This window comes from Salvelinus namaycush, chromosome 37, assembly GCF_016432855.1.
Source record: "Salvelinus namaycush isolate Seneca chromosome 37, SaNama_1.0, whole genome shotgun sequence".
NCBI classification, from domain to species: Eukaryota; Metazoa; Chordata; class Actinopteri; order Salmoniformes; family Salmonidae; genus Salvelinus; species Salvelinus namaycush.
In genome coordinates, this window is record NC_052343.1 from 8,564,474 (window position 1) to 8,708,652 (window position 144,179).

General features: G+C 42.9%; 5 protein-coding genes across 5 annotated transcripts; 1 reads left to right on the top strand and 4 right to left on the bottom strand.

Moving 5' to 3' along the window:
• Positions 1–5,007: 5,007 nt before the first annotated feature.
• LOC120031590 (cannabinoid receptor 2-like) lies at positions 5,008–6,388 on the bottom strand. The gene is made up of 2 exons (XM_038977398.1): positions 6,316–6,388; positions 5,008–6,116 (listed from the first exon to the last, which is right to left on the bottom strand). Exons 1-2 carry the CDS (start codon positions 6,386–6,388, stop codon positions 5,017–5,019), a joined length of 1,173 nt encoding a protein of 390 aa, XP_038833326.1. The 3' UTR covers positions 5,008–5,016.
• Positions 6,389–22,866: 16,478 nt separating this feature from the next.
• On the top strand, positions 22,867–27,249 carry LOC120030890 (proline-rich nuclear receptor coactivator 2). Its single transcript, XM_038976398.1, has 3 exons — positions 22,867–23,002; positions 23,580–23,801; positions 24,260–27,249. Exon 3 carries the CDS (start codon positions 24,286–24,288, stop codon positions 24,754–24,756), a length of 471 nt encoding a protein of 156 aa, XP_038832326.1. The 5' UTR covers positions 22,867–23,002; positions 23,580–23,801; positions 24,260–24,285; the 3' UTR covers positions 24,757–27,249.
• Positions 27,250–35,120: 7,871 nt separating this feature from the next.
• LOC120031028 (serine/arginine-rich splicing factor 10-like) lies at positions 35,121–39,326 on the bottom strand. Its single transcript, XM_038976554.1, has 6 exons — positions 39,140–39,326; positions 37,747–37,851; positions 36,737–36,840; positions 36,271–36,460; positions 36,089–36,139; positions 35,121–35,911 (listed from the first exon to the last, which is right to left on the bottom strand). The coding sequence occupies exons 1-6, from the start codon at positions 39,202–39,204 to the stop codon at positions 35,683–35,685; spliced, it is 744 nt and encodes a 247-aa protein (XP_038832482.1). The 5' UTR covers positions 39,205–39,326; the 3' UTR covers positions 35,121–35,682.
• Positions 39,327–51,089: 11,763 nt separating this feature from the next.
• LOC120030857 (fatty acid-binding protein 10-A, liver basic) lies at positions 51,090–52,514 on the bottom strand. Its single transcript, XM_038976340.1, has 4 exons — positions 52,267–52,514; positions 51,797–51,969; positions 51,408–51,497; positions 51,090–51,204 (listed from the first exon to the last, which is right to left on the bottom strand). The coding sequence occupies exons 1-4, from the start codon at positions 52,331–52,333 to the stop codon at positions 51,154–51,156; spliced, it is 381 nt and encodes a 126-aa protein (XP_038832268.1). The 5' UTR covers positions 52,334–52,514; the 3' UTR covers positions 51,090–51,153.
• A 704-nt stretch (positions 52,515–53,218) lies between these two features.
• On the bottom strand, positions 53,219–107,514 carry myom3 (myomesin 3). Its single transcript, XM_038977399.1, has 33 exons — positions 107,374–107,514; positions 106,590–106,747; positions 105,925–106,017; positions 104,713–104,801; positions 100,399–100,539; positions 99,253–99,414; positions 96,655–96,796; positions 90,031–90,230; positions 89,598–89,651; positions 87,453–87,580; positions 84,457–84,640; positions 83,987–84,161; positions 83,555–83,676; positions 80,869–81,056; positions 68,240–68,366; positions 67,180–67,364; positions 66,945–67,059; positions 66,606–66,762; positions 66,205–66,311; positions 66,078–66,122; positions 65,671–65,807; positions 64,487–64,631; positions 64,087–64,146; positions 61,763–61,893; positions 61,511–61,618; positions 58,443–58,530; positions 57,591–57,629; positions 56,518–56,623; positions 55,351–55,514; positions 55,027–55,063; positions 54,781–54,803; positions 54,608–54,663; positions 53,219–54,277 (listed from the first exon to the last, which is right to left on the bottom strand). The coding sequence occupies exons 1-33, from the start codon at positions 107,512–107,514 to the stop codon at positions 54,011–54,013; spliced, it is 4,074 nt and encodes a 1,357-aa protein (XP_038833327.1). The 3' UTR covers positions 53,219–54,010.
• Between the last annotated feature and the right edge of the window lie 36,665 nt (positions 107,515–144,179).

A 144,179-nucleotide genomic window follows, 5' to 3' on the forward strand; every position in this document is an offset into this window, starting at 1 on the left:
ATGTCATTAAAGGTCTCTCCCCATGGCTTTTCTCTCTACCATTGTCTATTAGAAGTTCACGCAGTCTAAGTGATCCTCAATGGTCACTGACACTGAGGCAATATGTAGTAGCTGCAAGCTCACTGTGTGTGGATAGAAGGGGTGATACCACAGCTCACACCAGACACATTTATTCATGTGATGCACAGTTGAGGAGGCTCTCAGCTAAATGAATCAAGTTGACATTTGAGCACTTCACCCCCCACAAAGCGTTAGTTGGGCCTGGCACAATGTAGATCTACAGGCTTTGTGTTCTTTTTCTGCAGAGCAATTGAATGTGTCCTTTTAGATTCATATATCCTCATATTTTTATTCAGAGTGTAAAATGTCATGTGTGGTTGCACATAAACATTGAAGTCAAATCATTAGTGAGTTATCCATTGTGTTTCTGGTCCCTAGTACCTGAGACGGTCGTGCTTTATGTATTGACATGGATTTGTTCTCTGTGGTCATCTTGTCTGCCACCTTGCCTTAAAGGCCCAGTGCAGTCAAAAACTTGATTTCCCTGGGTATTTTATATATATATTTCCACACTATGAGGTTGGAATTGTTAAAATTATGATAATGCCCTTTTAGTGTAAGAGCTGTTTGAAAACACAGTTTTGGCCTGCCTGCATGGTGACATCACCAGGCAGTACATTAGTTAATAGACCATTAAATGGGTTGGTTGTTTAGCAACAAAACCGACACGTGCAACTATGGGGCAAAACAGACGGGGTAAACTATATTTCGTCACCAAATGTTTATTGAAAACATAAATACATTTGCACAATGAGTACTTATTCTCTCTCAAATACATTGTTACAGTTGTTGGTTAGCTAGCTGGCGAATTTGAGCCATATTAACATTGACATGAAATAAGTCAAAACACCGCAAAACAAGACATGGTATCAAGAACAAGATACAACTAGCTGAAACGAGCCACCTATGATTCCCCACATGGCAGCTTCTTGTCATTGTTACTAGCTATCTGACTGTTCATAATCATAACTAAACAGTGCTTCAAATCAAATGTTCTTTGTCACATGCTTTGTAAACAACAGGTGTAGACTAACAGTGAAATGCTTACTTAAGGGTCTTTTTCCAACAATGCAGTTTATTTTTTTATTTGTATTTATTTTATTTAACCTTTATTTAACTAGGCAAGCCAGTTGAGAACAAATTCTTATTTTCAATGACGGCCTGGGAACAGTGGATTAACTGCCTTGTTCAGGGGCAGAACGACAGATTTGTACCTTGTCAGCTCGGGGGTTTGATCTAGCAACTTTTCAGTTACTGGCCCAGTGCTCTATCCACTAGACTACCTGCCGCCCCGTTAAAGATAAAGATTTTTAAAAATTACTAGAAATAGTGACACAAGGTATAAATACACAGTGAATAACAAGTACAAATAACATGGCTATATACCGGGAGTACCAGTACCGAGTCGATGTGCAGGGATACCAGGAAATTGAGGTAGCTATGTACACATAGGTATGGGTAAAGTGACTAGGCAACAGGATAGATAATAGACTGAGCTGTAGCAGCAGCATATTATGGTGAGTGTGTGTGTATATGGTATCAGTATGCATGTTATGTATGTGGGCATATTTAGTGTGTGTGTGTGTGTGTGTAAGTATGTGTATAGGTAGTGTCCAGTGTGTGTCAGTGCAAGATAGTTAGTTCAAAAAGGGTAAATTCAGGTAGTTTGGGTAGCCATTTGATTAGCTATTTAGCAGTCTTATGTTCAGGGTCCTGTTGGTTCCAGTCTTGGTGCACTGGTAACGCTTGCTATGCAGTAGCAGAGAAAACAGTCTATGGCTTGGATGGCTGGAGTCTTTGACAATTTTTGGAGCTTTCCTCTGACACCTCCTGGTATAGAGGTCCTGAATGGCAGGGAGCTTGCCCCTAGTGATGTACTGGGCCGTACTCACCACCCTCTGTAGCGCCTTGCGGTCCGGTGCCTTGCAGTGCAGTTGCCGTGCCAAGCGGTGATGCAGCTAGTCAAGATGCTATCAATGGTGCAGCTGTAGAACTTTTTGAGGATCTGAGAGCCCATGCCAAATCTTTTCAGCCTCCTGAGGCGGGAGAGGCCCTGTCGTTCCTTCTTCACAACGGTGTAGGTGTGTTTAGACCATGTTAATTCCTTAGTGATGTAAACACAGAGGAACTTGAACGTTCTCGACCCACTCCACTACAGCCCCATCGATGTGGATGGGGGTGTGCTTGCCCTTCTGTTTCCTGTAGTCTACGATTAGCTCCTTTATCTTGCTGACGTTGAGGTAGAGGTTGTTGTCTCTGACCTTCTCACTGAAGGCTGCCTCGTAGTTGTTGATTATTCCTACCACCGTCGTTTCGTCAGCAAACTTGATGATGGTGTTGGAGTCATGTGCGACCACACAGTTGTGGGTGAACAGGGAGTACAGGAGGGGACTAAGCACACACCCTTGAGGGGCCCCCGTGTTGATGGCCAGCGTTGCAAATGTGTTGTTGCCTACCCTCGCTGCCTGAAGGCAGCCCGTCAGGAAGTCCAGGATCCAGTTGCAGGGGTAGATGTTCCGTCCCATGGTCCAGAGCTTGATGCTGAGCTTGGAGGGGACTATGGTGTTGAATGCTGAGTTGTAATCAATGAACAGCATTCTTACATAGGTATTCCTTTTGTCCAGGTTGGTGAGGGTTGTGTGGAGTGCAATAGAGATTGCGTCATCTGTGGTCTGTTGGGAGGGTATGCGAATTGGAGGTGTCTGGGATGATGATGTTGATGTGAGTCAAACCAGCCTTTCAACGTATTTCATGGCTATAACTGTGAGTGCTACGTGGGCGATAGTCATTTAGGTAGGTTACCTTGGTGTTCTTGGGCAAGAGGACTATTGTGGTCTGCTTGAAACAAGCAGTGCAAGATCACCTAGTCGTTTCTGCTACGGAGAGCGAGATCACCCAGTCGTTTCTGCTACGGAGAGCAAGATCACCCAGTCGTTCCGGCCACATCAATGCCTGCGCATAATTTGTGACATTGTCAGACAACCCATCTATAAGAAAGAGAGTTTGAAACCTCTCTGCCAATAAGAGCCAGTTTTCAGTTTTCCCCTCCCCACTCAGACCCCTCCCAGACAGTCGTTGCAAAAGTCTTCCTTGAGAAATTGTTCTTTGCTAAGAAGCTATTTTTGTTTATTTTCAATTAAAATGGTCGGAAGTAATCACAGTAAGGTACTTACTTGTTTCCCAGAAATGACTCAGTATCTCTCTCGATCTAGTCTCTGCCATCTCACCACCTCACATAAACCATGCTGTCTGTCCTTTTTTTCCACTGTTCTCTGACCTGAAATGGCAGGCTCCCTGTCTCCAGGCTGTCATTTGTGTTCAGAAGGATTGTCCTCTTGAGGGAGGTGGGACTATAAACACATAACACAATACTAGTACCCATGCACATTGACTAATTGTAACTCGTTATTGTTATTCACTGTGTATTTATTTCTCGTATCAATAAAATAAATACAAATTTAAAAAATAAACTGCATTGTTGGAAAAGGACCCGTAAGTAAGCATTAAACTGTTAGTCTACACCTGTTGTTTAAGCATGTGACAAATAAAATGTTATTTTGATTTGATTTTACTTGGACCATCTACAAGACAAAACATCTACCTTTGTGTTTGATTGTTTTGTGATTGATCTACTAAAATGACTTGTGAACTATAGTTGCCATTTGTAGTGTTCTATAGAAAAAAGTGTTCTATTCTCTGTGTTGTGTGACATTATCTTTCTGACCTGTGCCCCACTTATCTCGACCAGTGGCGTAGCCAGAAATTTGTTGTTGGGTGGGCCTGCAGAAATTTGTCCTGGCCCCCAATTTTATTTTAGACATTTTGCCATGGAACAGAGACAAATGTGCAGTTTATAGCTAATCTCATATTATTCTACACATTTTGGCATGTTGCTGTTTTAAAGCAAATTTCCTGCAATTCTACACATTTTGCCATAGGATAGAGAGGAACGTGTGCAGTTTTTTTAGCTCATCTCATGCTATTCTACACATTTTGCCATGAAGCTGAGAGAAAATGTAGGATTTTTAAAGCTAAAATATAGGTGTGTTGACTGTGATAAAGGCACTGGATTATGAGCTGTCTTGTTTGCTAAATGAACAAATGAAATAGGTAGTGGCATGGTGCATATAGCCATAAAAGCACAGTGACATATCCCTCAATGCAGTCATATTCGTTGCTCATTGGGGGTGTGGCTTTCAGTTAGTTCTTTTTGGCATGTGATGTCATTCCATGTCATCTGTTCCGTTATATTTAATCAAATCTGACTAACCCAGTGTACTGCTTGTTATGAATTCTGATTGTCTTTTTACCTAAATATGCAAACACTATGTTCCATTTGGAACACTGACAAGTAAAGAGCATAAAAAAATATTTAAATAAATAATACAAAATCTGAGTGGACTTCTTCTTTTTTTCTGATTGGACCCACCCAGGCTCAGCCTTTCCTACACCTCGGATCTCGACACTGCTTGCAGTCACATGTGGAGGACATTGTTTACAATCCACAGGGCCTCTATTCAGGACAGGTATTTATGTGCAGATGGGAACCCGTCAGGATCCTCTTCTGGACGCTAAAGGACAAACACTCAAGCGAAAACAAGCATAGGATACATATAGCTATCTACATTTACACTGCCAACACCAACAATGCTGTTGTTTTCTCAAATGTGTTAATTTGGGATATTTCACAATTTCTACTGGTTTGTAAAAAAAAATTTTTTTTTTAAATCTATCATGTCCCTTGGACAAATAATAAAATAATATTTTCTCTGAGTGACTTGGCTTGTAGGTGGGTCAGCACAATTTATGGTAACATGGTCGATATCTTTGTTTTAGTCCCTGTTATCACAGTACATTTTAGAGACATTACCTCCTTATCACTATGAACACAACAGAAGAAACACAAGTTCACAACACTGCTATATCCCTGATATACAGTAAGCCTCCCAACCCTTCTCATTTTCCAGTCATGTCCAGCTGCTGCTTGCCAACCATTTCTGAGACTGTGTTCGGTCGGCAGCTAACGAGTCTGGGCGCCTCACTCTCGGAGTGCGCGCTACAGCTGTTGCTGTCGCCTAAGGGAAGGGTAGTGGTCGTGTCTTCCCCTACGTGCCTCTGGCAGCACCCCAGCCCCTCACTCAGGCCCCCCAACAGCCGCATCAGTGCCAACCTCAGCTCCCGGCAGCGCAGGGCATACAGCAGTGGGTTGACGGCTGAGTTGACCAGGCACATGGTGCTGCAGAAAGCAAAGGCCCTCTGCTGGACGTGTGTGAGCTGCACCGAGACATCTGCCAGCATGAAGGAGAGGGTCGGCAGCCAACAGCCCACCATGATAAGCAGAATCAGGCCCAGGGTACGTGCCAACCGAATGTCCAGCCGCATGCGGGCCTGACCACGGGTAGGCGCTCCCTGGAGGCCCGTCATGGAGGCCTCATGCCGATTGGCCCTCCACAGGATCAGGGCGTAGGCGCTCAGGATGAGTGACAGCAGCACCAGGATGAAGCTGGCCCAGCAGGCCAGGTAGCGGTGGTCGATGTATGGGAAGAGGCGCGAGCAGGGCGGGCAGAGCCCTGTGGGGCACCTCCAGCCCATCAGAGCGAGGAAGGAGATGAGGATGGTGGTGCTCCACAGGGCAAGGAGAGCAAACAGGGCCCTGCGGCGCGTTAACACCACTTTATAACTCGCCGCCTGATGTATACACAGATAGCGGTCCAGAGCAGTCAACAGAAGACTACCCACCGAGCCGGTGAAAGCCATCGTCACCCCGCCCAGCTTGAAGAGGTAGGCGTTGGGCCCATCAAGGCGGTGGAACAGGTGGAAGTCCAGGAAGCTGGTGGTGAAGAAGCAGCTGGCAAAGACGTCGGCCAGGGCCAGGCTGCCGATGAAGAGGTAGGAGGGACGCCGTCGCAGGTTGGCGGTGGCGGCGATCACACCCAGGACCAACGCATTCTCCAGGAAAGTGAAGGGTCCGGCCAGGAAACAGATGGAGCCGATGGCTGTCTTCTCCGCCTCAACCAGAACCATATAGTACTTCCGGTCCACACACGACTGGTTGACTGTTGACACAGGAATACAATTCAGACATCAGTGATTGGCTTATGTTGTATGGCAGCCAATGTGAACTCACATTACCAATCATCATCATCATCATATGTAATATTTATTTTTAATATCAAAGAATATTTAAAGAGATGCAGTTATTGTATTATAAGTTATTCTATTTAAAATATGATGACAATATTCTAATATACATACCCAGAGCTGATGTGGGGGTGCTGCCATTGTCTTCGGACATCATGGCCCCTACAGGCTTGTCCCATCCATCCATCTCTTATAGGTCAGGGGTTAGCTCTGAGATCTACTTAGAGGTGCAGAGGGGAAATGTATGAACATTGTTCTCATACTGTATGTACCCATAGAAATTCAGATGGGTCGAAAGTCATCAGACAGTACCAAGTATGACCACTGGATGGAGACATTATCTGATTACTTAAACAGAACTTCCTGAATGGTGCATCTTAAATTGTACATCCTTTTCGCATTCCCGTTCCCCGCTTCCTTCTCAAAACGCATTTGAGGAGACGGTCCAAGGGGAGGAACCTCTGACCCTTTCCTCCAATGCGTTGTCAGAAGGAGTTGCCTCCTAATTGCCACCTTCCTGAATCCTTTCAGGGTCTCTTTATGGCGAAAATATGCTAATAAATGGCTTGTGAATGTGTTTATTCAAAACCAATTATTGTTCTATTTTTTATTATCGTTGATATTTTTTTCTCTGCTGTAAATTGACAGAGTATTGTTTTGAGGTGATGAAACAGGTCCGTGTGTTCAAATATATTCCTATTAGAAGAAAATGAAATCCACCAAAAACAAGCTTCAGACATTCTGTGGAAACATAACCATTTAAACACGGGGACCTGTTTGATTACCTCAAAACAATACTCTGTCTATTTACAGCAGAGAAAAATCCATCCCTTCTAGCCCACCTCAAGAGGCACGGTAAAAACAAACACATTATCAATAGACATAAAGCTACCTCTAGATATCTCTCACTTCGACCTTGAGGCTCTCACTTGAAGTGAATGAATTGGGTGGTGACTTCCTGAGAAAAAATATATACATTTTTATCATTAATGGAGACAACGATGTGATTCATAGTAAACCACATGAGTGGGCTTGGTGGAAAGAGCCTTGCAGATGGCCTCTGGTCATCATTTCCAGCTGTTGATGGAAGTACATTAGGTTAGAAAGACAGTGTTGAGTTGGGTCTCACCAGGCCACGGTCATTAAGGTCTAGTACAGTCAGACTAAGCTTGGAAAGCATATCCTCATCCTCTCTATGCACTATAGCAAGGGTCCCCAATTACATTAAGCCATGGGCCGATTTTCTTCATGAGCGGATGGTCGGGGGTCCCGAAACATAATTATAAATAATTTGTACAAATTGACCTCAAGTAGCCCAAATAGATACAGTATTTGACAAAAATAAAATAATTTCAAACCTTGATTACATTGGGATATGATCGCATACACCGAGTGTACAAAACATTAGGAACCCCTGCTCTTTCCATGACTTAGACTGAGTGCCATTCAGAGTGTGAGTGGGCAAGACAACATTTCTAAGTGCCTTTGAACTGAGTATGGTAGTAGGTGCCAGGCGCACCGGTTTGAGTGTGTCAAGAACTGCAACGCTCCTGGGTTTTTCGAGCTCAACAGTTTCCCGTGTGTATCAAGAATGTTCCCCCAAAGGACATCCAGCCAACTTGACACAACTGTGGGACACATTTGGCCAGCATCTTTGTGGAACGCTTTTGACACTGAGTCCATGCCCCGACGAATTGAGGCTATTCTGAGGGCAAAAGTGGGTCCAAATTCAATATTAGGAAGGTGTATGTCTCCCCTATATATGCGTGGGAATACTTAGGAACATATTTCCAAAATGGAAATAACTTTGAGCTGATTTCCTAGTGATTTTACGGATCAAAATGTAAATATTGCTCCCAGCGTTGATCAAAGCTCAGAATGCTTGTATTCTTGATCTGACTGAGTTCTAACCGCGCTTGCCTCTATGGGAACAAGTGGAATAATGTTTGCCTGCGCCCCCCTGGATTTGCCTCCCTGAAGTGAAACAAACTACCCCAGCTCGCAGTCGGCTCAATAGGCAACTAGTCTAGAGATGCTGCTGACATTGTGCAAACTCACTGCACACCCCTCTACTCCTCAATGCAGAAGAAGTGCAGAATATATCATTTGTTTCCTGTGTACACACTTTGTCTCCTGAATACAAACCTACATGCTCCCTTGAGAACCTTTAGGATCTCGAAATGAAGTCAGTTGGCACTCTGAAGTTGAGCCAGACCAGGATGAAGTGGGCCTACCTGCGGCGACAGGTGTGGTAGAGACTTCCAGCGTTTGCTCTGTGAATCCTGCCGGAGATTATTTTGATCCGGTAGGAGTGAGATTTTTGGAAAAAGTGGATTCCTGCTTTTTGGCTGTTGTGTCAAGCTGGGTAAAGGACAAACTGGGAATGGTTAGATCTGTGAAAGTTTTGAGGAGTGGAATTTTTTTCTTTTTGTGCATCCTCGGCCCAGAGGAAGCGGGTGCAACCTGTGTAGTGCTTTGTTCTCTGGAGCAGGGCACCGCTAAAAGGAGTGATCAGTGGGGTAACATTGATTGTAGAGGTGGATCAAATGAAAAATAATATTCCTGGTGTTTGTGACACCTGTCTTTTGGTGAGACCCGGTGGAAATGACGAGACTGAGAATACCTTGTCTGTCTTGTTGAGCTTTGACACAGAGGTTAAGTTATATTTGCTATTCTGTGCGGGCCTATGTTACGAACCCGCTACAGTGATTTAGGTGCCAAGAATTCGGACATGTTGTAGAAGGGAGTTCCCACGATGTGAGAAATGTTTAGGAGGACATAGTCAGAGGAAGTGTACAGTTGGGATAGAGAAGGCACTGTGTGACAACTGTGGGGGTGTCCATGCAGCAGGTGATCCAAAGTGCCCTGTGTAAGAGCGACAGGTTGAGATTGCCAGAGTTACAGTGGGGCAGAAAGTTTCCTATGCTGTGGCAGTGAAGAGAGTAGAGGATAGCCCAAGGGTGAGTGACTCGACTGGGAGCCCGCCAGTGAGTAGGCCTGAAGAGAGGGATCCAGAGAGGATGAGTAAGGTTGGATTTCTTGCATTTATAGCCATGGTGATCAACTGCACTGCGCTGATGAAGTTGGATCTAGTAGTTGCAGCAGCAGATTTTAGAGCAGAAGATCTACATGAGGTTTTCAGAGAAGGGGTTCCATCCTCCCAGGCCAATGTCCTGGTGTACGATCGTAGATGGGGAGGGGGGGGTTGGGGATAGTGTATAGGTGCAGGGTTAGATGGGGGGGGTTTGGGGATAGTGTATAGGTGCAGGGTTAGATGGGGGGGGGGTGGGGGGTTTGGGATAGTGTATAGGTACAGGGTTAGATGGGGGGGGGGGGGTTTGGGGATAGTGTATAGGTGCAGGGTTAGATGGGGGATTTTGGGGATAGTGTATAGGTGCAGGGTTAGATGGGGGGAGTTGGGGATAGTGTATAGGTGCGGGGTTAGATGGGGGGGTTTGGGGATAGTGTATACGTGCAGGGTTAGATGGGGGGGGGGGTTGGGGATAGTGTATAGGTGCGGGGTTAGATGGGGGGGTGGGGGTTGGGGATAGTGTATAGGTGCAGGGTTAGATGGGGGGGGTTTGGGGATAGTGTATAGGTGCGGGGTTAGATGGGGGGGTTTGGGGATAGTGTATAGGTGTAGGGTTAGATGGGGGGGGGGGGGGTTGGGGATAGTGTATAGGTGCAGGGTTAGATGGGGGGGGTTTGGGGATAGTGTATAGGTGTAGGGTTAGATGGGGGGGGGGGGGGGGGTTGGGGATAGTGTATAGGTGCAGGGTTAGATGGGGGGGGTTTGGGGATAGTGTATAGGTGCAGGGTTAGATGGGGGGGGTTTGGGGATAGTGTATAGGTGCAGGGTTAGATGGGGGGTTTGGGGATAGTGTATAGGTGCAGGGTTAGATGGGGGGGGGGTTTGGGGATAGTGTATAGGTGCAGGGTTAGATGGGGGGGGTTTGGGGATAGTGTATAGGTGCAGGGTTAGATGGGGGGGTTTGGGGATAGTGTATAGGTGCAGGGTTAGATGGGGGGTTTGGGGATAGTGTATAGGTGCAGGGTTAGATGGGGGGGGTTTGGGGATAGTGTATAGGTGCAGGGTTAGATGGGGGGGGTTTGGGGATAGTGTATAGGTGCAGGGTTAGATGGGGGGGGTTTGGGGATAGTGTATAGGTGCAGGGTTAGATGGGGGGTTTGGGGATAGTGTATATGTGCAGGGTTAGATGGGGGGTTTTCGGGATAGTGTATAGGTGCAGGGTTAGATGGGGGGGGGGGGGTTGGGGATAGTGTATAGGTGCAGGGTTAGATGGGGGGGGGGTTTGGGGATAGTGTATAGGTGCAGGGTTAGATGGGGGGGGTTTGGGGATAGTGTATAGGTGCAGGGTTAGATGGGGGGTTTTGGGGATAGTGTATAGGTGCAGGGTTAGATGGGGGGTTTGGGGATAGTGTATAGGTGCAGGGTTAGATGGGGGGGGGGGGTTGGGGATAGTGTATAGGTGCAGGGTTAGATGGGGGGGGGGGTTGGGGATAGTGTATAGGTGCAGGGTTAGATGGGGGGGTTTGGGGATAGTGTATAGGTGCAGGGTTAGATGGGGGGGGTTTGGGGATAGTGTATAGGTGCAGGGTTAGATGGGGGGGGGTTGGGGATAGTGTATAGGTGCAGGGTTAGATGGGGGGGTTTGGGGATAGTGTATAGGTGCAGGGTTAGATGGGGGGGGGGGTTGGGGATAGTGTATAGGTGCAGGGTTAGATGGGGGGGGTTTGGGGATAGTGTATAGGTGCAGGGTTAGATGGGGGGGTTTGGGGATAGTGTATAGGTGCAGGGTTAGATGGGGGGGGGGGGGGGGGGGGTTGGGGATAGTGTATAGGTGCAGGGTTAGATGGGGGGGGTTTGGGGATAGTGTATAGGTGCAGGGTTAGATGGGGGGGGGGGGTTGGGGATAGTGTATAGGTGCAGGGTTAGATGGGGGGGGGGGTTGGGGATAGTGTATAGGTGCAGGGTTAGATGGGGGGGGGGGGGGGATAGTGTATAGGTGCAGAGTTAGATGGGGGGGGGGGTTGGGGATAGTGTATAGGTGCAGGGTTAGATGGGGGAGGGGTTGGGGATAGTGTATAGGTGCAGGTTTAGATGGGGGGGGTTTGGGGATAGTGTATAGGTGCAGGGTTAGATGGGGGGGGGGGTGGGGATAGTGTATAGGTGCAGGGTTAGATGGGGGGGTTTGGGGATAGTGTATAGGTGCAGGGTTAGATGGGGGGTTTTCGGGATAGTGTATAGGTGCAGGGTTAGATGGGGGGGGTTGGGGATAGTGTATAGGTGCAGGGTTAGATGGGGGGGGGTTTGGGGATAGTGTATAGGTGCAGGGTTAGATGGGGGGGGTTTGGGGATAGTGTATAGGTGCAGGGTTAGATGGGGGGGGGGGTTTGGGGATAGTGTATAGGTGCAGGGTTAGATGGGGGGGTTTGGGGATAGTGTATAGGTGCAGGGTTAGATGGGTGGGGGGGGTTGGGGATAGTGTATAGGTGCAGGGTTAGATGGGGGGGGGGGGTTGGGGATAGTGTATAGGTGCAGGGTTAGATGGGGGGGGTTGGGGATAGTGTATAGGTGCAGGGTTAGATGGGGGGGGGGGTTTGGGGATAGTGTATAGGTGCAGGGTTAGATGGGGGGGGTTGGGGATAGTGTATAGGTGCAGGGTTAGATGGGGGGGGGGGTTGGGGATAGTGTATAGGTGCAGGGTTAGATGGGGGGGTTTGGGGATAGTGTATAGGTGCAGGGTTAGATGGGGGGGGGGGGGTTGGGGATAGTGTATAGGTGCAGGGTTAGATGGGGGGTTTTGGGGATAGTGTATATGTGCAGGGTTAGATGGGGGGGTTTGGGGATAGTGTATATGTGCAGGGTTAGATGGGGGGTTTTCGGGATAGTGTATAGGTGCAGGGTTAGATGGGGGGGGTTTGGGGATAGTGTATAGGTGCAGGGTTAGATGGGGGGTTTGGGGATAGTGTATATGTGCAGGGTTAGATGGGGGGTTTTCGGGATAGTGTATAGGTGCAGGGTTAGATGGGGGGGGTTTGGGGATAGTGTATAGGTGCAGGGTTAGATGGGGGGTTTGGGGATAGTGTATATGTGCAGGGTTAGATGGGGGGTTTTCGGGATAGTGTATAGGTGCAGGGTTATATGGGGGGTTTGGGGATAGTGTATAGGTGCAGGGTTAGATGGGGGGGGGTTTGGGGATAGTGTATAGGTGCAGGGTTAGATGGGGGGGGGTTTGGGGATAGTGTATAGGTGCAGGGTTAGATGGGGGGTTTTGGGGATAGTGTATAGGTGCAGGGTTAGATGGGGGGTTTGGGGATAGTGTATAGGTGCAGGGTTAGATGGGGGGGGGTTTGGGGATAGTGTATAGGTGCAGGGTTAGATGGGGGGGGGTTGGGGATAATGTATAGGTGCAGGGTTAGATGGGGGGTTTTGGGGATAGTGTATATGTGCAGGGTTAGATGGGGGGTTTTGGGGATAGTGTATATGTGCCGGGTTAGATGGGGGGTTTTGGGGATAGTGTGTATGTGCAGGGTTAGATAGTGGTGTCTTTTAAGTGTCCAATCTGCACTCTGACCTGCGAAAGATGGAAATATGCAATACAGCATCTAGTCTGCCAGATTGCCACACGAAGAAGAAAACGCTGTTTGCGAGATGCTGGCCGAAAGGCAATTTTGTCAACTTGACCATCCCGCTACTCCTGCCATGTCAAACAAAAACTGACTCTTGGAGAATAAGTGCGCAACTGGTAAATACGCGCTTCCAGATAAACTATACAGTTCATTTGGAAAGTATTCAGACCCCTTGACTTTAACCATATTTTGTTACGTTAGACTTTTTCTAAAATGGATTAAATTGTTGTTTTTTTTCCTTCATCAATCTACACACAATACCCCATAATGACAAAGGAAAAACAGGTTAAGACGTTTTTGCAAATGTATAATAAATAAAAAACTGGAAATACCATATTTACATAAGTATTCAGACCCTTTACTCAGTACTTTGTTGAAGCACCTTTGGCAGCGATTACAGCCTCAATTCTTCTTGGGTATGAAGCTACTAGCTTGGCACATCTGTATTTGTGGAGTTTCTCCCATTCTTCTCTGCAGATCCTCTCAAGCTCTGTCAGGTTGGATGGGGAGCGTCGCTGCACAGCTATTTTCAGGTCTCCATAGATGTTCGATCAGGTTCAAGTCCGGGCTCTGCTGGGCCACTCAAAGACTTGTCCCGAAGCCAGTCCTGCGTTGTCTTGGCTGTGTGATTTGGGTCATTGTACTTGTGGGAAGGTGAACCTTCACCCCAGTCTGAGGTCCTGAGCGCTCTGGAGCAGATTTTCATCAAGGATCTCTCTGTACATTGCTCCGTTCATCTTTCCCTCAATCCTGACTAATCTCCCATTCCCTGCCGCTGAAAAACATCCCCACAGCATGATGCTGTCACCATGCTTCACCGTAGGAATGTGGGCCAGGTTTCCTCCGTACATGACGCTTGGCATTCAGGCCAAAGAGTTCAATCTTGGTTTCATTAGACCAGAGAATCTTGTTTCTTATGGTCTGAGAGTCTTTAGGTGCCTTTTGGCAAACTCCAAGCGGGCTGTCACGTGTCTTTTACTGAGGAGTGGCTTCCGTCTGGCCACTCTATCATAAAGGCCAGATTGGTGGAGCGCTGCAGAGATGGTTGTCTTTCTGAAAGATTCTCCCATCTCCACAAAGGTACTCTGGAACTCTGTCAAAGTGACCATCAGGTTCTTGGTCACCTCCCTGACTTTGGGGATAGTGTATAGGTGCTTTTGCTCAGTTTGGCTGGGAGGACTGCTCTAGGAAGAGTCTTGGTGGTTCCAAACTGATGGAGGCCACTGTGTTTTTGTACCCTTCCACTGTGTTTTTGTACCCTTGTACTCCTTGTATATGTTAAATATATGTTTTATATTTTCCCTTATTCATTTTCCCCCCCTAACCCTTCCCTACTTGGAGTAAACTAATGGACAACAATACTTATGCTTCCACTTCCAGTTTATACATACTACATACATTTCAGACAGTATATTTTACATTAATTATCTTTAGTTTTTTTCGTCCCAGCTTTCAGCTACCCTCTAACCCTCCCATCTATCTTTGAAGACCATCCAGTTGATTTCTAGCTGTCATATATTTTTACACTGTGCTGTGATGTTTCACAAAAGTTATGAACTATTCTCATAGTTTCTACAGATTGTACATTAAAAATGATCACCTTTGCTAAGAACATTATTATGTTATTGATCGATTGACTATGACTCATTAAATCACCCAGCAGTGCTATTTGCAGAGTTAGCTCTCAGTAAATGTTGGATTTGTGTTTTTTGTATATCGTATATCGAGGTGACTGAACTTACAGCAGGTGATAATGGTTGGGTTAATTTTTGTTCGTTTTTTTTCTGTTCTCCAAATAGCCTTTTAAAGTTTTTAAATTGTATAGAAATGCAGTCAATGAGCTTCAACTTTCAAAAAGAACCTCGCTAAAACTCGAACTCTAGTTACGGCCCTGCTGTGTCTATAGAAATAGGACATTCATAACCAGACAAATAGGTCACTTTTTTACGGCATTGCACCAGTGCCCCACTTTTTGCTTACATTTTGTTTTCATTTTATGAGGTTCTGAATGATCATCATTATTATTTTTTCCATCACAAATATCTGCTTTATGAAAGTACATTTCGGAATATGGGGGCTGGAGAAATAGGAAGTAAATTACTTTTTACAGAGACCCTTATTGACTTTAGTGACAATATTTCTAAATCTGCTTGAGGGAGATGACGGCCGAGTATATGCAATCTGCTTATTACACCACCTTAGGCTTCCTCTCTCTGTGTGGACCTGAAATATTTTTTGATTGACAGTTCACAGTAGACTACTTTTCTGTTCCTCGAAGGTACTTGGACCACTCATACATATCTTAAGTAATGCAAAGTACACAATACCTATTACTGAGTAAGGACTCATGGGTAATATCTTAGATTTACAGTATGACCACAGAGACATTTCAAAAATATGTTGAAACCTAGTGTGTCAACTGAGTTGTGACACTGCCACAAGGCAAGAAGACTTTCACAGACTGATGTTTTAAACAGTCACTTTAAAACATGCAATGAGGTACCAATTCATAAATGCTATTAAAAACAGAACATATGGGTCACAGACTGATCTGGGTCACAGACTGATCTGGGTCACAGACTGAACATCAGACAGCATCATCTAACATCTATATACATGCAAAATCCTAAGGAGAGCATGCTTTGTGCTTCAGAACCTAACAATCATGCTCTCACGTTCAGCATTTTCCTCATAACAGGTTTCAAACATATTGTGCAAATAATGATTTGCTCTATGATGCTCAGAAACCACAAGGTAGTGTTTTTGCCCTGTGTGGGGTGGACTGTATCGTAGTATAAAATAATACAAGAATAAAGGCAGGTGCTTACCTTGTGTGGATGCTTTTCTGTCAGTTCTGTTGTGGTGTAGGAGGAAGACAGACCAAACTGGTGATCTCGGCTACAGCGCCACTGAGTTCCATCTAACTCCTCTCCCCAGAACCAGTCGGTGACTTGAGTGAGAGTGAGTGAGGGAGAGAGAGCGAGAGAGACTGATGTCTGACCGTTTGCAGTCCCTGAAGTACTAACATGTTCATGCCTTCTGCCTTTTGGGCTCATTGTAATGGCTGGAATGGAATCAATGGAACGGTATCAAATACATCAAACATATGGAAACCACATGTTTGACTCCGTTCTGTTTATTCCATACCAGCCGTCCTCCTGTAGCTCCTCCCACCAGCCTCCACTGGTCCACAGAGACATTGGCATAAGTGTCAGCACAAATGTTGAAACATACTGTGCCAACTGAGTTGTGACACTGCAACAAGGCAACAAAACTTACACAGACATATACATTCTAAACAGTCACTTTAAAACATGCAACGAGGTACCAAATCCGACAGCATCATCCCTTGACTTTTTCCACATTTTGTTATGTTACAGCCTTATTCTAAAATTGATTCGTTTTTTCCCCCCATCAATCTACACACAATGTTCCATAATGACAAAGCAAAAACAGGTTCTTAGACATTTTTTGCAAATGTTTTAAAAATAAAAAACATGAAATATCACATTTACAAAAGTATTCAGACACTTTACTCAGTACTTTGTTGAAGCACCTTTGGCAGCGATAAGAGCCTAAAATCTTCTTGGGTATGACCCTAAAAGCTTGGCACACCTGTATTTGGGGAGTTTCTCCCATTCTTCTCTGCAGATAATCTCAAACTCAATGGATTTGGAGCGTCACTGCACAGCAATTTTCAGGTCTCTCCAGAGATGTTTGATCGGGATCAAGTCCAGGTTCTGACTGGGTCACTCAAGGACATTCAGAGACTTGTCCCGAAGCCACTCCTGTGTTATCTTGTCTGTGTGCTTGGAGAATGTGAATCTTTGCCCCAGTCTGAGGTCCTAAGCACGCTGGAGCAGGTTTTCATCAAGGATCCCTCTGTACTTTTCTCCGTTCATCTTTTCCTCAATCCTGACTAGTCTCCCAGTCCCTGACGCTGAAAAACATTCCCACGGCATGATGCTACCACCACCATGCTTCACTGCAGGGATGGTGCCAGGTTTCCTCCAGATATGACGCTTGGCATTCAGGCCAAATAGTTAAATCTTGGTTTCATCAGACCAGAGAATTCTGTTTCTCATGGTCTGAGAGTCTTTAGGTGCTTTTTGGCAAACTCCATGCAGGCTTTACTGAGGAGTGTCTTCTATCTGGCCGCTCTACCATAAAGGCCTGGTTGGCGGAGTGCTGAGAGATGGTTGTCCTTCTGGAAGGTTCTCCCTGAGTGACCATCGGGTTCTTAGAAACCTACCTAACCAAGTCCCTTCTCCCCCGATTGATCAGTTTGGCCGGGTGGCCAGCTCTAGGAAGAGTCTTGGTTGTTCCAAACTTTTTCCATTTAAGAATGATGGAGGCCACTGTGTTCTTGGGGACCTTCAATGCTGCAGAAATGTTTTGGTACCCTTCCCCAGATCTGTGCCTCGACACAATCCTGTCTCGGCGCTCTATGGACAATTTCTTCAACCTCATAGCTTGGTTTATGCTCTGACATGCACTGTCAACTGTTGGACCTTATACAGACAGGTGTGTGCCTTCCCAAATCATGTCCAAACAATTAAATTTATCGCAGGTGGACACCAGTCAAGTTGGAGAAAAATCTCAAGGATGATTAATGGAAACAGGTTTCACCTGAGCTTAATTTCGAGTCTCATAGCAAAGGGTCTGAATACTTGTGTAAATAAGGTATTTTTTAAAACCTGTTTTCACTTTGTCAGTGTAGGGTATTGTGTGTAGATTGAGGAAATTGTATTTTTTTTCTTCATTTTAGAATAAGACTAACGTAATAAAATGTGGAAAAAGTGAAGAGGGCTGAATATTTTCAGAGTACGGTCGCACACCTCATTTACCCCAACTACCTCATATCCCTACGCATTGACTCGTTAGTGGTATTCCTTGTATATAGCCTCATTATGATTATTTTGTGTTAATATTTCCTTTTTTTATTTAGCAAATTTTTCCTACTTTTTAAACTCTACATGATCGGTGTCCCCCCCCCCCCCCGCGGGATGGTTGAGGTAAAGTGCACTAATGTGATTAGCATGAGGTTGGAAGTAACAAGAACATTTCCCAGGACATGGACATATCTGATATGAGCAGAAAGCTTACATTCTTGTTAATCTAACTGCACTGTCCAATTTACAGTAGCTATTACAGTGAACAAATACCATGCTATTGGTTGAGGAGAGTGTACAGTTATGAACTTGAAAATACATTCATAAACCAATTAGTCACATTTGGGCAGACTTGATACTTGAACATTTTGAACAGAAATGCAATGGTTCATTGGATCAGTCTAAAACTTTGCACATACACTGCTGCCATCTATAGGCCAAAACATAAATTGTGCCTAAACAGCAATAATACATTGTGGCCTTTCTCTTGCATTTCAAAGATGATGGAAAAAAATGCATGTTTTTTTCCTTTGTATTATCTTTTACCAGATCTAATGTGTTATATTCTCCTACATTAATTTCACATTTCCACAAACTTCAAAGTGTTTCCTTTCAAATGGTATCAAGAATATGTATATCCTTGCTTCAGGTCCTGAGCTACAGGCAGTTAGATTTGGGTATGTCATTTTAGGCGGAAATTTGAAAAAAAGGGTCGGTAACTCTGTATTGTTGGGAATGGACTCATCATAGTCTAAAAGAATAAAGGCAGGTGTGGATTATTTTCTGTTAGTTCTGCTGTGGTGTAGGAGGAAGATAGACCAAACTGATGACCTCAGCCAGTGAGTTCCACCTATCTCCACTCACCAGAAACAGTCAGTGAATGAGTGAGAGAGAGTGAGACACTGGTCTACGATGAGAATATACTGAAACTGCTTGGGGAAGGATGAAGTCAAAAAGAAAGGGAAGCCATACATTTATGTCACCTGAGATAGATTACACATTTAGGAGCTGAGCATTACATTTTACTATCCATGTTTACATTTACAAATTCTACAGGTTCTAAAGTCGTACAGGCCATGATTAATGGTCATAAGAGATTTATTTCAGGGCGGGCCATCGCTCTGTAATGTCTTAAATAATGTCCTCCTAACACATACAATACTCATGAATGGAGAGGTTGGCTACCCCCCCATCTCTCCAACCTCACCTTTCCATTTCTCCAATATATTTATACATTTATTAATTTCCCCAATATGCAGTAAACGCTACCGTTTGCAGTCCCCGAAGTACTAACATGTTCATGTTTTCTGCCTTTTGTCAATCCCATTTGCGCATTAAAAGTTCAAATGGTGCCTAGGGAGGAGACAGAGCACTCACTGTGAGAGTTCAGGATGTGTGAAGAAACAAGGTTAAAGAACAGAAAAGACAGAGACTGTGACCTCTGGCTAGCCACAAACCAGCCAATAGTGATGCAGAAATTGCCTGTTAAGTGCAATGAAATATTGTGTTTACTCCACAGGGGTTGATAATAATAGACTTTTCACTGATTCTAAAGTACTGCAGCCTTTATTCAGTATGGTACCATTTTCTTTTTATACAACTGAGAGCTCGAAACCCCAATTGAATATGATCTGTTCTTTATGCTCATCCCTTGTGGCATGATTGTGTCAAGATTCCCTCGTTGTGCAAAAGTTGTATTTCCTGCATATTACTCAATACAGAAATAATTTTCACAGTGACACTGAGTTTTTACTATGACAACATCATCTAAATTATGGTCATGCACGATGAGACAACCAGGATGTAATGTTTTTTTAAAGCAAGAGGGGGCGACACTAACTAACAACCAGTTAGTGAAGAAAAACTATCTGTAAGAACTACTATACCAATTGGAGGAACTCAAGAATGGTAAAAGTTTGTAGGGGAAGTGGCATGATTGAGGCGAGCAGAAGTTTGTTGCGTACTGTTGCCAAGAAATAATACATTTTTAAAATCCCACAGGGAAGGAAATTACAATACTTTATTAGCCTATCAAAGTTAAGAAACTGTCAATTAGGAGATATTAAATTAATAACATGTTAATATATTCTATTCAGGTTCTAAGAGCTAATTTGCCCATAGGCAATCTGAAATAATTAATGTTTTACTATTTTAGCTTTACAACACACATGTTATACAATATATTGAACACATTTAGACTGAAAAAGATGGTCTGGTCCGGTATTGACCCACTCACTAGAGTCGACCATGTCTGATGTAAAGGCAGTATACTATCCTCCTCTTCACTGCCCTGTCAGTGACCTGACCAATTTGGCTGGGCAGAGGGAGGAAATCTGATTACAAGCAGGCAGCTAAGCCCCTCCACTTTTTCATTTCTGGCATTGTCTCAACAGGTGCTCAAGCTCAGCATTTGGCACCTACTATACCTTTTATGGTTATTAATTGAATGATTTTAAATGTTATACAATAAGCTAAATAACATTAGTCTCCGAACCCAGAACCAAATACAAAAAGTATCTTCTCCTTATACATTCAATGAGAAATAGCTTCAGGCCAGGTTTCATACTTTTAAGGCCATATTGCTGAGTGATGTCTCAAGATCAAATTTCCTCCCACTCTCCCACCACCTCTCTTAAAGAGAGAAAAAAATGCACGGATATGACCCCTCACTTAAAGTGTAGTCTGACCGTGTCCTATTCCCTCCTTTCAGATGAATGGAACAAAGTCAAAGTCATTGTGTTACAGTTGGTTATTTGCTTACAACAGATTACCTAATGTAAAACGCAATTGCAACAGCCTGTTGGGTTTCCTTTCAGCTCTTTGTATGTATCACAAAACAATATATTTGTAGTCATTATTAATTCTACACAAACACACCCAACCTCTTGCCCAAAATAGGGTGAGAGGGATTGCTTGTGTTCCCATGTCAGGAGAGTTTGACAACTTGGATTATGTGACATCCTGCGTGTACCTCCTCTATACTCCTGTGTGACCTAGATGAGCCTTCCAATGACCTAAATTCCATACTTAGCTTCTGGCCTGGGGAGGCCCAACCTTTGCAAGGACTTGTCACAGGGGTGTGTAGTACACACTGGGTACTCACTCAAGGTATACGGGTTGATAGACTGGCAAAATGTTGCAACAACACTCTTTTACAGTGAGATACACAGATGAGTGTTAGACGTTGGTCGAGCACAGTTGGAATTCGTCCCTTGTAACCATTATACAATTGTTTTATCCCGTAGACTTGGACCTGCTATAAATATTTAACACGTAAACCCAGCCTTCAAAATCTAGAACAGTATGTTCTATAATAAGTCAGACTCAGTGTATACTGTTATCACTGTACTATTACCACAGATTATAAACATGCTCTGATGTAAAACATGGAAGCTGAAATCAGACACAGGCGAGACATATTTATTGTCCTCATAAAGGTTTGTTGTTTGAGGTCTGGTCTGAGGTGCTGCTCTCGTCACTGGAAACAGAAGATATCCTCCTATAATTGTGTAAAATCAGGGCAGATCTCCTTACGTGTCCTGAAATAAACCGCCACTGTCAGGCGGCTTGGAGAGAGCTCCATGACAATGGCAAATGCAATTACCCCAAACGAACCAGACACTGTGTACAAATGGATAGTATATTATCAGAGAGGATGCAGCACATTGACACCTAGTGGTATGATGGCAGGAAACGGTTTATAAATCCGAGCTTTGTGGTTTCTAGTGTAACATGTTAGGACTTGCACTATTGTTGTTCTATGTTCCCAGCCAAGTTAACGTTAGGTAACATTTGCAATGGTAAAATTAGGTCAAGTTTAGGGGCATGTCATTTGAGTATCTTATCAAACAACAGAGACAACATGAAACACACAGATACTGAGTGAGAAAATACTGTTAATAACAGACCTACATCTTGACAGTGGCTGACTATAGAGCCCAAAAACAAAAAAAAATATATATACATATGGGCCACCATAGTGACGCAGTTAGGGGTGGGGTTTATTGAGAGTGCAACTTTGTGTAACACAATCAAATAAAAGGTATTTCACCTTATGATCTATGGTCAATAATCCTGAACCCAAAATACAGAACAACATATAAAGGGAATAAGCTATGGGGACTTTTTTACTATCTTGAGCAAATATCTGAGAAATTACTGAGACGTGGGCCCATTGTTAGCAGGTAACTGATGACAGTCATTTGCCCAGTCTTGCAAAAGCCTGTTGCTGCTGCTCTCTTCCTTTCCCATGAATCACCACCCACCCACTACTACAGGAAATCCGGTTAAATGTTGTTTCTTTTTTTCAAATAAGTGAGAAACCATATTATATCGTAATAAAATACAAATACAAGCCACTATAAATATATTAAGAAATGCTGTTATATTCAGGAATAGACATTGCCATGGCTGCTATTGAGTTGGATTACATAATACTGAACCATTGAGAAGCCAATCATATCATAATCTTAGAAGGAATTGATCTCTGACAGATTCTCTCACAAACTTGTTGTTGATAAAAGACTGTGCGTGATGACGTAGTGCACACAAATTACTTTTGCTGTTCAATTCCCATGTACCGAATAAAACATATTTAAACGGGGTTCCATCGCATTTCCAACTCTACTGATGGTTTTGTCACAACACATTTTACATTACATAGCGAATGTGCCCACTCTGGTCGTGACACGTGCACTCTAGCCAACAGTTTAGCACAAAAAGGTTGTATGGAAACCTGGTTATTGTAGGCTACTCAAATGATTTAGTAATGTAGGTCTACATATCATGACATATTTTGTCAATTGTTCATTTGGAACCCCAGTATTAGCTTTTGCCGAAGCAGCGGCTATTGAATGTCAGGTTTGAAAGACACATACATGTCGATCTGTTTTATTTTATTTGAATCTAAATGGTGGTTTTCTTGATGCTTTACCACTTCTTCATGGAAATACCCTCAACAAAGGGTGGGAGGTTTGTCTTTTCGCGTCAACTGTCTGGCAACAGACGTGAATGCGTCTGTGAATCGCCTCTCCGATTGGTCCTTCGGTGACAGAGTTGTTGTGATTGGTCAGAGCTCAGCTTGCGCAGCTACATATACCTGCCCCAGCTTCCATTTTGTTGCAAATCAGACAGTCGAGAGGGAATAGAGATATACACACATTTCTAGATATAGCAATTTCTACATTCAGAGCGTTCAGACGTCAATTCAACAATCTCTGACAAAGGGCTTTTACCAACTAAGCCTGAGGAAGTCGGTAAGAGCCGGTGTTAATTTAGCTAGAATTTGTGACGCCATATGACTTATGAGTGGCGTTCTTTGTTTTGTTGCCAGAGAAGTGACCTAGATAGACGGCTATTTACTTACAATGATAATAAGAACCCTGAATACATTTCACTTTAGTAATGTTAACAAGCACAAATTACGGTTAATCTAGGTGTATTTAAAAAAAATATTCAGCTAAAGTGAACATCGATCGATTGAACATCAATCGCTCGATTTCTACACCAAGCTAACGTAACGTTAGTTGACGACGTTCGCAGTCTTCCATGCAAGTGAAAGCATTATTCGCTGTTTACGTGGTGGCTTTACATAGCTAAACATGGACGCTAGTTAGCCACCTGCTTTATTTTCCAGTAAACCAATATGCATTATGTTGCTACCAGTTTATGAATTTTACCAGACAGTTTGTGGAATGTAGTTAGCTTTGTGAAGATGCATGTTTGTTACATGAAAACTGTCCCCATTTTCAATTTGTAACAACAGTTTACATACTTGGAGCAGTGTCGTTCTATTTACCCGAAGTATTTCTAAAAAAAAAAAAATGTGTTTAGATCGGCTTCTTTGAGCATTTTCGTGCGCTGAAGTGAATTGATGTTCTACTCGGCTTCACGGGAAAACGACGCTCATTGGCACATGACAACTCCAGATCTTGCTGGACCTAAAAGTGCAGCGAGAAGTAGACCGAAGGCTACTTCGAGGACCTGGAGCCCAATTGGAAAGGAGAAATTAAGAAGGAAACATCTCTGCACATTCAACTTTCTAACAACAAAGAGGTAGGCATTGGCTGCTACACTGTTTTTGCTGTCGGGTGGGGGAAGGGCTGATCTTTTGCACGTAGCCAAATTGAGCTCATTGAAGTAACTTCAGTAATGCACATTTGTTCCAGCAGTCTGTTAATTATATTTTGCCCGTCATTATATTTTTCCCGTCTCAAATATGAACTACGCATATATATATATATATAATATATATTTTTTAACCATATTGTTAAAGCAATGTTGTCAACAGGGGACAATTGTCATGTTTAATTGTTGGGCTGCAGGTAACGTTAGCTTAGCATTAAGAGCGTTGGACTGCCGCTGGTTCGAATCCCTGTGTTGAATAGGTGAAACATCTGTATGCCCTTGAGCAAGCCACTTGTAAGTTTTGGATAACTAAATTGTAAATGTTAGAAATGAATTGCTTCAATGTTTTTGTTTTGTTTCTTAATTTAAATGTATTCCTCCTTCAGGTGACACATAGTCTGGAAAGTACAGTATGGGAGGTGGAGAGAGGTACAACATTCCAGTGTCCCACCCAGAGCGCCCATTGCCCAAGAAGAACCATCAGCTGGGCCGGGCCAAGCAGAGAGTTGTCCGCGATCAGAATGGAGTGACAACCGTAGCATCCTCGGGGGCGGCGGGAGGTCCTTACCAACATGGCCACCGCAAGGGCGCAGCCTACCCCTGGTTTCCAGAGGCGCGGCTGGCCGCGTCTGCTGAGAAGAAAAACACTTCTGTCCGTTTTGCCAATGCCTACGATCAGAATTGGGAGGGCGCTGTGTCTCACCTGAACACACTTCTGGCCACCCAGTGTGGCGGCCCGAGCTATGCAGGGGCCAAGTTCAGCGAGCCACCCTCCCCCAGCGTGCTGCCCAAGCCCCCCAGCCACTGGGTCCCCATGGGTACTCGTGACAGCAGGGAGATGATGGCCTTCCAGCTGAAGAGCCTCCTCAAGGTGCATGCCTAGAGATGGACTCCCATAACCTGACCTTTCAAAGCCAACGTGTGAACGAAGGCTCCTACCTGCCTTGAACGCCCCAGCGTTGTAATATACTTTTGGCTATTTTAGATTGAGGTATTCGAAGGGTGGTAGGCATGTTGTAGGGAAATCTCTGCAGATGTTTGTCACCCTTTCTTTTTCTTTCTTTTTTTTGAGAACCACAGGTATTACAGCGCTGCAGCCTTGTTGGTGGGGGAGAATGCTCTCATTGGAGTCTGTTTCTGTCACTAACGATGAACTGGATATCCTTCGTATTCGTGCTCTGTTTTTTTGTTTTGTTGTTTTTTTGTTGGCCGTTATAGCAAGTCTGTGGGCTTTTCTTCCCAAACGGTAGGGTTGGATACTGTTAGTCATAACATGTTAATGCAGTCTCATTCACAGTCCATTTCTGTGGACCGGTAATTCTTTGGCACGTTAAGTTCTGTTAATCATTAAGGATTTCACCTCTGACAACCTAGTGCTGCCTGAAGCACAATTTACAATAGTAGCATTTTTTTTTTGACTTACTGTTTTCCCTCTGGTTTTGGGGGGATGTAAAATCCGCTGTTCTGCAGGGAAACCAGAGCTATCTTTCAGGAGGGAATCCGCTGTAGTAGTGAGTACAGGTCACAAGTATAACCTCAAACTGAAGTGTAGAGGCCATGGCACACAGGCCTTGGACGTTCAACTCCTGTACTTTTTTATTGCGCTGTGCGCTCTGCACTATGGCAGTTGTTCTGGTCCAAGGCCTGCAGCTCTATCATACAATTATTTTGTCTATTTGTGATGTGGTTATTAATCAGAGTCAGTTTTGTCTTAACCAAACCAATGTCTCTTGCTGTAATTCTTTTTCACCATCTCTCCCTTGTATGTCTGACGTGGTTACCAGTGCCATATCAACCACGTTGGCTTGCGTGGCACAGAGAATTTCGTCCTCTGGGTGACTTTTTTTCCAACGCAATCAGTACTGCTATTAGCCACTTTCAAACTATCTCATTTCCTACTGAAACCCCACACAGTAAACAATGCAGAGGAGGGCCAGATTCAACAGGAACGTGGAACTGTACGTTTCACAACCTCGATCTCCTATGCCATGGCCCTGTTTGCTGTGTGGCAGTTTCTTACGAGGAAGTGCAACGTTGAGAGAAGTGCATAACGTGGCACAGAGGACGTTAGGCGCAAGGCCAGTGTGGATCTGTTTACATTTAAAGTCTCCAGAAGCAATCTCCAGATACTCACTGCTTCCTGCACCCTACTCTTCTTGCACTGCAATCAAAATAGTTTTTATAAGTTACAGGCTGAGAGGCCCTTTTATCAGTGGGTGGTTAATTGACTATCTCCCTCTAGGTTCTAATTTGAGGGGAGGCCGTCTTTTATTTTCTTTGCAGAATGGGAACTGTAATGGCCATCTTAGAGACGACAAAACGGAGCTCACGAGCTTGAAATAAGTTAAAGAAAAAGAGCCATGTAAATAATGAAATGTGTAAAAATACTTGTAGCATATGTACATTTAGCAGTGTGTTTTTAAACCTGCTTTATAAAGTATTTTTTAGTAATAACACTGAATGTATAAGTCATGCTAAGGACATGTCTTGACTTCAAATACTGAATATTTTTGTAAAAAAGAATCTGCCTATAGCATTTGTCAATACCCCTTCACTGTGTAATGTCTAATCTTCCACATGTTTTATTTTGTATTGTGCACAGTGTAGGGCAAAAAAATGCGCTGTGCAAAAAAAACTTAGCTTACATTTGACCTTTTGAGGAGACTTCGATATGTGTGAATTGTTACATTTTAAGTTTCCAGGTGTGCTACAGCCTGAATACAGCCACTGGGGGCTGGTTTCCCAGACAGATTGACCCCAAACCTGGCTTAAAACCACTATTTCAATGGATAGTCTCCATTGGAATTTCTTTTTTTTCCAGGACTACTTATGATCTGTCTGGAAAACGTGCCCTGAATTGAGTTGTTCGACTTGATTGTACCTGCATTTTAACCCAACATTGCGAAATTCTGTTGTTGATCAACATTGATTTATATTTTGTGATTAGGTAATGTTATTCATTGACCAAAAATGTGTGTCTTAAAACCACCTTCAATTATCTGCTGTTCTTCTGCCAGAAGATACTTGAATTTGGCCCTATGTTATTGTCAACCTGTTTTCATCTGCCGTTTTGATCTGTGTGTTTAAATGCACTGACATTTTTTTTAAAGAACAAAGATGTGTTCTTTTGGTTTCTGATAATGATTCATACATGTATAAGTCTCTTTGTCCTAAATTTGAAACTCAAGGGTTTCTCAACAAATTGGCTTTTAATTTGTCCCATTTGTTTACTGTCACCAATGAATATGAAATTATGCCACATGTCCAGACTTGATTCAATTTGACTTAAAAAAAAAAAAGGAACTAAAGCACTGTTTTAATTGGTCTAATCAAAAAGTAAACCCCAAAAAATAAAATCCCTTCCCTTTCCCCCCTACTTTGTGTCTGTCTTTTTCTGAATTATTTCAGGATAGTTAAGGATCTCTTCACACTAGATCCACTGCAATTTGCATACCATCTGGATAAGAGGAATACCTATGTAAGAAAGACTATATATTTTTTCCTACAGCTCAGCCTTACAGGCCTTGGTACCCTCCAAGCTTATTACGCCCTGGGTCTGCACCCCGCCCTGTGCAACTGGGTCCTGGACTTCCTGATGGGCTGCCCCCAGGTGGTGAAGGTAGGTAATAACACCCCCACTACGCTGATCCTCAACACGGGCCCCACAGGGGTGCCTGCTCAGCCCCCTCCCGTACTTCCTGTGTGGCCATGCACGCCTCCAACTCAATCAAGTTGGCAGATGACAAGTAGTAGGCCTGATTACCAACGATGAAACATCCAACGGGGGGGTGAGGGCTTTGGCGGAGTGGTGTCAGGAAAGTAACTTCAACGTAAACAAAGGAGCTGATCATGGACAGCGGATGTAATACACTCACATCGAGGCCGCAGTGGAGAAGGGGGCAATCTTCCAAGTTCCTCAGCATACACATCACTGACAATCTGAAATGGTCCACCCACACAGACAGAGGTGGAGGTGCAACAGCGTCCTGTCGGGCTGTATCACTGCCAGGTACAGCAACTGCACCATCTGCAACCGCAGGGCTAACTAGAGGGTGGTGCAGTCTGCCCAACAGCGCCCGGTGTCACAGGAAGGCCAAGAAGTTCAAGGACCTCAGCTGCCTCAGGCTGTTCACCCCGCTATCATCCAGAAGGTGAGATCAATACAGGTACATCAAAGCTGGGACCAAGAGACTGAAAAACACCTCTCTCTCAAAGGCAGCCCCCACCCAGTACCCTGGCCTGAACTCGGTCGCTGTCACAGGCCGGCTTCCACCCGGTGACTCAACCCTCCACCTTAGAGGCTGCTGCCCTATGTACATAGACACTGGTCACTTTGTTTACATAAGGTTGTACCCAATTCATGTTAACTCAGTAAAAAAAGAAACGTCCTCACTGTCAACTGCGTTTATTTTTAGCAAACTTAACGTAAATATTTGTATGAACATAAGATTCAACAACTGAGACACAAACTGAACAAGTTCCACAGACATGTGACTTACAGAAATAGAATGTGTCCCTGAACAAAGGGGGTCAAAAGTAACAGTCGGTATCTGGTGTGGCCACCAGCTGCATTAAGCCCTGCAGTGCATCTCCTCATGGACTGCACCAGATTTGCCAGTTCTTGCTGTGAGATGTTACCCCACTACCAACAAGGCACCTTCAAGTTCCTGGACATTTCTGGGGGGAAGGGCCCTAGCCCTCACCCTCCGATCCAACAGGTCCCAGACGGGATTGAGATCCGTGTTGGCAGAACCCTAACATTCCTGTCTTGCATCAAATCACGCACAGAACGAGCAGTATGGCTGGTGGCATTGTCATGCTGTAGGGTCATGTCAGGATGAGCCTGGAGGAAGGGTACAACATGAGGGAGGAGGATGTCTTCCCTGTAACGCACAGCATTGAGATTGCCTGCAATGACAGCAAGTTCCGGTGATGCTGTGACACACTGCCCCAGACCATGACGGACCCTCCACCTCCAAATCGATCCCGCTCCAGAGTACAGGCATCGGTGTAATGCTCATTCCTTCGATGATAAACACGAATCTGACCATCACCACTGGTGAGACAAAACCACGACTTGTCAGTGAAGTTATTTGGATTTTTATGAATTATCTTTGAAAGACATGGTCCTGAAAAAGGGATTTTTTTGCTGAGTTTATATACTGTATTCTAGTCAAATCAAATTTTATTAGTGACATGCTCTGAATACAATTACAGTGAAATGCTTACTTACAAGCCCTAACCAACAATAGTTAAAAAAATAAATATATATATATATATATGAGTAAGAATAAGAAATAAAAGTAACAAGTAATTAAAGAGCAGCAGTAAAATAACAATAGCGAGACTACACAAGGGGGTACCGGTTAGTTGAGGTAATGTGTACATGTGGAGTTATTAAAGTGACTATGCATAGATGATAACAACAGAGTAGCAGTGTAAAAGAGGGAACGCTGAGCTGCAGTCATTGAATATCATTCTCACATAGGTGTTTATTTTGTCCAGGTGGGCAAGGGCAGTGTGGAGTACAATAAAGATTGCATCATCTGTTGGGGCGGTATGCAAATTGCAGTGGGTCTAGGGTTTCTGGGATAATGGTGTTGATGTGAGCCATGACCAGCCTTTCAAAGCCCTTCATGGCTACGGACGTGAGTGCTACAGGTCGGTAGTCATTTAGGCAGGTTACCTTAGTGTTCTTGGGCACGGACTATGGTGGTCTGCTTAAAACATGTTGGTATTACAGACTTGGAGAGGTTGAAAATGTTGACCTATTTAGAGGTTTTACATCGGCTGCGGAGAGCGTGATCACAGTTTTCCGGAACAGCTGGTGCTCTCATGCATGTTTGTTATTTGCCTCGATGCAAGCATAAAAGTAGTTTAGCTCATCTGGTAGGCTTGTGTCACTGGGCAGCTCTCGGCTATGCTTCCCTTTGTAGTCTGTAATGGTTTACAAGCCCTGCCACATTCATCTAACGTCAGAGCTGGTGTAGTACGATACGATCTTAGTCCTGTATTGATGCTTTGCCTGTTTGATGGTTCGGAGGGCATAGCGGGATTTCTTATAAGCTTCGGGGTTAGAGTCCCGTTCCTTGAAAGCGGCAGCTCTAGCCTTTAGCTCAGTGCGGATGTTGCCTGTAATCCATGGCTTCTGGTTGGGGTATGTACATACGGTCACTGTGGGGACGACATAATCAATGCACTTATTGATGAAGCCAATGACTGATGTGGTGTACTCCTCAGTGCCATCGGAGGAATCCCGGAACACATTCCAGTCTGTGCTAGCAAAACAGTCCTGTAGCTTAGCATCTGCTTCGTCTGACCAATGTTTTATTGATCGAGTCACTGGTGCTTCCTGCTTTAATTTTTTGTTTGTAAGCAGGAATCAAGAGGATAGAATTATTGTCAGATTTGCCAAATGGAGGGAGATCTTTGTATGCATCTCTGTGTGTGGAGTAAAGGTGGTCCAGAGATTTTTTGCCTCTGGTTGCACATTTAACATGCTGATAGAAATTTGGTAAGACGGATTTAAGTTTCCCTGCATTAAATTCCCCGGCTACTAGGAGTGCCGCCTCTGGGTGAGCTGTTTGCTTATGGCGGAATACAAAAAATACAGATAACTCTAGGTAGACAGTGTGGTCTACAGCTTATCATGAGATACTCTACAATAGGCGAGCAAAACCTCGAGACTTCCTTAGATAGTGTACCAGCTGTTAATTACTAAAATACATAGTCCGCCGCCCCTTGTCTTACCAGACGCCGCTGTTCTGTCCTGCCGATACAGCGTATAACCAGCCAGCTGTATGTTGATAATGTCGTCGTTCAGCCTCGACTCCGTGAAGTATAAGATATTACAGTTTTGAATGTCCCGTTGGTAGTTTAATCTTCCGCGTAGGTAATCGATTTTATTTTCCAAAGATTGCACATTTGCTAGCAGAATGGAAGGAAGTGGGGGTTTATTCGATCGTCTATGAATTCTCAGAAGGCAGCCCGCCCTCTGGACCCTTTTTCTCTCCCTTCTCTTCACGCAAATGACGAGGATTTGGGCCTGTTCCCGGTAAAGCAGTACATCATTCACGTCGGGCTTGTCAGACTCGTTAAAGAAAAAAAGGATTCTGTCAGTCCGTGGTGAGTAATCGCAGTTCTGATGCCCAGAAGTTATTTTCGGTCATAAGAGATGGTAGCAGCTACATTATGTACAAAATAAGTTTAAAAAATAAGTTAAACAATGCAAATAAAATAACAAATGCACACAATTGGTTAGGAATAGGTAAAACGTCAGCCTTGTTCTCCGGCGCCGTCCTATTCAACTATTGCTGAACATAATATTCTATCCTACGTTTTCTTCAGAATTATTACATATTCTATCCACATACTGTCCATAATATGCATACAGTGCATTTGGAATGTATTCAGACCCCTTGACTTTGTCCATATTTTGTTACATTACAACCTTATTCTAAAATATATTAAATTGTTTTTCCCTCAATCTACACACAATGCCCCATAATGACAAAACAAAAACAGTTTTTTAGACATTTTTGCTAATTGTCAGTACTTTGTTAAAGCACCTTTGGCAGAGATTACAGCCTCGAATCTTTTTGAGTATGATGCTACAAGCTTGGCACACCTGTATTTGGGGAGTTTCTCACATTCTCTGCAGATCCTCTCAAGCTCTGTCAGGTTGGATGGGGAGCGTCGCTGCACAGCTATTTTCAGATCTCCAGAGATGTTAGATTGGGTTCAAGTCCGGGCTCTGGCTGGGCCACTCAAGAACTTTCAGAGACTTGTCCCCAAGCCACTACTGCGTTGTCTTGGCTGCGTGCTTAGGGTCGTTGTCCTGTTAGGAGGTGAACCTTCGCCCCTGTCCGAGGTCTTGAGCACTCTGGAGCAGGTTTTCATCAAGGATCTCCCTGTACTTTGCTCCATTGATCTTTCCCTCGATCCTGACAAGTCTCCCAGTCCCTGCCGCTGAAAAACATCCCCACAGCATGATGCTGCCACCACCATGCTTCACCGTAGGGATGGTGCCAGGTTTCCTCCAGATGTGATGCTAAAGTCAGAGTTTCATTTTAAAAAATTATGCACCGAATACAAATCTAAAGTTCAATGGGTTTCCAGTACATTTTCAACTCAACTGATAGTTTTGTCAACTGTTTTGTTCAATAGCAAATGTGCCAACACTGGGCTTGGCACGGTTTGTGCGTCGTCTAGTCTACATAATGAGTTTATGGTTGAGAGTGAGAATATTTTTACTTGTCAAACGGCAGTCAAGTACCGATCATCTTGTCACCAGAATAAGATCCTCCATATTTATTGGAAAGCAGCATCAAGCTGAAGTTCATTTATTTCATCTGTTGCCTAATGATATGGACCACTCATGGATCATCACGTGACTCCAAATTTACTTCGATATGAGTTATATACTCTCTTCTCTGTATACATCAATAATGTCGCTCTTGCTGCTGGTGATTCTTTGATCCACCTCTACACAGACGACACCATTCTGTATACTTCTGGCCCTTCTTTGGACACTGTGTTAACTAACCTCCAAATGAGCTTCAACTCTCCTTCCGTGACCTCCACCTGCTCTTAAATGCTAGTAAAACTAAATGCATGCTCTTCAACCGATCACTGCCCGCACCTGCCCGCCCGTCCAGCATCACTACTCTGGACGGTTCTGACTTAGAATATGTGGACCACTACAAATACCTAGGTGTCTGGTTAGACTGACTCACATTAAACATCTCCAATCCAAAATTACATCTAGAATTGGCTTCCTATTTCGCAACAAAGCATCTTTCAATCATGCTGCCAAACATACCCTCGTAAAACTGACCATCCTACCGATCCTCGACTTTGGCGATGTCATTTACAAAATAGCCTCCAACACTCTACTCAACAAATTGGATGCAGTCTATCACAGTGCCATCCGTTTTGTCACCAAAGCCCCATAGACTACCCACCACTGCGACCTGTACGCTCTCGTTGGCTGGCCCTCGCTTCATACTCGTCGCCAAACTCACTGGCTCCAGGTCATCTACAAGTCTCTGCTAGGTAAAGCCCCACCTTATCTCAGCTCACTGGTCACCATAGCAGCACCCACCCGTAGCACGCACTCCAGCAGGTATATCTTTCTGGTCACCCCCAAAGCCAATTCTTCCTTTGGCCGCCTCTCCTTCCAGTTCTCTGCTGCCAATGACTGGAACGAACTGCAAAAATCACTAAAGCTGGAGACTCTTACCTCCCTCACTAGCGTTAAGCACCAGCTGTCAGAGCAGCTCACAGATCTCTGCACCTGTACATAGCTCATCTGTAAATTAAACCATCCAATCTACCTCATCCCCTATACTGTATTTATTTATTTATCTTGCTCCTTTGCACCCCAGTATCTCTACTTGCACATTCATCTTCTGCACATCTATCACTCCAGTGTTTAATTGCTATATTGTAATTACTTCGCCACCATGGCCTATTTATTGCTTTACCTCCCTTATCTTACCTCATTTGCACAGACTGTATATACACTTTTTCTACTGTATTATTGACTGTATGTTTGTTTATTCCATGTGTAACACTGTGTTGTTGTATGTCGAACTGCTTTGCTTTATCTTGGCCAGGTCGCAGTTGCAAATAAGAACTTGTTCTCAACTAGCCTACCTGGTTAAATAAAGGTGAAATAAAAATATATTTTACACCGCTGTTTCCCGCATCATTTATTTTACCGACACAAAACGATCCCATCATGTTGAACAAACAAATGAGCTGTCGGCGTTTATAAAATTACACTGAAACTTCCTGTTTATACTTTACTTGCATAAAAGCTGGATGGAAACATGGTTAGTAACTTTCCATCAATATACAAATAGCCTTTGCACTTGCCTGTCTGTACAGCAGTGGAAGTCAGGGCCTTAATACTGACCAGGGGGCCCACGACCCATATTATTTCCGATGGGAAAGGCCCCAAAAGCGTAAGTCAAGGCAAAATATGTAGATTAGCAGGTGATTTGCTTTAAAAATACAAAATGTGTAGAAATGCAGTTTGACCACTGGTAGTCATTGCATAGGCAAAAAATTAAAATGAGTTGTAGAAAATAGGGTATTTTATACATCACTCTCCGGGGGGTGTTTCGAGGGAGTTAGGATATGCAAAAAAACAAATTTCCAATTCACACATGCGTATTAATATACACTTGTACATATGTGAAATAGGACTAATTTAAGCACCCCACCCGCGCGCATTGACCAACATTTATCCATTCTAATTTGGTGTTCGTTCTCCACGGATCAGTCTGGCCTCGACCTAAATGATCAGTAACAATTTAACAGGGTGGATGTGAGTTCCCATTGTATTCAAGCTGGTTGGGCAGGTTTATGCTAGAACATTCACACCTGGCCCAAAAGGCAATCCACAAGCAGTTGTCTGGACTTCAGAGCCGTGGAAGTGAACAGAAAAGTTAACGTTCACTCAGTTGCAAATTGCAATGTATTTTATACAAACCGATAATGATATCAATTAGAAAAATGCAACTTAGATTTTCCATAATGGTGCCCATCACTAGTAACATTCTTAGTAAATACACTATATATAGAAAAGTATGTGGATAACCCTTCAAATTAGTGGATTTGTTTATTTCAGCCACACCTGTTGCTGACCGGTGTATAAAATTGAGCACACATCCATGCAATCTCCATAGACAAACACTAGCAGTAGAATATCCTTACTGCAGAGCTCTGTGACTTTCAACGTTGCACCGTCAAAGGATTCCACCTTTCCAACATGTCAGTTCATCAAATTTCTGCCCTGCTAGAGCTGACCCGGTCACCTGTAAGTGATGTTATTGTGAAGTGGAAACGTCTAGAGGTGCTGAAGCACATCTGTCCTATGTTCCAAAATCTCTGGAAGCAACATCAGCACAACAACTGTTTGTTGGGAGCTTCATGAAATGGGTTTCCATGGCCGAGCAGCCACACACAAGCCTAAGATCACCATGCGCAATGCCAAGTGTCTGCTGAAATGGTGTAACGTTCTCTGGAGTGATGAATCACGTTTCACCATTTGGCAGTCCGACGGACAAATCTGGATTTGTCAGATGCCAGGAGATGCTAACTGCCAACTGTAAGGTTTGGTGGTTCTGGCTAGGGGTGGCTGACCCGGTAATAGATAAGTGTACCTAACAAACTGTCCGGTGTCTCGCCCGTACTTTCAAGGGAGCGATATCTTTGTACAAGCCAAGTGATTAAGAAAAGTTAAAACATAACATGTTTAATCCACAGAGAAAACACTACTGCAAGATTTGAACAAACAAAATAAAAACTGATTTAAAAAAAAAATGCAGACTTTAGTTACATCAAATGTACAAAAATAATAGCAGTAAACTTGATGGCTAGATATCACTGCAAACTCCAGATGCATAACTTATTTTCTTATAAATGGGTTTTTGCACTCAACTTCTTCTGTAGCCAGAGGTTAATACCCGTTAGCTCAAAACAAGCAGTACCTTGACATTTCATAGTTGACCAATTCTTATGCGCTGAACTTAATTCCATTGGGTTCTCAAATAATAGAATTAAACCAATATGAAGGTAAATTAAAAACAACCAATTTTCTTCAGAGGTGAATGAAACTGAACTAACAAAAAATTACTATCCATCTGTAGGGACAACCAGCTCTGTTGACTGGTATCAGCCCAGAGATATCATGATAACTCAACTAATGAACCGAGGTGGGGTGTGTAATAACCACTCACTAGATACCATATTCAAAAACATCTTTAGCTACAGACTAACAGGGTTTGAGGGTGGTGGGGTCCTAGGATCTGGAGCGAGATCGGGACACAGATCTCGAGTAGGAGCGTCGACAGGCCTGTTTCTGGGAGCCAGTAGAGGTGTGGAAGTCCTTGACGGGGCTGGGGGATTTGGACTGGGACTTTGTGTCTTTGGGCCTGGATCTGGGATGAGAGGGGGAGCGGGAGGCGGAGCGGTTACGAGACGGGGGTGCGTGGTGCATCCTGTGGTGTTCACGTGGAGGGCCCCTGTACCTGGTAGAAAAAAGGAAGATGGGATATGAACAGAACAATCAGTCAACACACAAATGAATACACCGACTTGACAAATGGTGTTTTGAAAACACATAGGCCTATGCAGTATAAATGCAATCTTATTGCACTGTGCCGTGTTAGGTAAGTCAGAATAAGGAGTCGTATATATTGGTCTACCTGTCATTTTCATGGCTTCTGCTTCGTCTGTGCCTGCCATTTGATCGAGAGCTGTAAAGAGAAAAGTGAAAGTAAGAACCAGTCTGTATACAAAGGCATTTCAGACTGCAATGAAAGCCCCTTGGGAGGATTACTTGACAAGTGAAACATTGGTTTAGTTTCAGTGTCACAGAGGAACTCACTCTCTAGGGCTCTCTGACCTCCGAGGACGGCGGTCGCAGGAAGGGCTGCGCGACCGGCGCCTTTCGTAGCTGCGACTGCGAGAGCGTCTGCGTCGGCCATCGCCGCGTTCGTAGTCATCGTAGCGGGAGAAGGAGCTGCTGCGGGACCCTCTGCGAGGAGAGCTCTCCTTAGTCTTCATCTGGTTGGGGGCTGGAGGGACAAGTCATTCAAATTAAATACGGGGACAAGGAGTTGAGCAAGGGTTTTAAAAATAATTTTGCATGCAGGTCGGCAATGATTTCTCTAGTCTGAGAGACTCGAGTCAAGATATTACCGCTAAAAGTGATGTAGGCCTAGTTAGACTTTCCTACTTAGATTCTTGGGTAAACTGTTCCGACAGTGAAACTTAAATTCTTCAAGTTGAATTGATTGGTAGGTAGTAAATAGTGCACTCATACAGGGTACCTAAATAAAACCCATTCTTACTTTTTCGGTCACCCTGTGCAAACTGGATCTCGATCTGTCGACCACACACCCACTTGTGGTCCAGGTTGTGGAGGGCATCCTCTGCATCTCGCACGTCCTCGAATGTGCTACAGACTGTTAAGGCTTTTTACTTTTACTTGTGGAGGGGGTGTGGGAATGGGGAGACATGTATTTTAATTAAGTAAAGAGGCTGGAAGCTTTAAAAACATAGCTGAAACTATATGTTTTTAAAGATTAAAAATATATAGCTGAAACTTCTGTTCAAATTGCAGGGAGGTAATGAGAACAAAGGCTATACAAATGCAACATTGAAATCTTATTTCATTAAACTTGTATACAATTAAAGTTATACAGATGATATGATTTTCTTGCCCTTTTGTACAGAGAGAACACAGAGCAAAATATTTGAAGGTGAAGAGCAAGGGTTCTATTTGGTAGGATACAAAACATTAAGCTCGTTACCTTTAACATGCTTGACCTTAACGCTCTAACTGCTTGGCAGAAGAACTTGAGATTTCCGGCTCGTCTTCGCCCAATACATCCTTTTATTTTCCTCTCTCTGGCAGACAAATGGAAGCCTTCATGCCCTCTTTTCTCCTCCTTGTATCTTCATGCTTTAACTTTGCTCGGTGTTCTTTTCCCACTATTTCGTGTTGCCTGAAATCATTATGGTCCCTTTGGCTTGAAACTACTCTACACCAGTCTTTACATTCTTTGTTGGGGTTTCTCCAGAACTGTACGTCTTTAACATTTCTAGGGTAACAGAAGCAATTTTAGTTAGGAGAGATGTTGATTAATGTCTGTAGACATTTTACTATGTTTGAATGTTAATGTTCCCCTCCCATAAACCAGTATAGCCTTATTTTTATGACAAATATACAATAATTACTTCAAAACAGTAGGCAAACTCAAGACGTGTGACATTGTCGATATGACCCCACGTGTGAATAATAATAATGCACCGAATGAAAGACATGTTCATTAATACATTACGTGAGTATAAAGGATATTGAATGTAAGCAAATCCTCTTGGTCGCCGTGTAGAGAAGTCAAGTGGAATGTAGACATCTACAATAGGCCCATAACGACCAAATTCACGGCGTAGTTCCTCTGGCCTAAAGTGTTATGAAATGACAGGACATTTAATGTAATGGCCAGTAAAGTACAACCCTTTTAGGCAAATATTAAACCAGTGTGATTCAAAGTGCAAACCTGCAACTGTGGCCAATAAGAGAACCTTCAGATTCAACTCAATTGGCTTAATACTTACCATAGAAATGGGGGTATAAAATGTGACATTGGACAAGAGGTATTTAATGCACAACAAGCCAGGTAGATGGTAGCCTGAGTGCGAGTCTGTTTGTGCCATCATGCCAACTCCTGTCACTCATTGTCATGTTTGGCATGCATGCAAGTTAAGCCCAGGTACTGGTTCAGCCAGTTCCATGATATGGAGTTGGCAAAAGAGCAGAAACAGACAGTACACCAGTGATGTAAAGTACTTAAGTAGTTTTTTGGGGTATCTGTACTTTGATATTTATATGACTTCTACTTCACTACATTCTTGAAAATGTATTTTTTACTCCATACATTTTCCCTGACACCCAAAAGTACTCGTTACATTTTGAATGCTTAGCAGGACAGGAAAATGGTCTAATTCGCGGACCTAAAGAGAAAATCCTTGGTCATCCCTACTGCATCTGATCTGACAGACCCACGAAACACAAATGCTTTGTAAATTATGCCTGAGTTTGTGTGCCCCCCTATCCGTAAATTATTTATTTTTTTATTAAATCGTGCCGTCTGGTTTTCTTAATATAAAGAATTTTAAATGATTTATACTTTTACTGCTTACTATTTATGGAATGACATTTACTTTTGATACTTAAGTATATTTAAAACCAATTTTTTGTTTTTTTACTCTTACTCAAGTAACGTTAGGATTTTACTGGGTGACTTGAGTCGTTTTCTATTAAGGTATATTTACTTTTACTATGACAACTGGGTAATTTTTCCACCACTGCTGGCAACCTGGCAGGTAGATGGATGGCCAGCTAAATTAGGTAATTCACAGTTGGTTCAAACAACTCTCCTGTTTTTGTGCAAACCACTATATTTGGTGCAAACTCATGTGCAGCCTAGCAGACATGCTAACGTTAGCTTGCTAAGCTTTGTATCAAAGCTATAAGTAGATCAGCTAACTTTTTCAGATAACGTTAGTTGGATAACTAAACTAGTTAATGTTTCTCACTATAGACAAACTTAAAGGCAACTAGCAACTGACAACACTTAGTTACAAGTTTTCATTGTAAATGCTAGCTAGCTAAAATCAGTAAACAACAGTTTAGCCACCTAGCTAACGTAGCTGTACCTCGCACGCACGAATGATTCGATCATAGCTACCTGGATTCGTCGGAGATGTTTCTAATGAAGAGTGATGGGTTAGGTGGTCTCATGTACCTAGCCATTGTAAAATATTGTTATTACGGTTGAAATTTATAATCTAACTTAATATCAGTAAATTATAGGACTTGTTCTAGCTGTAGCAAAAAGCAGCGAGGTGGTCTCATCTATCGGCAAACGGAGGCCAGCGCGCAGGCTCAAATACCATTCTTTTAGCCCTGCCCACCAGGGGTGGCCATCTGGCATTTTGGGCAAGGAGTGTTTAGATGTTAAATGATGAGTAACCACGGCCGGCCCGCTAATTAGGCAAGATTAGGCACTGCATCTCAGTGCAAGAGGCGTCACTGCAGTCCCTGGTTCGAATCCAGGCTGCATCACATCCCGCCGTGATTGGGAGTCCCATATTAAAGCGACACTTGGCCCAGCGTCGCCCGGGTTTGGTCGTCATTGTAAATAAGAGTTTGTTGTTAAACTGACTTGCCTAGTTAAAAAGGTTCAATAAAATAAACACAAAACCTCACATAGGGTGTGTTCGTAAATTCAACCTGGAGTGCCAGAGGTGCTCAGAGTGCGCTCTGGGCATTTGTAAATTCAGACTATTGTCAGATTCTCCGAATTTATGAATGGACAATTTCGCTAAGAGCGCACACTGGACTCTGTGGCCGAGGAGTATGGTTGATCCCAGCCGTTCTGACCACTCAACCTGTTTTTGCTTTGTCATTATGGGGTATTGTGTGTAGATTGACGGGGGAATGATTTAAATACATTTTAGAATAAGGCTGTAACGTAACAAAATGTAGAAAAAGTCAAGGGGTCTGAATACTTTCAAATACACTGTATATGAAAGTTAAGTTCCAGAGGTTTTCCAAAACCGTATCACTAGGGATAATTAATAATGCTTATAAATGTTAAAACAGTGTCGATAGTTCACATGTATCCAGCTGTCCTCCATACCATCAACTGAGAACCCAAGACAGGCACTGGCTGGAAGTCAACTTGGGCACCCTTGGGTTCGAGAGCTAAGGTCACTGCTGAAATTATTTAGACCATCTAAAAAAAACACCCAGGGAAAAAATGGTCATATTTAGAGTTTTGCATGTTTGGGGTAGGCCTGGTTTGGGAGAGTTGTGTGGAAGTGTTTCGAGCACTGAGGTATATATGAACTGGAGACAGCGTCCAACGTGGCCGACCGTTGTTTTCAACGTAACCTACTCACATTCGCATACTCCATTTCGGGGTAGCTGCAATCTGCTTTACAGAGTCAATAACACCTTAGTGCACACTGGAACAAGCGTGAGCATCAACAACGTCATCCAGAAGCATGGCAGACATTGGATGAATATTAAGTGTTCATATCTTCGGCTGTGAGTGATGGAACGAATCAGCTTTGAAGACAATTACTGGAAAAAATATGGATATTTTTGGCACAAAGGTGACAGGTTTCCACTAGATAACACAGCCAAAACAAGTTGAAATTGGCTATATCGTAAACATGTATGAAAACAAAAAGATGATTTTGAGGGTTAGGTTTAAAATCAGATTTTAAGAGAAAATGTAGAAATAGGTGGGGTGTTGTCTTTGTGCCTGTGCTAACTAGAGTTGGCCCCTGGTCTCCAGTAATCTGGAGAGGTATGCAGCAGTGGCAGACTGGGACTGGAAATCGACCTTAGACTTTTTTTTCGAAGCCACCAGCCCATTTTATTTAGCCTCGTACGAACCATTCTGTTTCGTTATGCTGATATCCGTGTAGTGAAACAGAATGTAAGCTTGCAAGATCAGGATGACTCATATGACACTACCTATTTTTAGCCAAATAATGCAATGTCGACAGGCTGAAGACCTACATTTGATAGGCAGGCCCACTGGGCTAAAAATGGACCAGCCTTTGTTATGGGTGTACAATGGCACGTTGATGCCATCTGTTGGTAAATGTTCATTACTGCAACACCAGTGTTTTACCAGTGTGCTTGATATATACACCCTGATGTATTGCAATGTGTTGAACATAACTGGTTACTCGCAGGGCCGGTTCTTGCCGTTCTGCCGCCCTAGGTGAGACCAAAAAAATGAACTTTTTTTTTTCTTTCTCCAGGACGTTGAAAAGGATTATTTTCCAAATGTTGAAAAATAGGTACTGTATGTGGTAAGCCTACCATTTGCTAAACACGAAGGCTGTAACGTAACAAAATGGAAAAGTCAAGGGGTCTGAATACTTCTGAATGCATTGTATGAAAAATATGTTCCAAGTGTTTCCAAAACTGTATCGCATGCGAGACATATTTGCGTTTAGACAGAGCATTTGGGAAGCGTCGGGTCATTTGCCTCACAAGGTTAAAGGGGAGGTCCAATGGCTCATTGTAATGCAATGGAATTGGAGTCATGAATAAGGGTTACAGTAGAGATATGGATATAATAAGGAGATACTTATGTCTCCTCCCTAATGATGGGATTCGTTGTCCACAGTTTCGGAAGGCGGGCAGTCGTGCCAGGACAACAACCTCTCCCTCAACGTGATCAAGACAAATTAGATGATTGTGGACTACAGGAAGAGGAGGACCGAGCACGCCCCCATTCTCATCGACGGGGCTGTAATTGAAGCAGGTTGAGAGCTTCAAGTTCCTTGGTGTCCACGTCACCAACAAACTAACATGGTCCAAGCACACCAAGACATTTGTGAAGAGGGCACGACAAAGCCTATTCCCCCTCAGGAGACTGAAAAGTTTTGGCATGGGTCCTCAGATCCTCAAAAAGGTTTACAGCTGCACCATCGAGAGCATCCTGACTGGTTGCATCACTGCCTAGTATGGAAACTGCTCGGCCTCCAACCGCAATGCACTACAGAGGGTAGTGCGTACGGCCCAGTACATCACGGGGGCCAAGTTTCCTGCCATCCAGGACCTACAGTTGAAGTCGGAAGTTTACATATGTCTTAGCCAAATACATTTAAACTCAGTTTCACAATTCCTCACATTTAATCCTAGTAAAAATTCCCTGTCTTAGGTCAGTTAGGATCACCACTTTATTTTAAGAATGTGAAATGTCAGAATAATAGTAGAGAGAATGGTTTATTTCAGCTTTTATTTCTTTCATCACATTCCCAGTGGGTCAGAAGTTTACATACACTCAATTAGTATTTGGTAGCATTGCCTTTAAATTCTTTAACTTGGGTTTTGGGTAGCCTTCCACAAGCTTCCCACAATAAGTTGACAGAGCTGGTGTAAGTGAGTCAGGTTTGTAGGCCTTCTTGCTCGCACACGCTTTTTCAGTTCTGCCCTCAAATTTGCTATGGGATTGAGGTCAGGGCTTTGTGATGGCCACTCCAATACCTTGACTTTTTTGTCCTTAAGCCATTTTGCCACAACTTTGGAAGTATGCTTGGGGTCATTGTCCATTTGGAAGACCCATTTGCGACCAAGCTTTAACTTCCTGACTGATGTCTTGAGATGTTGCTTCAATATATCCACATAATTTTCCTTCCTCATGATGCCATCTGTTTTGTGAAGTGCACCAGTCCCTCCTGCAGCAAAGCACCCCCACAACATGATGCTGCCACCCCTGTGCCTCACGGTTGGGATGGTGTTCTTCAGCTTGCAAGCCTCCCCCTTTTTCCTCCAAACACAATGATGTGCATTATGGCCAAACAGTTCTATTTTTGTTTCATCAGACCAGAGGATATTTCTCCAAAAAGTAAGATCTTTGTCCCCATGTGTAGTTGCAAACCGTAGTCTGGCTTTTTTATGGCGGTTTTGGAGCAGTGGCTTCTTCATTGCTGAGCGGCCTTTCAGGTTATGTCGATATAGATGTTTTACTGTGGATATACAGTGGGGCAAAATACCAGCAACAGTGTGTGAAAACCTTGTGAAGACTTACAGAAAACGTTTGACCTCTGTCATTGCCAACAAAGGGTATATAACAAAGTATTGAGATAATCTTTTGTTATTGACCAAATACTTATTTTCCACCATAATTTGCAAATAAATTCATAAAAAATCCTACAATGTGATTTTCTGGATTTTTTTCCCTCATTTTGTCTGTCATAGTTGAAGTGTACCTATGATGAAAATTACAGGCCTCTCCCATCTTTTTAAGTGGGAGAACTTGCACAATTGGTGGCTGACTAAATACTTTTTTGCCCCACTGTAGATGCTTTTGTACCTGGTTCCTCCAGCATCTTCACAAGGTCCTTTGCTGTTGTTCTGAGATTGATTTGCACTTTTCGCACCAAAGTACATTAATCTCTAGGAGACAGAATGCGTCTCCTTCCTGAGCGGTATGACGGCTGCGTGGTCCCATGGTGTTTATACTTGCGTACTATTGTTTGTACAGATGAACGTGGTACCTCCAGGCATTTGGAAATTGCTCCCAAGGATGAACCAGACTTGTGGAGGTCTACAATTTTTTTTCCTGAGGTCTTGGCTGATTTCTTTAGATTTTCACATGATGTCAAGCAAAGAGACACTGAGTTTGAAGGTAGTGCTCAGCATATGTGGGAACTCCTTCAAGACTGTTGGAAAAGCATTTCAGGTGACTACCTTATGAAGCTGGTTAAGAGAATGCCAAGTATGTGCAAAGCTGTCAAAGGGTGGCTACTTTGAAGAATCCCAAATATATTTTTGGTTACTACCCGATTCCATATGTGTTTTTTCATAGTTTCGATGTCTTCACTATCCTTCTACAATATAGAAAATAGTCAAAATAAAGAAAAACCCTTGAATGAGTAGGTGTCCAAACTTTTGACTGGTACATATTATTATTATAATAATTTTGATTCATCAGGGGGTGCTGCAGCACCCTCACCACAGCTATGAACACATCACTTAGGGTAGACAAATTATAGAAGGCTGATAAAGAACATTTATATACACACCTTTCAAAATGGCCGCTTTGTGCTAGTCTAATCAATTAAGAGTTAGAAACATTACTCTAGATGTATATAACACATTTTAGCATGGACATTGCCTTTGAGGGCTTCGGGTATTTTAAAGTAGTCAACTGGGTGGGGATTCCTATGGGTTGGGAGCGATCAGCCAGTGATCAAAGCATTGTCTTCTTCAAATTGGGATGCACATGGTTAGTAAATGGCTTTAAACTATATCGTCGCCATCTATTGGCTGCAATAAATAAATCCCAAGATTTGGTTCAGTTCTCCGGCATTGCAGGTGGCGGTAAACCAATATTAGGTTTACACTTTTTTTCAAAACAAAAGAAGAAGAAAATTGAAGCCTTTGAAATGGAGATAGCCTCAATGGGACTGCTCATGCTGTCACATATGCCATAATCGCACAGATACAGTCCTCTGTTGAACTGTATGAACCAAATACAAAAATGATGTGAGTTGTCAATGGTCACGTTCTACTGCTCAGACGTTTCATGCGTCAACCAATGGTTGCGTACCACGTCCCCGACTGTGTCATCGACTGACAGGTTGCTATAACATATGTGGTTAGCGGATACTTAAAATACCTATCCAGGCGTTGTAAGATCTGGCATGCGTCTGGGCAGAGGAACACGGCCAATCAATTACAAAAACTTGACCAATATGTAGATTAAATGTTCAATTGACCAATCACGTTGTTTGATTACCATAGGTGGAGAGAGTAGAAAAACCCTTCTTTGGCGATGCATGAACGAGGCAGAGAAGTATTTGGGTATACGAGATTTGACTTTCATTAGAGTTACAGGGTGTGTTGAGTGGTGGTGTCCTGTCCTCCCAGGCTGTTGGCATGGTGCAGGCATAGATAGGGTCAAAGTAGTGGAATGGGGTAGTTTTTTTAAATGAGTGTAGGGTTAGTTGGAAGGGTGATTAGTTTGTATAATAGCTAAAAAAAAATTATATGTTAATATTATAGTCCAGTTGGGGGTGGTAATGCAACATATTGAATACCAACCACCCTTATACTCAAATAATAATAAGAAGAAGAACACATGAACTGGTTGTTTATTAGGCTTCCAATCTGACTCCATCTTTGCACATGGTTGTTGCCCAAATATGCACCTTTTTAGAATGAACCTGTATGCCAGGGGTCTCAAACTCATCCCATGGAGGGTCTGATCGTTTTTGGTTCCCTTTCAATTAAGACCTACACAACCAGGCGAGGGGAGTTTCTTACTAATTAGTGACCTTAATTCATCGTTCAAATACAAGGGAGGAGCGAAAACCTGAGGACACTCACCGACCCTACCGGGGAATGACTTTGACATGTGCTGTAGGCCTATCGTGATTTTGATGGTGAAGAAGAAAGATAATTTGGGCATTTTGATTGACAGTCTGCCGGGTGAATACCTGTCTTAATCATTTTGTTTCTCCCACCTGGGTGAGCTGTCAAGCGTGCCAAGAGGGTGCAAAGCTATCGTCAAGGCAAAGGGTGGCTACTTTGAAGAATCTCAAATATATTTTGATTTGTTTAACACCTTTTTTGGTTACTACATGACTCCATATGACTCCTCGGCAAGACGGAGCTGCTCTTCCTCCCGGGGAAGGACTGCCCGTTCCATGATCTCGCCATCACGGTTGACAACTCCATTGTGTCCTCCTCCCAGAGTGCTAAGAACCTTGGCGTGATCCTGGACAACACCCTGTCGTTCTCAACCAACATCAAGGCGGTGACCCGTTCCTGTAGGTTCATGCTCTACAACATTCGCAGAGTACGACCCTGCCTCACACAGGAAGCGGCGCAGGTCCTAATCCAGGCACTTGTCATCTCCCGTCTGGATTACTGCAACTCGCTGTTGGCTGGGCTCCCTGCCTGTGCCATTAAACCCCTACAACTCATCCAGAACGCCGCAGCCCGTCTGGTGTTCAACCTTCCCAAGTTCTCTCACGTCACCCCGCTCCTCCGCTCTCTCCACTGGCTTCCAGTTGAAGCTCGCATCCGCTACAAGACCATGGTGCTTGCCTACGGAGCTGTGAGGGGAACGGCACCTCCGTACCTTCAGGCTCTGATCAGGCCCTACACCCAAACAAGGGCACTGCGTTCATCCACCTCTGGCCTGCTCGCCTCCCTACCTCTGAGGAAGTACAGTTCCCGCTCAGCCCAGTCAAAACTGTTCGCTGCTCTGGCACCCCAATGGTGGAACAAACTCCCTCACGACGCCAGGTCAGCGGAGTCAATCACCACCTTCCGGAGACACCTGAAACCCCACCTCTTCAAGGAATACCTAGGATAGGATAAAGTAATCCTTCTAACCCCCCCCCCTTAAAGAGTTAGATGCACTATTGTAAAGTGGTTGTTCCACTGGATATCATAAGGTGAATGCACCAATTTGTAAGTCGCTCTGGATAAGAGCATCTGCTAAATGACTTAAATGTAAATGTAAATATGTGTTATTTCATAGTTTGATGTCTTCACTATTATTTTACAAAGTAGAAAATAGTAAAAATAAAGAAAAACCCTTGAATGAGTAGGTGTGTTCAAACTTTTGACTGGTACTGTATGTGTAGGGTTGGTTGGTGGTGCATTTCTGTTCAATATGCATTTTTCGTATCAATCTGTAACATGATCCACTACTGCACGGTAGGTGGCGGCATGCACAAACAAATGTGTGAATGGCATGATACTGAAGAAGTGTTTTGTGTAGGCCTAGCGAGCCTATGTGTGCTGGGCCAGTGCATGTGAGGTTTTGATGTGTGTCAAACTGTCCCATTAAAACTGTCTGATGGGTTTTGAAAATGTGTTAGATATTTCACTCCCTTGTTGGTTGTTAGTGAAAGTTGGACTTTAGGAGCCTCATCTAATAATTTCAGATGTGTAAGCATTGTCTGTCATCTTGACTTGAATGAGTGCACACATTCATTTGAATCAGAATACAGCTTTTCTTTTAGTTATGTACATGTTCTGTCAAGTATTTAATTGTGGATACTCCATCCCCTTTTTTGCAAAGTTTTTATTGTTATGATACTGTTAGTGGGTGTGCACCCTAAATGTTTGTACATTTATTTTAAACATTGTTTATCAGGTCTGTTTTACTGGAATAACTTGTAAAAAGTGCATGGTTTCTAAAGTGGGGAACAAAATAATACTTTTCATGCATTTGTGATTTTGGGTAGAAAAAAAAAAAACTCTGCTCATTCCATAATATACTGTATAATATGGGATTTTGCATAAGATGAAAATCATGTCTGTTCCAGCGCGGTTGAACTAGTTGCCCTTCATGGTTTCAGTGTTGTGCAAATGGAGTACTACTGAATGGTTACACTTTTTATTCTACATATAATTTATCAGTCCAAAACCTGGCTGAGAATGTTTTGCTAATAACTCAGTTTACTTGCATTACTTACCGGCCTCTTGCATTCTCCTGTTAGTGGTTGTTGTCCTTCACCACACCTTAAGCTACATTTAGACAGGCAGCCCAATTCTGATCTTTCTTTTCTTTCACTAATTGGTCTCTTGACCAATCAGATCAGCATTGAAAAAGATCTAATGTGATTGGTCAAAAGACCAATTAGTGCACGGCACTCATTCCACGGGGGGCCTTTTCGCTCCCCCTGTACCTGATTGATGAATTAAGGTAAGTTATTAGTAAGGAACTCCCTCACCTGGTTATCTAGGCCTTAATTGAAAGGAAGGAAAAATGTCAGCATTGGGCTGCCTGTCTAAACACAGCCTTAGTGGGGGGAAGCTCGGTTGTTCAAGCAGGTGGTTCCCTAGCAGTCTCTCTACCTTGGCTTGTGCCCATTCATTCTCCTTCACAATCACATACAGTAAATGATAAGCCGTTGTAGATTAGTCAAACTAATGTGCAAAAGGGGGAAGATCGGAAGCACAAAATGGAAGATGGCCAGTCAAACGTCATTGACAGCTGGGGTTTATTCCTTACGTTGATTCTGTTGCAAATAATTTTGTCTGTTGCAAAAAGATTTGCAAAAGAAACCGTTTACTTTAAACGGAAGACATTTTGCATCGAAAACAAGAGTTTGTATTGGACAAATTCAGGGAGGTCCATCCCCATTTTGTTCTGTTTGCACTGTTTGCATCCTTTTGGTTCTTAAAACGGTAACCGGTTTCCATTGAAAGACGTAATGAATACACCCCAGTATTAATTATTTCAATCACCAACTCTATTTTGCAGTCATTTTATAAAATTGGTCAATGGCCACGTGTAATTATGCCTGATACTAGGTACAGTGCATTCATGAAGTATTCAGACCCCTTCAACATTGTTTCCACATCGTTTCAATGAAATGACGTTGAACCGATGTGGAATAGACGTTGAATTGACATCTGTGCCCAGTGGGGCCATCCGGCGTACTTCCCGGAGCAAGCCCACTGGAGCAGCTCAATGGAAAGATCAGCTTGTCCTGAAGTCATACTCAGTTGAGAATCCCCTGCTTTGATTTTATTGGCCAATATTGCCCATCAGTCTGAACACCTGTGGCCACCTGTGTATTTAGTAATGACCATGTATGCTGAGGAAGGTTTCAGCAACAAACAAAAAAATCCGTATAGTGGACAAAAATATAAATGCAACATGTAAGTTGTTGGTCCCATGTTTCATGAGCTGAAATAAAAGATCCCAGAAATGTTCCATACACACAAAAAGCTTATTTCTCTCAAGTTTTGAAGGAGCGTGAAATTGGTGGCATTGAGGTTATGGTATTGGCAGGCATACAGACAACGAACACAATGGCATTTTATTGATGACAATTTGAATGCACAGAGATACCGTGACAAGATCCTGAGGCCCATTGTCGTGCCATTCATCCGCTGCCATCACCTCATGTTTCAGCATGATAATCCATGGCCTCATGTCGCAAGGATCTGTACACAATCCCTGGAAGCTGAGCATGCCCTGCATACTCACCAGACATGTCACCTTTTGAGCATGTTCTGGATTGACATATATTACAGCGTGTTCCAGTTTCCGGCAATATCCACCAACTTCGCACAGCCATTGAAAAGGAGTGTGACAACATTTATGGAAAATGGTGGTCACACCAGATACTGACTAGTTTTCTGATCCATGCCCCTACCTTGTTTTTAAAGGTCTGTGACCAACAGATGCATATCTGTATTCCCAGTAATGTGAAATCCGTAGGTTAGCGCCTGTACATACATTCATTTCAATCAGGATACAGGTTTTTGTACATCTTCAATGTAAATTATGTATTAGCGATTCAGTGGTTTGTTTCACAATGTGAAATGAGTTTATGTACCCGACTTGAAAGGGCATTGTGAAATTATAGACTGTGTATTTTGAATCATATGTGAAATCTACACTACCGGTCAAAAGTTTTAGAACAACTACTCATTCAAGGCTTTTTCTTTATTTTTACTATTTTCTACATTGTAGAATATTAGTGAAGACATGAAAACTATGAAAAAACACCTATGGAATCTTGTAGTAACCAAAAAAGTGTTAATCAAATCAAAATATATTTGATATTTGATATTCTTCAAATAGCCACCGTTTGCCTTGATGACAGCTTTGCACACTCTTGGCATTCTCTCAACCAGCTTCATGAGGTCGTCACCTGGAATGCATATCTATTAACAGGTGTGCCTTCTTAAAAGTTAATTTGTGGAATTTCTTTCCTTAAAGCGTTTGAGCCAATCATTTGTGTTGTGACAAGGTAGGGGGGTATACAGAAGATAGCCCTAATTTGGTAAAAGACCAAATCCATATTATGGCAAGAACAGCTCAAATAAGCAAAGAGAAACGACAGTCCATCATTACTTTAAGACATGAAGGTCAGTTAATACGGAACATTTTCTTGAAGTTTCTTTAAGTGCAGTATCAAAATCCATCAAGCGCGATGATGAAACTTGCTCTCATGTGGACCGCCACAGGAACGGAAGATCCAGAGTTACCTCTGCTGCAGAGGATAAGTTCATTAGAGTTATCAGCCTCAGAAATTGCAGCCCAAATAAATTCTTCACAGAGTTCAAGTAACAGACACATCTCAACATCAACTGTTCAGAGGAGACTGCGTGAACCAGGCCTTCATGGTCGAATTGCTGCAAAGAAACCACTACTAAAGGACACCAATAAGAAGAAGAGACTTGCTTGGGCCAAGAAACACCAGCAATGGACATTAGACCGCTCGAAATGTGTCCTTTGGTCTGAAGTCCAAATTAGAGATTTTTGGTTCCAACCAGTGTGTCTTTGTGGGATGCAGTGTGGGTGTACGGATGATCTCCGCATGGGTATTTCCCACCGGAAAGCATGGAGGAAGAGGTGTTATGGTTTGGGGGTGTTTGCTAGTGACACTGTCTGTGATTTATTTACAATTCAAAGGCACACTAAACCAGCATGGCTACCACAGCATTCTGCAGCGATAAACCATCCCATCTGGTTTGTGCTTAGTGGAACAATCATTTGGTTTTCAACAGGACAATGTTGAAAACTGTGTAGGGGCTATTTTACCAAGAAAGAGAGAGATGAAGTGCTGAATCAGATGACCTGGCCTCCACAATCCCCAGACCTCAACCACATTGGGATGATTTGGGATGAGTTGGACTGCAGAGTGAAGGAAAAGCAGCCAACAAGTGCTCAGCATATGCGGAAACTCCTTCAAGACTGTTGGAAAAGCAATCCAGTTGAAGCTGGTTGAGAGAATGCCAAGAGTGTGCAAAGCTGTCATCAAGGCATATAAAATAAAATGTTATTGGTCACATACACATGGTTAGCAGATGTTAATGCGAATGTAGCGAAATGCTTGTGCTTCTAGTTCCAACCGTGCAGTAATATCGCAAAGGGTGGCTATTTGAAGAATCTCAAAATAAAATATATTTGTATTTGTTTAACACTTTTTTGGTTACTACATGATTCTATATGTGTTATTTCATAGTTTTGATGTCTTCACTATTATTCTACAATGTAGAAAATAGTGAAAATAAAGAAAAACCCTTGAATGAGTAGGTGTTCTAAGACTTTTGACCGGTAGTTTCTATTATCCAATCAGTGTTCAGTGTTTATTAGATGATTCACAGCACACGTAATAAACCACACGTTTTACGTCAAGCAAGTTTATTTAAATAGCCAAGGACTGCCCCCTGCCTGCTACCATTCCAGGTTCACAACTTTTTGCTCCTCCTGATGAGTGACGTAGAGCCCACTGTCAGCGTCTGAAATGTGGGAGGTAGTGAAAAGTGTTTAGTTACTGTGGTCAGGTCACTCATATACAAATAAAACCACACAAGGTAGAAATAGCCAGCTTGTTTGACCTGTGCCCCATATGTCACAACTGTATATGCTTATATTTGACACACTGTACTGACAGATGTGTAGTGTGTTATTTTTCAGTGTTACCAACATTAGGTCAAATTACCTCAACCATCTCTCCTCCTTTGAGCTCCTGGATGTGTGTGAATTTATCTGTGTTGCACATCAGCTTCCCTCCCTCCAGTCTGACAATGCACTGTAGGGGCCAGAGAAGAGAGAGGTGATCAGTCATGTGTAGCAATAACGAGTGAGGACAGATGAGCTAAGAAACTTGGAAGACTGAACAAGACGTACACCAACTGCAGATACAAGACGATCGTCTTGACCCCCCTCCCTCATAAGACAGAACATCCATAAGACAGAACTTTAAACTACCAAGCATTACTGGACTTCAATTCAAAGATGAAACCTGTCGATTTAACAATATGTCAGTGAATCAATCAATGCTTTCATATGTATAGATTCACCACAGTCAGGTAAATTGGAATTGCTTACCTTGAGCTTCTTGCCATCCATGGTGGTGATGTCGGCCTCTTTGCCGATGGTGAAGGAGTTGGTGATGGACTTGCCAGGAGTTTTGGAGGTGATGACGAAGTCATTGCCGTTCTGCTGGATCTCAGTCACGGGCTTGATGTCTTTGGCCAGCTTGATAACATCTTCTGGGAGTGCTGATGGATGGGCAGGAGGATGACTCATTAGCTTGGACCCATGGAGGCAAACCCTACCTTTTCATTTTGGGTCATAGTTGGGAATCTATAGTTGAATCTCTTGTATTTCCTTGATTCCTTACATCCTCTCTCCTTTTCAAAACTCATTAGATGAGAAGGTCAGAGGGGAGGTACCATTAATCTTCTAGCCTCCAATGAGTTTTGAGAAAGAGGACACGAGGAATCAAGCAAATACATTTCAGATTCATCCCTAAACAACCCTATACGTGCAATGTAATGAATCTTTAGGAAACTCACAGATGGCCCTGAGGAACTCCTCGTAGTTCTCCTGAGCATACACCTGCCACGTTCCACTGAAGGCCATGTCGTCTGTGTCTGTACCGGTCCGGTTTCTCCTCCTTCACCAAAATGGGCAATAAGAGCCTGAGACAGCTGTGTGAAGCTCAACACAAATGTAGAGACGGCACTGTGTCCCCCACAGCTACTTATATCAGCAGGTAGAAGGGGCTCCGCTCTGTGCCTCTGTGTCTAATCAGTAACACAGCCTCTGAAGTAATGTCCCCCATTGTTTGAACAACCCAGAGTTCACTTACATCTCTGTCTGGCATGACCCCAACTTCCAGTTGTCTTGGGATGGGGAAGAGTATGTTACGTCTGAGCTGTGCTATCGTATAGCCATAAAATATAGCCATAAAATATAGCCATAAAATGACATATTTTTACTCATCCCAATAGATTCTGAAACTTCTGACACGCAGATCTCAAGTTTGTTTCGGGGGATCACTTCTTGCAATACTGTCCTAAATGCCAACCTGGGTTAAATTGCTATATGAAATAATTTTGAATACTTTAGCTGGGCTTTATCGAGCGTGCCTAGTACAATGGAACCGCTAAAATCGTTGCAAAAGTGCAAACCAGACCATATGGCTCTCCGGGCAGGCTAAAGCAAACTCTGAAACTGTTTGAATAGTATTCGAACCCAGGTCTGATGTCCTGTGGAATCTTCCTAAAAACAACCTACCCGACTGTTTAACCAGGCGATGGGTGAATGACACCTTGGACAAAAGCTCTTCTATCAGTTCAGAAGACATGTTGTAGCTACTCTTTGCATGCATAATGGTTTCCCACACTTTTATGAGATGTTTCTAATAATCATTGAATGACGAATCCCTCTGGCAGACATCTCAAACAGGGCAAACAATAACAACATCAGAAGCATGTTGAGGTGAATGAAACCGTGTCAAGCCACCAAGATCAAATGACTTTATTAGCAGCACACAAGCGATTGCAGAGACACATGATATGACAAATACTGTATGTGGAGAGCCAACAAGCTAATAGACCTACTTAAGCTGCAGGTGCAGACTCTGAATGAGTGAGATTACTGCCTCATTACACGGAGGTCAAAGCATAAATTAGGTTGACATAGAAAAACGCGCTTGACGTGTCGTGCACCTATGTAATCTGCTCCATGTGCATGACTAACATGACATATCTAGTGAAGTACAATAGGGGAGATAATTGGAATTCGGATCAAGTCTGCTGCTGTCAAGACATGAAATGAACATTTAACGTGCTCGCCTTGGCCAATGAATCCTACTTCAGAGCTTTCTAGTCCCTGCTCACAGGTCCTAAATTAAATTGCTCCAGAAAGAAAGGGGCGACATCATAAAATTGTTGCTGACACTCTTGGGATATTTATTGGTAGTATAATGACACAAGAATACAGGTTGTCGCAGTTTGACTGGACCTCAAATTGACTGCATTCCCTCTTGCACATGTAACTTCTTAGTCATTGCTACATCCAAATGCCACAAGTTAACTGCTTCTTGTATTTCACTCCTCATTAACTCTAATTTAACCCCATGAAAACTAACTGGCTCAACCACCATACAAACACAACCCACTGGGCACACACTGGTCGAATCAACGTTGTTTCCATATCATGTGGAACCAGCGTGGAAAAGACATTGAATTGACGTCTGTTCCCAGTTGGAATCCTCTCTTCGTGCAACAAAACCAACACTCCTTCCTTCCTTCCTTACATCTCCACTGCATCGGGCGGGGGCTTCTCGCCGTGCTTGTACACGCTCACGGTCACGTTGACCGTCTGAGTGCCGTACTGGTTGCGCACAAAGATGCTGTAGTTGCCCGTGTCCTCGCTAGTCACGTTGTTTACAGTCAGAGTGCTGCACTTATTCTCGTTGGCGATGTTGAACTGGCCCCCCGAGACGATGCCTTTGTCGTTCCTCAGCCAGAACATCTCTGGGGCAGGGTCACCATCAGTGAAGCAGGTCAGACATAGAGACTGAGGAGGAGAGGGAAATAAAGATGACATGATTCACAACAGTCCATGTAAATATGAACAATGACCAAATATCACTTATCACTGTTGACTTGAGCAGGTAAGGTTATTTAAAAAAAAAAACGTATTGGAGAAGATGCTGCTCTATGATCAGTCCCCCCTGTCCATTTAATTGTATTCATTATGATCTAAAAGGCTAAACTGATCCTAGATCAGCACTTCTACTCGTTGGTCTAACAGTACAATCACAAAAATCGTACGTAAAAGGATAATGAAGTACTAGTGAACATGGTAACCAAGTAATAGAACAGTATTATTTAGTAGTTAGCCTACTTTATTCTCCATGATAGCCACCACATCTGGTAGGCCCTTGGTCACCCTGGCCCGATCTAAAGCAACGAGAAGGACATTTACTCCCTTTTAATCATCCATAGGAAGCTCATTCAATCATTCCAGTGTACAGAAAATACAATTATTAAGAAACAATGAAAGAGTAGGCTACTCACTTTTCTCAGCAACCGCCACTTGCCTTTGTAGCAAAGAGCAAGGGTAAAACTGGTAAATACATTTGCAAATGGTTTCATATCCATTACCATACTATATGTCAACTCATCAATATTGAATGTAGAACAGTTTTCTGTTTGTCCAATGTGAGAATAGTGATAGAAAATAGTACCTGCAATTGTTTGTGTTAGTGTTTACCACTGCAAGCCATGCTGGGCGCGCACCATCAAATATGGTACTGCACTTACTTCAACCTCTGGTGTTCCAACAGAGCATCAGCAAAGGCTTTTAAAGAGAGAAAGAGAGAGATAATTAAATATAGATCACTGAATTGTATGTAGGAAGAATGTAATATTCATTAACTGCCTGTCTTGGAAGATATGAATGTAGATCAAGATTGCAGACACATTTAATTATAATTGAGTAACAATAGTCAAATTCTGAAGTTTACATTCTAACTGTGAAGACATTGACATGAATCTGAAACAGTAAAATCCCTGTATGAAACCTATTTCTCTTAACTGCTTTGAGACAATACTGCTTTTTGAGTGAATCAGACTGGTCAGACTAACCTTGTCCAGATAGGTCCAGTGAGCGTGTGTGCTTTTCTTGACCGTCAAACATCTCCAGAGTGTACTTCCCCTTATCGTTCTCCGTGGGCGCAAAGACCTCGACCCACAGCTTCTGCATACTGCTGCCAGGCTTACACCTCTCCAACTGGTCAATCCTACTCTCCCTGATACACAATGAAATAGAATATGATAATACAATTCAATAGAATAGAATATTGTTTTTCTAAAGTCCAACAAAAGATACTTCCACACATGGCCATGACTATTTATGTCTGAGGGCTTTACTTGTTCAGTTCTAAGTTTGTTCGTAAAAGCCTTTACGTTTGGTCTTTTTCAAACTGGTGAGATGAGATGGATTTGGGATTAAAGGCTCAGACTGTCTCACTAAGGAAGCTGTGGGGCGATGTGAAGAAAAACACAAACGCTAAAGCAACTCTGAGTTTAAATCAGACAACAAACCATGTTGCTACAGCAGTGCCCTTACAGAACAATCACGTGAAAAATCACAATTTCACATGTGTAGTTTCATGTTATCACATGTTGAGTTACATGTTGTCACATGTTGTCACATTAACTTCACATAAGATCACATGTGATGACATGAAAATGTGTTTTTGGAACACTCCACCTGTGTTCACATGTGAAATTCATGTGTTTTTTCCATGTTGGGTTATCACCAGCTCTCGTAATGGAGAGGTACAGGATGTGCAGGCTCTTGCTCCAGACAGGCACCAACACAGCTGATTCAACTAATCAAAAGTCTTAATGATTAGTCTATTAGTTGAATCAGGTGTGTTAATGCTGGATTAGAACAAAAGCCTGCCTGCTCCGTAACTCTGTAGAACCAGGGTTAGTGGTTGGTGCGAACCATAAAAGCTGCCAGCAGGTGGCGCTAAAAGTCCAGTCCCTGTTCCCTGTACAATGCTCTGGTGTGATGTTTCCCTTAGATACAGATTTAGGATCAACTTCCCCTCCCCCAATCCCAACCTTAACAATTAGTGGGGAAAATGCTAAACTGACCCAAGCTCAGCGCCTAGGGGCAGCTTCACCCTACTCTGTATAGCATAGGCTGACTGTATAATGTAGACAAAGTGGAAACAGTAGGCCTGGAGCACAGCCCGTGTGGCAGGACAGAGTACAGAGGCCAGGCCAGGCAAGGGAACTCACTTGAAGTGCCAGCTGGTCTTCATGTAGCTGATATAATACTTGAGAGAGCAGTAGAGCTTGAAGCCCATAGCAGTGCATTGAATCCTCACTGGGCCTGCAGACAGCGCTGTGTCACAGAGAGAGGAAAAAGTCAAACTCAGAGAGATGATACTCTGTGACAGAATGTCATTGTTGGGATATTGACAGTTGACAGGACAGGCTGTCTAAACTGTAGTCTAGGTCCAATACATTTTGTATTTTGATTCCAACCTGTAGTCAGGATGTGGGTTTTGTCGTTGTTACTTAAGAAGTTAAAAACTTCTTCAAGATTGGTGGGTCCCCTGCGGGACGGTTGAGCTAACGTAGGCTAATGCGATTAACACGAGGTTGTAAGTGACAAGAACATTTCCCAGGACATAGACATATCTGATATTGTCAGAAAGCTTAAATTCTTGTTAATCTAACTGCACTGTCCAATTTATAGTAGCTATTACAGTGAAAGAATACCATGCTATTGTTTGAGGAGAGTGCACAGTTTTGAACATGAAAAGTTATTAATAAATAAATTAACAAATTAGGCACATTTGGGCAGTCTTGACACAAAATTCTGAACAGAAATGCAATGGTTCATTGGATCAGGCTAAAACTTTGCACATACACTGCTGCCACCTAGTGGCCAATATCTAAATTGCACCTGGGCTGGAATAATACATTATGGCCTTTCTCTTGCATTTCAAAGATGATGGTACAAAAAAATACAAAATAACGTTTGGTTTTTTCTTTGTATTATCTTTAACCAGATCTAATGTGTTATATTCTCCTACATTCCTTTCACATTTACACAAACTTTAAAGTGTTTCCTTTCAGATGGTACCAAGAAAATGCATATCGTTGCTTCAGGGCCTGAGCTACAGGCAGTTAGATTTGGGTATGTCATTTTAGGTGAAAATTGAGAAAAAGGGGTCTGATTCTTCATCATTTAATGACTTTGTTGTTCCCATCCAAAAATTGTTCATAGAATGCTTGAGAAGTCACTCCTGTTTTGGTACTGAAATGTTGGTGTAATAGTATTAGGAAATCCATGCTGAACTTACCACACTGTTTGCTCAGGAGTTGGAGGAGCTTGTCATACTCTGTAAATAAAGACAGAATAATTATGTCTCCAGACATTGGACTCTATTTATGTTATAAGGTCTGTGGAGGTGTGGTACATGGCAAATATACCACAGCTAAGGGTTGTTCTTATGCATGATACAACGCGTGAGTGTTCCCCTATTGGCCTCTGGTTCACCTCTGACCTCTGGTCTGGGTCCCTAAGCGCTGTGATTGGTCTACAGTGTTTCCAGCCGGGGCCAACAAGAGTCAACAAAAGTGTCTCCCATCTGGCTGACCAAAGTCCATATAGTACATTCTATGAACGCCTGGATACAGCCATTAGCAGTGGTATATTGGCCACAATCACCCGAGGTGCCTTATTGCTATTATAAACTGGTTACCAACGTAATTAGAACAGTAAGAAGTAGTTTGTCATACCCGTGATAAATGGTCTGATATTCTACGGCTTTCAGCCAATCAGCATTCAGGGCTCAAACCACCCAGTTTATAATGTTCATTAACCTCTATGCATAATACATGGAGGATAATATTACGTTATGTGCCGTCTCAGTTTCTGCATTTTCAGAATAATCACAATAATGCACTTTGAAATTGCCTCATAACAATGTAACTTGAGAGACAAGAGACAACCTACTGAAACATTTCACTGATATTTCGGCTAGACCGGGGCCCGTATTCACAAAGCTTCTCAGAGTACGAGTGCTGATCTAGGATCAGGTCCCCCTCAGTCCAAGTCATCATATTCGTTAGGATCTACGAAGCCAAACTGATTGCTTTACAAATATGGGCCCATGTCTATGGTTGTCCATGACAGTGCCATGATGTCTCACCTTCATGTAGTAACTCCAGTGTGGTGACATCCTGTCCTCTACCATCAGACGCCACGGCTTTGTAGTGTCCTGCCTCCTTCTTAGTCACCTGAGATTCACCAGAGAGAAAACAGCCAATCACTATGACACACACGCAGGCACGTCCGCACACACACAGGGTTTGAGAATACCCAAAACACGTTTGACTTTCTGTACACAGACAATCCTACCCACTGGGCACAGACGTCAATTCAATGTCCATTCCACATTGGTTCAACGTAATTTCATTGTAATGACGTGGAAACAATGTTGATTCAACCAGTGTGTGCCCGGTGGGTAATCATGCAATGATCTATAAACACTCATACTGTAGAGACACTCTGACACATTCTGTGTGTGTGTGATGATCACTGATCAAATCAAATTGTATTAGTCACATGCGCCGAATACAACAGCTGTAGACCTTACAGTGAAACGCTTACTTACAAGCCCTTAACCAACAATGTCGTTTAAAAAATACAAATAAGAATAAGAAATAAAAGTAACAAGTAGTTAAAGAGCAGCAGTAAAATAACAATAGCGAGACTATATACAGAGGGGTACCGACACAGAGTCAATGTGTGGGGGAACCAGTTAGTCGAGGTAATTGAGGTAATGTAGGTAGAGTTACTAAAGTGACTATGCATAGATAATAACAGAGAGCAGCAGCTGCGTAAAAGGAGGGACGGGGACGCAAATAGTCTGGCCATTTGATTAGATGTTCCGGAGTCTTATGGCTTGGGGGTAGAAGCTGTTTAGAAGCCTCTTGGACCTAGACTTGCCGCACCGGTACCCCTTGCTGTGCGGTAGCAGAGAGAACAGTCTACGACTGGGCTGGCTGGAGTCTTTGACAATTTTTAGGGCCTTCCTCTGACACCGCCTCGTATAGAGAGGTCCTGGATGGCAGGAAGCGTGGCCCCAGTGATGTACTGGGCCGTTCACACTACCCTCTAGTGCCTTGCGGTCGGAGGCCGAGCAGTTGCCACACCAGGCAGTGATGCAACCTGTCAGGATGCTCTCGATGGTGCAGCTGTAGAACCTTTTGAGGATCGGAGGACCCATGCCAAATCTTTTCAGTCTCTTGAGGGGGAATAGGTTTTGTCGTGCCCTCTTCACAGTGTGCTTGGACCATGTTAGTTTGTTGGTGATGTGGACACCAAGGAACGTGAAGCTGTCAAACTGCTCCACTACAGCCCCGTCAATGAGAATGGGGGTGTGCTCAGTCCTCCTTTTCCTGTAGTCCACAATCATCTCCTTTGTCTTGATCACGTTGAGAGAGGGGTTGTTGTCCTGGCACCACACAGCCAGATCTCTAACCTCCTCCCAATATGCTGTCTCGTCGTTGTCTGCGATCAGGCCTACCACTGTTGTGTCATCGGCAAACTTAATGATGGTGTTGGAGTCGTGCCTGGCTGTGAAGTCATGAGTGAACAGGGAGTACAGGAGGGACTGAGCATTAAATAATTCCTGCAAAACACTTTCAACATCAACAGGGCGGCAGCGTAGCCTAGTGGTTAGAGCGTTGGACTAGTAACCAAAAGGTTGCAAGTTCAAATCCCTGAGCTGACAAGGTACAAATCTGTCATTCTGCCCTTGAATAAGGCTGTTAACCCCACTGTTAACCCCACTGTTAACCCAGTTAACCCACTTAGGCTGTCATTGAAAATAAGAATTTGTTCTTAACTGACTTGCCTAGTTAAATAAAGATAAAACAGTGAAGAGCTGACTCTGGGATACTGGCCTTCTAGGCAGAGTTGCAAAGAAAAAGCCATATCTCAGACTGGCCAATAAAAATAAAAGATTAAGATGGGTAAAGAACACAGACACTGGACAGAGGAACTCTGCTTAGACAGCCAGCATCCCGGAGTTGCCTGTTGATGTTGAGACTGGTGTTTGCGGGTACTATTTAATGAAGCTGCCAGTTGAGGACTTGTGAGGCGTCTGTTTCTCAAACTAGACACTCTAATGTACTTGCTCAGTTGTGCACCGGGACTTTCTACTCTGGCTAGAGACAGTTTGTGCTGTTCTGTGAAGGGAGTAGTCAAATCAAATCAAAGTTTATTTGTCACGTGCGCCGAATACAACAGGTGTAGGTAGACCTCACAGTGAAATGCTTACTTACTTACTAACCAACAGTGCAAAAAAGGTATTAGGTGAACAATAGGTAAGTAAAGAAATAAAAACAACAGTAAAAAGAGGCTATAACAGTAGTGAGGCTACATACAGGCACCGGTTAGTCGGGCTGATTGAGGTAGATCTCGTACAGCGTTGTATGAGATCTTCAGTTTCTTGTCAATTTCTCGCACGGAATAGCCTTCATTTCTCAGAACAAGAATAGACTGACGAGTTTCAGAAGAAGTTCTTTGTTTCTGGCCATTTTGAGCCTCTAATCGAACCCACAAATGCTGATGCTCCAGATACACAACTAGTTTAAAGAAGGCCAGTTTTATTGCTTCTTTAATCAGACAACAGTTTTCAGCTGTGCTAACATAATTACAAAAGGGTTTTCTAATGATCAATTAGCCTTTTAAAAGGATAAACTTGGACTAGCTGACACAACGTGCCATTGGAACACAGGAGGGATGGTTGCTGATAATGGGCCTCTGTACGCCTATGTAGATATTCCATTAAATGTCAGCCGTTTACAGCTACAATAGTCATTTACAACATCATCAATGTCTACACTGTATTTCTGATCAATTTGATGTTATTTTAATAGAGAATTTTTTTGCTTTTTGTTCAAAAACAAGGACATTTCTAAGTGACCCCAAACTTTTGAACGGTAGTGTACATTACTATACTGCAAATATGAGGTGGTTGGTAGCTTAGTAGTTAGAGAGGCGGATCTGTAGCCGGAAGGTCACCAGGTCAAATATCCAGTTGTGCGCTAAATAGTGGGGTTATGGGCCAGTTCCCTGGAACCAGATTCAGCCTAGTCCTGGATCCATTCACAATAGAGAATCTCCATTGAAAGTGTGTTTTAGTCCAGGATTCATTTTAATCTGGGTTCAGGAAACCAGCCCTATGAGGACTGGATCTGGTATGTGTACCTGTTGCACAGTCATGGTGCTGACTCCAGTCTGCTGGTCATACACAGCTGGAGTCTCCACGCCGTCCTTGAACCACTTCAGAGTCGTATCCTTGCTTACGTTGGTCACCTGGACCCAGAATGACAGAGGATTGGAATGATACAGTAACACTGTGCACTGAATACATTCATAACAACACACATGCACATCAGAATACAGAATCCATGTGACTATTTCATAACAAAGATAACATATTGGATATATATAAATTACCTTGCATTTGATTATAAACTCACAGTCCTCTGTCACGGTCCATGACAAAAACTCCAGAAAATGGGGTCCTTGAAAAACAGAGCGAATGATTAACTGCGCACACTGGACCAGAGATACAGCGGCTGTCTTTGCTGGCAGTCAATCAATGAAACTCGCTATATTCTGGTGTGTCAGCATTATATATTATGTTCTAAAGTTATAGCTGCTTGTTTGACAGGAGCATTTTTCACAGAAATTAGATCTTTATCTACTGTTGGCAGTAATGGACTTTGGTCAGCCGGATGGGAGAAACTCTCTGAGAGGATCCGGCACCTCTCAGATTTGACTTTGTTTGTTCCTGGCACCTATTTTCCCGGATCCGGCACCTCTCAGATTTGACTTTGTTGGTTCCTGGCACCTATTTTCCCGGATCCGGTACCTCTCGCGGCATTATTTATTAATTGTTCCACTGTTCGCACTGTAGACATTCTAATAAAAGCGATCAGCGTTAAATCAAGTTGCCTTCTCGTTATTTCTCCCGCCCCCCAAAAACACCATCATGTAAAAGCATGGCGATCCTTCTGTGTAATCATCCTATCCTGCCACACTGATTCCAGACCTGCTCTCTTATTTGTACATAGAGGTTATGGGGAGCGCCGGTGGGGTAAGTAACTGATCTTGACACAGGTCTTGGTAGTGGTGGTCAGCTGGTGAAGAGGTCCCTATGTAATCAAGTTACATAGCCTAGGCTGGTCGTCTCCCTACTGAATTTGAATCGTGCGAAGCCAAATAAAAAATGGAAAAGAAAAGGCAATCGAGTTTGACGACATTTTTTAAAGTCCAAAAATCCAGAAAAATATGATGAATCGAACCCAGAACGAGCCAGAGAACTGTCGGTGCCGGAGGAGAGGAGTGAGGGGCAAACTGTTCCTGATGGCAATGCCTTAGCTAGCAGCGCTGCTAATCCCTCCAGTTCAGCATCACCACCGGCACCTCCACTTGCGGGAGGCCTACTAGCGAGTCAGACTCAGCGGGAGAGGGAGACGGGGAGCTGGGGGGAGGGGGGCAGTGCATCCACCAACGAAGTGCTCAGAGCAGGTGCAATTTGCAGTTCAAGAACAATCAAACATATAACCCCTGGCTTGTCATGTAGAATTAAAAGTTTGGCTGTACAACATGCAAAAAAGTAGGGAGCTTGGGTCTAGAAATCACTGGGAGGGATGAAACTAGCAAAAGAGTGGGTGGGATGCCCTCAGAAAAAAAAAGGTTTTGAACATGCCCGAACCAAGGCACATTTGGTGGCAGCAAGCCTTATAGACAAGGCTGAAGAGGATACCCAGGTAATAGTTTTTAGGGCTCCCGAGTGGCGCAGCGGTCTAAGTCACTCCATCTCAGTGCTAGAGGCGTCACTACAGACCCTGGTCCACAACCGGCCGTGATTGGGAGTCCATAGGGCGATGCACAATTCGCCCAGCTTCGTCCGCGTTAGGCCGTCATTGTAAATAAGAATTTGTTCTTAACTGACTTGCCTAGTTAAATAAAAAATATAAATACTTAACACTCAAAATGAAGTAATAGACACTACAGCCAGAGTCTTCAGAAAATCCTTAGAAGGAAGCTAATTGTCCCAGCCACAGGCCCGCTCATGGCTTTGAGCAAGAAATTGACTCTCAGGGGTTCAATGGACTTGACATGGGGAGAGTCATTGTGGGAGGTTTTGAAAACTAAGGTAGGACATTTTTTGCCCTTTACAAACTTGTTCGGTACTGTGAAGGTAATCTGAATATGTGCTTCATATTATCACACAGGAAGGCCTATATATTGTCATGTGTGTGTTCTGCTGTAGCGTACACTGATTTATCTTATTTGAAGTTATATTCCAATGTTGTGATATTTGTTCTACTGCTACATTTGATGTCTTGAAAATGATATGAAATGCTGGTTGTGTGCCCCTCAGCCCCACAGCTGAGTATGTGTGCACAATGCACAATGTGTTCTGCAGTGTCGTCTAAAAATGTTGATGTACATTGACGTCTGGAAAATTAGGCTATACGAAATTCAGACTTATGTAAGCCCTGCAGCTGTACTCAAGCATGTGGGCATACTGCAGTGACGTCTAAAATGCTTTGGAGAGTGCTGTCCGTTTCACCACCATAGACAGTAGGCTACTTGGCTGTTTACTCCGTCTGCTGCGCTGCCACTGACTCAATGTGTACCTCAGAGCCCCCCGGATAACCCCCCCCTGCACTCACTATGTGTTCCAGGACCTCCTGATTTACAAAATGAAGCACTGGATCCAGCCCAGAGGTCAGGGGTAAACTAGGGGCCAATAGGGGAACACTCACCTGACTTTCTCTTGTAGTCCATTCTGTTGGCCATGGATTGAGCCAGTGTCTGACGGAACTCTGTCAAAGACACAACCACAGGGTTACATCCCTACTAGCACACTGAGGATATGTAGTAACTACCAATAATAAGACAGTATCATTGACTGCAATAACCAAATCGATTGGAACAAATCTATATATCAAGCCATGCCAAACATTTACTGCTCTTTAGAGTTCACAGCAATAGTAAGCTGCCCTTTTCACACTATTGTGCCGATCTGAAGCAAACTCAGCTCAGCACTTCCAGCAACTATGGTGGATGCGACAACAGGCCAGCTCATCACAGCTTGGTTTAGCTCAGCTCGGTTCGGTAGTATGGACATCCCGGTAATGAGTTTGGGTGACCAGATGGACTCACTCTCGTCCACGAGCACCAGGGTGAACTGATTCTTGGCTCGGCCATCGCAGAGCTGAGCTGTGTAGGAGCCCTCGTCCTCCTTAGACAGCTGGTCAAACAGAATCTCTATCAGCCCACTGGCCTTGTCAAAGTTAATCTTATGGGCCTAGGGAGAGAGAAGAGAGAGGACACACACAAGCACATGAATGCACGCGTATGTACATACATGTGCACACACGTATGTACATACATGTGCACACACACGCAGGCACGCACACCTCACAGAACCCACGTTTTTACAATAACTTCTACAAGTGTGACTTGCATGTTGATTTCAGCTAATCAAGGCAAGGGGCTAAAATGGGGGAAATGGTGTTTGGTTTATTCACAAAGTCCTCATCTGTAGTCATTTAGTAATAAACCCTTAGCAGTGTTGACGTTCACGTGAACACACGTGCTTGGATGCAATCATGCTATTCCTTACCGAGTAACCACATGCAAGACACTGAGTCCAAAACATGCAAGTTGTGTAATATTAGTTTATTAACCCCATGGAAAATCCACATCTGTTGCAACAACCTCTGCCGACAGTAGTCTTCCAACCTGTGGTTATTGTTTCAGGTTGATTTGATAACAAATCAACATTGCTATCATATTGCTACGTACATTCTGGTGAAAATCTTTATGAAGGTGATTTGTGTTTAAATGAAATTGCAAGAATGATGGTGAGGGTAAACATTTTTTATTGAGATTGTTTTGTCATTACTTTCTCTTTCTATACAGTCTATTGACCTCTTACTAATGCAAACTTGAACGGGAAAATATAAAACATTTTGCTATTTTGTGGCCCATCTACATTTCGTTGATTTATGGAGATTTTCACTGGAAATGAAATTGCATCCGGGAACAGATAACCATCTGCATATATTCAGAAATAAATGTGCAAAATGCAGTAATTTATGCACACCTCTGGGAGACATGCTATAACTTGCCTGGATCGGTCTATTTCTGTTTTAACCAACTTGTCATCATCTTCCTATTCATACATTACTGCACCATCGATTAAAGCAGGAACATTCTGACACCCAAGCTAGTTTTAGTATTCATTTGAGACACACACACTCTCCTGACAACTAGTAGGCACACGATTTAGTTCTGGGTTCTGAGATTAGAACATATAGCCTGCGTTTTGAAGTGTTCCTTACTGCAGTACTGGAGATCTCTCTGTCGTTGAGAATGAGGCGGAGCTCTGCAGCGTTGCTCAGGCTCTCAGTCTGCATCCAGAGACGCACGTTCCCTTTCTCTGACACCTCCACCTGCCACTTGGAGCGCAGGGCTATCACTGTAGGGGGAGAGAACAATGAATAGGGAATAAGTTATGGATTCAGGTTGGCCTCCAAGCTTCAGCAAACAAAATAATCTAGGAAGGGTGCTCAACAACAATGACAGGAATTGAAAAATAGGGCTTACCCAACAAAACATCTGAGGGAATAGGTTGTTGAAATTGGGATGTTGAACAATATATTATAATGCCTGTTTCTATTTGAAAAGGAATACTATCAATTGTTTTAGCTCGATAGAGACTTGTATTATTACAGTAACTAAGTCTTACATGGGTGGCAGATGTGCCAGCCGAGCTCAGTCAGTCTGTCCAGATCTATGGGAAAAGAAAGAGAGGGAGAATTACAGGGAGCAGCAATCTTTTGCGCAGGTCTTCTTTAGCTTGGAGTATAAAGTACCTTCCGCAGTAAAGGTGAAACTGGAAGAGATGTTTGGGTTGTCACTCATCTCTGCTGTGTACAGGCCCAGGTCCTCTTTAGTGGCGTTTGTGAAGGTTAGGATGGACCTGGGGATGGACAGAAGGAAGGACAGTTAGCTAAAAGGACGGCTAGAAGGACAGTGGATTTAAAGGACAGACCAGGGGACTAAGTAGGCCTGAATGGGACCATAGTGCTCAGTGAAAAGGGAGTACATTTTGCATCGTAGTGTGAGGTGAGGAAGAATCTCCACTGAGTCTGACCCTTTGCTGACCTCTTAACATTAAACAAGTCTTTCATGGGTTACATGCCCTCTCTCAACTCTACAGGTCACTTTTTTCTTTCTCTGTAAAGACACACACACACATACAACATTGCAGTACCTATTGTTCTCCCACAGTACCCTGGCTCTCCCAGCTTCAATAGCCTCTTTGTAGTTCTTGCTCCAGACAAACGTGCTCTTCTCCGTAATTTCAGTGGCCTCAAAGGCCAGGAAGATGAAGCCATCATTGTCCACACCAATCTCTATGTCTCTGGTGCCTGATGGAGAAAGAACATGAATAAAAGTAATTCTGGTGATATTGTTAATCAGGGACTTGTATTGCTAAAATCAAGCCTGGTCCCAGACATGTTTGTGCTCTTTTGCCAACTCCTATGGTCATTGTTACGCCAAACACAAACAGACCTTGAACCAGGCTAACTAAAACCCTAAAATGACTCACCTGGTTGGGTCTGGGCTCTGATAAGCTCAGAGGGCAGAGAAGGGATGCCCATTCCAGCCTTGTTGAAGGCACACACTCTGAAACGATAGGTCCGACCTGCCTGGAGACCTGACACCTGGGAACACAATCACACCAAAATGAAATATTTGATCCATTTTATCAAAAACAAGAACATATTAACTCTATTTCAATGTATCTATATCCTTATTACATAAACCAAGTGTATCTCACCAACCTTCAAAAAGGTATCTGCAATTGGCTCTTCATTCACAGCAGTCCAGCTCTGTGATTGGTCGCCCTCGCTCAGCTCCACCAGGTACCCTGTGATTGGTCCTTGCTGTCCTTCGTAGAGAGGCAGTGCCCACAGGAGGACCAGAGAGTTATGCCTCACTTCCCTGCATTCCAGGTCATAAGGGCAGCCTGGGGGATGAGTGGGGTTAGAATAACACAAAGAGAGAAATATGGAAAAAAACACATTTGTTTATCTGTATCAAGCCATACAGTCTTTCATTCTATACAGTACATGGATTGATAAGTGTCTACTGTGTTAGAAATATACCAACCAGACCTGGGTTCAAGTACTATTTGAAATCAGTGTTTGGTTCATCCTGATTTGAGTGCTAGGTGGGCACGGTCCGCACTTTTTAGGATTTTCTATTGGTTACATTGCAACATGCATGCTTATTCAAGCACAGATAAAGTATTTGAAATGATTTAAAATCATGCTAAAACAGGGAAAATATTGATATTTATCCGTGTTCTATAATCACCCATAAACAGCCAAGTTGTCCATGACAGAACAGGCCATCATAAAGAAACAAACAAATAACAATAATAACATTTAAAAAACAAGTAAAGTGATTTTGCTTAATCTACCCCTTCGTTCTAAGTGCCAGTGCACGGTAGTTAATTTGCTTAACGATTTTCAGTCGCATTTAAATTATTTACGACACGGGGAGAGCCGGCTGGATTCAGCTGGATTAATGGGCTGTGTGGGATAAATGGTGTGTGGCTCTCTCCATTTCCAATATGAATATCACAACAGGCAGCATTATATGAGAAAGACCATGGGGCCAACACAGCTGGCCACGGCTGTGTACTGAACTGCTCCATTACCGAATGGCAGAGTGAGTAGAGAGAGAGAAAGAGAGAGAGTGTGTGTGTTTTAGAGAGCAAACGTGTGAATGTGTGTGTGTTTTAGAGAGTAAACGTGTGTGTGTGTGTGTGCGTACTCTTTGCGTCCGTGTATGCGTAAGTGAGTGTGTGTATTTTCATGATGATTGCATCATCCTCACCTGGCTCAGGCATGGTCCACTCCTCACACAGGAAAGCCTCACTGGGCTCAGAGGGTTTACCAACACCAACCACGTTGGCAGCAAAAACACGGAACTGATAGTAATGCCCCCCATCCAGATTACAGACCTGTAAATAAGACAACACAAAATGAACACAGTTACTGTACAAATTACAACCAGGGTTGTGTTCATTAGGACACACCTTAGAAAAACATTTTGCAACAGAAATGAACATTTCTTATTGGTCAATTTTTCTGTTTGGTGCCTACTGAACAATACGCTGGTCATTGAGAAAACAAGGGTCAGCTAGCTTTGAGTTTCAGCACATCAGTTCCTGCATGGACAAACAGTTGACAAATCAAAAAAGGTACCTTTTAAAGATAATGCAACACAGTATCTGGATAACCTCGGGCAGATTCGCAGAGATTCATCTTAAATCTGAGGTTGTGCTCTGTCATCCTAATTTAGCTTGCTTTCTCAACTCCACACATATGGCCATGTCGGTGGAGTTGGGTTGCGACGACTGTGGAAGGAGTGTACCTCCAACTACATCGAGACGCTGTCAGTCGAGACGAGGAAACAGTCAGTGGTTGCATTTGATTAACGTTTTATAAAAAATGATGGATTTCAGCAAATAAAGAATGGCACGGAGCTACAGAGGACAAACACAGGTACACTGTAAGGGTTTCCGTATTATTTTTTTTTAGAACTATCGATTGACAGCGACTCGATGTAGTCAGAGATACAGTCCGCACACTCTCGTCTCTACTCAACTCCATTGATGTGATGTACACTACTGGTCAAAGTTTTAGAACACCTACTCATTCAAGGGTTTTTATTTTATTTGTACTATTTTCTACATTGTAGAATAATAGTGAAGACATCAAAACTATGAAATAACACATATGGAATCATGTAGTAACCAAAAAAGTATTAAACAAAGTAGCCACCCTTTGCCCTGATGATAGCTTTGCACACTCTTGGCATTCTCTCAGCCAGCTTCAACTGGAATGCTTTTCCAATAGTCTTGAAGGAGTTCCCACATATGTTGAGCACTTGTTGGCTGCTTTTCCTTCACTCTGCAGTCCGACTCATTCCAAACCATCTCGATTTGGTTGAGGTCGGGGGATTGTGGAGTCCAGGTCATCTGATGCAGCACTCCATCACTCTCCTTCTTGGTAAATTAGCCCTTACACAACCTGGAGGTGTGTTAGGTCATTGTCCTGTTGAAAAACAAATGATAGTCCCACTAAGCACAAACCAGATGGGATGGCGTATCGCTGCAGAATGCTGTGGTAGCCATGCTGGTTTAGTGTGCCTTTGAATTGTAAATAAATCACAGACAGGGTCACCAGCAAAGTCCCCCCCCCCCCCCCCCCCACACACACACCATAACACCTCTTCCTCCATGCTTTCCGTTGGGAAATACACATGCGGAGATCATCCGTACACCCATACCGCGTCTCACAAAGACACATCGGTTGGAATCAAAAATCTCTAATTTAGACTCCAGACCAAAGGACAAATTTCCAGCGGTCTAATGTCCATTGCTCGTGTTTCTTTGCCCAAGCAAGTCTCTTCTTCTTATCGGTGTCCATTAGTAGTGGTTTCTTTGCAGCAATTCAACCACGAAGGCCTGGTTCACGCAGTCTCTTCTGAACAGTTGATGTTGAGATGTGTCTGTTACTTGAACTCTGTGAAGCATTTATTTAGGCTGCAATTTCTGAGGCTGGTAACTCTAATTAACTTATCTTCTGCAGCAGAGGTAACTCTGGGTCTTCATTTCCTGTGACAGTCCTCATGAGAGACAGTTTCATTATAGCGCTGGATGGTTTTTGCGACTGCACTTGAAGAAACATTCAAAGTTCTTGACATTTTCCGTATTGACTCATCATGTCTTAAAGTAATGATGGACTGTCGTTTCTCTTTGCTTATTTGAGCTGTTCTTGCCATAATATGGACTTGGTCTTTTACCAAATAGGGCTATCTTCTGTATACCCCCTTACCTTGTCACAACATAACTGATTGGCTCAAACGCATTAAGAAGGAAAGAAATTCCACAAATTAACTTTTAACAAGGCACACCTGTTAATTGAAATAAATTCCAGGTGACTACCTCATGAAGCTGTTTGAGAGAATGCCAATATTGTGCAAAGCTGTCATCAAGGCAATGGGTGGCTATTTGAAGAATCTCAAATATAACATTTATTTTGATTTGTTTAACACTGTTTTGGTTACTACATGATTCCATATGTGTTACTTCATAGTTTTGATGTCTTCACTATTATTCTACAGTGTAGAAAATAGTGAAAACAAAGAAAAACCCTTGAATGAGTAGGTGATCTAAAACTTTTGACCGGTAGTGTACATTCTACAGTTGAAAACAACTCGGCAAATCCTAACTGAGCCACATACTGTAAAGCAAAGTATAAATTCTGCCAGTGTAGTTTGGCTGGCTTTAGGAAGGGGATTCAGATCATCGATCCCAACCACTTTATTCACAGCCACTTAGCCTTTAAAGTCCTTGTCGCCTATGAAGTTATTCTGCTTTAGGGGGACTGAGCCATGGGACAATGGCTATCAATAGACAAACCTGAGGGGCTTATTTAAGTGTGATAGGAATCACACCATCGAAAGACTATGCCTCCTATATTTATAGATTGGTCACTAGGCTAGCCCTACTTAGGTACAACAAAAGCCTCTTCATCAAATCAATACCTAGACAGTGCTGCTTGGAGCTCTGCAGTGAAGTATAGCGGGGTAGGGGATAAGGGGCATTCGTCCCAAAGTGTCTGTCAATTCAACTTATCGCCACCAGATGGAATCAGTTCACCTGGTTCTGAATCAGTGGAAGTAAAGGCACTGCGGTCGAAATGGTGGTGGAATTCCAAACTAAGAGAGATAACAAAAAATCCTAAGGGTTCACATCTCAGACATTCTTCTAATGAGGCTGGATAGGTGACATGCCTGCCTGACTGCTAAACCAGTGGTGGTGGAAGGAAAGGATTCAGGGGGTAAAATAATTTACATTGGTTTACACAAGCAGGAAGACCAGAGTGCCCCGAGCATGACGCCTCCGTTGGATCAATATTCTAATTAATCTCATTTACACGGAGGCAGCAAGTGAGCAGCTTGTAAAAATAAGAGCAAAAAGCGAACTCAGAGATGGGAGGAACTATTATTGGAAGAGACTGGGCAGTTTTAGGGGCTGGATTCGCCCAACAGAGGGCACTGCATGTGACCACTGTGTTTTCATTAATGCCTGCAACCCCCCCGGCCCTTATTGCTTAAATATAACTCTTTTTGCACGCCATAAAGTTACAGGACACCTGTCATTTCCGTTGCAAAAAGAGACAGGTGACAATTTCCATTAGTCTCCATTGGCACCACCACTCGTTGCCTAGTAACACAGCTAAGGTAGTAGAGGGAATGTGTTTTTTCTCTCCAGTATACCTCCACCGGAGCCTTATGTTCAGCTCTCTGACCACCACTAATTCTGTTTTCTATGTAGATACAAAGACGTTAGTTCTAATGGGGTGTATTCCAGAGGGGACAAAAATGCAATTTCAGAATGTGAAAGTTGTGCCCCTGTTGGTTATTACATTTTAGTTATACCACGGCATTGTTGAATAATTAGCTAGGAAAGCATTCTAGAGTGGGCATTACATGTAGTTAACCACTTCTCAACACAAGCTATACTTGGCACAACATGCACCCATCCCCACTATACCCCCACTACTTTGTACCCTTATAAATAACCATAGACCCACACACACACTCCCCTCCCCCATGAATAGGGCCCCTGTGAAAACAAACGCACATGGATGGATGCTTTTGGATGAGACTAAGACAAAGAACTGTGTGAAGAGCCAATGGAACGTCGACATCAGGCCCGGACAGGACTACCCACGACCCAGATCGACCAATAGGAAGGCCAGATTACAAGATCAACCTACTTTGCTTGTTGCCTATATAATCTGTACGAAATGTTTAGAGCGCTCTCTTTTCCGACGATTCCATACGAATCAGACAGAAGGGGCCGTGCTGCACGATTTGCCAGATATCTTCACACTGAATAAACTGTCTTACTAAATACTGTTCCACCCTGTCCAGCGTATTGACTTGGTCTCATTTCTCTAGTAACGAATCATCAACAGAACTTGGTAGCAGAGGATGGTTAGACACCTTTGAATTCGGTCCATAGAAAGTTGATGAGAGAAAAGACAAGTTTGAGACAGATTCCAGAAGGACGGGTGACCTGGCCGTAGGAGATATCGGAGATTCAACTCACCCAGGAAACTGATCTAAGAGCTCGAAACTATAAGGTGAGCAGAGCCGGTTTAATCAAAATCTGTATATTGTATTATAGCCAATATCTAAATTGAGATCAGGAGTACTGGCGTGAGTATGAATTTCTGTTTAAATTTGTAAAAAAAAAAAAAAAAAAACGTTAAAACAAAGGCATGGTGTAAGGATATCTGCGTTAAAAATCCCATTCCAAGTAGTCTGATAACAGTGAGGAATTAAATGGATTTTGTCTGAATGTATTCCAAGTAGTCTGATAACAGTGAGGAATTAAATGAATTTTGTCTGAATGCATTCCAAGTAGTCTGATAACAGTGAGGAATTAAATGAATTTTGTCTGAATGTATTCCAAGTAGTCTGATAACAGTGAGGAATTAAATGAATTTTGTCTGAAATGTATTCCAAGTAGTCTGATATACCAGTGAGGAATTGATGAAATTATGTGAAATGATGAAATGTGATATTGTGTGATCAAGTTGGTAATAGCGAACCTGAGCCTACTGGAGTTGGCATTCCAGTAGACAGAAGGCTATGCGTGTTATTCTGAATGTATTCCAAATAGTCTGATGTACCAGTGAGGAATTGATGAAATAAGTTGCATGAGCAGAACCGAGACTAGTCGATAACTAATTTTCGATTAGGAGCGTTGGTAAGAAGTTATTGCTTGAACTAGGTGTATAGGAATTAAACCCGAACTCGCCAAATCAATGTGAGTGATTGAACGTTCCACGAGGCCGATTGCTACTAATTAGGGATATGCTAAATTGAGGCTGTGTTGAAAGTGACCGCCGAGTCAAAATGTGTGGGCTGTTGTGAAGCAGCTATTTTGTGCTGATAAGTTGACTTGATTTTTTCCCTCTCGTGCTGCTGGGTTTTCCTTAAGGACTAGAATTAATTAAATAATTATTCTAGAAGCGCTAGGATACACTAATATATTGTCCCAAAAGGACACGTTTGAAATACTTTGGGAAAGTATTTAATTAATTAGTTGAATATTGTGATAATAATATTTTTTGAGAAAAATGAGTCCTAGAATTAATTAAATAATTATTCTAGAAACGCTTGAATTTACTAACATATTGTTCCAAAAGGATATTGCCGAAATACTTTGGCAAAGTATTTAATTAATCGAAAAAGTGAAAAACAATAATATCTTTTGGGAAATAGTTCCTAAAGTCTTTATTCCAATTATTTTAGGAGCGTTTGAATATACTAATATATGGTTCCAAAAGGATAAAGCTGAAATATTGTTGGAAAAAAAAAAAAAAAAAAAAAATAGAATAGACCCAGACATAGCTTAATTACAAAATGGCCACGACCACCGTACCCAAACACAAATTCAATGAATACTTAGATCAGAGAATGAAAGACAGAGCAGGGGGAAAAATACAGTATAAAATAGTTAAAAAAGTGTGGGAAGAAGTGAGGCTAAAATGGACGCAGGCAGGTTACCTTAGTGGGGCGGCCCCATCAAAAGGGCAACTCCTCACTATGGAGAAAGAATTAGAGGAAGTAGTGAAGGAAGGGATAGAAAGTGAAGTTGAAAGGAATAAGAACCACTTATTCACAAAGGAAGGTACAAAACATAGGGAGAAAGCAGAGGCAGAACTAAAAATAGGCATGTGGGCAATTGAAGAAATCAGAAGAGCACTCCCTTACAGAAAACCTGACATGATGGGGGTGGTCACTGGAGCCCCAACTGACACCAAAGAGGGCATGTCCAACAATAATGACGCCCCACCTACCACCACAGCAGCCCCATCGGCCCCAACCCATTTATACCCAGAACTGCCACAGGGAGAGAAAATAAAACCACCTCCCTATTTTCAAAATCCATTTACCCATCTCCCTCAAAACCCTTTTCTGACCCCTGCTGTGGTACAGGCACCAGTGTTTGTGGTGCATGAAGGACACCTAAAAGGAAGCATGACTTTGGGGATCCAAGAAGGGCAACTCGTGTGTGAAGAGAGGCCTGATCATCGAGAAAGGGAGGAAAGGGATAGAGCGTACACACAGGGACGTGGGGGGGGTTCGAACCCCGCCTCACTACAGGGACACGGTGGGTCTCTACCAACCTACCCACAAGGACGGGGTAGTGGGTCTCAACCAGGCCCTTTGAAGAGAGAAGACAGAGAGCTGATTCAGTTTTCTTCCACTCCAAACCCAGACTGGTTCAGAAACAGAACACGGGGGGATAGTCAAATAGTCTCTGAAGGGTCATGGTCGCCACCAGGACAATGCTCCTCTGGGGCCTCATTAAGGGGAAACCACAGCAAGGACGATGAAGGTGAGAACAGATTAGGACAAGATGAAGAGGAGGTGGAGCGAGACATCAGGGACTCAGTGGCATGGGCCAAATCTATGTTAGAAGATGCTGAACGTGGAGGGGGCTCATACCATATAGAAGGGGTAATGTTGGGGAAGGTGACGGATTTGGTCGAACCTATCAGACAGTCCGTACGTCTCAGGGAACAGAACAGCAGGGGTGTCTCGTCCAGGGCAGACTGGGATCCCCAACATGGTGGACGGGGAGGAAAGGAGATGCAGATGCCGTTGAGGCCCACTCCGGACGGAGGGCATGAAGAATACCAACCCTGGAAAATGACAGACCTTACCACTTTGATGGAACAATTACCCAGCCTGCATGGGGGTGCCTCTGCATGGCTCCTTCAACTGCAAACACTAACGTCAGGTCTACGGCTCTGTCTAGGTGACATGAGGGCCCTTCTGGCTAGAGCAACAGACCATACCACCATGAGTGCTCTGATAAGAGATGCAGATCTTGCCACAGCCCCGGCTGCACTGGCCCAGGAAGACTTCCGAGCGGAATTGTGGGCAGTGTTGAGAAGGGCATATCCCACAGAACGAAACCATGCAACCCTTTCATCATTCACCATCAATACAGGGGAACAACCGGCAGCCTACCTCGACAGAGCAAAAACCACATGGAGAACTGTCCACGAAGAACCATATGACCACACTGCCACCACGGTCAGCATGTGGAAGGAGATGGTGGTGAGCGGAGCTCCAAACGAGGTCTGTACTAAACTCAGGGGCACTGTGGGGTTAATGGCACTTCCCCAGGCTCAGTTCAACTCCCATGTGCATCACCACATCACCCAATACAACAAGGATAAGGGAGGGGCTGAAACACAAGTCCAGTCCCTACAGGTACAACTTTTGAAACTGCAATTGAAAGAGGCTCAGAAGGGGGAGAAACCCAAGAAACAGATGGTGGCTGAAGACCAACAAGAAATCTCACAAATTATTGAAAAAACTGTTTCCCAAATGATACAGCAACAACAACTACCCATCTTCACCCAGCAGGGACCACCTATACACCCACCCCAGGTGCAGCCATTCCAACTGCCGTATGCCTACCCGCTTCAGCCATACCCTTCGTCGGAACCACCACTACAACCCTACTACCCACTACCACAATCAAACTATTCACCCACATGGGGACAGCCCCAGAGGTACTCTGGATCTTATGGAAGCTGTCATAATTGTAAACAAGCTGGGCACATGGTGCGACAGTGTCCGCACCCAATAACCCCGGCCCAAAGCCAGTTTCTGGCCAATAGGGGACGAGGATACGCCCCTAGACCAAGAGGGGGAGTCAGGCCAATGATGTATCAACCACGTGCGGCCCTTCAACCCGCATACAACCACCCGAATCCAGACCCAAATCAGCAGCCACCTCCTCCCTTCCAGGGCATGTCTGACGAATATGCCCCATGGCCCTGAAGCTGGCCACCACTAACCTACACTCATCACTGACCTGGACTATTGAAGCATCAAAGGCTTTTGCACTCTTGAAAACAGATCTCTAAGTGGCAGCAGCCTTAACAGCACCTGACTAAAAAAAAAACAGCTCATCTGGTAATGTGCCATTCATTGGAAATCCACACCCACCATGGGGTTGCAACATATCTGATGTGCAAAGAATTCACGTTCAGCACTGTTAAAAAAAAAAAAATAATAATAATAATCAAAAAATCAAAAATAACCTTTTGGTAATGGTAGACAGGTTTTCCAAATGGGTCGAGGCAATACCAACAGCCCGTGAGGAGGCCAGGTCAGTCATTAAGTGGCTGCAGACTGAACTCATACCAAGGTATGGAGTTCCAAGGCAAATCCGATCCGACAAACGGGTCCCATTTCAGTAATCAACACCTGAGACAGGTGGAGGAAAGATTGGGTATTGTGCACAAGTTTGGGTTAGTGTACAGGCCACAATCTCAAAAGCCTCGTGAAACGCGCCAATCAAATGTATGTGCAGGTTTGAAGTTGATTTGGGTTGAAGCCCTGCCCCTGGCATTGATGGCCATGAGAGCCTCGCCAGGTGCAGGCACCCATCTCTCTCCTCATGAGATAATGACTGGTAGAGTCATGCTTGGTCCACCAAGGGAGGGAGGTCATATGCCCGCCCTTGATGTACAACAAATTGTAATGTCTGAATATGTGAGAAAACTGACGGAACTTTCTGCAGCTCTCTCCAAACAGATTCACAAGGTCCAAGAAGGGGAGCTGACGAGAGATCCGGCACCACGGAAGGTAAAAGTTGGTGACTGGGTAAGGGTGAAAGTCCACAAGAGAAAGTGGCTAGAACCCAGGTGGACTGGACCGTACGAAGTGAAGGAGGTTACTTCACACTCAGTCCAGGTCAAAGGTAAATCGGGCGCACCTTGGCATCACCTTACACATTGTACACCAGCCCCAACTCCTTCCAGAACTCTGACTGAAGTCAGGGCCGATTTGGCCAATCTCAATTCGACTCCAACCAAACAAACCTTAGTTGGTGAAAATGGGACGCCAGCCCCAGTTTCCACGAACTAAGGCTACTCGCCTAGGACCGGGATATCTCAATCCCTGGGAGAAACTGGGAATTTCCGGTCCCTTGTTTGTTATTTTGATAATCATTACTGGAGTGTCCCTAGGAACTTTCACATGGCTTATACAACAGCTCACACATCCACCCCTCTCACATCTTACAACTACTAATGTCACGTCCAACATTACCCTCGATCTCACCAGTCCTGCCATACACAAACGTAGCACTACAACCACAGACCAACCCTGCACTCCAACAGAGGTTAGAAGCACCACCTTATGTGTACCCGCTAATGTGACCACCACCATTACACTGTCTTGGGGGTTATTGGGAAAAGCTAGGAATGGCCTGGGAGGGCATGCTCTGGAGTACACCAGATTCAACTGGTATATGACAAGAGGGGGGTTTCAGGAGTGGTCATGGAAGAGCCTGGTCGCTGAGACTGGTCCTGACTGGTCTAGTTATTCATTAGGGCAAGCAGTTCTTATCTGGAGACAAAGATTGTCACTGACTAGGACTGGATTGCATAATTGGGGTCTATCACTAATTATTCGACCAGGTACTGGGACGGGTTGTCAGGATTTTATACTGGCACCACATGTAGATTCTAGCGAGGATCTACTCTACTGGCCAGTAAAAATCTGCATTACACAGCAGGCTCAGCCCTCTGCTATTACTGACCGGTTTACTGTTTTAACATCTAAGGGAAAGGGTGATTGGGGTCCTATTAATATGGTCACCACTCCTACCACCCCTGATGATACCATTCTTACTGCCACTGGAATCTCAGGTTTCTATAACAACTGGCTCCTATTGACCGAACAAGCAGCTAACATGACCCTGCAAAGCTGCGTCGTTTGCATGGGAGCTAGGCCATTGCTCCGCATAGTCCCAGCCGCTATTAGCGGAGACTGTCTAATGCCCCTTATGGACAAAGACAACCCACCTGAGAAGTGTTCACAGTGGGACGCTGTTTATCCGGTAGTCACCACGGTGGTCAAGAAACCGATATTCTCCTCCAGTGTGGCTAGAGCTAACTTCACATGCATAACCATGACAGGTGGAGGGACATTGTTGGGTAAGCTCCCTGATAGTTGGTGCTTGTACACTCACATGCTCACGGCAATCTTTAAACCAGTGTCTAGAGCTGATGTGTGGTGGTGGTGTGGGGGAACTAGTCTGTTGGACAGACTTCCCCACAATGCCACTGGTACCTGTGCACTTGTAACTCTTCTGTTGCCCATCTCTGTTTACCCCATAGGCGTCCAAGATCTGCTCACCCGTATACAAGCTCTGGGTCCTGAATATTGGCCTAACAGGACCAAGCGCACGGTGGGCCCTTCTGCTGGGGACCCAACTTACATTGATGCAATTGGAGTCCCCAGGGGGGTACCAGATGAGTATAAACTGGTTGACCAAGTAGCCGCGGGTTTTGAATCATCATTTTGCTGGTGGTGTACAGTTAATAAAAATGTGGACAGAATTAATTACATTCATTTTAATGTCCAGAAACTGGGCAATTGGACTCAACAAGGCTTTGAGGCGGTCCATGGACAATTGGCAGCTACATCCCTGATGGCATTTCAAAATAGAATCGCGGTTGATATGTTATTGGCAGAACGGGGGGGGGTCTGTGCCATGTTTGGTGAACAGTGTTGTACTTTCATTCCCAACAACACAGCTACGGATGGGAGTCTGACTGTAGCATTGGAGGGACTTCGTACCCTTAATGGTAAGATGAAACAGCATTCTGGAGTGGACACTTCTATGTGGGACTCATGGATGGATGCTTTTGGTAAATATAAGACGCTGGTTTCCTCTATCCTAGTATCTATTTCCGTTTTTGCGGGCATTCTTGTACTTTGTGGATGCTGTTGCATTCCATGTGCGCGCACGCTTGCTAGCCGTGTTATCACTGCCGCAATAGACCCTAATCAGGAAAGGGCCCAAATGTTCCCATTGCTTGATGATGGGGAAGCTGGACCTGTCTATCTATTTGAGGACTAAGAAACTTTTATGTCACGTCTCTTGTGAGACGTGAAGAGGGGGAATCAAAATTTGTCTTCTGACAAATTTTATCCCATAGCTTTGTCTTTTTTTACTTTTATGTCACGTCTCTTGTGAGACGTGAAGAGGGGGAATCAAAAATTTGTCTTCTGACAAATTTTAACTAGTTTATTCACGTCTATAAGACGTGAAGAGGGGGATTTGTAAGAAATTGTAATGGATACTGGTAACTTGTTTTAACCACTTCTCAACACAAGCTATACTTGGCACAACATGCACCCATCCCCACTATACTCCCACTACTTTGTACCCTTATAAATAACCATAGACCCACACACACACTCCCCTCCCCCATGAATAGGGCCCCTGTGAAAACAAACGCACATGGATGGATGCTTTTGGATGAGACTAAGACAAAGAACTGTGTGAAGAGCCAATGGAACGTCGACATCAGGCCCGGACAGGACTACCCACGACCCAGATCGACCAATAGGAAGGCCAGATTACAAGATCAACCTACTTTGCTTGTTGCCTATATAATCTGTACGAAATGTTTAGAGCGCTCTCTTTTCCGACGATTCCATACGAATCAGACAGAAGGGGCCGTGCTGCACGATTTGCCAGATATCTTCACACTGAATAAACTGTCTTACTAAATACTGTTCCACCCTGTCCAGCGTATTGACTTGGTCTCATTTCTCTAGTAACGAATCATCAACACTAGCTAGATAGCATTCATTTTCTTTTGCATATAATTTCTTTGCGGCATCTGATGACCTAACGTGGTGAGTGATGAACATGAATTTCTCCGGTTCTTCTTGACGCAGTTGAAGCTATGATGTCAAATCCTCCCACGTGTTTGTAGTGTGACCAGCTGTTTTCAGCAACTGGTATTGTTGAATTTGTTCGTCATATTGGCAGATTTGCTAGCAACAAACTATTTCGCCACAGTAGCTTCTAGCCTAGTGTTTGATATGCAATGCGATCTCCTCTACTGTAATGAACAGTGTCTCCTTAAGGACAAAGCTACTCTTCAATGCCAGGCAAAATCGCGAAGAATGGACAACTGGGTCATGTCTTTGGCAACCTAGCCTTAGTGGAGTTGCCAACAACCAGATGTTCTGAAAACCGGATGTGGGAACTCCGCTCAGAAGTTTATGTTCCGCCTGCTATGTTGGCTAGCTAACCGATAGAACTAATGACCAGGTTTGGTGGGAGGATGAAAAAGAATGAATTTACTTATCAAACATTAAATATCAATTAAAACACGTAATTTCTACCGGTAAATATGTGCTTCAGTATTGTTTTCTCTGGCAACTGTAGTATAAGCGGGATAAAAGTCGTCAGTTATTTACAAGATAATATACAGAGCATCAGCGTTTATCCTTAACATTACACTGGTAGAGGGCCTTTGTCATGTCAAATGTGACCCAACATTCTAACGGCAGTGACACCTGGGTACTGGCACCAGATCCTTCCTCACCTTGTGCTGCCTCTCCTTGGCAGGCTTGGTGTTGACCTTTCTCCAGGCGTCCAGCTCTTTGTCCTTCTGGTCTAGGTAGTAGCCTCGTACAGGGTCTCCTCCATTGTTAGCAGGGGCTCTCCAGGTGAGAATCATCTCAGAGCCAGTGCAGAGCAGCAGGGCGATGGCAGAGGAAGGGGATGGGGCAACTGGGAAGGGGAGATGTATTTGAAAAGAAAGTTTCGGCATGCTATACGTTTCCTCAGCCTGCCCAGAGACAAACAAAAAAAAGTATTACATTTAGATAGATAGTTTAGATGGATAGTGTTTTTAATAAATAGCTAATCAGCTTCTATTCTTCTGTATTCCATTCTATTCTGTCCACTTCCATGTATCAGGTCAGTTAATTTAAGGCCACACAGGGTTCCAGACACAAAATATTGGATTTCAGCCATATCATCAACTGATCCGAGTCCAGATTCGGAATCTGGCATCACTGTGAGTGGCAGCTAAAATGAGCGGTCATTACAATGTAGCAGCCTGCAGAGTGCATGTTATTATTATTATCAGACATGATATTATAGGGTGAGACAGCAGTGAGAGGGGTCAGCAGTTATTGATCAGGTTCCTGCCTCATCACAAGTCTATGTATTTCACTGTGTTTGTGGACAAACCAAAATAATTCAGGAGCCTACCCATTAGATCTAATACCTGTCATCATGTAATGGGTTCATGAGGCTGTTATGAACTAATGGTGAATTGAGATCAGGAATAGATTGATGAAGAGAAAGGAGAATACAGAGAAACAAGCCTTGGCTACTAACAAAGACTGACTGAAAAAGAAAATGGACTCCAACTAATTTACATGATCACTTAATATTTCACATTTACACCTCCTTATCCCGTCAAATTAGCCAGTGAAAGTGTAAATAAGAGATCACTATGAAAACATTCACAAGTATAAACACATTTCCCTGTGTCACGACGTGGCCCTTTTGGGTGTATATCATCCTCCCCCTCTCACTTTCTCTCCCACCACAGGTTTTACAACGGTCATAAATTCCTGGGAGAAACTCTCTTCGCTGCCATGGAGTATTGAGGGAGAACAAAGACATTATTCTTGCCAAAACTCCTAATCCCCAAAATTTGACAATTAAACAATATTTCTATGCTTGAGAATGTGGGAATGGTCCGTGGACACTGAAGGGACAGTAATGTCGAGTTTGTTTCATTTGGTGATCTCATGAAGGACAGGAAACACACATTACTGTGTCTTTGTTTGTGTACACTTCTCAATTATGGGGTTTGCATCTGATGGTTGTATAAACTATATGATTGAATATGAAACTATTTGTGAGAAGATGTAATGTGATGTTGGCCTTCTAAACGAGATATTTGTTTAGAACGCCCCTGTGAGCCCAGACATTACATCAGGCGTCATGGAACCGCCCTCCAAGGCGAGTGCTTATAAAGGACTTCTGACTAAATGTACATTAGTCAAAAACGCAGGGACAGGAGTTCCCACGTTGAAATGGCTGGAACTCTGAAACTTTCAACAGAGAAGAAGTACTACTCGATGCCAAAGAGACCCACGGCAAGCCGGACGTCTTGAATGGTTAAGAAATCTACAAACTAGAGTCAATATAACGCCAGACGAGGTCCCCACGTTGGAATGGCTATCACTCTAGAGACCAAAACATGCCGGGTGACGCTGGTGTGTGAAGTGGTTTAAACTACAACTCCAGGACAAGACCAGAAAACATGGAAGCTGTCGCTACATGTTGAAATGGTTGGCAACTCTACCAAAGGAAAAGACCAGAGAACGTGGAGATCATTCCCACGTTGAATTGGCTAAGAAATCTACAAACTAAAGAACAATTATTCAAGCTGCAGCTGTTTAAATACTTTAGTCTGGTACACGCATCCGATCTGAGAACATTTCCTAATTGTACTCTGAAGTATCCATTATAACAACCTACAACAGACATTGATCTCTGGTGGACAAACCAGAGGCGTTCTGTCAACGGACTATCCAGCAGACGGACCAGCGATCACAGAGAGGGACAGCAAAGGCATACACTTGTAAATATGAAATTTGCAATTTCATTTCGAATGAGTGTTTGTTCATGTTCAAAGTATTAGCAATTTCTATGAGTGTAGTTATCAACTGTATTACAGTGAATCCTCTCAGAGCTTCCCACTCTTGAACTGTTCCCACCCCTTTCCTTTGTCTACCAAGCTGTCATATCGGCTTAGCCCACTAGGGACTTTTCTATCATGTCAGTATGACCTATTGTCTGTGTGTGTTTATGTAATTCTGTGATTGATGAAGTTAGTTAGTAAATAAATAATTAAGCCAATTTGTATATCGCTGATTCATTATCTATGCTAGAGTTCGTGCAGATATCCAAGGGTTTGCGACATTCAGAATATGACTGATGAGGTAATAATACATTAATAGAAGACTGTAATCGATAAGATATGATATATTCGTGAAATTGACACTCTAAAAACAAAATTTGTCCGTGGTGCCCTGACTTCCTAGTTAATTACTATTCTGTGATTCGTTGAAAACAGACGGGGAAAAAAGGGAGAGACTATCTGAACTAGTTCTATTTGTTTCATTATTTCAGTTTGCCCTAATGAATATGTCCCAGGAGCATGTCCAACATTGTGGGTCAGTCAGCTGTTTTTGTCTGGTACTCACTGAGAGCTGCTTTCACTAGGATAGGGGGAGACTCGTTGGAGTAGATACTGTTCCCAGCTCGACCCACAGACTTCACTCTGAACACATACTCCTTCTTCGACTTCAGACCATTGACTGTAAACCTGAGAGGAAAAAACACCTCATTTAGGCCTAGGTGTTGCAATGTCAAATTTGACTATTCATAGAGGCCTAATGCCTAAGCAATTCTTTCTACATTGGGATGGTTCTATGGACTAAAAAGCAATTTAACTGGAAATGTCAATGGAGCAGGACTAGGCTTAATCTGTGTCCTGGAAACAGTCCCATCATGTTCTGTTGTAGAATTAGTGGCAAGAGAGTAAACTACAACATTTATCCAATGCACAATATAAACAGCTTTCAAAATAGAGGAGCTCAGTTAATTTAAATGGCACAGTGAGTTCAGTACTGTACTTGGTGTTGGTGGTTGGTTTGTTGTTGACCGTCCTCCACTCTTGCTTCCCAGCCTCGCTATAGTACAGGTAGTATCCCAGAATGCCCTCTTTCTCCTTGGGCTCCTGCCACTGAAGCAGGACAGCAGAATCTGTGTCTCGGATGGCCAAGACGGAGGTGGCTGGAGCAGGAGCAGCTAACAGGATAACACAGTGAGCTCAGCTGATTGGCACACTCTTAGGAAAATAAAAACAGTCTATCTAAAGCCATCCCTGTAGGAGAACCCTTTATGGTTCAAGGTAGAACTGTTTAAAAAAAACTTTCTTCCATAGAGAAGGTACTGAAGGAAGGATGAAAATGGTTAACTGATGAACCATTGTCCCTGTAGAATAACCATAGAACTGTTTTTTATTTATAACAGCATACACAAATCCATATCAATGGAACTAGTATAACATTAAAGAAAGAATAAGTTTATTCCTCTCCCTCACCTTGGGGTTGTACCAGTGAGATTGGCGGGCTCGGCTCTGAGGGTTCGCTCACGCCAAACTTGTTGACGGAGCGCACCCGGAAGCAGTAGGACTTCCCCTTCTGTAGGTTAAACATGGGGAACCTGGGAGAGCCCACCGTGATGTCCATGCTGGCCAGCTGCCAGCTGTTTTTACCTGCAATGGACTGATGGACAGAAGGAAGTACGAACCGAGAGAGAGACACGGAGGTAGATGGAAAGAGAAGTAGGCAGAAAGACAGACAGACATACACACAGTGATTAATCCAAGTGTTTCTCACTATTATTTCTCTTTTCTGCTCCATTAACTTCATTCCCATATCTTTAAGTCCTTTTTAAAATGTACATTTGAATAAAACCCAGTGTTTAAAAGGAGATCAGCGATTATAAAGCGCAAGCCCAAGGGCGAGCCGAGGATATTTGAATATTCCTGGGCAGAACAGAAGCGGGAGATCTTGGTAATTTCAGATGCTTTTGATGGATTGGACAGTTTTATTACAGAGTTACTTATAAAAGTCCAATAAAAAGCTATTTCCTGTGGCAGTTTGCCGCTTTTCTTCTCATTATTGTAATTGCAAGCTGTTGGGCATCTAGCATGCAGAGCCCTGGTTGATATTGAAGAACTGGGGCACTTTGGGGGAGATGTAAAATGAATGATCCCCCTCCCCCCCCCAACCAAAACTTTGACAAACTTTAGTCATTGTAAGACATTCATCAAAATAGGAACACTTGTGTCCTTTATAGTTTGGTGGCCATGTACGAACACACCCACAACATGTACTATAAAACCTCCTTGACGTTGAAACTAAACCAGAACAAAACTGTGGCTAATTCACAACCGTGAACCTAGAAAACCAAGAGTTATACTTTTAATCACCCCCAAAGCCTAGAGAGAGAGCTTTGACCCAGCTAACAATTATGGGGAGAGAGAACGTTTTTGTAATGTTACAGGTAATGTCCAGTTGTCCAGTTTTCCATTAGTTGGGGGAACATTCTATGTTAGCTAAAACCTTGTGAGAAACCTTTTAACATGTTTTGGTGTTAAGGTTAGGAGAACATTCCCTTAATGTCAAACAGAATTGATCAGATTATACAACATTAATGTTCTAGACGTGTTTTATGGGACGTTGCAAGAACATTAATGCGTCCAGTTTTCGAGGGTTAGGAGAATATTCCATCAACGTTTCGATATCTTTAGGGCATGTGCTTATTGGGCCAGAGGCCCTGTCCAGAAGAAACCCTAACCCCCCTCCCTAGGCACTTGTGTAGATCTGAAACATCCAGTTTGGTGAATACACTTTGAAGTAAATCTCAGCTCTGTTAAGAGTACACTCAAGAAAACATTTTATTGATCATAGTGATTCAGGGCTATCATTAAAACAGGCCATTAATATGTTAATAGGTTAATATGCCCCACCAATATTAGGCAACTATACAGAAAGCCTTTAAATTGCTGAAATAAGTCAATAAATTCAAGGATGAGAGAATAATCAGATTAACTGACACCTGACACGGGCATGGTGGCGCATCGGGAAGATAGAAGTACGTTGAACTAAGGTTGTGAGTTCAAATCCCAGGCTAGGACATGTTGAATAATAATTACTGTATAAATGAACATGCACAATATAACCATGTGTGTTAAATATGTACGTTGAAAGCACTATGTTAAAAGCACCGGTGTGAGTGAGTATCCCTAACATTGCCAACAGACAAAGAGCTATGAATGGGTCAGTGGTTCACCAATCAGGGCCTTGATTGGCTCGGCATCAATAAGTGATGTGTAATACATTTTTTTGGAGGGCACATGAATGTTCTTGCAACGTTCTCATTTAACTTGTCTAGAACATCTTATGTTCTGGGAACATGGTAACCATGGTCTGTGTATGCTTGGTGGGACTTTGATGGAATATTCTCTTCACTCACAGAAAACTGGATACCTAAATATCTTGCACCGTTCCAATGAAATGTGCCTAGAACATACGCAAAACATTAGGAACACCTTCCTAATATTTGAGTTCCACCCCATTGTGTCCTCAGAACAGACTCAATTTGTCAGGGCATGGACTGTACAAGGTGTTGAAAGCGTTCCACAGGGATGCTGGCCCATGTTGACTCCAATGCTTCCCACAGTTGTGTCAAGTTGGCTGGGTGACCTTTGGGTGGTGGACCATTCTTGATACACACAGGAAATTGTTGAGTGTGAAAAACCCAGCAGCGCTGCAGTTCTTGAAATACTCAAACCAGTGCGCCTGGCACCTACTACCATACCTTGTTCAAAGGCACAAAAATATTTTGTCTTGCCCATTCAGCCTCTGAATGTCACACATACACAATCGTTGTCTCAAGGCTTAAAAATCCTTCTTTAACCTGTCTCCTCCCCTTCATCTACACTGATTGAAGGGGATTTAACAGGTGACATCAATAAGGGATCATAGCTTTCTCGTGGATTCATCTGGTCAGTCTAAGTCATGGAAAGAGCAGGTGTTCCTAATGTTTTGTACACATAATATCTTAAGTTCTGAGAACATGGTAACCACGTTCCGGGTAAGTTCTATTTGACATTAAGGGAATGGTCTCTTGGAATCATTCCTTGCACATCACAGGAACGTTTGTTGTTAGTTCATGAGAAAGCAAATTAACTAGCGACAAGAGAGCAACTTCAAGGTCTCTCAGTTTTTAACGAGTGCACCGATGCCCACCTAAACTGACACCGCCAGTGTTTTTCCCCCTCCTCTTTAATCTTTATATAATGGTCAGAGCTCTTCATTAATTTGGCTCCGAGTCTACAACAGTAAAACAGATCAATGGGCAGCTGCGGGCTGACACTACACGCACTAAGATGGCCGGGTTGAGGGTTAATTGGACCTGCGTTTTAATGAATGTTTAGCTGTTCTGTGTGTGTGTGTGTGTTTGTGTGTGTGTGTGTGTGTGTGTTTCTCTGTATTGTGTGTATGAGTAGGAGGACAGGCCTTAACTCACCCGCTCCACATAGAAGGTAAGTTGCTCCTTGCCTCTGGGCTCTGGCTCAGTCCAGCTAAGCACGGCGTAGTTGTCACTCACCTCACAGGCATGGACACCAGTGGGAGGGAATGGGACTTTCATCTGACCTGAGGTCAGAGGGAAGGAGGGAGGATGGGTGTAGAAGATAGTAAAGACAACAGGGGCATGGTCAGAAGGAGAAAACATTTAGAGACGGGGAGGATTACTATCTGAACTTGTCCAATAGGAACACATATTTTCATTTTCCATTGCAAATAGCTTTGCTACGGTGTACCCTGCTAAACAAGACCCAGAGCATTGGATCACATGACCAAGCAAGGGTCAGATATAAAATGTGTTTTTTTTCTGAGAAACGCACAGACTGTGTCATGACACACACACACACACACACACACACACACACACACACACACACACACACACACACACACACACACACACACACACACACACACACACACACACACACACACACACACACACACACACACACACACACAGTTATTGATTCATTGAAACCTTAAGCTGTACCCAGGTGCCTCGAAAAAGAGAGTATGGCAGTCTATGAGGCTGAGATAGTACTTTATTTCTCATAATAGTACACCATTCCCTGGTGTTTCCATGGTGTTTGCCTCCTCCTCCCTCTTTGAGCTACATCAGGGTCATGTTATGATCCCTGTTCAGAGAGAAGCACGCTGACTACCCTGGGCTATAATGTGCATTTACTAGGACACCATAGAGAATAGTCCACCTAATGGAACAAAGTACATTGCTTTCACAAAGCATGATGGAAGATAAGAAGAAACATGACGTTGTTATATTAAATATCATAGGCGAAATTGCCACGGGTGTCTTGTAGTAAAAAAAGATAGTGAAAGATAAGTGTTTCCAATGACAATGGTGTGCACTGTGTGATTTTGACCAATTGTTAGTAGGCATTGCCTGTCTGCTAATTGGTTGATGATGTCATTGGAAAATGTTAGGAATTTTATGAATAATGACTAAACAATGTTTACATTTAGATAAAACTATAACTAATTGAACTCTACACTGTATTATTATTATATCTGATTAATAATGTTAATTCATAAGGAAAGGATTATGTAGCATGAACAAGGAGTAATTAAAACATAATAAACACCATTCCAACTAAGTTGGAGAGGTGTGTGGTGAGGGTTATAAAGTAAGCAAAAAGGATCGTTAAACTATGGTTGAACCGACCCAACACTAGCCCTGAGATGTTTAGATAAGGCACTGAGTAACTTCTTAGGTCTTCCATTATCTTGAGTTGTCTGCTAAAGTGGTAATAAATTATAGTGAGCCTTCAGGAGAATAAATGATATTGTGTGTCATGTGTGTGCGCTGGTGAGTTGGAATTAACTTTTGAACCTGTTTTATCTTGGTCAAGAGGAGGAGCTTTATTCTGTAACCAATGACGTCATATTTTGTATATAAACTGTTGTTTGTGGTTAAATGGGAGCGCGCTCACGAGAATAAACACTATTATCTAATTCTAATAAGACTGGACCCTGTCTATTTTATGTTAATAAGTATCTTACAAATTCTTAGAAATAGACAGATTGATTTTAATTAATGAGTACATAAAGGAATTATAAAATTCCCCTAACAGAAACGCGTATCTTTCTTTACTACAAAACATAGAAACGCGCCATTTTCACACATGCTGATGTTGGGGTGGTGCTGGAGATGAATATGAAGTTGAAAAATGTTACAATTTTAAACTGCAACATTTTCTTTCTGCCCCATGGCTAAAGTGTTGAAGTTAACTGTTTCCACACACCCCCCCCAAAAAATCGGTTTTACCAAAACAAAAAAATCACTTTCCACTTCCACTTATACTGTGTTTTCAAAATACCCCTCTATAAAAAATAAAAAATACCCCCCCCCCCAAAAAAAGTAATGTTAAACTGTATAGAATTGCAGAACATGTGTTTTCAAATGTCTAAAGAATACCAAGGGGAAAGCAAAAATATGCAGTGATACTGTATCGTAACTATTCGGTCTAGGGAAACCACTGGGGGATACAATTGAAAATGCTGTAGTACCATAGCTACGAACACAGTCAGTAATAGTACTACAATGATGATGTATGTGGTTTCTCACTTTCCAGCTGGTCTTTGGTGATGGTGATCTCTCTACCTCTGTCCACCTTGATAACTGATTGAGAAGAAAAAGAGAGAGAAAAATAAAGAAATGAAATGCATGATAGCACAATGAGTAGATAACATGGAAGAAACCGTCCATACGATGCCAGCATGCCAGGGCTCAGCAGAGAGAGAGCTAGAGAGAGAGAGCTGGGGGAAACAGTCAGAGGCAAGCCAACCTTCTGGCCGTACTTCATCTGTGCCTAATGATCCACAGCATCTGACCAGCGCACCCATCTGTCCTCTCCGCTCCTCTCTCTCTCTCGCTCTCATAGCCCCCACCACACACACACACACAATGTATTCTATTTAGCCTATGTTATGTCTCTCTCTATCTAATGACCTCTACCCAGAGTGTGTTCGGTGTGTGTAAATCTGAGTGTGCAGATTACCCATAGTTCTGGTGTGTTCTAAAGGGTCGGTGGTGATGACAGGCTCGGTGGCCTTAGAGGGGCGTCCTACACCTGCCTGGTTGACGGCACACACCCTGAACTGGTAGATGGTGCTGTCACTCAGACCTCTCACAGGGTAGTGACATGCCTTCTGAATGGTGTCATTACAACGCACCCACTGCCCACTACCAATGTCACACCTAGGATTAGGGAGAGAGAGAGCGAGAGAGAGCGAGAGAGAAAGAGACCATAAGAGAAGGGAAAGGAGAAGAATACATTTCAAAAAATGTATTTCACTTTGTGACTTTCAAAATAGTTTTTTAGAGCAACATTCACCAATTTAGTTATTTCTCCGTGAATATAATTTTGTCATTATAAAATACATTTGTAAACATTTGATTGCATAAAAGAAAAACACATTTCAGCCAACAAAGGACAATCATTTTTCAACCCAAATACATAATATCAACATAACAAGTCTCACAACTCATTCATAAGAAAATGTGACGAAAAGCAGCCGTTGAATGCTGATAAATCAATACCGAACAAGAAGCAATGCCACCTGGGAAAGCAAACAAAGAAAGCAAATAGCTTGAGAGAACATTAAGCTGTGTATGTGTTGCTAGGCGACTGGAAGGTTAGGTCTCTCTGATGTTAGGTCTTTCTCTGATGCATATAATATATATATATATATATATATCGTATAATACATCAGAGTGAGACCTAACATTAGTATTTTAATGTGCTCTCTGCATGCTAAATAGAGAAGATGTGTAATGATGAAAGTATGCACATACACACACACACACACACACACACACACACACACACACACACACACACACACACACACACACACACACACACACACACACACACACACACACACACACACACACACACACACACACACACGCGTGCGCATCGATCAGCTTTAGTGATTAGTGAGCACCTGTTACCTATGGGAGGGCTTTGATTCAGTTAACGCTGTGTTCCATGTTGAATTATTATTACGCATATCATCCATCTTCTTTGGGCTTTGCCAAATGGATATTACATCAAAGTTGGCTGGGGTTTTATCTCCCCAATCCAATTTCCTCACACACATCCGAGTAAGTTGTGGCCCAACAGTTTAGTCTTGTTTGCTGTGTGTTGTTGATTTGGAGTAAACAAAGATAGCTTATGTCTAAGATAACTCTTATCATTTAGACTGAACGTACAGGTAAGCAGGCCAGTTTCAAATTAAATCAAATGTTATTAGTGACATGCGCCGAATACAACAGGTGTAGTAGAGTGAAATGAACCTTACAGTGAAATGCTTACTTACGAGCCACCAACCAACAATGCAGTTTTAAAAAATACGGACAAGAATAAGAGATAAAAGTAACAAGTAATTAAAGAGCAGCAGTAAAACAACAATAGCCAGACTATATACAGGGGGGTACAGAGTCAGGGGGGTACAGGGGGCACAGAGTCAGGGGGGTACAGGGGGGTACAGAGTCAATGTGTGGGGGCACCGGTTAGTTGAGGTATTATGTACACATAGGTAGAGTTATTGAAGTGACTATGCATAGATGACAACAACAGAGTGTAGCAGCGGTGTAAAGAGGGGGAGGTGAGGGTGCAATGCAAATAGTCTGGGTAGCCATTTGATTAGATGTTCAGGAGTCTTATGGCTTGGGGGTAGAAGCTGTTTAGAAGCCTTTGATGGCACTATGGTGTTGAACGCTGAGCTGTAGTCAATTAATAACATTCTCACATAGATGTTCCTTTTGTCCACGTGGGAAAGGGCAGTGTGGAGTGCAATAGATTGCATCATCTGTGGATCTGTTGGGGCGGTATGCAAATTGCAGTGAGTCTAGGTTTTCTGGGATAATGGTGTTGATGTGAGGTATGACCAGCCTTTCAAAGCACTTCATGGCTACAGATGTGAGTGCTTCGGGTTGGTAGTCATTTAGGCAGGTTACCTTAGTGTTCTTGGGCACAGGCACTATGGCGGTCTGCTTGAAACATGTTGGTATTACAGACTCAGACAGGGAGAGGTTGAAAATGTCAGTGAAGACACTTGCCAGTTGGTCAGCGCATGCTCGCAGTACACGTCCTGGTAATCCATCTGGCCCTGCGGCCTTGTGAATGTTGACCTGTTTAAAGGTTTTACTCACATCGGCTGTGGAGAGAGTGATCACAGTCTTCCGGAACAGCTGGTGCCTCTAAGCGAGCATAGAAGAAGTTTAGCTCGTCTGGTAGGCTCATGTCACTGGGCAGCTCTCGGCTGTGCTTCCCTTTGTAGTCTGTAATGGTTTGCAAGCGCTGCCACATCCAGCGCTGCAACATCCAACGAGCGTCAGAGCCGGTGCAGTATGATTCGATCTTAGTCCTATATTGACGCTTTGCCTGTTTGATGGTTCGTCAGAGGGCATAGCAGGATTTCTTATAAGCTTCTGGGTTAGAGTCCCACTCCTTGAAAGCGACAGCTCTACCCTTTAGCTCAGTGCGGATGCTGCCTGTAATCCATGGCTTCTGGTTGGGGTATGTACATACGTCGAGGGAGAGCTTTGTATGCGTCTTTGTGTGTGGAGTATACGTGGTCCAGAGTTATTTTTTTCCTCTGGTTGCACATGTAACATGCTGATAGAAATTTGGTAAAACGGATTTAAGTTTCCCTGCATTAAAGTCCCCAGCCAGTAGGGGCGCCGCCTCTGGGTGAGTGTTTTCTTGTTTGCTTATGGCGGAATAAAGCTCATTCAATGCTCTCTTAGTGCCAGCCTCTGATTGTGGTGGTATGTAAACAGCTACGAAAAATATAGATGAAAACTCTCTAGGTAGATAGTGTGCTTATCATGAGACACTCTACCTCAGCCGAGCAATAGCTCGAGACTTCCTTAGATATTGTACACCAGCTGTTATTTACAAAAATACATAGTCCGCCGCGCTTTGCCTTACCAGACGCCGCTGTTCTATCCTGTCAGTATAGCGTGTAACCAGCCAGCTGTATGTTGATATTGTCGTCGTTCAGCCACGACTCCATGAAGCATAAAATGTTACCGTTTTTAATGTCCTGTTGGTAGTTTAATCTTCTGCGTAGCTCGTCAATTTTATTCTCCAAAGATTGCACGTTTGCTAGCAGAATGGAGGGAAGTGGGGGTTTATTCGATCGCCTACGAATTCTCCTCATCACGCAAATCGCGGGGATCTGGGCCTGTTCCCGAGGAAGCAGTATATCCTTTGCATCGGGCTCGTCAGAGTCGTGAAAGGAAAAAAGGATTCTGCTAGTCCTTGGTGAGTAATCGCAGTCCTGACATCTAGAAGTTATTTTCGGTCATAAGAGACGGCAACATTATGTACAAAATAAGGAAAACAATAAGTTACAAACAACGCAAATAAACAAACAAAAAAGCACAATAGGTCGGGGACGCATTAAACGTCTGCCTTCCTCTCCGATGCCATCAAGATGGCGCTGACTGAGATGGTCGCCTCGCTTCGCGTTCTTCTATGCAGTATTTTGTTTTTTTATGTATTATTTCTTACATTGTTACCCCAGGAAATCTTAAGTATTATTACATACAGCCGGGAATAACTATTGGATATAAGAGCAACGTCAACTTACCAACATTACGACCAGGAATACAACTTTCCCGAAGCGGATCCTCTGTTCGGACCACCACCCAGGACAATGGTCTGATCCCAGTAGGCGACCCAAAACAACGGCGCCACAGAAGGGGCATTGCTCACTGCTCCTGAGTATACTACTTGCCAATGTCCAGATTCTTGATAACAAGGTAGATGAAATTCGAGCAAGGGTTGCCTTCCAGAGAGACAGATATTGTAACATTCTCTGTTTCATGGAAACATGGCTCACTTGGGATATGTTATCAGAGTCGGTACAGCCAGTCGGTTTCTTCACGCATCGCGCCGACAGAAACAAACATCTCAACATTGACGTATATGCTGACTCGGTGAGCGAGTTAAATAGCAAGTGCATCGGTGATGTTGTACCCACGGTGACTATTAAAACCGTCCTTTACCAGAAACCGTGGATTGATGGCAGCATTCGCACAAAACTGAAAGCGCGAACCACTGAATTTAATTGTGGCAAGGCAACCGGAAACATGACCGAATACAAACAGTGTAGCTATTCCCTCCGCAAGGCAATCAAACAAGCTAAGCGTCAGAATAGAGACAAAGTGGAGTCGCAATTCAACGGCTCAAACACGAGACGTATGTGGCAGGGTCTAAAGTCAATCATGGATTACAAAAAGAAAACCAGCACAGTCGCAGACACCAACGTCTTGCTCCCAGACAAATTAAACAACTTCTATGCTTGCTTTGAGGACAATTCAGTGCCACTGACACGGCCCGCTACCAAAACCTGTGGGCTCTCCTTCACCGTGGCCAATGTGAGTAAAACATTTAAACGTGTTAACCATCGCAAGGCTGCTGGCCCAGACGGCATCCCTAGCCGTGTCCCCAGAGCATGCGTAGACCAGCTGGCTGGTGTGTTCACAGACATATTCAATCAATCCCTAAATCAGTCTGCTGGGCCCACATGCTTCAAGAGGGCCACCATTGTTCCTGTCCCCAAGAAAGCTAAGGTAACTGAGCTAAACGACCATCACCCCGTAGCACTCACTTCTGTCATCATGAAGTGCTTTGAGAGGCTAGTCAAGGATCATATCACCACCACCCTACCTGATACCCTAGACCCACTCCAATTTGCCTACCACCCCAATAGGTCCACAGACGACGCAATCGCAATCACACTGCCCTAATCCATCTGGACAAGAGGAATTCCGATGTAAGAATGCTGTTCATTGACTACAGCTCAGCATTTAACACCATAGTACCCTCCAAACTCGTCATTAAGCTTGAGACCCTGGGTCTCGACCCCGCCCTGTGCAACTGGGTCCTGGACTTTCTGACGGGCAGCCCCCAGATAGCGAGGGTAGGAAGCAACATCTCCACCCCGCTGATCCTCAACACTTGGGCCCCACAAGGGTGCGTTCTCAGCCCTCTCCTGTACTCCCTGTTCACCATGACTGCGTGGCCATGCACGCCTCCAACTCAATCATCAAGTTTGCAGACGACACTACAGTAATAGGCTTGATTAGCAACAACGACAAGACGGTTTACAGGGAGTAGGTGAGGGCCCTCAGAGTGTGGTGTCAGGAAAATAACATCAAACTCAACGTCTACAAAACAAAGGAGATGATCGTGGACTTCAGGAAACAGCAGAGGGAGCACCCCCTTATCCACATCGACGGGACAGTAGTGGAGAAGGTGGAAAGTTCACGGACAACCTGAAATGGTCCACCCAAAAAGACAGCATGGTGAAGAAGGCGCAACAGCGCCTCTTCAACCTCAGGAGGCTGAAGAAATTTGGCTTGTCACCGAAAACACACAAACTTTTACAGATGCACAATTGAGAACATCCTGTCAGGCTGTATCACCGCCTGGTACGGCAACTGCTCCGCCCACAACCATAAGGCTCTCCAGAGGGAAGTGCGGTCTGCACAACGCATCACCGTGGGCAAACTACCTGCCCTCCAGGACACCTACATCATCCGATGTCACAGGAAGGCCAAAAAGATCATCAAGGACAACAACCACCCGAGCCACTGCCTATTCACCCCTCTATCATCCAGAAGGCGAGGTCAGTACAGGTGCATCAAAGCTGGGACCGAGAGACTGAAAACAGCTTCTATCTCAAGGCCATCAGACTGTTAAACAGCCATCACTAACATTGAGTGGCTGCTGCCAACATACTGACTCAAATCTCTAGCCACTTTAATAATTAATAATTGGATGTAATAATTGTATCACGAGTCACTTTAAACAATGCCACTTTATATAATGATTACATACCCTACATTACTCATCTCATGTCACGTTCTGACCTTAGTTCCTTTGTTATGTCTTTATTTTAGTTTGGTCAGGGCGTGAGTTGGGGTGGGCATTCTATGTTGTTTTTCTATGTTTTGTTCTGTTGTTAGATTTCTATGTGTTGGGCCTAGTATGGTTCTCAATCAGAGGCAGGTGTCAGTCGTTGTCTCTGATTGGGAGCCATATTTAGGTAGCCTGTTTTTCATTGTGTGTTGTGGGTGATTATTTTCTGTTCTTTGTTTTGTTTCACCGTACAGGAGTGTTCGTTTGTCGTTTTATTGTTTTTGTTCAGTGTTCATTATTCGTATTAAAACAATATGGACACTTACCACGCTGCGCATTGGTCCTCCTCTTCTTCCAACCACGACAAGCATTACATCTCATATGTATATACTGTGCTCTATACCATCTACTGCATCTTGCCTATGCCACACAGCCATCACTCATCCATTTGATTATTTGAACTTACAGCTTGGCTCGGTAGTGTGAAAAGGTTATACGAGTCCTCAACCTATGTCCTTGGTACGGTATTCATACAAAGCCCTAAAGGCCTCTTCACATTTAAATAACAATGGCTAACTGAACTTTAACACCTCACAGAGCAATTGTTTTGATTATGCAGTGGTGGTGATTCTGCTCTTCACAAGTCCTCACTGTCAGCCCTAGCTATGGAAACACAATTTCCCTAGTATAACATAACGGTGCATACACTAGTGAAACACCGGTGTTACAGTCGCAAAGTACCTCTCCACAAAGTAACCCTCCACTTGGTAGGCTCCATCAGCACTGGGAGGCTCCCAGGTGAGGAAGACATAGTCCTTTTGTACATCAGAAACCTTCAGGTCCAGAGGAGAGCCTGGACCACCGGACACTACTGCAGACGCATCTGAGTAGGGGAGGGAATGGGGAAGGCGTAAGAAGAGGGGAGGGAGGGGGAGAGAGACAGCAACACAATTAGACCAAAACAAATCATGAGAAAACAAAAAGATAATTACCTGACACATTGGAAAGAGTTTACAAAAAACCAGAGCAAACTAGAATGCTATCTGGCCCTAAACAGAATACCTGACTACTGTGACTGACACAAAATTAAGGAAATCTTTGACTATGTACAGACTCAGTGAGCATAGCCTTGCTATTGAGAAAGGCCGCCGAAGGCAGACTTGGCTCTCAAGAGAAGACAGGCTATGTGCATACTACCCACAAAATGAGGTGGAAACTGAGCTGCCAAATGTATGACCATATTAGAGACACATTTCCATCAGATTACACAGACCCACAAAGAATTCGCAAAAAACGAATCCAATTTTGATAAATTCCCATATCTTTTGGGTGAAATACCACAGTGTACAATCACAGCAGCAATATTTGTGACCTGTTGCCACAAGAAAAGGGCAACCAAGTGGAGAACAAACACCATTCTACATACAACCTATATTTATGATGATTTATTTTCTCTTTTGTACATCATTACAAAACTGCATATATACTAATATGACATTTGAAATGTCTTTATTATTTTGGAACTTGTGTGTAATGTTTACTGTTTTGTTTATTCACTTTAGTTTGTTATCTATTTCACTTGGTTTGGCAATGTAAGCATATGTTTCCCATGCCAATAAAGCCCCTTAAATTGAAATTGAATTAAAAGGCTGGAGAGGGAGAGGACACAGAGAGAAGGAGAGAGAGACAGGGACACGGAGAGAAACACAGAGGGAAATAGAGATGGGAAAAAAAGGAGAAAGAGAGAGAAAGTGTAAAGAGTAAAAATTAGAGGGGGCGAGAGGGGGAGAGGGAGAGAGGGAGGATTAAAAGCCAGCAAGGTAATGTAATCCACAGCAGTTCAATTAAACCCTCTCACGATGTCTGTCTGGAGCGGCCATGTGAAAGCAAGGTGCGTTGTCTGGAGGTAAGATTAACAGGTCATCAAATCTGCATTAGTTATAAAGACAGCGCAAACGAGAGCACTAAACAGAGACTGAGAAAAATAGAGTGAGAGATAGAGACAGAGAGATAGGAGTGAGAGATAGGAGAGAGAGAAGGAACGAGGGAATTATGGTAAGAGGATTAAAGAGATAAGATGTGACATGTATTAGACCCGTTTTCTATTCTCTGAGGCTTGAGAGACTGTTGCTTTGGCACCAACAAAAGAGAAGAGAAATGTCAGGCAAAATGTCTTTCCAACTTTCTTACAGTTTATGCTGCAAGTGTGAGACATTGAAGTTGGAATCCGTTGCGGTGAAACTGCCACGTCCATTTGCGATATTACAACAACAAAATACGTAACTTTTGCACGTAACTTTTGCACGTAACTTTTGCCATAGCGGAGTAGGTACTGTGATTTTCTTTAACACGCCGCTGGATACCCATCTCTTCCGTTTGTTAAACAAAACAACAACAAATGTGCCTTGGGCGACTCAGCTTTAAGGCCGATGAGTCGTGACCAATTGCCTAGGTATCAGTATGACTGTTCACAAATGTCCTTGCGGTCAAATGTCAGACATCTCACTATTTTGACGTATTCTATTGAGACCATGTTGAACTAGTAGACACCCTCAGTCTGTAATTTTACTTTGCTGTACTCGGTGGTGAGGAGGTCCCTATGTGTGTCTCTCTCCTTCTCTCCCTCTGGCCTCCCTCCCTCCATCTCTCCCTCTGATAAGCTAAAAGACTAAACCAAACACGGCCCTGGTCTCTTCTCTCTTACCACCCATTTGTAATGCAAATTCAGAAAAAAAATCCACTTCCACTTCCACTTCCACTCCCTAATGACTCTAACTCCAGCAGCAGTTAAGGACCAAGATTTTTTAATAAGACAGAAAATACAATGCAGTGCAATGGGGATGAGGGAGAGAGGAGGGACAAGGGGGTGGGGAGGTGTGGGTGACTGGAGTCATGAAACATTCAGTGGACGTGACTGTGAAGTGACTGTGAATCTGGTGGGTTTCAATAAAGTGTGGAAATGTTAGGTTTGTTTCGAAACACACTACTGCTAAACCCAACCACAGGCACCTGTGGGACCCAGACGTATCTCAAGGCCTCCAGGCAACTTTGGGAAGAATCTACTTGTATTGTAGTGTTGGCTAGTTGCTTGAAGATCTTAACATGTCAGCTGGCAGCTGCCTTGCTCTTGGCATTGTGGTTTCTTATTATTGCCTTAATGTTGGTATAGTGCCTCTACTGGCACCGAAATCTCACCACTGACACCAAAGGTATGGTGGCCACATTTTCACCAGAAAAACTATGAACACTCCAAACTCAGAGTTGCTATTGTGAATGTTACAGGGAATATGCAACCTCACACCAGACCCACAGATACACACAAAACATCCCAGAACCTACCTTTGACAAAAATGTAGGCTTTATGCTCTTTGACCCCTTCCCAGGTACGCAGACGCACCATGTACATGCCCTCCTGCTCCTTGTGCACGCCCTTCAGGGTGAGGGAAGCAGAGCGAAGGGCGGTCTGAAGCTCCACCCTGCTGGACTGGCGCAGTTGGACTCCTGTGGAAGGGAGGTGGCATTCCTGTGGGTGGGTCCTACTTCATTTATACCAGGTTTCTTGGGCCCAGCACCCTCTAGCAAGTGATGTGCATCAGAATAATACAAAGAAGCCGAGGCTGTAAAAAATAGCCCACTGGGCACACATTGGTTCAATCAATGTCGTTTCCACGTCATTTCTGTTGAACGAATGTGGAATAGATGTTGAATTGACGTCTGTGCCCAGTGGGAAGGCTTTTGGAGATTCACCTGAAATAACACTGAGTGTACAAAACATTAGAAACCCCAGCTCTTTCCATGACTTAGACTGAGGTAAATCCAGGTGAAAGCTATGATCCCTAATTGATGTCACTTGTTAATCCACTTCAATCAGTGTAGATGAAGGGCAGGAGACAGGTTAAAGAAAAATGTTAAAGCCTTGAGACAATTTAAACATGGATTGTGTTTGCCATTCAGATAGTCAATGGGCAAGACAAAACATTTAAGTGCCTTTGAACGGGGTATGGTAGTAGTTGCCAGGCACACCGATTTGAGTGTGTCAAGAACTGCAACGCTCCTGGGGTTTTCACACTCAACATTTTCCCATGTGTAGCAAGAATGGTCCACCACCCAAAGGACATCCAGCCAACTTGACACAAATGTGGGAAGCATTGGAGTCAACATGGACCAGCGTCCCTGTGGAACGCTTCGACACCTTGTAGAGTACATGTCACGACGAATTGAGGCTGTTCTGAGGGTGAAAGGGGGTACAACTAAATTTAAGGAAGGTGTCCCTAATGTTTTGTACATTCTGTGTATAAAGTATGGCTTGTATACAGTTTAGATGATACAGCCAACAATGCCAATACTAGTTGATATTGGGGAAGAATTCATACTAGCCTGGTCCCATATCTGTTTGTACTGTCTTGCCAACTATAGTCGTTGTCGATAGGAGTTGACAAGACCGCACAAACATAACAGACCAAGCTAATACCCACTTCCACTCACCATCTCTGAACCAGGCCACGTCCTGTTGGAAGGGTAGCAGGGCCGAGGAGAAGGCACACTGCAGGGTCAGATTCTCCCCCTCTTTCGCCCAGGTCGGAGGGAAGCTGAACTCAAACAGAGCCTCCCGCTCCAGCATTGCAACTACAGAGGAAGGAGGAGGAGGATGGGTGGGGGGAGGAGGAAGAGTAAGATGAAAAGAAAGCGGGAAAGGCAGGTGGAGGTGGGAAAGTTGGGGTGAAGAAGAGGAGGAGAAGGCAAAATAAGAGAAATGAGCAAGAACAAACATATAGATGGGAAATAATCCACCGAGATGAGAACTCATTTCCCCAACATCTCCACCCTCTGACGTTATGTCAGATGAAGTTGAGGTTTTCCATCTGCGAACTATGGAAGACACTAGAGAATAATGGGATAACACATCCCATTATTCAGCAAGCAATGAGTAACAAGCTTTGCTCTCCCTCAGATTCTCTCACTTGTGGCAGCCGAGTAAAAATGCAGGGTCTCAAAGCGAGTGACGTAACTGATTGAAACGCTATTAGCGCGTACCCGCTAACTAGCTAGCCATTTCACATCCGTTACATTCACCCCCCTTTCAACCCCCTCCTTTTCCGCAGCAACCAGTGATCCGGGTCAACAGCATCAATGTAACAGTATAACTTTAGACCGTCCCCTCGCCCCGACACGGGCGCGAACCAGGGACCCTCTGCACACATCAACAACAGTCACCCACGAAGCATCGTTACCCATCGCTCCACAAAAGCCGCGGCCCTTGCAGAGCAAGGGGAAACCCTACTTCAGGGTCTCAAAGCGAGTGACATAACTGATTGAAACGCTATTAGCGCGTACCCGCTAACTAGCTAGCCATTTCACATCCGTTACACTGTGGGCATGTTTTTCAGTGGCAGGGACTGGGAAACTAGTCAGGATCGAGATGAAGATGAACGGAACAAAGTACAGAGATCCTTGATGAAAACCTGCTCCAGACCGCTCAGGACCTCAGACTTGGGTGAAGGTTCACCTTCCAACAGGTCAACGACCCTAAGCACACAGCCAAGACAACACAGGAGTGGCTTCGGGACAAGTCTCTGAATGTCCTTGAGTGGCCCAGCCAGAGCCCGGACTTGAACCCGATCGAACATCTCTGAAGAGACCTGAAAGTAGCTGTGGAGCGACGCTCCCCATCCAACCTGACAGAGCTTGAGAGGATCTGAAGAGAAGAATGTGTGCCAAGCTTGTACCGTCATGCCCAAGAAGACTCAAGGCTGTAATCGCTGCCAAAGGTGCTTCAGCAAAGTACTGATTAAAGGGTCTGAATACTTATGTAAATGTATTATTTCCATTTTTTATGTTTTTGCTTTGATATTATGGGGTATTGTGTGTAGATTTATGAGAAGATTTTCAAAACGCTATATCCACAATTGTTTCACAGTTGTGTTTTTCCGTCCTAAATGATTGCTTCTGGGTACCTTCATATGTGTGTAAAATATTACTGTTCTCAGATTTTAGATGAGTATGAATATTTTAATTTTTTGGTAAAACACTATATATCCGGTATGTAGCTCGAATGGAATGTTTGTATCCTGTATAGTTGACTGTGATATGTGGTTGTCTCACCTAGCTATCTTAAGATGATTGCACTTACTCTAAGTCACTCTGGATAAGAGCGTCTGCTAAATGACTAAAATGTCAAATGTAAATGTCTTGTATACAGATCTCATATAACTGTATTGATTCATGTTTTTAAAAACACGTTTTGAATATTGTATGTGTCGTATGTACAGTCATTTATAAACAATTTAGTTATTTGTTACATTTGACTGTGTAAAACCTATCAGTACTAATTATTTCTCTGAGAGGGAGACGGATGTATAGCACTTAGCAAAAAAACATGATTATTTGTCTCTTTGAAACAAAACAATCAAGTGATAGATGTAAAACAAATACACTGAACAACCCCATTCCATGATTAAATAGTGAAAAACACACCCATCTCTTTCACAATGTATTTAAACAATAAAAGCTCATTTACGAACATAAAACTCTTCCTTTTCGGAGCTCCCCTTTTCCGTCGACAAACAGGGTCTAGCCTAATTGTGAGATAAAAGTGAAAACTACCAGGCCTTGTCAGATCCCATTCCCACCAACAGATCTGAAAGGTCGCCGACATGTTTCCATAATGATCTTTGTCTAAATAACAAACCAGGGCAATCATTCGGATGCACATCAATTGAATAACTCCCCATCTCTCCCAAACTTTCTCTCTGTTTCAGTCATTCCCTGCATGTCCCCGTCATGATTATGATAAATGTGCTGGGGTTGCTCTTTGTTTTAGGGAGTAATGCACATCGGATAATAGTATCCGTCTCCCTGCTCCGCATGACAAACTGAAGTCTCAGCACCACACTAATGTCATTCTGCAATTCAAATCCCATTTTCTCCTCAGCCAGGGTGTATGGATGGCATTACATGCTGATAAAGCTTCATTCGGAATGATTGCTATTTCGTTTCAAACATGCAGAGGACACCACTGTCTGAGTCCATTGATTGTGACTTGCACACCACTTTAAACAGTGTGTGATACAGTGAGTTTGTTATTGTCAATAACAGTTTGATCCAGTCGTGTGTGATGCTGACACAATCTAGGAAGAGCAAGTCATTTACTAAGGCAACAGAGCAGTGCTAAACAATCTATATAAATAAGCTTTTGGTTATTAGTCAGTGTCTAATCACGACTCTGCATGGTCTCCCTGTGGGTGCAACCAGCCTCTCTACTTGCTCAATATCTGGAGAATGGCTTAGGAGCATTATACATATAGGCTAAGCTGCCAGCAAAAGTGAACAAATCGCACACTCTCTCTCTGTGCTGAAATATACATGACTCTGACTTGCGCTGAAATGGCAGCGATTTGTTCACCTACCCCTCCCAATCAACCTCTTTATATACAGGCGCACACATGTGCACACTCATGTGCACACACACACACTCCCTCAACACGCACTCCGATGAACCATAAGCACCCCTTTGCCATCCAATTCATCCTTGCATCCAGTCAGCCAAACCATGTCAGAGCACATGCAGCAGAGCCTCAGAGTTGTCAGTGTCTTCAAAGGCTCAGTCTTAGCGGAGGAGAAGAGAGTGAACTTCAAAAGGCGGCAGAGAAATTAAAAAGGAAATTTTTCATTAGACGCTGCATGAAACTTACTTGGGGTCAAGGATTGCTTGATTGCGGCCTCAGCTCCTTGATATGCTGAATCGTGGAGTGGGGGGACAAGGAGGTGAGAGAGGGGGGGGGGGGGGGGTGCAGAGAGATAGAGGGAAGGAGGGAGAAAGAGAGACAAATCAATCCTGGCAAAGCCACTTTCATACACGTCACAACTAATATTCCCTTGAGCCTACTTCAAACAATCGAAAGGAAAACGTGAGCATGTGAAATATGGATGATAGGTGAATAGGAGAGCTTGGCCCCCCCTTCACCATTTAATTGATCTAGGAGAAGGAGTGTCCCGGTATTGTCAGGGCACCCTCACACTGTTTCTAGGCCATTAAGATGCGTGGGGAAAAGGTTCATAGTTTAATTCATTAATTACTCTTGTAATATTATTAACATCCCTTCTGTCTACAGAGTTGTTGTGGTGGTGTAACGAATGGTCTGACGTTCTGTTAATGTGTGCAGTAGACTGCAGACACCGTAGGTTTTTGGTTAGTTAATACGCGGACTAACCCATTAATAAAAATATATTTTATAGGGGCAGTGAAGTGTGTTGTTTTACAGTGTCAGCCATAACAGTACAGCGACCCTGGTGCAAATTAGGGTTAAGTGCCTTGCTCAAGGGCACATCGGCAGATTTCTGACCTTGTCTGGTAGGGTATTCAAACCAGCGACCTTCCCGTTACTGGCCCAATGCTCTAAGCGCTAAGTTACATGTGTTTTTTCACTCGTAATGGCATGTAATGTATTGCACTAATCAGTTTAGATTGAAGGTGTAGGCTATTGATATGGAATAAAACGCCAGTCATCTAGGTGCAAACCATCACTGCAGATGGAAACTGGATCAAGATGAATTGGAAATAATTGGTACGGATGAATGGTGATTCATTTACCATAGAAGTATGAATGAGCATCCCCTTAGGTTGTCTCACTTGAGTAAAACAAGTATGGACTAGTATGGAGCAGGAAAGGGGGAAATGTGACATGGTTACCAATTTAACATGATCTATCTGAATTTGAGGCAGAGGAGCAATCTGCATGTACGGTGTCCATATTAGGAACACCATGTCCATGACAGTTGTCAGAATCAGCAGCTACTTACAGTTGACCACCAGAGTGGCAATGGTAGTAGCTTCACCCAGAGAACTCTTGGCAACCACCTTGTACTCCCCAGCATCCTCAACAGAGCACCTGGGGATGGGGAAGGGTGATGACTCATGTGTTTGTGCCACCATCTTGGCACCAGGCTGAGCCCAAAGCTAAATCACAAGACATGTCAACATTCTCATGTACAGTGCCTTCAGAAAGTATTGTTACAACCTGAATTTAAAATGGATTATATGTAGATGTTTTGTCACTGGCCTACACACAATACCCCATAATGTCAAAGTGGAATGATGTTTTTAGAAATTAGTACAAATTGATTAAAAATGAAAAGCTAAAACGTCTTGAGTCAATAAGTATTCAACCCCTTTGTTATGGCAAACCTAAATAGGTTCAGGAGTAAAAATGTGCTTAACAAGTCACATAATAAGTTGCATGGACTTGCATGTGTCCAATAATAGTGTTTAACATTATTTTTGAATGACTACCTCATCTCTGTACCCCACACATACAATTATCTATAAGATCCCTCAGTTGAGCAGTGAATTTCAAACACTGATTCAACCACAAAGACCAGGGAGGTTTTCCAATGCCTTGCAAAGAAGGGCACCTATTGTTAGATGGGTAAAAATAAAAAAAAACAGACATTGAATAACCCTTTGAGCATGGTGAAGTTGTTAATTAGACTTTGGATGGTGTATCAATACACACAGTCACTACAAAGATACAGGTGTCCTTCCAAACTCAGTTTCTGGAGAGGAAGGAAACCACTCAGGAATTTCACCATGAGGCCAATGGTGACGTTAAAGCAGTTACAGAGTTTAATGGCTGTGATAGGAGAAAACTGAGGATGGATCAACAACATTGTAGTTACTCCACAATACTAACCTAATTTACATAATGAAAATAAGGAAGCCTGTACATAATAAAAAATATTCCAAAACATGTATCATGTTTGCAACAAGGCACTAAAATACAAGGTATTGTGTGTAGATGGGTGAGGGGAAAAAACTATTTAATCCATGTTGAATTCAGGCTGTAACACAACAAAATGGGGAATAAGTCAAGGGGTGTGAATACTTTCTGAAGACACTGTAGTTCACTCTCATATTCACTCAGAAGGAAGGAGGAGGAAATGGAAGAGGAGGTAACTACAACGTCTTGAACAGCAGTGTGCTAAAGGCACACATTTGAAAATCCTTTCGGTTACCTTCTGATTTCCAGCGTGTTGAGGCCAAACTTCTGCTTCAGACTGTAGTTCCAAGCCTGGCCATAGGCACTCAGGGGTACTCCGTCCTTATACCTGGGAAGGAGAGAGTTAATAACAGCCCAAATGTCTAGGTATAAACTAACAAAAATCCCAATTAAATGTAAACATGACCACTGTTATGCTTTCAATGTTCATGCCCGTTGCTAATTATGCTAATCTATGCTACGCAACAGTTAACATGACTCCTTTAGCATATAGATGGCTTTTGATCTCCCATTTCTTCTTGAGCTCCGTCTCAGTCGAGTCAAGACTCTCAGAGCTCATTGGGATGCATGCGTCCCATCTGGGATTGTTCAACTCATAAGCCGCAGGTCATCTGGTCCACAGCTCTGACTATGCGCAGGCATGAATACTGAACACGTATTCTTTTCATCAGCTAGTCTTTTAGTGCATCTGCTTATCAAGGGTGACGGTTACACACATTGCCAAGGCTAATACCGAAGCAAATGAGGTCATTTCACCCACAAATATCAGAGCAATATTCCAATTCAGGAATCAAAGGTTGACATGGCAAAACCTGTGTAGCTACATAATAAGCATACTGTAACCTATCCGTCTTCAGAGATTTTCAATGGAGGTCATTAGCCTTAAGTGTGAGTGCTTACCAGGTGGCCCTAGGGGGTGGGCATCCCTGGATGGTGCAGGATAGTTTGACCCCCATGCCCTCCCACACCATGTGGGCTCTCAGTGGGATAGGGAAGTCTGGGGCCTTTTGACTCAGGTCCTCCAGATACTTCAAATGGATGGAAGCCTTCTGCTCAGCCTGGAACACGGATAGACACAGCTGGTATTCAAATACACTTACAGCTGGTATTCAAATGCACCCCCCTCCATTTGTTTTCTACACTGCTGCTACTCGCTGTTTATTATCTATGCATAGTCACTTCACCCCTAATTACCTCAACTAACCTGTACCCCCGCACACTGACTCAGAACCGGTACCCCCTGTAATACAGCCTCGTTATTGTTATGTTATTATGTTACTTTTTATTTTAAAAAATGTAACTTTAGTTTAGATTTTTTTTTCTTAACTCTTCTTGAACTGCACTGTTGGTTAAGGGCTTGTAAGTAAGCAGTTCACGGTAAGTTCTACACTTGTTGTATTCGGTGCATGTGACAAATAAAGTTTGATTTGATTTGATTACTGGTCAACTGACGTAAGGCAAAAAAACGTAAGGCAAAGAAACTCAGTAAGCCATGGGGAAATGTAGGGATGTCAGCGTTGGCGACATAAAACTACAATAGTTAAATGAGACCATGTTGATTCTCAACTTGGCAACTGTTTTTATACATTTGGCCGTACTGAATTCACAATACCGTAGGCCTATAATTCGGTGTCCGGAGTGTCCGTGTATATCTGTATGGGATGAGATCAGAGCAGACTCTTACCTGCCTACGCAAGGCCATGCGGTCACAGCGTTGGCGGACATAACGCTGTTCCCTGAGCACCTCCACCTCCACTTTCTCAGCCTCATTTCCAAACAGGGTCCACTTCTCTCCAGTTCTCAGACCCTGTTCATCCGCTGCCATGGTCTCCTTCAGGACATCCCTATTGGACCAGAGAACCAAGAGATTCCCTGTTAGCAAGCCACTGAGAAAAGGCCTATTGGCAAACGTGCATACAGTACATACACCAACTCCTTGTGATACTGAGGCTGTCCTAATCATAGAAATAGAATTAAGCAATAAGGCCAATAAGGGGGGTGTGGTATATGGCCAATATACCACGGCTAAGGGCTCTTCTTATGCGCGACGCAACGCGGAGTGCCTGGATACAGCCCTTAGCCGTGGTATATTGGCCATATACCACAAACCCCTGAGGTGCCTTATTGTTATTTTAAACTGGTTACCAACGTAATTACAACAGTACAAATATATGGTTTGTCATACCAATGGTATATGGTCTGATATAGCACAACTTTCAGCCAATCAGCATTCAGTGCTCGAACCACCCAGTTTATAATGATATTTTTATGGTCCTAATATGGACACCTTACAAATACATAATCTTATAATATAGTGACTTGCGAAAGTATTCACCCCCTTGGCATTTTTCCAATTTTGTTGACTTACAACCTGGAATAAAAAATAGATTTTGGGGGGGTTTGTATCATTTGATTTACACAACATGCCTACCACTTTGAAGATGCAAAATATTTCTTATTGTGAAACAAACAAGAAATAAGATGAAAAAATTTAACCCCCCTCCCCCAAAGCCAATACTTTGTAGAGCCACCCTTCGCAGTAATTACATCTGCAAGTCTCTTGGGGTAGGTCTCTATAAGCTTGGCACATCTAGCCACTGGGACTGTTGCCCATTCTTCAAGGCAAAACTGCTCCAGCTCCTTCAAGTTGGATGGGTTTCGCTGGTGTACAGCAATCTTTAAGTCATACCACAGATTCTCAATTGGATTGAGGTCTGGGCTTTGACTAGGCCATTCCAAGACATTTAAATGTCTCCCCTTAAACTACTCAAGTGTTGCTTTAGCAGTATGCTTAGGGTCATTGTCCTGCTGGAAGGTGAACCTCCGTCCCAGTCTCAAATCTCTGGAAGATTGAAACAGGTTTCCCTCAATAATTTCCCTGTATTTAGCACCATCCACCATTCCTTCAATTCTGACCAGTTTCCCAGTCCCTGCCGATTAAAAACATCCCCACTGCATGATGCTGCCACCACCATGCTTCACTGTGGAGATGGTGTTCTCTCTGATTAATGTCCTTGCCTGGTTCGTGAGTTTTGGTGGGCCGCCCTCTCTTGGCAGGTTTGTTGTGGTACCATATTCTTTCCATTTTTTATAATAGATTTAGTGATGCTCTGTGGGATGTTCAAAGTTTTGGATATTTTTTTATAACCCAACCCTGATCTGTACTTCTCCACAACTTTGTCCCTGACCTGTTTGGAGAGCTCCTTGGTCTTCATGGTGCCGCTTGCTTGGTGGTGCCCCTTGCTAAGGTAATTGGTTGCACCAGATCTTATTTAGGGGCTTCATAGCAAAGGGGGTGAATACATATGCACGCACCACTTTTCCGTTTTTTATTTTTTAGAATTTTTTGAAATAAGTTATTTTTTTCATTTCACTTCACCAGATTGGACTATTTTGTGTATGTCCATTACATGAAATCCAAATAAAAATCCATTTAAATTACAGATTGTAATGCAACAAAATAGGAAAAACGCCAAGGGGGATGAATACTTTTGCAAGGCACTGTAGATCACTGATATTGTAGAATTTGTGCATGTCCTGTAGGTTTGCCAATACTGTAGTTCTACTGTGTTGCACTCATATAGACCCAATACAACATTTTTCTTGTTGTCTGCTGACACACGCACTGATCATGCCCACCCCAAAAACACAATATATCACCTCCAAGGAGGTTTTGGCTTTGCTAAGGCTTTGTGGATGGGGATGGTTGATATGCTTATGCATCTGCCTCTGTTGCCAATGGTTGCGTTTTTGAATCCAGTGATAAAAAATAATTTTTTTAAATTTTGTTTTAAGCTGTTACCTCCGGTGCCAAAAGGTTGCATGTTCGAATCCAGAGATACAAAGTTGTTTTTTGAGATTTTAGTTTTAACTTATCCTAAACCTTAACCCTTACCTTAACCATTCTGAGTTAATGCCTAACCTTAAGATCTGCCTATCCTAAACCGTAACAGAGTTAATGCCTAACCTTAAGATTTCAAGTTAATGCCTAAACTTAACACTAACCCTAAGAATTAGGAGTTCATTCCTAAACTGAACCTTAAACACTTTGAAATGTAACTTTTGGAACAACTTCGAAATTTGACGTTTGAGAAACACGGATGAACATCTAAATCGTATTCGAGAATTAGTAGCCTTGTAGGCTTAATTTACAGGTCTCTATGTCAATTTGTATTTGTATTTATTATGGATCCCCATTAGTTGCTGCCAAGGCAGGAGCTACTCTTCTTGGGGTCCAACAAAATTAAGGCAGTTATAACAATTTTAAAACATTACAATACATTCACAGGTTTCACAATACAATGTGTGCCCTCAGGCCCCTACTCCACTACTACCACATATCTACAATACCAAACCATGTGTACATGTGTGTGTATACATGTGTCTGTGCCTATGTTTGTGTTGCTTCACAGTCTCCGCTGTTCCATAAGGTCTATTTTTAACAGTTTTTTAATCTAATTGTTCTTCTTGCATGAGTTACTTGATGTAGAATAGAGTTTCATGTAGTCATGGCTCTATGTAGTACTGTGCGCATCCCATAGTCTGTTCTGGACTTGGGGACTGTGAAGAGACCTCTTGTGGCATGTCTTGTAGGGTATGCATGTGTGTCCGAGTTGTGTGTCAGTAGTTCAAACAGACAGCTCGGTGCATTCAACATGTCAATACCTATCATAAATACAAGTAGTGATGAAGTCAATCGTTCCTCTACTTTGAGCCAGGAGAGATTGACATGCATATTAATAATGTTAGCTCGCTGTGTACATCCAAGGGCCAGCTGTGCTGCCCTGTTCTGAGCCAATTGCAATTTTCCTAAGTCCCTTTTTGTGGCTGAACAACTGAAAAGTAGTCCAGGTGCGACAAAACTAGGGCCTGTAGGACCTGCCTTGTTGATAGTGCTGTTAAGAAGGCAAAACAGCGCTTTATTATGGACAGACGTCTCACCATCTTAGCTACTGTTGTATCAATATGTTTTTACCATCACAGTTTACAATTCAGGGTTACTCCAAGCAGTTTAGTCACCTCAACTTGCTCAATTTCCACATAATTTATTACAAGATTTAGTTGAGGTTAAGGTTTTAGTGAATGATTAGTTTTAGAAATACTTAGGACTAACTTATTCCTTGCCACCCACTCTGAAACTTACTGCAGATCTTTGTTAAGTGTTGCAGTCATTTCAGTCGCTGTAGTAGCTGACGTGTATAGTGTTGAGTCATCCGCATACATAGACACACTGGCTTTACTGAAAGCGACATGTCGTTAGTAAAGATTGAAAAAAGTAAGGGGCCTAGACAGCTGCCCTGGGGAATTCCTGATTCTACCTGGATTATGTTGGAGAGGCTTCCATTAAAGAACACACTGTGTGTTCTGTTAGACAAGTAACTATTTATCCACAATATAGCAGGAGGTGTAAAGCCATAGCCATAAGTTTTTCCAGCAGCAGACTATGATCGATAATGTCAAAAGCCGCACTGAAGTCTAACAAAACAGCCCCCACAATTGTACTAGGCAAGTCAGTTAAGAATCAATTCTTATTTTCAATGACGGCCTAGGAACAGTGGGTTAACTGCCTTGTTCAGGGGCAGTTTTTACCTTGTCAGCTCGGGGATTCGATCTTGCAACCTTTCAGTTACTAGGCCAACGCTCTAACCACTAGGCTTTACTATTCTTAAGTAGTGGAATGACTCTTGCTTTCCTCCTGGCCTGAGGGCACACACTTTCTAGTAGGATTAAATGGAAAATATGGCAAATAGGAGTGGCAATATCGTCCACTATTATCCTCAGTAATTTTCCATCCAAGTTCTCAGACCCCGGTGGCTTGTCATTGTTGATAGACAACAATATTTTTTTACCTCTTCCATACTCATTTTATGGAATACAAAATTGCAATGCTTGTCTTTCATAATTTGGGCAGTGTCACGCCCTGACCATAGTTTGCTTTGTATGTTTATATGTTTTGTTTGGTCAGGGTGTGATCTGAGTGGACATTCTATGTTGTATGTCTAGTTTGTCTGTTTCTGTGTTTGGCCTGATATGGTTCTCAATCAGAGGCAGGTGTTAGTTGTTGTCTCTGATTGGGAACCATATTTAGGTAGCCTGTTGTCATTTGTGGGTTGTGGGTGATTGTCTATGTTATGTTGCATGTTAGCACAGTGTTTATATAGCGGTCACTTTCGTCTTATTCGTTTTGTTGTTTTTGTTTAAGTGTTCTTCATTAAATATAGAAGAATGTATTCAAATCCTGCTGAGCTTTGGTCCACTTCTTATGACGATCGTGACAGTCAGACATACTTGGATGTGTAGTGTCAGCATTTGTTGCTGACATGTCATGCCTAAGTTTGCTAATCTTGCCAATGAAAAAAATCATGAAAGTAGTAGGCAATATCAGTCGGGTTTGTGATGAATGAGCCATCTGATTCAATGAATGATGGAGCTGAGTTTGCCTTTTTTTCCCAAAATGTCATTTAAGATGCTCCAAAGCTTTTACAATCATTCTTCATGTCATTTATCTTTGTTTCATAGTGTAGTTTCTTCTTCTTTTTATTCAGTTTAGTCACATGATTTCTTAATTTGCAATACGTTTGCCAATCGGTTGTTTACCCAGACTTATTTGCCATTCCTTTTGCCTCATCCCTCTCAACCATACAAGTTTACATTTCTCATCAATCCACACATAATTTAATCGTTTTTACAGTCATTTTCTTAATGGGTGCATGCTTATTAGTAACTGGAATAAGCAATTTCATGAATATGTCAAGTGCAGCGTCTGTTTGCTCCTCGTTACACACCACGGACCAACAACGAAAACCACAACTCACATGAAACAAAAACAATAGCAGCAATGCAATATTGATAAATGCGACATTGCAGAAGTATTACAAAAGCATGTTTCGACTCAACATTAGCTAACAGTAGCCTGGGAAAATCTCCTGGGGTAGAATAAAATAATCTGACAAACTGTATTTCTGCTTATGATCAGGTTTTATAGATAGTATATGTCAGATCCTGGTGATTCGGTGAGAGATTGGCCTCTAATAATCAAGATCAATAAGAAAATGATGCTCAGTATGCTGGATGTACACTGAGTGTACAAAACATTATGAACAGCTGCTCTTTCCATGACATAGACTGACCAGGTGAATCCAGGTGAAAGCTATGATCCCTTATTGATGTCAATTGTTAAATCCACTTCAGTCATTGTAGATGAAGGGGTGGATACAGGTTAAAGAAGGATTTTAAGCCTAGAGACAATTGATACATGGATTATATATGTGGGCCATTCAGAGGGTGAATGGGCAAGACAAAATATTTAAGTGCCTTTGAACGGGGTATGGCAGTAGGTGCCAGGCGGTTAGTGTCAAGAACTGCAACGGTGCCGTGTTTTTCATGCTCAACAGTTTCCCGTGTGCATCAAGAACGGTCCACCACCCAAAGGACATCTAGCCAACTACAACCGTGGGAAGTATTCGAGTCAACATTGGCCAGCATCCCTGTGGAACGCTTTCGACACCTTGTAGAGTCCATGCCCCGACGGATTGAGGCTGTTCTTAGGGCAAAAGGGGGTGCAACTCAGTATTAGGAATGTGTTCTTAATGTTTTGTACACTCAGTGTATAGCCTTTTGGTCTATAGCTTTAGTTCAAGAAAATCACTACTGAGCTGTGCTGCAGTACAGTCAAGACGGCAGGTAACATATAAAAGCCCCCAATATCTAACAGATACCGTACACTTACACAGTATAGTGGTTAGAGCTTTGGGTTCAAATCCCTGAGCTGGCAAGGTAAAAATCTGTCTTTCTGCCTCTGAGCAAGGCAGTTAACCCACTATTCCCCAGGCACCGAAGACGTGGATGTCGATTATGGCAGCCCCCCACCCCTGCACCTCCCTGGTTCAGAGGGGTTGGGTTAAATGTGGAAGACACATTTCAGATGAAGGCATTCAGTTGTACAACTGCTGTGTCATTGCCCTGGTTCTTATGCAATGTTGATATTCAGTTATTCACTTTGATTGGTGGACCATCCCGCCCCACACATGCCCCGATCAAGGTCTCCATCTGCCTTTTATTACACACACACTCCTAGGCTCTCTCTGATCTAGAGAGGTTTCCATCCTGGTGTCCCATTGCCTGACTGACTGACTGACTGACTGACAGTGATAGTCCTCTGAAATTGGTAGTGTGAACACACACACATCAGTTACACTTTACTTATTCTCACATGCATGATTGTAGAAGTGGTCATTTATGCATGCATAAATATACACTGAGTGTACAAAACATTAAGGACACCTTCCTAATATTGAGTTGAGTATAGTGTGTGGCTGTCAGTCAGGGCTGGGCAATAAATACGTCCATCTAAAACTGCAGTGTTATGGCTTACTCTGCTCCAAGTGGACATTTCAAGATCATTTCACGCTGTTGGAAGTGTATTGAGCTTCCCACAAAAGAGCTAAGTCATGAGTCATCCAGTGAATTTACATACTGTCCTGAATTTACACTATCCTCCCAGATAGGAGGGTGAGATTTGCAGGAAAGAGCGAGGGAGAGAGGGAAATAGAGAGAGGTGAAACAAGAATAAACAATAATCTCACACCACTAATTGGGGGTTAGAGACAGAGAGATAGAGAGAGAGTGCATCGTGTTCACATTGTTATCGAATCAAAACAAAATGTCATGCCAATCTCATATCCCAGAGGTGTTCGTTCAGGTGTCCCAGAAATAGACTCAACGAATCCATGAAGGGGTTTAGAATCCATCCCACATATCCTTCCAAATTCACTCAAGGAGGATTTCATCAGTCTCTACTCTCTCCTCCCAAAAATATCCCCTTTCTATCCGGCTCCTCTCCTGGGTGGAACGGCTTTAGGTTTCCATGCAGCAAATATACTTCGGAAGGGAGAAAGACCTTGTTAATGTCTGAGCGAAAGGGATTACTAGGCAGAGAAATAAAAAGGTGAGCCCGGGCCTTGGAATTAGAGCTAAGCACGTTAGCAGGCTGAGGTCTGGTTGGCACTCCACTTGATGGGAGGACGAGAGAGCATAAAAGAGCATGCCACTCAGATGACAACGAGATGCAGACACGTCTGCACAGCTGAGGTTTATTACTGCTGTCAGATGCATGGGCTTTCTCTCAAGTGATCCACAACTTTCCTTTCTTTTTTACTCTTCCTCTCAGTCGGCATCTCTATCTTCCTGCTGTCAAACACTTGTCCTCTTTTCTGAAGGACAAAAGGTCCTCTTCACTCGATCTCTCTATTCATCACTGCCAGTGACCGCCAGATTGCTTCTTACACTTTCTTGGCTTTCCTGTTAGAGAGGAACCAGAGTTCATAGCACTGTGTAAGAGTTCATTTCAGTGCGTTTACTTTTCGTGGTTCGTACTGCTTTGACATGCTTTGAATAGATCAAACAAGCATGTTTTTTGTTTGTCACAGAACAGTTATTTCATACTTTAAACTTTGTACTGTGATGGCATGACCTGATTGGTTTTTAGAGTTGAGCTCCTCAAGGACCTAAAAGGTCTTGATGTTTTGTTTCAACCATTTTTCCCAGTTACATTATACTTGGAGATGCCAAATCTAACTCCTTTTAGATTGGCTTAGCAAAAAATAGTTAAGAGCAAATTCTATTTACAATGACGGCCTACATTGAATCACATTGAATCACATTATCAGCCACATGAACAATAGGGACAGGGCAAGGTGCCCCTGGATAAGGGTGTTATGAGACGCCATGTTCCCCCTTCCCATCCTGTTTACCGTGACCTAAACCTTCCAGTCTGGAGCCCTATTTATTTTGAGATGTATAACATCCTCTACCATGACAGCTGGTTATGAAATCCCCAAGCTTGTGAAATAATCTTTAAATGAAAGATGCACCCTACTTCATCACATTCACCTCCTCCGAAGCCCTTTTCTCTTCCCTCCCTCCTCTATAACGTCTTTGCTCGCTAATAAGCCCTCAACTAAATTGTCATCAGGGATTATTGTTTAGTTTATTGGCATCACATATAAACTTATTGAGCCAGTATATGAGGTCATGGAGCAGCTGGAGTTTTAAATGACAGAGAAAAAGAAGAGCGAAAATCAAAAAAGAGACATGAATGGAATCTTTGTTTTATCGTCAATCTCTGATGCTTCAGAAGGATGGCCCTTGAACTAAGGGCCAGCGCCAGTGGAACTTGATCTCATCTTTTCATGGATGGTGGAGTGGGAGGATGCAGAGATTGCTTTGGCTTTGGCGTTTCATGGCATCCCATTGATTTTTATAGCTGACGTTGCTAACTTAGAGGCCTATGGTATGTATCATACAGATAGTTGTCCACAGAGAGTCAGAGACTGTGCTGACTGCAGAGTCATGTTCTATTCTCTATTTGATTGGATATATATTTTTATTTAACCTTTATTTAACTAGGCAAGTCTGTTAAGAACAAATTCTTATTTACAATGACGGCCTACCAAAAGGCAAAAAGCCTCCTGCGGGGACGGGGGCTGGGATTTAAATATAGAAGTGATTGCAACAGGAAAAGTAGAAGGAAAGAGTGTGCAGTGGGTCAGATTCAAACCCATGTGAGCAACGGTACATGTATTCTGAAGGCAGCGACCTAGACTGCTGGACTACTCCCACGCCTCACTCTGGATGTGCGCTACACAGGCGCTACACAGAGATAAGCCTGGAAACACTACCAGGCAGGGATGAATTAGTCAGGAGAAGATGCAGCAGAGATGTCTTTGCTTTGTGCTCGCTGAGGTGTCGCAGATTGAGACGGTTCAGTTTGAACATTGACTCTGACTTAGCCATCAATTTGACACATTGTTTCATAATAACATTCATTGATCTTACCTCAGGGTGCTCTTGTTACAACGGGCCGTTGCTGGTGGGTAAATGCATTTTAGAAGCATAATTTAGCATAATAGTTACGAATTGTACCAATTGTATTGTATTGACTAGCGTCCCATGCAGGGGGGTGTGCTTGTACATGAAGCTACCTCACGCTACAGAAATAGGACATAGGATCATGCCACCCTATCAGACACCCTAACACCTGCGTAACTCTTCTCAACATACCATGTCCTGTGCCGTGGGAATTTGCCGATGTTCAGGATCTCCTTGACCGACATCACATCACCGGGAATGATGGGATAGAACTCAGAGTAGGAAGCCTCCTCATCACTGGTGCATCACAGGGACATAGAACAAACAACAACATATTAGATTCATTGGGTATTTTAATCAAAGTAGAAATCAGATAATTCAATAAATGATCAATTAATCATGAGGAGGTTGTTTTGTCCGACAAGAGTTGTGGGACAGGGTTCATGTATCTGAAGCTAGATGGTGTCATTTCTACAAGGGTGTCAGACATCTATAGGAAATCTTAGCCCCAAGTTAAGTGTAGTTACAACTGTCCTGCTATTCTGAATCTGACCACCAGGGGAGGCCACACAACCAGAGGGACTTCCACTCATAGGTGACCTTTAAAGAACAAAACTACATTACAAGCATATTGTTTTATTCAACAATTGTTTTTAAAACTGGGGATATGGCTTTGGCTTTTAAAATTAAAATGTCAAATGAAATGCGGAAACATTGCTTACATTTGCCTTTATTATTTCCGATTCCTGTGACACTCAGCAATTGTCAAAGTACTCTGGAGTCTGATTACTTGCCAACAGAACAAGCCGTTGAGAATAACAGCTGAATAGAAACAAGGGCAATATTAACAGCTGAGATTGAGCTGAAGTTCAGCATGAGAATAGAGACTGATAACCTCTGTGAATAACGATGTCAATGTCGCTGGCCAAACTAAGACCACCTGACTAGCTCTACAGCTTAGAGTGGACTACAGGCCTTTATTTGGATCAGCGACTAGATACAGGATAAAGGTAGAGAGGGAATTAAGAGGCAGCATTGTATTCACCAGTCAGTAGTCGCTATTGAATGGTTTGTAAAATAATTTTTGATATCATCTCCGGATGCATTGTGTAAGTCTGTTCAATGTAAGATTTGAAGTTGTTATCTCTTGCTTTTAAGTAACACATACAAGGCCTTTCGTCAAATCAAGTTTAAGGGAACACAGCAGTGCTAAACCAATGTAAGACGAGGGTAAGATAAGAACAATAAATCAGTTGTGTGATGAATTATTACCATGGTAACATTCTAACGAGATTATACAATATTCGTTTTTTGTAATTACACCCCATTTTCTTTACACTGCTGCTACTCACTGTTTATTATCTATGCATAGTCACTTCACCCCTACCTACAGTACATTACATAATACCTCAATTACTTCGATTAACCGGTACCCCCTGTATATAGCCTCGTTATTGTTATTTTATTGTGTTACTTTCTTTTTACTTTAGTTAATTTAGTAAATATTTTCTTAACTCTTATTTTTCTTAAAACTGCATTGTTGGTTAAGGGCTTGTAAGTAAGCATTTCACGGTAAGGTTTACACCTGTTGTGTATACCTTACAATTTGATTTGATTTGATTTAGTAGGGCAGCTGTAGCAATTGTGCATAAATCTTCTCTGTGGTCTTCTCAGTTATGACAAATGAGCATCATGTTGAATCTTTAAACATCCCTGCGAGTTCATCCTGTTTTTATGGATCATGAATAACAAGTCCCACAAAACACCCACCCAGCCAGTAAATGCAGCCGACGTGATATCTGGTTGAGATAGGTGCTCCCATGTGGGGTCCTAACCGAGCTGAAATCTAGTCAGGCAATGCTGTGGCTGACCTGTTTTCTCTCAACTGAGAGTAATGTTATAATCACCTGCTGCCTTCTGTTCTGCTAGTTCTAGTCGGCTTTGTTCCTCTTTTTCAGTGGTGCATAAAGCCATGTTGTTTTGTTGTGGCGTGGTTGTAGAGACAGGAGGAACGAACAGCCAATGTTTAATGTCATATTCATTTGGCAATTAACAAAATAAAACAAAATGAAACAGGAAGGGACAACCAGAACTTGCCCAATAGGAAACGCTTATTTTTTTAGTTTTCTGTTTCAAAAGACTTTGATACGATGTGGACTAATGAATACAACCTAGCTCTTAACAATTGCAACAGGGTCACGAATCATAAGGATTGTCTGTGGACCTCTGGCTTTGAACCCAGCGCATGTTGTGTAGACGTGCTTAAATAAGACGCAGCAGCATTGCTGTTGCATGATCACATGCCATCATTTCCAATGTAACAATTTTTTCTTTATAAAACAAATGGTGTCATGGACCTTCAGGGGATGCACCAGTAGCCATGGCTCGGTGCCTGTTTGTGACAGAAACACGCAGTAGTGGTTCTAATTCAAAAGTGTTGTTTGCGTCTCTTGCGCCTCTCAGCTATCTAGAGCTAGGCCAGTGTCATTCTCACACACACACACAAACACACACACACACACACACACACACACACACACACACACACACACACACACACACACACACACACACACACACACACACACACACACACACACACACACACACACACACACACACAAAAGGACCCATAAGTAAGCGTTTCACTGATTCACTGATAAGTAAGTCTACACCTGTTGTCTACGAAGCGTGTGACAAATACATTTTTGATTTGATTTGACACTGCAGTGGCACAACAGTGGGCAGAGGAGTAGCAGTTCCACATGAGCACACAAAGGCCCTTAATACCCAGCAGATGCCAATGAGGGTTTAGTAGGGATCACAGCCTGCCACCCTTATTGTCTCGATTCAAATCTGCCTTCATATTTAGCAGGGCCCGATTTCTACTGTTCCTGTTTCATCTGGAGTTATTAAATTAGACTAACCTGCAGGTCTGCAATCTGGATGGACGAACAAAAGGAATGAGATCAAATTTGTCCTTGGGGTACTAGTGTAAACAAGCTATTATTCCATAGACTTGCCTTAGGCTGGTTGGATAGCTCATTTTTACCCTGTTACAGGGAGGTGTGAAACCAGGTGCAGAGGGTGTATTTGTCTCGGTACAGCCAACAAGACGTTGTTAAATGTCTCCGAGGCGTGAAGAGAAAAACAGTGAAAGCCATTGGGTAGATCTCTAAGACAGGACTGCTAATGAATCCATACAGTAGGATCGTCATTCGATCACTCTTCTGTTGCTGAGAATTTTCCTGCACAGCAGACATGTAGTGTACTTGAGGTTTAAAAAGGCCTCTAAAGTTAATAATGTCGACCCCAAAAAATCGGACTTAATTTGACCAAACAAAAAATGTATCAACCCCTACAAAAAATGTCTATTAATAATTATAATCCACAAAATAATTCACATTTCCTGTTGCTGCAGGATTGTTTTCCTTCTGTAGCAAACTGGCTCAAATTAAGATCCTACATCTTTTTACTGGTATATTTTACATAATTGTGGCTTGTTATATGTTGGAAAGACTTACTTGAATACAGCTTTTTACTTGTATTTTTTACATACACGATTATGTATATAGAAAAGTATGTGGACACCGCTTCAAATTAGTGGATTCGGCTATTTCAGCCACACCCGTTTGCTGACAGGGGAATAAAATCGAGCACACAGCCATGCAATCTCCATAGACAAACATTGGCAGTAGAATGGCCTTACTGAAGAGGTCAGTAACTTTCAACATGGCACCGTCATAGGATGCCACCTTTCCAACAAATCAGTTCGTCAACCTTTTCTGCCCTGCTAGAGCTGCCACGGTCAACTGTAAGTGCTGTTATTGTGAAGTGGAAACGTCTAGGAGCAACAACGTCTCAGCTGAAGTGCTGAAGCGCGTAGCGCGTACAATCATCTATCAACACTCACTACTGAGTTTCAAACTTTTCTGGAAGCAACGTCAGCACAAGAACTGTTCTTCGGGAGCTTCATGAATTGGGTTTCCATGGCCGAGCAGGTGCACACAAGCCTAAGATCACTATGCACAATGCCAAGCCTCGGCTGGAGTGGTGTAAAGCTCGCCGTCAGTTGGACTCTGGCAGTCTGACGGACGAATCTGGGTTTGGCGGATTCCAGGAAAACGCTACCATAGTGCCAACTGTAAAGTTTGGTGGAGGAGGAATAATGGCCTGGGGCTGTTTTTCATGGTTCGGGCTAGACCCTTTAGTTCCAGTGAAGGTAAATCTTAACACTAAAGCATACAATGACATTCTAGATGATTCTGTACTTCCAACTTTATGGCAACAGTTTGGAGAAGGCCCTTTCCTGTTTCAGCATGACAATTCCCCCGTTTACAAAGCGAGGTCCATACAGAAATTGTTTGTCGAGATCGATGTGGAAGAATTTGACTGGCCTGCACAGAGCCCTGACTTCAACCCCATCAAACACCTTTGGGATGAATTGGAACGCCGACTGCGAGCCAAGCCTAATCGCCCAACATCAGTGCCCGACCTCACTAATGTTCTTGTGGCTGAATGGAAGCAAGTCCGCCCAGCAATGTTCCAACATCTAGTGGAAAGCCTTCCCAGAAAAGAGTGGAGGCTGTTATAGCAGCAAAGGGGGACCAACTCCATATTAATCACATGATTTTGGAATGAGATGTTGGACGAGTAGGTGTCCACAAACTTTTGATCATGTAGTGTATCTCATAGGATGCCCATGTATCCTGTTCTATATTGAAAAGAGATGCATTAATATTGATCCCGTTGAAAGCTTATCATCTATGAATTTACACTATAACTCTGTAAAGTTTTGCTAGTGTGTTTTCTCCCCCATAGTGTTGTTTTTCAGCAACATTTTGGGGAGTAATGATATCAATATCGAAACCACACACTTTTCTGAAGGAGCAGGCCTCTATTTACTGTGTCTGCTTAGTGGACCAGAGCCAGAGTGATATTGTCCAGCCTTAGGCTCCATGCTACATTATTCAACAACACCCTATCACTCTCTCTCTGCACGCTGCGGAACAGTCCAGGAACCAAACAAAAGAAAAAGCAGAAGTTGCTCTCTCTGAGCTCTGTGAAATGGGGAACTGTCCAAGCAAATAAACAAAATAAAATGGGAAGTTACAACAATTTGCATTGTCATCACAAGTAGGCTTTCTTTCTGAAAGGAGTGCCTGAAGCAATATGGCTACATATATTAGCTGGCTGTATTCACTTTGTGGGGGAAATAAACTCTGACTTTCAGAAATGTTTTGTAGTGTGGGGCAATTCAAAACCCCAAATATAGGCCAAGCAGCCCACATAAGACCTGATACAAGCATTATCTCTCAAAATATCTCCTGAATGCAGCTGTAGTTGCTCTTGTTAAAGTGTAATGGACCCTTGTGGATAAAAGTTGAGCAAAAGTTAGCACCTCTCCTATTACTTTAAGATGCCTTACAACTTTATTGTCTTGACTTGCCTCCCAAACACCAAGTGTTCTCCTTACTGTTTATAGGGGTATAAGAGGGCACTTAGTTTATTGATAGTCTAAGTGGACAGCTGATGCTTTAGTTAGGTTGTCCCTGTGAGTATGTGTAAGTGTGTTTTGTCTATGGGGTAAATCCATTTGTATTGATTTGAACAAAACATTCCATACATATTTGGCTATTGTAGAAGTGCTCAGAAAGTGACTTTTTGGTGATGAAGGTGCTCAAAGTGGACCTATTCTGCATACCCCACCATAGCATGACACATCCATGTCTCCATTACTGGAAAAGATTAACGGTTGAGATTGATATTAGTTAAAAGCTTACAAACAGTGCATTTTATAGTTTCTTTAAAACATTTGTTTAAAATAAAAATGCGGTGATTTGTTTTACCTTAAATGTAAATGATCAAAAAAAACATGTGAACTCACATATGTTGTAGTTTAAAGCCTATTTTACATAATCGGAGGTTTTTGTGTTGTGCCCGCCATCGGTTGAGACGACATGGTCTTGAATACAGGGTGGGCGTCATGTTTTGGCTGATAACTGTACTAAAATAGGAATAAAATTGACATTTCAACTTTCAAATGGTACCACAAAGATGGAGGTCCACATAACAGAGAATGTTGACTTGAATGGGAATGTCTGCTGTTTTAAATTATACTGTCAGTCCTCCATAAGAAACCTATTGAAATCATAGAAATATAGATAATAGAACAGAAATGGACATTTAAAGGTGGGTGGACCGGATGCCATATTTGTGGTAGCAATTAGAAGTGGAATGTTCTATTCAATTTACATTTCAATGGTGTACCAGCTAAACTACAGTGGTCTGAAGGGACAGGATATATTAATGATATTTCTACGATTGAAATGACCCATCCTATATTCAAGAGCATGTGGTGTCTGTTGTTGATCTTATATGTTAGCTTAGAGTTATGTTGTTTTGTCCTTGTCGATTCCTTCATTTTTTTCTGTATCTTGTATAGTTCCATAACACTAGCTATCTTTGAACGTTTATAGCCCTTTTATTAAAGCTTTTCTATTTTAATGGTTGCTCTCAATGCGAAGAGCTTTGTGATTTACATCTGTTAATGAAAAGCATTCTACAATTGTAATTTATTATTATTATTGTTATGTTGGGTCTCAACTGCAAAAATATTGTATTTTACACTGTTTGAAGCTGGTGTAAAAAAAAACGAAAATAAAATAATAAAAAACTAAACTTCATAACGGGAAGCATAGAAATAGCACACATAGAACAGATCTACTGCTTCTTAGACTTGCTTTCAATGAGAATAACAGATCGGATTGGGTCGCCCTAAATGTACATATTGCAGCTTTAAGCACCAGTCTCAACGTCAACAGTGAAGAGGCGACTCCGGGATGCTGGCCTTCTAGGCAGAGTTGCAAAGAAAAAGCCATATCTCAGACTGGCCAATAAAAAGAAAAGATGGGCAAAAGAACAAACACTGGACAGAGGAACTCTGCCTAGAAGGCCAGCATCCCGGAGTCACCTCTTCACTGTTGAAGTTGAGACTAGTGTTTTGCAGGTACTATTTAGTGAAGCTGCCAGTTGAGGACTTGTGAGGTGTCTGTTTCTCAAACGAGACACTCTAATGTACTTGTCCTCTTGCTCAGTTGTGCACCGGGGCCTCCCACTCCTCTTTCTATTCTGGTTAGAGCCAGTTTGCGCTGTTCTGTGAAGGGAGTACACAGCGTTGTATGAGATCTTCAGTTTCTTGGCAATTTCTTGCATGGAATAGCCTTAATTTCTCAGAACAAGAATAGACTGATGAGTTTCAGAAGAAAGTTATTTGTTTCTGGCCATTTTGAGCCTGTAATTGAACCCATATATGCTGATGCTCCAGATACTCAACTAGTCTAAAGAAGGCCAGTTTTATTGCTTCTTTAATCAGAACAACAGATTTCAGCTGTGCTAACATAATTGCAAAGGGTTTTCTAATGATCAATTAGCCTTAATGATAAACTTAGATTAGCTAACACAACGTGACAGTAGAACACAGGAGGGATGGTTGCTGATAATGGGCCTCTGTAATCCTATGTAGATATTCCTTTAAAATCAGCTGTTTCCAGCTACAATAGTCGTTTACAACATTAACAATGTCTGTGTATTTCTGATCAATTTGATGTTCTTTTAATGGAAAAAAAATAGCTTTTCTTTCAAAAACAAGGACATTTCTAAGTGACCCCAAACTTTTGAACGGTAGTGTATATCTCCAGATGTGTATATAGGGAAAGGGGGATACCTAGTCAGTTGTACAACTGAATGTCTTCAACTGAAATGTTTCTTCCGCATTTAACCCAACCCGTCTGAATCAGAGAGGTGCGGGGGACTGCCATAATCAACATCCACAGCGCCCCGGGAACTGTTAACTTCCTTGCTCAGGGGTAGAACAACAGATTTTTACCTTGTCAGCTCGGGGATTTGATCCCCAAAGCTCTAACCACTATACTGTGTATGTATACATTATCTGTTAGACTTTAATATATTATTGCAATAAGAACGAGTTAGCTAGCATGCTCTAATTGTAATGGTCACATTAGCTCCCTGCTAATTCAGTTATTTCCATGCTAACAGACAAATCACAAATCTACAGCCTGCAAATCTAATGTGCTTCCTTGTGTTTATCGTCAGGTACTTCCCTTTATTGTATTTTGTAACATTTTTGTCATTGTTATGATGTTTGAATACAAAATACCCAGTCTGATATTGACATGCATGCTTTGAATCACAAATCTACAGCCATCAACATAATTTTTTTTGAACCTTTATTTAACTAGGCAAGTACAAATTCTTATTTACAATGACAGCCTAAAAACAGTGGGTTAACTGCCTTGTTCAGGGACAGAACAACAGATTTTTACCTTGTCAGCTCAGGGATTTGATCTAGCAAGCTTTACAGTTACTAGCCCAACACTCTAACCACTAGGCTACCTGCCACCCCAACATACTGTTGTCTTGCATATCTAATGTGCTTTCTTGTGTCTATCATCAGAATAAACACCAATCAACTTGGACCACAGGCTGGTTATTCCTTTCTTTAAAAAAACAATACAATAGTTGCGAAGTATGATCACATATACAACAGAGAAATCCTTACTTTCAGGGAAATCCTTACTTTCAAGCCCTTAACTAACAATGCAGTTTTAAGAAAAGCAACTGTTAAGAAAGTATTTAAAAAATAATAATAAAATAAAATAAAAAATAACAAAATAGAAAAATAACAAATAATTAAAGAGCAACAATAAAATAACAATAGCGGGGCTATATGCAGGGGGTACCGGTACAGAGTCAATGTGCGGGGACACCGGTTAGTCGAGGTAATTGAGGTAATATGTACATGTAGGTAGAGGTAAAGTGACAATGCATGGATAATAAACAGAGAGTAGCAGCAGTGTAAAAATGGGGGTGGGGTGGGAGGGGGGCAATGCACATAGTCCGGGTAGCCATTTTATTAGCTGTTCAGGAGTCTTATGGCTTTGGGGTAGAAGCTGTTAAGAAGCCTTTTGGACCAAGACTTGGCGCTCCGGTACCACTTGCAGTGCGGTAGCAGAGAGAACAGTCTATGACTAGGGTGGCTGGAGTCTTCGGCAATTTTTAGGGCCTTCCTCTGACACAGGCTGGTATAGAGGTCCTGGATGGCAGGAAGCTTGGCCCCAGTGATGTACTGAGCCTTACGCATTACCCTCTGTAGTGCCTTGCAGTCGGAGGCCGAGCACTCTAACCCGAGCGTCCGGGTTAGAGTGCACCACTCCAGCCAACGCTTGGCATTGTGCATGGCAATTTTAGGCAATTTTTGGCCATGGAAACTTATTTCATGAAGCTCTCGCCAAACAGTTCTTGTGTTGACATTTCTTCCAGAGGCATTTTGGAACTCGGTAGTGAGTGTTGCAACCGAGGACAGATGATTTTTTACACACTATGCGCTTCAGCACTCAGCGGTCCCGTTCTGTGAGCTTGTCTGGTCTACCACATCGCGACTGAGCCGCTGTTGCTCCTAGACGGTTCCACTTCACAATAACAGCACTTACAGTTGACCTGACTTGTTGGAAAGGTGGCATCCTATGACGGTACAACGTTGAAGGTTACTGAGCTCTTCAGTAAGGCCATTCTACTGACATTGTTTGTCTATGGAGATTGCATGGCATTGTGCTCAATTTTATAACCTGTCAGCAACGGGTGTGGCTGAAATAGTCGAATCCACTAATGTGAAGGGGTATCCACATATTTTGTATATAGTGTATATACAGAACACCATATTCAACTAGATATCTTCTGGAAATTCTTTATTCTATCAAATTTTTTATAAAAAGCATTGGATGAACATGATCTATGGTATGATGACGAAGCAGGGTGTGTGTGCCAGGGTGCCTTTACCTGGAGGTGAAGGTTTTCTTCTTGATCTGCGAGGCCAGTGCCATGCTGTGGGACATCTGGTGGGACTGCTCTTCCTGGACCCGTGTCATCAGCGTCTTGGTTGCCATGGTGAACCCCTGACCAACACCTGTGGAGGAAGGAGGTAGGAGAGATGAGGGAGGGATGAAGGGAGGAGGATGTATGATCTAACATTGCACAGTAGGACCACTCTGTGGGTTGACATGTTGGAGACTCGCAAAGGAATGCTACAGAGATCTCTTTTCACTTTCATTGTGAGGAATATGTACATTTATGACCATAGTAATTATGCTCATGGTGGATCTCAAATAGCCAGGTGTCAATGGAAATGCATCCAAAACATGTAATATCATATTAGCACAAAAACAACACAACCCAATGTGTTGTTTGTGTTTGAAGTAAAGACAGGTGCAGCTGGCATGGAGAAAGGTGTACTTCAGGCCTCTGTTAAATGAACTGGCCCTTTGTGGGCCATTGAGCGAGTTATAATTCATTAGTTCAGGTCTGCCACCATGCCGCTGCCTGCCACCCAAGCAGTCATTAATCACTCTCTGCTCTGGGGGAGGCCGACACTGCAGCTCGCCCAACCAACAGAACCAGGCCAGAGCCTGAGTGATAACTTCCTCCACCCACTCTCACAAGCAACTGTCACCAGTGTTAGCGCGTTAGCATTATAAACACACTAATTTGTTTTTCCTTCTGGTCTGTTCGAATTACATTGGACGACCTGGGCTAACGTTAGCGAGTGGCTAGTGTCTAATGCTTTAATGCTTTGAATTACATTGCAGTGATCCTGCTGGTCTGATGTTAGCAAGTGGCTAATGGCAAAAGCTTCAACAGGATAGCATCCCCACTGGTTTCCCTTCACAGCTCATTGTTGTGAGAAACTAAAGGGTTGTTTGTACACAGGTGGTAAACAGGTCAACCTCCAAAGTATTAAAATGCATCTGTCTTAGCTGGTGCGTGTCTGGATACCCGGACCCCTGTGGAGAAAGTGGAGAGTAATGTTCTTTCTTCTCACAGTGCAATTTCCCGTATGTCTTGAGTAGACTGCACAGTCCAACTCTCTGATGACAAAAGACAAAGTAACACGGGGCTGAATTATTTGTTATTTGGTAGATCATGGATTGTCTGAACAACACATGTGAGCTTTACCTAATCGTCCTGAGAGAGTAATTTCAACTCATATCCATGAAGGCTGACAAAAGTAGAGACTCTTTTGACACTCAACCAGCTTGAGATATGATTGGAGTATCTGTCCATAGGACCACTTTAAGCCGTACATTCCACAGAGGTGGGCTTTACAGAAGAGTGGCCAGATAAAAAGCCATTGCTTAAAGAACAAAATAAGCAAACACGTTTGGTGTTCGCCAAAAGTAATGTGGGAGACTCTCCAAACATATGGAAGAAGGTAGTCTGGTCAGAGAAGACTAAAATTGGGTGAATAGTTATGCACGCACAAGTTCTGTTTTGTTTGTTGTCTTACTTCTTGTTTGTTTCACAAGAAAAAATATGTTGCATCTTCAAAGTTGTGTAAATCAAATGATACAAACCCAACCAAAAATCTATTTTAATTCCAGGTTGTAAGTCAACAAAGTAGGAAAAATGCCAAGGGGGGTGAATACAAGCCACTGTAACTATTCCCCAGTAGGCTGTCATTGTTAATAAGAATTTATTTTGAACTGACTTGCCTAGTTAAATAAAGGTTCAATTTAAAAAATACTTATCTCATGGAGACAAAGGGAAATGTCCTAGACCATGCAAAGCTCAGCAGTATAGTAACATGAATTATTTGCATATGGAGGCCGATGAGGCTACTCCGTGGAGGAAGAGGATGACGTTCTACCACATGAATTTGAAATAATAAGAAATAATACAAACACTGAAACATAGTCAAACATTTTTGTAAACACATATGCCATCCCATTGGCCAGTGATGGAAAAAGTACACGTGAGTAAAAGTAAAGATACCTTAATAGAAAAATATACCTGAATAGAAAATGACTCAAGTAAAAGTGAGTCACCCAGTTAAATAATACTTGAGTAAAAGTCTAAAAGTATTTGGATTTAAATATACTTAAATATCAGAAGTAAATGTAATTGCTAAAATATACTTAAGCATGAAAAGCAAAAGTATAAATAAATTCAAATTCCTTATAAAAAACAAACCAGATGGCACCATTTTCTTGTTTTGTTTAAAATGTATGGATAGCCAGGGGCACACTCCAACACTCAGACATCATTTACAAACAAAGCATTTGTGTTTAGTGAGTCCGCCAGATCAGAGACAGAGGGATGACCAGGGATGTTCTCTCGATAAGTACGTGAATTGAACCATTTTCCTGTCCTGCCAAGCATTGAAAATGTAATGAGTACTTTTGGGTGTCAGGGAAATTGTATGGAGTAAAACGTACATTCTTTTCTTTAGGAATGTAGTGAAGTAAACGTAAAAGTAATAGTAAAGTAAAGTACAGATACCCCAAAAAACGACTTAAGTAGTTCTCTAAAGTATTTTTACTAAAGTACTTTGCACCACTGCCATTGGCTTAATTAAAAGTCCATCATTCTCCCTTACTTATTACGTCTCCAGACGTAAATTGTCATTGGGTTACTTTCCCAGTACTGGTTTTCACTATATATCCATGTGACGTTTATGACCCTTGTAATGTATCCTTAACACGTCCTTGTGGATGAGACTCCGTTGAAAAGAAAATAGGAAGTGATTACATCATGACATCACGGTGTACCTTAAGGGTGAATTAAAAAGCCACTTACGTTTGTCTTTGAAGAAAGGGTTATACTCCACAGGCCCTCAAGATGAGCATGAAGGACACACGTCTCTCTCTCTCTGTCCCCTGTCACCTTTCACTGTCTGTCTCTCTCTCAATTACTTTTCTCACGCTCTCTTAATCTCCCTGTCTCACCTCTCTTTACAGTACCTCTTTTCTTTCTCTCCTGTGCTCCTCGCTCTGCCTCTCCCTGTATGAGCAGTGAAGGTGATCCTGGCCCTGGACACAAAGTGTCCTTCACGAAGGGAATGTGGCCAAACACAATGCACTCAAGGTGGTAAATATAGACTACTGACACGTCCCCTCCAGTGCCCCCACCACCAACCCCCAAACCCCCACCCACACCGGTCAATGCCATCCAGCCAGATAGACTTACAGTCAGCACTGCAGACCTGCGGCCAAGGATGCCACAGTAGCAACAATAGAACAACACAATAGGATTGAGTGGACTGTATGATCTAGGCAGCTGAAAGCAACAGCTGGAATGGCCACAGGGGAAACGATGCCAAAGGTATTCCACCAACTGTCTGATCAGTAACTGTCAGGTTGGGATGAGTGTGAATATATGGTTGATTTTTTATAGTGACTGTGTCTATAAAACAAGATAATCTTAAACCTAATGGTAGTTGAACATTCACAGAAAACGGGGGTGGGGGCTAGTTCATTCTCTGTGTTCCTTTTCATCTGGCCCCATAATGGCCTTGTCTCATAATTGAGACCAAGGGCGAAATGGGTAAAGCCTCTTCTATTGAAAGACTGGCCTTGAACACCCTCTCAAAGAACAAGGGTTATAGGGTTATTAGTGATTGTGTTTGCACCTGAGATCCAGTCACGCCATCCCTCCTTTCAAACCTCTCCCTTTATCTGGCAGACTACTTTTCCGTCCTTGATTTCTTTCTCTATCAACCCCCCTCTCCTGCCTGTATCTCCCACCCCTCTCCACTCACCGTCTCTCACTTTTGTCTCTCCCCTGATCCAAGTTCCTCTCTTTCTTCCCCTCCTCCCTCACCCCCCCCTTTCTCTGTCTCCTTTTATCCTTTTACAGTGATCTCTGATTAGTCCTTGAAGCTTGCACACTGTTCTACACTATTAAACATGGAGCTCAGACTGGCTGAGACAGAGAGAGAGAGAGAGAGAGAGAGAGAGAGAGAGAGAGATGGCAGCTGGGCGATATGGACAAAAATCAATTTCACTATAACATTTGACTGCTGAACGATATCAGCAAAATGCCTGTGATCGCTATGGTCGGTGTCGATCATTTTTGGTTTATCGTCCCAGCTCTAGTGTGTGTGTGTGTGTGTGTGCATGCACGTATGCATGTGTTTTAGTGTATGCGCCTGTGTGTGTGCATTTGTGCGCGCACAAGCATGTATGCGTGTGTGTGTTAAGATAGTTCAATGCCGTGTGATAGGGTTTAAAAAGACACTAACAGGCTTCATCCAAGGCCATCTCTTTGTGTGCTGGGTTGGGGGGTTATTTAAAGCATTTACTGTCCACACCTGCTTCTGGTATATCAGTAAACAACGCAAGCTGGACTTGCCAGCCCCCTCTTCTCATCATATACCACCAGTGACATTCTGACTAAGAATAACTGGACAGCCACTGCCAGAACAAAGCAGCTGAAGAGACCAGCTTTATTAGTTACTGTTGTAATGGAGAATCTAGCTCCCCTTACCGTACAAATCAGTGATCAGTCAGTCAGTAATGTTATAAAGACACCATTATAGTGACATACAAGTGATACGTCAATTTAGGTGACACTTAACTAATATGTCAGCTTAAAGTGGCACACTGTATAGCTACAATGGTTAAATGCCACTATTTTGACATTCTAATGAGACCATGTTGAGAAAGGAGCTAGCGGTTCTACATCTCCCCTCTCCTTTACAACTCTCTCCAATATGGCACCCATTCGCTGTCGAGATGGCACGCAACATCCTCCTCTTCCTCAAGCCCGCTGGTGTAACTGCTTACTGACTGTACACTGTAACGTCACTGCATGATTGTAGTGGGTTTACTAACACATTAGTTCTATTAGCTATGTTGACTAGGACGTTACTTTAGCTCATATGGGGACAACGATGTAGGCTGCGTGTAGCAGTTATGATATGGTTTGGTTTGGAAAGATTTTTCGCCTGGTCACATACAGCTGATGTGTTGTTCACTGAAGTCCACAAACGAAGGGAAAAGGTGAGAGGAGGAGAGTGCGTAGAGGTGAGAAGGAATACAATGTGGCTGTTTTGATCAGGGGTGTATTCATTCCGCTGATTCTGTTGAAAACGTTTCTTAAACGGAAGCAAACGAAACAGTGATAAAAATACCTGAATTTGTCCAATAGAAACTATTGTTTGCAACTGTTGGACTAATGACACCCTAGATAAGCTAGATGCAGGTAAGAGTGTGAAAGACGGTATTGAATGTGTCACTATCTGTCCATGTGTCACTGTCTGTCATCTCAAATGTTTCTCTCGACCTGTGTGAACCTTTTTGTTGAGAGGATGCACGAACATTACTCGAAACATGTCTTTTTTGCTTGTAAACCAAAAATTGCTCTATATCTTCAACCTAATAAACTTACCAAACATAGGCTACCAGACATGAAGCGTCTCATCCTGTGTGTTTGTTTTTGTAGTTGTTGAAAGACATAAATTTAGCATTAGCATTATATTTCATGGGCAAAGTTGGCGTCTTGCCATCATATCAGGCAACTGTGTGAGAAACAGAGTCCAGCTTGCTCCTCAATCAAACTGTCAGATCAGAACAAAACTTCATTAGCAACGAGCCATGCATATATTTCAATGGTGCAAGCTAAAGTAAGTAAGATGGCGCCGGAGAAGAAGGCAGACGTTTTACGTGCCCCCAGCTGATTGTGTTTTTTTGTTTGTTTATTTGCATTGTTTGTAACTTGTTTTTTTACTTATTTTGAACATAATATTGCCGCTACCAGAACAGCGGCATCTGGTAAGACAAGGGGAAGCAGACTATGTATTTTTGTAAATAACAGCTGGTGCACGATATCTAAGGAAGTCTCAAGCTATTGCTCACCAGAGGTAGAGTATCTCATGATAAGCTTTAGACCACACACCTACCGAGAGAGTTTTCATTTGTATTCTTCATAGCTGTTTACATACCACCACAGTCAGAGGCTGGCGCTAACACCGCATTGAATGAGCGGGACTCTAACCCGGAAGCTTATAAGAAATCCCACTATGCCCTCCGATGAACCATCAAAACGACAAAGCGTCAATACAGGACTAAGATCGAATCGTACACCGGCTCTGATGCTCGTCGGATGTGGCAGGGCATTCAAACCATTACAGACTACAAAGGGAAGCACAGCAGAGAGCTGCCCAGTGACACGAGCCTACCAAACGAGCTAAACTACTTCTATGCTCGCCTCGAGGCAAATAACACTGAGACATGCATGAGAGCACCAGCTGTTCCGGAAGACTGTGTGATCACGCACTCCACAGCCGATGTGAGTAACCTTTAAACAGGTCAGACCTTTAAACAGGTCAACATTCACAAGACCGCAGGGCCAGATGGATTACCAGGACGTGTACTGCGAGCATGCGCTGACCAACTGGCAAGTGTTTTCACTGACATTTTCAACCTCTCCCTGTCTGAGTCTGTAATACCAACATGTTTCAAGCAGACCACCATACTGCCTGTGCCCAAGAACACTAAGGTAACCTGCCTAAATGACTACGAACCCGTAGCACTCACATCTGTAGCCATGAAGTGCTTTGAAAGGCTGGTCATGGCTCACATCAACACCATCATCCCAGAAACCCTAGACCCACTCGAATTTGCATACCGCCCCAACAGATCCACAGATGATGCAATCTCTTTTGCACTCCACACTGCCCTTTCCCACCTGAACAAAAGGAACACCTATGTGAGAATGCTATTCATTGACTACAGCTCAGCGTTCAACACCATAGGGCCCTCAAAGCTCATCAATAAGCTAAGGACCCTGGGTCTAAACACCTCCCTCTGCAACTAGATCCTGGACTTCCTGACGGGCCGCCCCCAGGTGGTAAGGGTAGGTAACGACACATCTGCCACGCTGATCCTCAACACATGGGCCCCTCAGGGGTGCGTGCTCAGTCCCCTCCTGTACTCCCTGTTCACTCATGATAGCACGGCCAGGCACGACTCCATCACCATCATTAAGTTTCCCGATGACACAACAGTGATAGGCCTGATCACCACCCGCGATGAGACAGCCAATAGGGAGGAGGTCAGATGATTGTGGACTACAGGAAAAAGAGGACTGAGCATGCCCCCATTCTCATCGACGGGGCTGCAGTGGAGCATGTTGAGAGCTTCAAGTTCCTTGGTGTCCACATCACCATCAAACTAACATGGTCCAAGCACACCAAGACAGTTGTGAAGAGGGCACAACAAAACCTATTCCCCCTCAGGAGACTGAGAAGATTTGGCATGGGTCCTCAGATCCTCAAAATGTTCTACAGCTGCACCATCGAGAGCATCCTGACTGGTTGCATCACTGCCTGGTATGGCAACTGCTCTGCCTTAGACACTTAGGTAATGGTAATGCGAACGGCCCAGTACATCACTGGGGCCAAGCTTCCTGCCAGGACCTCTATACCAGGCGGTGTCAGAGGAAGGCCCTAAAATTTGTCAAAGACTAAAGCCACCCTTGTCATAGACTGTTCATAGTCATAGTCTAGGTCCAAGAGGCTTCTAAACAGCTTCTACCCCCAAGCCATAAGAACATCTAGTCAAAGAAAATATGAACATCTAGCCACCTCCCCCTCTTTACACCACTGCTACTCTCTTGAAATAACTCTACCTACATGTACATACTACCTCAATTAACCGGTGTCCCCGCACATTGACTCTGTATCGGTACCCCTCTGCTGCTTTAATTACTTGTTACTTTTATCTCTTATTCCTATCCATATTTTGGGGGGAATCTGCTTTGTTGGTTAGGGGCTCGTAAGTAAGCATTTCACTGTAAAGTCTACACCTGTTGTATTCGGCGCATGTGACTAATACAATTTGATTTGATTTGTTTTGAATTGGTCCACCTTATCTGAGCGGAACCTAATGTGCGGAAGTAGAAAAAAAGATAGCCACTGCCAAGAGAGACTATTCGGGTGATAGTGTGTTGTAAAAGATACCAAAATGTACCCGTTCCCCTTGTTTAGGCCCATCAAAGTCTTCAAACGCTAGCTGATAAGATTTTTATTACTTCAAAGAAAATTGAGTTTGCCCCCCCCGTCAAGCTGTATCTTTTTGAGAGGCTGCCTTTTGCCTCAGATCAGAGAATATGCTAAGTGAGCCCATCAAAATGCCCACTCTCAAAAAATAAATTTGGAACAAAAGGTTTGAGTTCAACTCCCAAAGGAACTATTAAGTCATCTTTATATAATAAGTAAGATGATAAGTTATGAAACACCAAAGAGCAAAAAAGTATTAGGAACTGTACTTCTCTTAGATAACGTCTTTATTTTCCATCCATCGTCTCCTGGATGCACTTTTTGAAAAATACAATGCTGGCTTTTCCACCTGGCTGTTTTGTTTGTGAGGAGAAGTTGATGTAAACATTATCCTTTGATAGGGTCAGTACGAGCTAACATCAGGTTATTAATACCTGAAAATTCTTTCTAAGTGAGTAAAACTCTCACTGCATCAATTGATCGAGGGCAGGCGGTGACACTTTTTGCACAATTTGCACTTAATTCAAAAAACTATTTTGGAATCCGCTGAGAAAGTTCATGGAGATTTGGGAACTACTGTATGTTAGAAGAGACCAGAGGGTCATCACTGCAATTCTCTCTCTTTTCTTCTTGGGTATGGAGAGCAGGAGGCAGGAGAGGATGTGTAGAGGGAATGTCTGACAGATAGGGTGGAGTTTCTGTCAGTGTTGTTGCAAGTGAACACAGTCTCAATAGTCTTGACATCTGTTCAAAGGGAAACAGTCAAAGTAAGAATAAAAGTCTGCAATACCCGCCAAGGGGCTGGAGAGTTTCCCACATCCTTACTCCACCTCTCACATTGTCAGGATGGTTACAGTCTCTTTCACTACATTTTCACTACATTTTCATTTGTATACAGGCTATTGTTAAAAAAGAGGATAGTCTAAGTTTGGAACCGCGCTAAAGGTCTCTAACGACTGTAAAAATGTAGCTCAACAGAACCAGTTACTACTGAAGTATCTGATCATCAACGAATTTAAGAAAAAGCCATTTGTTTTTTAACACAGCAGCCGCATATCATCAGGTAGGCCTACATGCACTTGTATGCACACCGCATGATCCTCAAACCAGATACTGGCCAAACTCGTGTTTCTAAAAGTTCATTCAAAGGCAATGTATAAGGCATTTTTCGTTTAATTGTTATTTAACTCTAAGTATTTTTCACTTTTTCCCCTTCATTTTATAGAGCCTAAATGCTACATTTATAGGCATGTTGTTGAAGTGCTGTTGTTGATGTGTTGTTGAAAATGCGTGTCACAAATGTTTCACAATATATATTTTAAATGGCAGGCTATAGCCTTGAAATAATAACAATAATAATATAGCCTAAATAACACATGTTCGTTCCTTCTTAGGCTACCTGGCTTGCTCCTGACTGATTTAGAGTTAATATGTTGTTTAATAGCCTGTTGAAATGTTGAACATCAATTGATAGTGACAGAATCACACATTACTTCCCAAGCAAAGTAAATTTTTTTGTGTAGTCGGCAATAGAAGGTTGTAGCGCAGCCTTGGAATGTCATAGAGCTAAATCAAAGATATCCCATATGCATCGGAGTCACGTCTTTCCCTGCATTTTACACGTTGTTTCTAGCATAAAGCATTGCGGATTAAAGCGTCGTTATAGATCGCTTTATATAATCAGGTCCATCATTTATTTTTCATCTTAAAGTAACAAGCGGTAGGCCTATGCTTTCAGCCATTTTCTTTAACATAAGGGGGGGGGGGGGGGGGGGGGGGGGGGTTCTACTAAGCTATCATATGGAATTGTTTTAGGATGGTCATACCATGGATCATTTAGAAATTTGATTTGGAATTGTAGGACCCCTGTAGACGTAAAACTATACATAAATTGAATTTGGCATTTACTACTAAAGCCCATAGAAACACATGGAATAACACATTCATCAATGGCAAAACAGTCAGTCACAAAATGTATCATAATGAATAAGGTGTCCTATATCAGGAGATATAAGAAAGCTCTGGAAATATTTTTGTGTTTTGACACATTTTTAAACCCTTTTTTTTGTTGGCACAAATCTACTTCGATACTTCAATAACATTTTTCAACCGGTACCGGGTTACCACCCCTTGACACTTGGGGGGGTCGTAGAGCAAAACGGGGAACACCATCATGCTCCTGAGTCTTATATTTCCATAGAGTGGTCATATTAGTTAGTAGGCCAAACCGTTCGGACGCTACAGACGTTTTTGTGAGAAAACCAATTTTCTGGAAGTCTCCTGGTCTGTAGCTCTGCCACTTTCCACCACAGATGCGGAAGGCCGTCATAGGCGGATGTGGTGGATTGAGACGCATCCCATGCAAAAAAACTGATATCTTTAGCTTAAACTGACAGATTTTGATTGGGATTTTTTTATTTGTTAATTAGACTCTTAATTAACACACCAAGCCTTTCACTGACACCGATGGGTTTGGCTGACAAAATCTATGGATAGTAGACTATAATTTTGTCTGTCAAACAGGTAGGGCTACCTCTTGTGTTTTGAATAGGAAGAAATAGTCTCCAACACAAAGCCCTGTCGTTGTTAGTTGCCTAAATTCAAATTATAATGAAGACTGTTAATCTTAAGGATCGCCTAAAATGACACACCCAAATCTAACTGCCTGTAGCTCAGGCCCTGAAACCGGGATATGAATATTCTTGGTACCATTTGAAAGGAAACACTTTGAAGTTTGTAGAAATGTGAAAGGAATGTAGGATAATATAACACAATAGATAATACAAAGAAAAAAACAACCGTTCTTTTGTATTTTTTTGTACCATCATCTTTGAAATGCAAGAGAAAGGCCAAAATGTATTATTCCAGCCCAGGTGCAATGTAGATTTTGGCCACTAGATGGCAGCAGTGTATATGCAAAGTTTTATTCTGATCCAATGAACCATTGCATTTCTGTCAAAATTTTTGTATCAAGACTGCCCAAACATGCCTAATCTGTTTATTAAATTAATTAGACCTTCTCGAATTAACCTACTTTCAGCACCTATGTGCTTTCCATCTCCGTGCTTCCCACTTCATGGTAATGTAAGTTGTAAATTCATTGAAAATGTAAATTACTTGAATATGGCTTATTGTGAGGTCTATAACTCTGATAAATAGCTTCATTATGGGCAATGAACCATATTGTTTTTATTCAAATCAATTATAGCAGTAGCAAGCTTACCTCCTGTCCTCCTTCTCATCTTCATGCTCTCCCTATCAAACTGACCTGGACATCGACAGGCCTAGTCTGCGCACAAAGATTTTTAATATTTTGGAAAATAAAGCATTATTTTTGGAAGAAGCCTTTGACTTCCTGAAGTGTCACCATACACAGCACAGCCATTCGTTAGGCAGCACAAAACGGTTTTACATCAGCAAGAGCAGGGCAGGCCAGGGCGCATGATTGTGATAGCCTATCCATTGCAGTGTGTAATGCTACCTGCTCTCACAGTCTCACGTCAGAATTAGACATTAATCCATGTTTCTCAAACATCAAATTTTGAATTTTGAATTTTTTAGATTATGGTTAAGTTCAGGCATTACCTCCAAATTCTTAAGGTTAGGCATTAACCCCCGAATGGTTATGGTAAGGGTTAAGGTTTGGGATAGGCTTAAAACAAAAATATCGAAAACAACTTTCTATCCAAAGGATTCAAACATGCAACCTTTGGAATCAGAGGCAGATGCTTATGCCTACTTGAAGGTAAGAGCACTCACTGTTGCCCCTAGTGGCCGGTTTCCACATCATCTCCCGACATCCTCAGACATGGATGGACGTCGAATACTGACTTGTATCACGGGTGACCAGGCTGGTAATGCAGTGAAGCCCAGTTTTATATACACCATCCCAGCAACGCAAAACCTCAGGAAGAAAGTACATTTTCTCAGAAATATAACTTTGCCCTGTGCTTCTCCGAGCATGCTCTTCGTATAGCCTAAGCCTATAGCCTATAGTATGTGTGTGTGTGCATGTGTGCGTGTGTGTGCGTGTGTGTGCGCGTGTGTGTGCGTGTGTGTGTACACGTTTTACAATACTTGTGAGTACAAGAAGTCTTCACAAGATTAGTAAACCAACTAAAATTCAAAGAAGTGAGGACATTTTGCCAGTCTATTTTAGGCTAGGGGGTTAGGGTTAGAATTATGGTTAAGGATCGGGGGTTAGGGTTAGCGTAAGGTTTAGGGTTAGGATTAGAGGTTAGAAAAACATTTGATTTCGAATGGGAATCAATTGTTGGTCCCCAAAAAGTCCTCACAAGTATAGTAAGACATTGTGTGTGTGTGTGTGTGTGTGTGTGTGTGCGCGTGTGTGCGCGTGTGTGCGTGTGTGTGCGTGTGTGTGCGTGTGTGTGTGTGTGTGTGTGTGTGTGTGTGTGTGTGTGTGTGTGTGTGTGTGTGTGTGTGTGTGTGTGCGCTTGCATACTGTGGCCATAAAATGTCCAAATAAGGCCTGGAGGCAAGACCCCCTTCTGGACAGCAGAACCACGAATACAGTTCCCCTTCACCAACTTTATGCTTATGAGCAATTAAATCCATTCAATTATTACGTGATGTTTAACCTCTCCAGTTTCTCACTGCAGAAAAGCTGGTGTCAAATTAGATTTCCGACTCCAGGGCCGAAGTAGATTTGAGGGAATTATGTCAGGGCCCAGGAGATTTACGTTAGCACGCATTTTTAAAAAAGGATTAGAATGAATGTGGCTTAGTTATGAAATTCCTGGAAAAATGTTCCCCAAGAGCAGCCAGCGAATTCATCTATTAGCAGTATGACACATTTGAATGGAACGTGCTGCACAGCTACTGTATGATATCATACAAGTGCAGGGCCCATACTCATAATGCATCTCAGAGTAAGAGTGCTGATCTAGGATCAGCCTTTTAGATCAAAATGAACACACTATTATGGACAGAGGGACCTGATCCTAGATCAGTGCTACTACTCCGAGATGCTTTATGAAAATGGGCCCTGAACTTCTCCCAATCTTACCTTTTCCCTAGTTCGACAGTTGGTTGTACAGAAACCGTAACCTGGCAACTGGCAGCCACACTGTACCTTGGTACCTTTGTTCAATATCCCACCAGCCGACACTTTATTGTTTGAGTCATCTAATATATATGGATGGAGGAGGACACACTGTATTTCTTTCTGAGACCTTTGTCTTGTTTGCATAAATGGGTTGACATGGCAGTGAGGGAGGTTGTTCTGATGTGTTTGGCTAAGACCTCATGACAAGGAATAACACTGCTGGAGCCTTTCAATGAGACAGCAGTGAAACTTCTTGTTATTCACGCTGGCACTCATCTAGAGTAATCGATAATAGTTGTAAAAGTAAAGAATATTCATAGAAAAAGCACTTGATATGCCAGCCCATCAAGACTTCCCCTCAACTTCCCCTGCGTACTAATGTTACTGAAGCTCATGTTTGCTGAAGTACTTTTTGACAGCGATGACGGATCAACCAATTCAGTACCACAGTAGTTACCTTTTAATGAAAACATCAAATTCACAGTCATATTAGTTATAAAAGTGACCCATATAAAAACAAATCAGTATTATACTGTACATATATGTTGAATATGTGATACACATCACACCTGACAGTTTTAACAGTTTATTAGCCTATTATTATATCAAAGTGTAGTAAACACATAGGTATTTTCACTTAGATACTAAGTGCCCTGTTTGGTGTTAGTAGCTCACCAAAGTACCATGACCACCACACCCTCGTAGAGAATTACCAAACCCTTTTGTCTCCTGTATCGTAATTTCATCACCTCAAAAGAGCAGCAAACACTGAAAGGATGTTATTGAGGTCACATACTTTGAAGACAAAACACACAGCAAAGTTATTTGACACGTTTCTCAGGTAACTCATGCTGGCATTTTTGTATTTCTGACAATAATATTTTAGAAATGTATACATCACCTTCAATACTAATATGCATTTCAATTGTTGCTATACATTTTCTCCAGCATCGCGATGCATATAATGTGGAACACAATAACACAGATAATATGACAAACAAGAAACAATCAATTAAAGAGACAACAGTAGAGATATGCTGAAATTAAAGCTTTGTGCCTATGACGTTATGACATAAGAGGACTGGCTGTTTTCTACCTTATGCCACCCAGCTTGAATCCTGGATGTAAATTGAATTCCTTCAAATGAAACAGAAACTTCACAGTCATGGTTTAAATTAACATGTTAGTGTACATTAAGATGTGTGTATGTATGCACACGTATATTGGTAGAACTAGCCTATTGCTGGAAATGTTGCAAAATATGCAAATGAAAGAATCGCCGTCACAATCAAATGTACAGAATCTATTTTACAGCATTTTATCCTACATCCTACATTTGTCATAATGTAAAAAAGGGCCAAAATTATAGCATAAACTCAGTAGGATTCCATTGAGGGGGGCATGTGTGCTGGATACTGGAGTAGAATCATGCTCTTGTTTCTGAATCATAAGCTCCATAGCAGGCAGGAGAGGGACCGTGAAAGCCACACTCTGCACCGCCACCAAAACCCTCTCTCTGCTCCTTCCATCTTCTCCCTGCACTTTGTGAAGGCTCGCTGAGACGGAACTTGTCTCTGACGTACATTGGGAACCCAAACAGAGCGAAGAACAGGCCCTAAAGATTATTTTAGGGAACTAAAAAACGAAAACCAATCATCCTAGAATTTGTACCACCCAACCTCCCAGAAAGAATTCACTGCCTCTTTCATCTCCTCCTTCCTCTCCTTCTTCCTCTTCCTCCTGATCAATCCAAGCCTGTTGCGGAGCATATGAGGAAATCACAAAGTTATCCTCTGCTGTTAGCACTTGAGGGGCAAGGGGTACCCAGTGTTGTTTGTAACCAGACAAGAACGTCATTGATGAGGTCTCACAGTCTGCAAGGTTGATGGGAGGTATGGAGTGAGATGGTGAGTCATTGGAGTTATTGAAACACATTGGAGAGATTGGGGTGTATATTGTTCTCTCCTCCTCTCTCCCTGTACCAGGGTCCAACCACTCTGTCTCGCCCGTGGTGACCAGATCAGACAATAGTGATGCCCCTTGCCCAGTGTTGTCTAGGTCCCACAAAAGGGACTGCCCCTCAGCGTCTGTAGGCAGTGCCATACTGGCCATGGCACTCTGTGTCTCTGGCTGGAGCAGCAGAGTGGACAACTGCAGTTGGCCATCAATACGCCGCAACGTGGGCAGTACTAGGGGGTGCCCTGTTGAGTCCCTGTCTCCAACACACCGGTTCGGCTCAGGTGGTGCTCCACGCGAAAACAAAACTGGACCACCTTGAACCCAACTGGGTTTGTGGTCACTGGATTTAGATGACCGTGGAGAGTTGATGTTGTCTTCGCTGTCTGGATGGCGATGGCATTCTTCCTTCACACCTTCATTGGCCACCTGCACTACGACCATGCTATAGTTGGTGGAGGACTGGGTGCTGTTGTTGGAGTGCTCTGGGGGTGGACCCTGCTGGCCCATGTAGGTGTCACAGTGCCTGGGCTGGGCAATGGAGGAGGGTCCGTCCTGGGGGGAATAGGGCCCAGACCCACTGCTGGTGAACTTTGACCCCATCTGGAGTTTACCAGTCTTCAGGTCACCGTAGGAGAACCCAACAGGGTAATGATACGGCTTGGCAGAGGAGATAGTGATGGCTTCTGGAAGGTACCACGATGGAGGTGGGATGTTGCTTGTTGTCAGTTTCTGTGTAGAAGAGAAAGAGGATTTAGTTTATGTTACTTACTAAAGCACCTCTATGACCCCCTCTCCATCCCACCAAACCCTTGGAATCATTGAGTGGTTACAATGTATGTCAAACCAAAATGAACTTGTTCAATTATAATTCTGAACAACTTTCATGGCAAGAATGAAATGAGCTCCACTGAAACAACACTGCTGTAATCTTTTGTAATTGCTTTCAGTTCTTGGCATGAAATGCAAATTACAGTGATGCAACTGATTAAACAGGTATGATTTCTCAGCATATGAGAGGAAATGGAATAAAACAGATACAACTTTGGGAAGATTGGTAAATGCAGCCATTTAAAGAGAAAATGAATGACGATAAAGTTAAATAATTTCCTCATAAATCAGTGCATGTGTAAATTGCAAAGAGATAAAATGTTATTGTAACTGCTGTTACACATTGTGGCCTGTTCTAAATGAGGTGTTGCTGTAGAAAACAGCTGAATGTACTGTGTGTTTGTGGCTGAGATTAAACTCCGGTTCGCTTTCACCCTATTGAACCCTCTCATACACGTGTTACTGTAAGTTTTGCCTGGAGGCCTGTATTTCCAGTAACAGGAACTGGCACTCCTTCATGTATGGGGAAATCTCCAATCAACATTTCTTACCAAGGCGTCTGGCATGTTACTCTTCTTTCTCACATAGTGACGACACGCCACCACCGGTAGCAGGAGGGAACCAAGTAACAGACACACTAAGAGGAGGAACCAGGGGAACAGCAGCCAGGGGTCACCTAGATGGGGGAAGATTGTTTCTATTACACCTCAGTAGTGGCAATACAGCTGCCTCACTCTCAGAGCCTATTGGAAACAGGCCAATAGGATGTAAATTGCCAGCGCTATAGAGCAAGCGTGGGCGTGTCCGTGACGTCAGTCAGTACAGTAGTTTCAAGGATGCATAAATAAGAGGGTCCATTCAGTCTTGTCACCAGGAAGTGAGCCTTTATATAATCTTTGAAAAGGCAGCAGGAATACCCTTAACATTGTGAAACTACAGTCAATGCATTTACAGTATGCCTTTCAGTTCTTTATGGTAACAGTATGATTACTCAAATCATTCACAGATGATTCATTCAACAAAACTAGCAAAGGCAAAAAGGAAAGGCATTACCAGCCTGGTCTCATAGACTAGACGTAACATAGTAAACGTAAATCCGGTACACTCAAATGGGTATGATATGTTACGTTTGGTATGGTTACAAAAGACAGATAGTTACTTAAAGCAAAAACAAAAGTTGGGTGGTTGGTCGGGGTGGATGGGTGGATGTATAACCAAAGGATGCGAGTTCAAATCTCATCACGAAAAACTTGAGAATTTTAACAAATTAGCAACTTTTCAACTATTTACTACTTTTTAGCTACTTTGCAACTACTTAGCATATAAGCTAACCCTTCCCCTTCCCTTAACCCTAACCTTAACCCTTTTAGCTAAACCTTCCCCTAACCTTAACCCTTTAACCTAACTCCTAAACTTAACCTTAACCCTAACCCCTAACCCTAACCCCTAACCCCTAACCCCTAGCCTAGCTAACGGTAGCCAGCTAGCTAACATTAGCCACCTAGCTAGTTCAAAACATATTGTACGTTTTTCTAATTCAGAACATATAATACAAATTCCAATTCGTAACATATCATACGACATGGGTGACGGACAACCACAAATGAATACATACAATACGAAACGTAACATATCATACTAAATGGAGCGTCTCGGATTTACATACAAAATAATACGAAATGCTCTGAGACCAGCTTATGCATACATTCAGAGCCTTGAATGACACCAGATGACCTCACCTGGTAATGCCACACAGAATGTATGGCTCTCACTGGCATTTCGGTGTATTTCTATAGTCGGGATGTACACCACATAGCCACAGTACTCTACGTTGCTGTTCTTTAGATTGTCAAGGACAAACTCTCCAGTTGTGTTTTTGTGGACCTGTGGAAAAAAAGAGTCAGCAGTTAGACCA

Excerpts from the sequence above, each read along its gene's own strand:
- LOC120031590 (XM_038977398.1), bottom strand. The coding sequence starts at position 6,388 with ATGGATGGATGGGACAAGCCTGTAGGGGCCATGATGTCCGAAGACAAT. Across the intron at positions 6,117-6,315 it reads CACCCCCACATCAGCTCTGG|TCAACCAGTCGTGTGTGGAC; the intron begins GTATGTATATTA and ends CTGTGTCAACAG.
- LOC120030890 (XM_038976398.1), top strand. The coding sequence starts at position 24,286 with ATGGGAGGTGGAGAGAGGTACAACATTCCAGTGTCCCACCCAGAGCGC.
- LOC120031028 (XM_038976554.1), bottom strand. The coding sequence starts at position 39,204 with ATGGCTAGGTACATGAGACCACCTAACCCATCACTCTTCATTAGAAAC. Across the intron at positions 36,841-37,746 it reads AGAGGATTTGCTTACATTCA|ATTCGAGGACGTGCGAGATG; the intron begins ATATCCTTTATA and ends AGTCTGTAGCAC. Across the intron at positions 36,461-36,736 it reads TGCACAGGGTGACCGAAAAA|CCCCCAACCAGATGAAGACT; the intron begins GTAAGAATGGGT and ends TTGTCCCTCCAG.
- LOC120030857 (XM_038976340.1), bottom strand. The coding sequence starts at position 52,333 with ATGGCCTTCAGTGGAACGTGGCAGGTGTATGCTCAGGAGAACTACGAG. Across the intron at positions 51,970-52,266 it reads GGAGTTCCTCAGGGCCATCT|CACTCCCAGAAGATGTTATC; the intron begins GTGAGTTTCCTA and ends CCCATCCATCAG. Across the intron at positions 51,498-51,796 it reads TGGATGGCAAGAAGCTCAAG|TGCATTGTCAGACTGGAGGG; the intron begins GTAAGCAATTCC and ends TGGCCCCTACAG.
- myom3 (XM_038977399.1), bottom strand. The coding sequence starts at position 107,514 with ATGGCAGCGGATGAACAGGGTCTGAGAACTGGAGAGAAGTGGACCCTG. Across the intron at positions 99,415-100,398 it reads CGTGGCCTGGTTCAGAGATG|GAGTCCAACTGCGCCAGTCC; the intron begins GTGAGTGGAAGT and ends TCCCTTCCACAG. Across the intron at positions 54,664-54,780 it reads AGTGGCGGTTGCTGAGAAAA|ATCGGGCCAGGGTGACCAAG; the intron begins GTGAGTAGCCTA and ends TCGTTGCTTTAG.